The sequence below is a fragment of the Cnephaeus nilssonii genome, assembly GCF_951640355.1.
Source record: "Cnephaeus nilssonii genome assembly, chromosome: 16".
NCBI classification, from domain to species: Eukaryota; Metazoa; Chordata; class Mammalia; order Chiroptera; family Vespertilionidae; genus Cnephaeus; species Cnephaeus nilssonii.
This window is the reverse complement of record NC_137087.1, coordinates 37375415-37519593: the sequence shown is the minus strand read 5'-3', so window position 1 is coordinate 37519593 and position 144179 is coordinate 37375415. Positions and strand designations below refer to the sequence as shown.

General features: G+C 42.1%; 2 protein-coding genes and 1 pseudogene across 4 annotated transcripts; 2 read left to right on the top strand and 1 right to left on the bottom strand.

Moving 5' to 3' along the window:
- Positions 1 to 82190: 82190 nt before the first annotated feature.
- On the top strand, positions 82191 to 101041 carry ANKRD1 (ankyrin repeat domain 1). 2 transcript variants are annotated; one of them, XM_079793587.1, is made up of 12 exons: positions 82191 to 82314; positions 85412 to 85603; positions 85892 to 86076; positions 91621 to 91769; positions 92428 to 92607; positions 93523 to 93660; positions 93786 to 93893; positions 95053 to 95151; positions 96663 to 96761; positions 97089 to 97187; positions 97305 to 97403; positions 99797 to 101041. In XM_079793587.1, the coding sequence occupies exons 4-12, from the start codon at positions 91743 to 91745 to the stop codon at positions 99905 to 99907; spliced, it is 960 nt and encodes a 319-aa protein (XP_079649713.1). In that variant the 5' UTR covers positions 82191 to 82314; positions 85412 to 85603; positions 85892 to 86076; positions 91621 to 91742; the 3' UTR covers positions 99908 to 101041. The 2 variants fall into 2 exon arrangements, with proteins under 2 accessions (XP_079649713.1, XP_079649714.1); XM_079793588.1 differs by lacking the exons at positions 82191 to 82314; positions 85412 to 85603; positions 85892 to 86076 and having other exon boundaries at positions 91504 to 91769.
- A 6848-nt stretch (positions 101042 to 107889) lies between these two features.
- On the bottom strand, positions 107890 to 143845 carry RPP30 (ribonuclease P/MRP subunit p30). The gene is made up of 11 exons (XM_079794130.1): positions 143758 to 143845; positions 141199 to 141254; positions 140521 to 140577; positions 140040 to 140114; positions 138246 to 138317; positions 130007 to 130096; positions 121289 to 121405; positions 114362 to 114391; positions 113918 to 113955; positions 113443 to 113522; positions 107890 to 109663 (listed from the first exon to the last, which is right to left on the bottom strand). Exons 1-11 carry the CDS (start codon positions 143837 to 143839, stop codon positions 109554 to 109556), a joined length of 807 nt encoding a protein of 268 aa, XP_079650256.1. The 5' UTR covers positions 143840 to 143845; the 3' UTR covers positions 107890 to 109553.
- On the top strand, positions 130162 to 131343 carry LOC307112992 (small ribosomal subunit protein eS6-like; annotated as a pseudogene). Its single transcript has one exon. The product of its transcript is annotated as a small ribosomal subunit protein eS6-like (transcript).
- Positions 143846 to 144179: the final 334 nt, after the last annotated feature.

Below are 144179 nucleotides of genomic sequence, written 5' to 3'. Positions count from 1 at the left end.
TGAACAAAGAAGAAGTGGGTGTAGGTTTGTCAATTTCACTTCATTGCAATAGCTGAGTTAAAGAAGATATTGTGATGATTTTGCAATATGCCTGCAAATTCATTGATACCCCTCCCACTGAGAGCAAGGAGTCTGTGCCCCTTCCCATGGAATCTGGGCCAACTACAGTGACTTGTTTATAACCAGTAGATGACTCAATCAACAGCCCCAGCTGAAGTCTCAGCCAAAGCCAGTATCAACTACCGGATGCATAGCAATGACATTTCCCAGTGATTTCAGCCCCCACCAACAAGTCACTCCCACCTGTCAAGTACCCCCACCCAGTCTTCCTACCAGAAGCTGCAGAAAGAAATCTTGGAGTAGCGACAAGGTAGACCCTCTTTGCCCGTCCAAATTCTCATCTTACAGAGTTCACAAGCAAGATAAAATGGCTGTATTTCGCCACTAAGGTTTGGGGCAGTTTGCTACATAGCAATCGTAACCAGAACAGACACACTGGAATAGTTTTCTTCATCTTTCAGATTAGTTGAAAACAATCCAATTCAGAGACAAGAACTAATTAGCCAACTGAGTTTAGGTAATGCCCTTTAAAGGACTTAACTTCAGGGCAAAATGTAAGGGTGAGCAGGACAGTGGCAACATAAGAGATCAAGTGGAGAGACAACTGCATGATTTTTGCTCTGTTGTAGTTTTCTGTTGCAAATTGCAGTTCTCCGAGGAGACCATTAAAAAGCTCATTAGGCAATATGTATAGAGATAGAAGCAGTAAGCATAAATTTCATCTTCAAATCTTTCCCCTACTTTAAAAAAAATTTGCAAAAAAAATTCAAACAGAGAAATACAGAAAATAATGAGACACATTTATATTTACCACTATCACCCAATTCTAAGATTAACATTTTTGGACATATTTGCTACATATCTATTTTTAAATAAGAAATTAGCTGTTAGATACATCCCCACTCCCACTCAATTCCAATTTATCTCACTCCCAGAGGTAACCACTATCCTGAGTTGATGCTTCTCCCTTGCCTTTGCCTTTTAATTATTTTAAGAATAAAGAGTTCTGAAAGTTGTCATTGCATTTTTGAGAGCCAATTTTAATGATATTGTCATTCATAAATAAACTGATTTGGTTAAGACACTACAGATGAATGTTTGCTCTCTCGCTGATGGATTAAAAATCCTAGGACACATGCTCTCCATCTAGTGGTAAAAACAGGATAACCACAGATGCATCTACGTCTGATAGAGAGGAATGAACACATACAAAGTGATGTCTATGGATGGGATACTCTTCTAGCCTCTGTGAGGAATACAAGCATGGACCAAGCACAGACTCTGGCCCGCAGGATGCTCACAGTCTACAGAACATTTACCATGTGCTCAACCAATACATGGGAATAAGGAAACTCAAAGAGGCCAAGTAACTTGCTCAAGGTCATACAACTAGTGAGTGGCGGACAGCGACTCAATCTCACAGTTCTAACGTCAAAGCCCATTCTAAAAACAGCAAAGTTTGGTAGTACTTCAAATGTTATTTTGATATTAAAGCAAATACAGATTTCTTATAAAGCAGAATGCAAATTTTGATGAATTATAAGCCTTAAAGACGAATCTTCAAATAAATCTGTCCTGTTTCTTGGGTGTCCCCACAACCTCAAGTCTAGGAATTTCTGCCTTTAGGGGTTCCTGGGGAGAAAACTTTGAGAAGCTCTGCCTGGGAATGGCATTCTGGCGTAGATTAAGCGATGGTTCAGAGAGGGGAATGGGGCACTTGAAACACCACTAGTAGCCACGATATTAAAAAAAAAAAAAGTTAACAGCTGGATCAGCTGGGCACTGACCACCCAGACCAGTGCACTGATCTATCAGATCAGACACTGAACATAGTAACCAGCTTAGCTATGTCTACACTTACCATCTTCTTGGAAAAAAAAAAAAGCTTATGCATCCTAGATAAAGGGAAGGGATAGAGAAAAAGGCAAGGGTTTAATGAACTATCCACCAGAAGTTCCTTTAACATGTCCCAAACCTCCTCTTCCTCCTCTATTTCCCTGCCTCCATTAGTCTCCCAAATTAGAAACCTTGATGTTATCTTCCACTTAATTTCTTGATTAGACTAGAATCCAATCTTGATTTCTGCTGCTTATTTCATTGGTCCCCTGGTCCTACTCTGAGGAATAGAGAGAGAATAAGGTGTTCATGGGGCAAAAGCCCAACAGCTATGAGTCCGGTGGGAGGAAAACTTTCTAGATGGAAGAACAGGACAGAATGAATATGGGAATGGTTTGTGCAAAGAAGGTGGCAGTCACATAGTGGATGAGGGGAAGAGCCCCAGACAGTAAAGTCAGAGAGGTAATCAGAGGTCAGGCTATGGAGGGCATGGATGATACCCCTAGCCTCATATAAGCTCTTGTAATGCATTAGCTTGCTAAAAGACACCCTGGGCTGCCTCAATTGGAAAGGGAAAGCCCATATAAGGACACAAAATGGCCCATGGAGCTCTTCCAAGATATCTCCACCCCTTTTCCTCCCCACCTCCCATCCCCCGGAAGTTCCTGAATATTCTTCCGCCTTATTTAATACCCTCCCCTCCCATTAAAGGAACCTCAATAAAGGAAGCGAATTCCGATAAAGGGGGCTATTCTGCTTATGGAGTCACCTACTCTCTGTTTCAATGCTTCACTATTAAATTCACTTCTACTTTAAACTCTATGTGGGATCACATTTGATTCTTTTCTGTGCAAAGCCAAGCACCCACAGTAGGTCACAGACCCATGGTCCTGGATTCCCCGAATGCCTGCAGTTTGGACTCGGGTGGTAGAGGACATGGAGGCAAGATAATAGATATGGAATATGGTCTGTAGGTAGAGTCTATAGGGGGTCATCTGATATCATCTAGTACAACTCATTCACATGACAGATGGAGTATAGAGAAGTAATGTCCAGTCACTATCTATAAACAGCAAAGCCACTCTGACAAGGAGTCTGGATTCTCAGTCTGAAACACTTCCCTTTGTACCACACTATAATTGCCCTTCATATCCACAAGTTTCCCATACACACTCTCAATCAACCATGGACTGAAAATATTCAGAAAAAATATTACAGTGCTACTGACATGTACTATATAATTAGCCCTATGATGGTTATATCTGTACTGAACATGTACAGACTTTTTTTTTGTCATTACTCCCTAAACAATACAGTATAACAACCATTTGCATTGTATCAGGTATTATAAGTAATCTAGTGATGATTTAAAGCATATGGGAGAATGTGGGTAGGATACATGCAAATACTAAATCATTTTATATAAGAGACTTGAGCATCCGTGGATTTGAGTATCCATGGGGATCTTAGAACCAATCCCCTGTGGATACCGATGGAAACTGTACTTTATATTTTATGTGTGTGTGCCTTTATCTCTCACCAGATTATAACTTCCTTGAAATCAGAGAAGTAGCCTTATATTTGAATGACTAATTCAACTTTTATTTTGCAAAGGCTATAAGCAAGCCACATGGTAGATAAAATGTTATAAAACATAGTTCTACACTGCCAGGATCACTCAATCCAAGGCACATAGAAGGAGCTCCTTGAAACACACCTTAAATTAAAATGAAGTTGAAAAATATACAAAGGTTCCAATCTACATAAGGCAAAATCCCATTGACATTTTGAGAACTTAGCTTGCTTGCGTTAAGAGAGAGGGAAATACTAGAGGAAACCCACTTTAGCTCTTTACAGAAGATAACAGCCCTCACATGACCTGTTCAAACTGACCCTAAATTGGAAAAGTGTTTGCATAATATCTTCCCCACTCTGAACTCAGGGAGGCATCTTGCATGAGCTTAGTGGAGGGTCCGCACACCCTTCTCAAGACTTGGCAATGGAGACCCTGGTGAAATGGGTGAATGAATGGCAAATAGCCCTGGGGAAAACTCTCTCTTCTCACTTCTGCCTTTAGAATGACAACACAGCATGGGCTGAGCCTTTATCTTAGGAGGTCGTTTTATCCAGAGGGACATGCAGGGCCAGGTGGAAACCAAGGGAAAGCAAACCAAGGGGCCGATTTCTCCTAAACTGTTCTGGCTTTGGCTTCAGACTAAAATAAAGGAAAATAGGGAGAGACTTTGACTTTATATGTTGTTTGATCTAATTCACTAAGATAAGGGAGCAAAGAGGGATTTGGGACATAACCAGGAATAAACTATAACCAGGAATATAGTCATAACTAAGAATAAATAATATTCATTTAACTGAATCATATCCTGTGTTATCTCATTTAGGAATCCAGGCTTGACAGGTAATATCTGGAGAGATGTGCAGATTCAGTCCAGGTAAGGGAACCCTTTTCATCTGGTGTAGTTGACAGAATCGAATGCAGCCATCTGGTAAACCTCAATAAAAAGATGCCACTTGGTTTCAGAGAGAATGCCAAACACCCGCGCCCATTATTAATCATGAAGTCATTGAACATTGAATAACTCTGGTACTAATGATAAGTGAATTTAAGCTCACTCCCTATAGATTATATTCATCCTTTCTCTAGATACTGTATGTGCAGTATTGGGTAAAGTCCTTCTTAGGACAGATGTTTTCTGTGTTTTTAGCTTCTCATTCTGTGTCTTTCCTCCCTCCCTGACCAGGTTTTCCCACCAAACAATGTTCCATGTTCCCAAATAATTCCATTGATTCCATAAATCCTCACACTTCCTCAGAACATGGATCTCATGCATCTGTCTGGAGGAAAACAATGTGATTAAACTTATTCATGCTATAGGGTGAATGACTGAATGTGTTACTCATTCATCCTTCAAATGGATAGCTCTTAAGGGTAGAATGTTGTGGAACAAGGGCCATGCTCTAGCACCTCTGACATTATCATGCACTCTTTTCCCATTTTCCAATTTGTAATTATGTAATTGATAATTAACTGGTTAATTTCTTTCTTTCAATTAGATGAAAAGTTTTCAGAGGGTAAAGCCTATGTCTATTCACATTTCTCAGCCTAAAGCACCAGGACTGACACAAAGGAGAAGACTAATACATACTTGTTGTGAACAAATGACTGAATTGAATTTTCAAGTACAGGTGAGACAAACCTTTTCATATCTGTTCCAAAAGACAAAAGTAAAGGAGGGGAAATGGCACCATAGTCTCAAGAAAATGAAAAGATTCTTGTGGGAAGCTAATGTTTTATCTATAATAATAAAAGCATAATATGCTAATTAGACCAGATGTCCTTCCGTACAAAGCCGGGGCTGGGAGGAAAGCCTGGGTCCCAGGTGTCAGAGGGAAGCCAGTGCCAGCAGCCGGGGGAAAGAAGGCCTACTCTTGCACAAATTTTGTGCATTGGGCCTCTAGTTTTAAAATAAAGCACTGTTCATAAATGTCTTCAAATTAAAAAGAGAGAGAGAGAGAGAGAGAGAGAGAGAGAGAGAGAGAGAGAACTCATTGAGGGATTTGGGACTCATTGAGGCTGATAGGTAGATTTGAAGGAAGCAAGTCCCAATTAGCTAATATCACCCCTTAGATCAGAAAATGAATCATTACTATTCTTTCCTCCCTCTGTCCCCTCTGCTGTGATGAGATGAAAGATTTGGAAACATAACAGCCAGTCTGAGCCCTGTGTTTTCAGCTCTCCCACTTACATCCATGCCCCCTACCCTTCTCATTCCCACGACCAGCCCACCCAGACCCTCTCTTTCTAACCACTTCATGCTCTTTCTTCTCTGGCTTTCTCAGCGATGAGACAATAGGATGTTGAATGTAAAATTTGCCCATTTCACACAAGGCTCAGCCTACACTGCAGAAGTGTCTTTGCTCTGCCTGGGTTTCAATAAAAATGAGATAAAATAAGTAAGAGTCAGGTGCCTAGTGGGCACTGAAAACAGGCAAGTTTTTCCCTCCATTCTTCTTGGCTCATAAAACACTTCTGAACCACAGCTGTCCAGCAAGGATCTCTCCATTTTCTGGCCTAAAAGGGAGGTTAAAATGTTTGTAATTAATTAAACTGGAAGGCAGTGAGCTGTAGCTAGAAATGTACTGGTATATATGTAACAATGAGCTAAGAAACTCTATGTGGCAATAGCCTGTAATTCCCTAGATAAAGGACTTCTTAAAGAGGGTGATTTATCTTTAAAGCATTATTCAGGTGCCTTTTAAATATTCCTACTGTTGCTATGGAAATCACCCCTGTAAAAAGAATGTATGCAAATGCAGAATGTATTGCCAGATGCATGAATGGGGGGCGGTGCACAAAAGTGGCAGGCGTGTTGACTCTTGGTCTCCAGCTATGGACCTGGAGAAAAAGAGCTAGAATGTGGTTGAGGAAGATGGAGGGAGTGCTGTGGGGTGGATACCACCAGAGATAACTCAGTGCCTGATAAACCCCATGACCTTCAAGAATCTCCAAGTCTCCACTCTACTACTTAGTCTGACCATTATGTCTGTTGTCTCAGCATTCCCATGATTTGCATCTCCTTTCATTGTCAATACCATTCTGGATTAGTTGATAAACCAAATAGTCACATAATCACTATAGAATATAACTTCCCCCATACAATAGAAGCAGTGCTAAAGTGATCCTGTTAGAGCTATGATCGATTATATTTTATGCACAGGTTTAAGTCATTTTTAAAGCTATTTTTCTGGGTAGGAACCATCTCTTTCTTTCTCTGCATGTCTATCACTTCTATCACAGCTTCAACTGAGCAGCTGTGTCTCCACCTCCCTCCCCTGCCCAAAAGAAACAAGTTGTCTGCTATCATTTCACAAGAAAAGAATCAAGTTGTGTTGATTTGTGGATACTGGGCATCAGCTAAGCCAGTGATGGCGAACCTATGACACGTGTGTCAGCACTGACACGCGTTGCCATTTCTGATGACACGCGGCCGCTGAGGTTCATTAAATACAATTATATATAACAATTATACATTTATGTTTTTTAAACTATAAATATCGTGAAATAATGATTTTTCCTCAAAGTGACACACTACCCGAGTTATGCTCAGTGTTTTGGCGAAGTTTGTTTGACACACCAAGCTCAAAAGGTTGCCCATCACTGAGCTAGGCTCACTCACCAGTGAAGCAACTAGATCTTACATATTAGCTTTCCAGATTACATATTTCAAATTTGTGCTGCAAGAAAACACTTAATTACTCTCTATAGTGACCACTTTGCAGGTACGTACATCATTCGTGGTGTATAAAACTTGAGTATAAAAGGGCACTGGGAACATTACAGAATCCTTGGGGAAGGCTGGAGAACCAGGTTTAGAAAATGAGCAGGCACGGAGTGTGAAGGCCAATCCTAAGCCAAGATCAATGCCATAGAAGTTGTTCAACATGGACCGTGCTATCCTGCTGCTGGGCATTGGACCCCACTTGAGGCACCAAGTCCACGGCTGCCCCTGCAGACTGGACATTGCTGCTGTCTTTGCTGTCACCACCCAAATGGCTGATCCATGATCCCTTCTTCTTCACCTAATTAGTTTCTGATTCTAAATCCCAGATGTATGCATCTGATGGGCCATGCCTAGTGTGGGTGCTTAGGCTCTAGCTGCAAGTGAGGCTGGAAGAGTGAATACCAGTCCTTTTCAGCTTCTATAGGAAGAGATGAGTATTGTCACCCCCAATTTCACAAACATAGAAAGAAATTCAGATGCTCTGCAGCCAAAACAATGTCTGCCACAAGGGAAGGTAGTATTAAGTCCGAGACTGTCAAAGTCTCCCTATATAATCTTCAGAAATTAGAGACCTAAAAGTCATTTGAAACCAAGGTCAAATGTTCCTAAATAAAGCCTTAAACTAGAGCTCCCTCAATTTTTATTTTATTTTTTAAAGAAGGGGTAATTTTCAATCATCCAAAGATTTGGCTCGTATACTGACAGAGGAAAGGGGAAGAAGGAAGAAAAAATGCTGATTAAAACTATTGGGGACAGGCGAAGTTCAGAGTCCTGGATGGAGAAGGGAGCACAGTTGCCAATTTTTCACCATAATCTGCCATTAGCCACCACAGTATGTGAGTAGTGGGGGAAGGATAGTGTAATGGAAGGATGGGAAGGCACTGAGTCAGGCGGCCCAGAATCCCAGCCAATAGAGAAGGTGAGGATGTGACCTGCAGCGGGGGAGAGAAAGGCCACGGTGAGCTTTGGGCCACAGGGCGTGGTGTCCTCAGCAAATCTTGAACATCTGGGTCCCACATACAGCAGGTTGTGACTCAGAGGCATCCTTGAAGAAAGAGGACAAATCGATGATATAAGGCAAAAAACAAAAACAAAACAAAACCACAGGAAGGGTAATCTAATTGTGAGACAGGCCAGCTGTCAGGATGAGAAAATTTGCCAATGTGTCACTTTCCCTACAGCTGATAGAAACCCAACACTAATTAGCTCAGGCAAAAAAGAACTTATTGGAAGAATAATGGGGTGCCTCATATAACTGCCAACAAAAGGGGGAAGGGCCAGTTGTCCCCCCGAAGATCAAATGTCCCCAGGACACTCTGTCTCTTATCTCTCTTAACAGAGAAGGCATCACAGCCTTGAATTGCAGACGAGAACCTTTGGCTTGGTGGGAAACAGAATTGCTCCCAGGGCCAAGGTCCTGCCCTGTGGGTTCCACCTCTAGAAGAGAGATGGCCCTCTTCTTTAAGTTCTAATTCTACAGCAATACCCAGGTCAGGTATCCCAATTTAAGGTTCTGGCTACTTTAAAGGACAGTTATTAGTTGTGGACAAACTGCTAACATTTCCCCCTATCCCTAGGGTGATTGATTATGGATACCAAGGTGGTCCTGATTGATCAGTCTTGGGTTCATTTCCCCTGGACCTGCCAGCTTGCAAGAAACAGAGTTTTGTAACACAGATAATGCTGCTGGGGTCCCCTCCCAGTGAGTCAGAGCTGTGCTCAGAGAAGGGAGGACCACTGTGAGCTCCAGTTATTGTCTGTCACATCCAACAATCTGGATGGGAATTTGGGCACAGAGTCTTTCCCTGGCAGGAAACAGGTAGGAGCCATCCTATTAAAAACCCTGCTGTGCTGTTCCCCATAAGAAGGTAGTAGACCTTGGAGAAAAGCATGGCTGTGAGCACCTTAGGGCCAGGACAATTCATCACCTCTGGTACCTCACCTTGTGGGTGCTGCATAATGGTAGGGTGGAAGGGAACTTGTCACAAACTCAATCCAATAAAGTTCTGGCAAAGAGCACACCTTTAGTTGAATACAGGCAATTGTCCATTGTGTGTACCTTACAACAGGGGAGGACCTGAGGTTTAAGGGGGGCAGGGGTAACATGCACCAGGACCCTTAGGGAATCATGATTGGGAGGGTGCTTAGGGTGGCCAGGTTCTCATACCATGCCCAATTTATTATCCCAAGTTTCCACATACCATCTCTGGCAGCTGTCTGATTGGTTTTATAAGGGCTAGCTTGGAAATGTCCGAATATAAAGAGAGTTTATCTTTCCTGCCTACTGGTCACTCCTAATGTACCCAAGGCCACATTTGAAATGTCGGAAAGCAGTGACTAGCCAATCTGTATTTATGTTCCAAGCAACTGTCCTGAGAGATCCTTGGTGGAATGGACTTCATCACACAGTTGTCTGGATATCTTACAAACAAAGCCTCAATTTGCAGACTGGGTGTAAGTCAGCGTGACTTACGTGATCAGAGGCCATCTGATGTCAGCTACCTTTCCCAGCCTGGCCTAGCTTTGCTGGATCCAGACCTTCAAGAGGACAGGTTATGATATTACATGTGTAGTTCTTAATGCTGGTAGAATTTTCACAATTACTTTATAAGCAAAAGTGGGTAATTCATAAGCACTTGAAAAACTGTAGTCAAGTTTATCCTTCAAGGCTCATGAGAATGGAAACTGGCATCTGCCTCCTATGTTACATGGGCTACCAAACATTTTATATGAAGTGATGTTTTCAAGACCCAGTGACATGTCCCCTCCAACTCTATACAATGAGTCAAATCTAACAGCCTTCTCCTGTGGGAAAATAAAGCTACTGAGTGGATTCAACTGTCATTTGTTACTTAAAAATGCCTCAGGTTCATCCTTTTTTTTCTACTTTTACTGAAGCTTCTGACTTTTGGACACATTCTTTAAAAAAAAAAAAAGATATTTGTATTGATTACAGAGAGGAAAGAAGAGGGAGAGAGATACAAACATCAATGATGAGAGAGAATCATCGATCGGCTGCCTCCTGCTCGCCCCCTACTGGGGGTGAGCCTGCAACCCTGGCATGTGCCCTGACCAGGAATCCAACTGTGACCTCTTGGTTCATAGATCAAGGCTCAACCACTGAACAACCCTGGCCAGGCTGGACACATTCTTATTATTAAAAAAATGAAAGCTCTGTCCTTTTAGGGATATATGTCAACATGTCAGCTGCCTTGTCACATTCTTTGCTAATGCCAACGTCATCAGAATTTCAAATGCTGAAGCAAAGAATTGCATTTGAAATGAATGCCACCCTGAGCAGGACCAGCTGAGGGCCAGAACCTTCTGGTGGAGAGCATTTAAATCCCTTTACAATTTGATCTTCCTCACCCTTTCCCAGCCTCTAAGGCCAGCGGGAACAAAGGAGGTGTCATATTCCCAGGCACAAAAGCTGCCTGCCTCCACACTTTTAGTACCGACACCATGCTTTCCCTCTTCCTGCCCCCACCCTGACAAAGCATTGTCTGAGAATCACTTTACTGCCAACCCTCCCCCTTCCCCCTCCCCACCCCGTCCTGTGTGGGTGAGAAAAAAGCAGATTACACATAGAGGTGTAAATACCATTCCTTCCCATGGGCTTCCTGGCACCCAGGCTTAGAGATTTCCGGTTAAAAAACCAAATGTGTTGGCCACCTCATAGTCAATAGCTATAATCAATAAATTCAGTGTGTAGGCCCATGAATACAAGCGCATTCCATGCATGTGTCTTCGTTTGGGGTTTCTCTTCCATGTTCGCAGTAATGGTTAAGTTAGGAAGCTTTCATATTGGACATTTTTTTACATCAGGAGAAGCACGGGAATGTCTCTCGGAGCCCCGCATTTCAGAACCGTTAGCAGCAGCATGTAGAAAAATATCCAAGAAGCGATTTCATTTCCATGGCAGCCAGGACCCAGACGCCAAAGCTTTATAGATTAAATATAGATTAAAATCAATGCCTGAATTACATTCCGAAAGCCAGAATTGCCTGTCAGACTTCAGGACCAGCAGCGCCAAGTGATAAATGAGGTGAAGAGCCCCATCCAGGCTGGGGAGTGCTGCCGCATCAGCGAGGACTTCCGTGTCCTTTTCCAAGCAAATACCGAATGGAGTGAATTACCAGGGAACAGCAAATGAATGTCAAGAATTTGAGATGCGGGGGTTATAATTTACTAATTACTGGGAAAAGATGAACACAAAGTCAATGTGTGAAAGAATGTGGTGGGGGGGGGGAAGGGTGGAGTCCAGGAGACAAAGAGAGTGTGCAGGGCATGCGGGAGGCTCCTATTTTCTGTCCTGGTAGAAAGAGATGGATTTTAGAGGCATGGATACCGGGCTCAACTCCTAGCTTGGTTATTTCCAGCCTATGTCATAAACCGCAAAGAGCGTTAAATAAGATAAATATATACAAACACCTAGTCTAGCACCTGGCACATAGTAGGCGGTCATTAAATGTAAATCCTCTCCCCAGCCCCCTCCTATTCCTGTCTTATTTAGAACAGGAATGACATTAAGACAACTGACGTTGCTCAATGGCTCAGTGTTAGAGAATGGGCCCCGCGGCCTCCATAGCAGGTCATCAACATTTAAAGACGGTAAGGCAAGGATGGAACGATGGAGCACTGAGAAATTCACAGAGGTGCCTTCACAAAGACCGGGCTCACTAAAACATTGCACAAATAATATAACTTAAGATGCTGTTTTCTGCTATTGGTGCAAATCTGTCCAATGGCAAAATACCGACCCATAATTTTATTTTCCAGTGTTCTGGCATCTCTCTGGTGACACTAATGCATTCTCGGAGCCCAGGGGGAGCTGGGTGCAACAGTCCATCACCCCGGTGCTCCTAACAGCATCTAGCAGCCAAGATGGGGACTCCTGGGGTCTCCTCTCTGCCACAAGAAAGGGATAGGAAGGATGCCGTCTAGAAAGGAACCATGGGGTAAGTAAGCAAGGCCTGGGATGGGAGCCCAGAGATGGAGATGCTTGTCCTGGCTCACCCATCAATCAGTTGTGAAATGACAGGCTCAGACCAGAGCACAATTTTCCAACCTATTCTTACTAGTTCTTTAGGAGAATGTAATGGAAATAGCTTGGGCTCCCCTTCCCTCACTCCCCCCCCCACCCCCAATAACCACTGCTCCCTTCTTGGTAATATTACCCTTGATTTTAGCTGTGAATACAGCTGCTCAAAATACAGACCACATTTCCCCGCCTTCCTTGCATCCTTGCCATGTGACAAAGTTCTGGCCAATGAGATGAGAGCATAGGCAGTGTGTGCAACTTCTTGGAAGTGTCATTGGAGAGTGTATATATCCTGCCTACCCATCTTCCCACTGGTTTTTATGCATTTGTGAAGGCCGAAACTGGAGCAGCCACCTTGACCTTGTTATGAAAGCCACATGCTGAGGAGGGTAGAAGAACAGGATAGGCGAAACCTGGGCCTCTGACATTGCTAGGAGCCATGTCAACCCTAGACTATCTACATTTCTCTTATGTGAAATGGGGAAAAGTCACTGTTACTTTGAAATTGAACCTAATCTTAATTACTATAGACAATAATAGATGTTCTAATAAAAAGGGTTCTTTGTGCAAATAAATTCTGGAAATTCTGTGTATTACCGACCCTTCTTACAGATTTGCGATGCACCTTAGCACAGGCTCTAAGAGGTCCTCTATGAAGAATGATAACACCTCCTGTGAACCTTTCTCACAAGGTTCCCTCGACCCTTACCGCTCAGAGTGTGGTCCATGGACCAGCAGCATCACCATCACCCGGGAGCTTGTTAGAAATGCAGAATCTCAGGCGACCTGGACCTACTAAGAATCTGCATTTTAAGCAAGATTCCTGGGTAATTTGTCTGCACATTAAAGTTTGAGAAGCACTACTACCGATTACAATGTGGAAAACTGTGTCCTGTGATCCTAGATTCTGAAACAAATTAGCCACATGCTATGGGGGTATCTGGAGCCCCAGGAGTAAAGGAGAAAGCATGAGTGATTCTCACAGCTACAAGCTGGTCCTAAGCCCAGCAGGCCTGCTGACTGCCACTGTCAACTCCAAGCCTGGATCTGCAGGAGAGGTGAGAAGGGACCTCCAGGAGACCCAGTGCTATCTGCCAGAGGCTACAGGGATAGTTCGGAGACAAAGCCTCTGTCAATCACTTTCCTTTCTTTTTTCTTTTCTTTTCTTTTCTTTTCTTTTCTTTTCTTTTCTTTTCTTTTCTTTTCTTTTCTTTTCTTTTCAATATATTTTTATTGATTTCAGAGAGGAAGAGAGAGGGAGAGGTATAGAAATATCAATGGACCAAAGGATTGTGTGTTTGATTCCTGGTCAAGGGCACATACCTTAGTTGAAGGTTCAATTCCTGGCGAGGGGCAACAAATTGATGTGTCTCTTTCATGTTGATATTTCTCTCTGTTTCTCTCTCTCTCTCTTCTCTCTCTCTCTCTCTCTCTCTCTCTCTCTCTCTCTCTCTCTCTCTCTCTCTCTGCCTTTCCTCCCTGCCCCTCCCTTCCACTCTTCTAAAAATCAATGGAAAAAATATCAATGGAAAAAATAGCACCCCTCAGGTGAGGATTTAAAAAAATTTTTTTAGAGATTATTAGTTAGCTGGATTTTCCTTAGTTATCACTTGCAATGGGGAAAAGAGACACATAAAGCATTATCTATAGGTCTGCTTTTGAAGCTTCTGAAATTCAAAAGGATGGAAATACTTTCTGTAATTCTTGTGATTTCACTGCCTGCAGCCTCCCAGCCTGCACGGGCGGGGGGCGGGGAGAGAGAGGAGAGAGGACAGTTAAATAAAAACAGTTCTATTTTTGGCATGCTTTAATGACAACCTCTCTTCAAAATATTTTTCATGCAATGCCTTTTCTGTTCAGTGTCATTGAAAGTGTTTTTAATTTCAAAGAGAGGCTGTGGCACAGGATGCTAATCAATGAAACCCTGGCACGCTCCTCTGTGAACGTGGCTCATTACTTATATTTACCCCTGACAGAGATGAGTTCTTAAACCCAGGCGATATTATCGTTCATGCCTGGTTAATAAAGGCAAAAACAAATGCTGCAGGAAATTCATCCTGATGCTGGAGGGAGGGAGAAGGACCCATCTCTGGGATATTTCATTGTCTCCAAGGCCCTCACTTGAGTCATAAGACAGAAATTTGAGGCAGAGAAGGCAGAATAGCAGAGTCGTCTGGACTGAAAAATAAGTTTCGGCTGAAATGCCGGATAATGGTATTTATGTATTCCTTGCTTGCAGGTTTCTGCAATGCCTTCTGTTCTGTATGCAGCAGGCAATGCCAGCGTCTTTGTTCCTCTGAATTCCTGTCCCTGGACACTGCCAGGATTTAGGGTGGGGTCAGCCTGAGGCCAGTTTAGCCCCTGTGAAGGTCTGCTTTATTAAAGGCCTGCCCGGCCCTTGCCTGTTTACTGCTGCCTAACACAACACTTCCTTTATCTCTTTTTGGCGCTGCCCCAGAGGGAGCAGGGAGCCGTGCTGCTGCGGGGATTCTAGTTCCTATCACCACCAGTCAGTCTTATAGGGTTTAGGGGCTCAATACGGGGAAGAGCCAAATTGGGATTAAGTCCTATATATTGAAATTTAAAGTGACAACAGCCACAACGATGATGATGATGATGGTGGTGGTGGTGGTGCTTTGGATCTGCCCTGGGAAGCTGATTCTTCCCTGTGGGTTTTGTGAGGAACTCTGCTGTATCATTCCCCCACCGCCACCTACCCCCCACTCCCCCTGCACTTGATGATAAGCCCTATGGCAGAGCTGACAGACGTGAGCAGTGAAGACTGTGAGCGTGGAAGGGTGTTTCCCTGGGAAAACTCACTGATAACTGGGGAATGCATGCTCCGATTTTATCTGAATGATTACCATGTTCTCACCAATTTATCTGGTCTAGATAGTCACTAAGCTAATAGGTGGGGTCCACTGTAAACAGGGCTGGTTTCCTGAGCATGCGACCTCTGCAGTTGCACGGGGGTTCTTGCTTAAAAGGGCCCTGCATTCAGTCAACGCTCTGCTGTCATTGTCTTGAAATTTCTTAGTACTTTGTAAACAAGGGGCACGCATTTTCATGTGGCACTGGACCCCACGAATGCTCAAAGATCTGGCCCTGGCTGCAAGACCAGATCTTCAGGCATTCCCGAGTGAGACAGCCGGTGGTGGAGAGTTCCCCTTTTAGGCTCCCCAGTGGTATTCCAGTTTTCAGGGGATTAAAGGAAGCATATGACGCAGTGACAAGTATGAGTGCCCGCAGAATCCTGAGATCTGTTCACAGTGGAGGGGCTGAGCTCACTGCTTCTGTGCCAAAATGTGGGGTAGCCTTGAAATGACCGCCCAGCAGAGCTAGACTGTTCACAGAAGAGGGTGATTGGCAGTGGCAGATGCAGCTGTGAGGTCAAGGAGGGGGAGTATAAAGAGGCTTTTGAATATGCCCTTGAAGATGTAACTGGAGACCTAGAGAAGCTGCAGAAGTGACTGGTGAAAGCTGGCTGGAATTCAGAGGAGAATTCCAAAAGTGGATTTGGAGATAGCAAGCTCTTAAGGAACACTTTTGGGAGAATATAGTGAGGGTGAGAGTTGGTGAGAGCTGAAGATTGGCAGGTAGGTGTCCTATACCAGTCTGAAGGTCACTGGGAGGGAAGCGAGGACAGGGGGAAGGTGTGATGATAGAGAAAGAGAAGGAGAATAGGCCTGGAAGACTGGGGTTGCAAAGGGAGGGTAGAGAGGGAATGGATATGGCAGAGAGGGAATGGATATGGCAATCCTTACCACCTCCACCACCCCAGCTCATAAGATCCTGAGCACAGTAGGAGTGGAGTGGAAGGAAGGTGCTAAGCAATGCTTCTGAAATCTGGTCTGGGTACAAGCGCATCAGAATCACTTTCTGGTGCTTGTTACTAATGTATTTCCTGGATCTCCCTCTGCCCACCTCCACTATCAGAATCCCTCAGGGCCCTGGGGGTCAGAAGGCAGGAATCAGCATTTTATACTGGAGTTCCCAGTTGGTCCTGATGGTACCAAACATTTGAAAACCAGGAGGAAGGAGAGTACAGCTGCAAGGGGGTGGGGGCTGAGGGGTGGAAGTGGGGGCAGCTACGGCTTTACTGTACCACACAATGATGCAGAGGTTGGGTCAGAAAAGGAGGGTTTGGGGCGCAAATAGCCCAGACCCTCAAGTGTGGGTGGCTGCAATGTACATCTGTCACAAAGGTAGGTTCCTGATACAGAGTCCCCAAAGAGGCCTCCTGCCAGTCAACTTCCCACCACCCCTTGCGTCTCTGGCAGTCACCAGGGCAGAAAAGACATTCCCATGAAGACCATGTTCCTGAGGATCGTTCTCTAGTCTATCTTGCTTTTTCTTAGAGGTAGTCAGTCTAAGGGGGGTCCAGATAACTCCAGCCCTGTGAGGGTTGTTCTTAGCGTGAAAGGGAAGACCAAGTGGGCTGCGTTTATAGAGCATGCGTAGCACTCAGCTTGGCTCTCAAGCCAAACACTGTGGTCAGGTCACTTCTTCCTTATTCAAACGCTCCTCCTTAAACACACAGGAAGCTTAGGGGCTTCAGCATCACCCAAATCCCTTCTTGCTCTGGGTCCAGCCTCTCAGCCCTAGAAAACTTGATCTCCCCTTAGGCCACAGATTCTGCGAGCCGAAGTTGACAGGATTTATTCCCAATTCTTACATTCGGCCTCTTATTCAGCTTCCCTGGCTGCTGGCTTCCTCTTCTCCTCAAGATTCCCTTGCAAATCCTTGTCGATGAATCCCCGATTGATGTCTCACTAATCTACTGATGATTCCTTCCAGACTGACCAGTTTTGCCTCTTAGCTGTCTGATCCCCAAAGAAATGTCTCAATGTACCAACCATCTCACAGTTTCTGAATGTTTTTGACAGCAAGTTTTTCGCAAACTTTAATAGGCAGACAAATCACCTAGGAAAACTCATTCTGATTTAGAGGGCCTGGGGTGGGACCTGAGATGTGCTTTTCTAACAAGCTCCCAGGTAGACGCTGATGCTGCTGGTCCATGGACCACACTCTGAGTAGCAAAGTTTTGTAGGATACATAGTTCAGACTTCTCTTCAGTCCTGCTCCACTTGCTCCAGTTTTTTTATAGTCTCATTTTTTTTTTCTACTTTAAACATAGGATTAGAAAAATAATCTTTGGGAGTTACAAAATAGTCACAGGGATGTAAAGTACCGCATAGGGAATATAGTCGGTAATATTATACTAAATATGGTGCCAGGTGGGCACTAGACTTATCAGCGGGTGTACTTGGTAAGTTATATAAATGTCTACTCACTATGCTGTACACGTAAAACTAATATAATATTGAGTGACAACTGTAACTGAAAACTTTTTAAAGAAAAATAACCTATCTGCCATTTATTTAGATTTAATTTTCTTGCTTCTAGTCAAATTGATCTCTCTAAAGCTGCTTCAAATCGGTGAAGCTCTGAGATGGGGCATTGGCATCCCACACACAGGTTTCTACCATTTCCTTTCATTATTTTCTCGGGACTCCATTGAAAATGTCTTGTGCACCAGACATAATGCATTATTTAGAGAGAAGAACAGTGAATTGACAACAAGCCAGCTCCCTCCAACACTGGATAGCACAGCAGCAGAAGTTCCCAAAGACTGGCCTTGGGAGGCTGAGTTCTGCAGGCCCTGGGCCATTGGCTGAATTGATCTCATACACTCTGTCTCCACAGTGCTCTCATCCAATCCCCCTCCTCCCTCACATTAGTAATTGATAAGTAAAAAGGAGCCATTGCTAGAACCCCTGACTTAGGGGAGAAAAATCATACTTTTCCACTGGTAATTAGGATTCAAAATATTTATTGCTCATAACATTTACATTTGAAATGCAGATGTCTTTATTTTTATACTAGGTGAGTGAATTGAGTGAATCATCTCTCTAAAAATAAAGTTTTGGAATAGTGACAAATGTATCACGATGATAATATTTGAGGATGGGGAAGCAGTTATTATTAAACATATACCCTAGGTCTTTCCTACCGTAAAGCCTTCTACTTGTTAGGATGATCTAGACTTAGTTAGAGGCATCTTCATCCCTACTTTCTCCTTAAGTGTCTTAAGTAGGCGTCTGTTTTCACAATTTCACTGAACTTGCACTTGCGGGGACATAGGCCATCTCTCAGTCCCTGGGTCCAATGACTCCTCAGTCTATTTGCTTTCCTTCTCTGAGCACGTGATGCTATCAACCTCATCCTTTCTTCCCTTGGCTCCCTGACTATTGGGGTGTGCTGATTCACCCCCCCCCCCCCCCACCTAAGCCTATCTAAATCTTCTCTTCTGTCTCCTATTCCTCTACACACCTCAACTGCATATGCCAAGGCAGGGTCCTATGCCCAGGACTATTCCTTACCCTCTCTCCCTTGATGAGCTCATCTCTTCACATGGCTTTAACTATTTGCTCTAAGCAACCGTTCACAAACCCTACAACCTCTAGCGTTGCTCTGGACCCTCATGTCTCGTTGCCTGTTTCCACTCTTCCACTGTTGCCTCCAAACTCTTCCTTCTACCCCATTTCTCTATTTCTGTTTGTAGCAAATGTAAATTTGCAATTGTGAACTCAAGAGGTCAAGAAATATTAATTATTTTTTAAAATCACAATGATTCTGACTCTAGAATTCCATTCCCCCAAGTTGTCAGGATATTCAGTATCATTTGTTCTAGGGTCTAATCTCTGCCCCGCAAAGGTTATGCCAAGATCCCTCCTCAGTTCTGAAGCAGTTTGTAAGCATTAAGGAAGCTTCAAGTGATCAGAAAGATGCTCTTTATCCCAACTCACAGGGTCCCTTAATACCTAACAACTCTGTTACTTCCATGTCACACTTGAGGCCCAGGAAATTATTATTTTTTTAGCTCTTCTTTTAACCTTCCCCTTTTTTTCCCTTTCTGTACAATTCTATTCTAAAGGCTTTTCATAGGGCAGAGCAAGGTTGGATTCCATGTGGGTGGGGAGGGGGGAAGCCACTATGCCCCAAAGCAAGATGTCAGAAGCCAAGGAGAGTATCAAGGGCATCTACATAGGAGGGAGCCCAATAGGGTGGCTGGCATAGAAAGTCAGAGTTCAAGAGGCTTAAGGAAGGTTTTCATGGGAGAAGGAAACCTAAGGTGTCAGAGCCTGAGCAGTGTTAGGAAGGAGAAAACTAGAAGGACCCTAGGGTGATGGATTTGAAACAGGCATGGGTGTGAGCTCGTGACTTTATGTATGAACCTAAGATTTCCCAGCTCTGTCCACTCAGAGAGCCTGGGAGCAGCAACATCCCAATAGCAATGAGCAACTACCTTGGCTTCTAAATACCATCTCCACTAAAATAAACCAGGGCTGCCAGCAAACCAGCAATAGAAGTGAACTTCCTCAAACTTATAAAAGGAATCTACAAAAAAAACTATGAACAACAATATACTTAATGGGGAAAGAGTAACATAAGATGAGGAACAAAGCAAGGATGTCCACTTTCAATACTTCTATTCAACATTTATAATATACATATATCCCTGTACTCTATGATGTTTTGACGTCTTGAAAAATTGGTTCTGGCTGGGAGAGACTGTCCCTCCTGGGGCTAGCCAATTCTTAGAGAAAACAAAGGACTCAATTGGAAGCATGCCTTCAATATGTAAACTAACTGATTCCGAGCCAAACCTCCTCTGTTTGGTCTGTTCACCAATTAGGCACTATTCCTCTGCCTTAATCATCCCAGGGCCAGGGACCAGGCAACTAGAGACCACCCCTTTCGCCCAAAGCCTGCCGAAATTATTCACACTAACCAACCTTGAACTCCTCAGCCTGCCCGCCTTGTCTTTCCTGAAGAAAGCCCCATAAAAGCTCTAGCGTCGGAGTTCCTTCGTCCTGCTTTCTGCCTCCTGATCACCTGAGGCTTCCCCCAGGTGGCCCTGTGTGGCATGCTATGCCTCCTGCTTCTAGGACCTGTAAGTATAATAAACTTCTGTTTTTCTGAGCCTCTCCTGTGTTTTCCCTTGGGGCTTCACCAGCCTGCCCATCACATAAAAGAACCAGGACATATTGTACTGGGAGTTCTAGCCAGTACCATCAAGCAAGAATGAATGAATGAATGAATGAATGAATAAATAAATAAATGGCATTTATCCTACCTAATAAAAGAGCAATATGCAAATTGACTCTGACTCCGCTACACCCACAAGCCACACCCACATGCCACACCCACCAGCCAATCAGGAGCAGATATGCCAATAAACCCAACCAAGATGGCTACAGCCACAGAGAGCAAAGTTTCCCAGGCAACAGAGGAAGCCAAGCTTTCCGCCTGCCCTTGCAGGCCTAAGCCTCCACTCAAGCTACAAAGTTTCAATTATAGAAGGTAAAAAAATCCAAACAGAAATGGTGGCAGCCATGGAGCTGGAGAGAGCAGGCCAGGGTTGCCCCTGGCAATGGAGGAAGCAAGCTTTCCGCACACCCTGGCCAGCCCAGGCCTCCGCTTAAGGCTACAAAGTTTCAATTATAGAAGGTGAATTAACCCCAACAGAAATGGCTGCTGCCACGCCACGGAGCGAGCAGAAGGCTTGGCTCCGCTCCAGGCTATAAAGTTTCAATTGTAGAAGGTAAATAAATTTCAGATACCAGGGCCTCCGCTTGGGTCGCCAGGGGGCGTGGCTGGCCTGCAAACCACCACAGGCCCCTTGCTCAGGCCGCCCCATGCCCCAAGGGAACCCCCATCCTGATCCGGGACACCCTTCAGGGCAAACCAGCTGGCCCCCAACCCTGCACCAGGCCTCTATTCTATCTAATAAAAGAGTAATATGCAGATTGACCATCACTCCAACACATAATATGGCTGCCCCCATGTGGTCAAAGATCCTGCCCCCATGTGGACACAAGATGGCCACCACAAGATGGCCAGCAGGGGAGGGCAGTTGGGAGGCACCCGGCCTGCAAGGGAGGGCAGTTGAGAGGGACCACGCCTGCAAGGGAGGGCAGTTGGAGGCGATCAAGCCTGCAGGGGAGGGCAGTTAGGGGTGACCAGGCCGGCAGAGGAGGGAAGTTGGGGGCAAACAGGCTGGCAGGGGAGCAGTTAGGCATCAATCAGGCTGGCAGTGGAGTGGTTAGGGGGTGATCAGGCTGGCAGGCAGAAGCGGTTAGGGGCAATCAGGAAGGCAGGCAGGCGAGCAGTTGGGAGCCAGCAGTCCTGGATTGTGAGAGGGATGTCCGACGGGCAGTCGGACATCCCTCGAGGGGTCCCAGATTGGAGAGGGTACAGGCTGGGCTGAGGGACACCCCCCCCTCTCTGTGCACGAATTTCATGCACCGGGCCTCTAGTTATCTAGATAAATAAATGAATAATTATTCACAGATGACATTATTATCTATGTACAATAGCCTTTCTATGAAAAGACTACTAGAGGTAACATGATTTTGCAAGGTTATATGAACAGCTAGAAATTTAAATTCCAAAAACAAAATCATTTACAATAGCATCAAGAAGATTTAAATCTGACAAAAGATGTGCAAGATATGTACACTGAAAACTAGAAAACACTGCTGAAAAAATTAGAGAGGGACTAAATAATAGGATCATGGGTTAGATCATAGATCCAATATTAATAGATGTCAATTCTCCCCAAATTTATGTACAAATTCAATGTGGTCCAATAGAAATCACAGCTGGCTTTTATTTTTGTAGAAATTAAGCTGATTCTAAAATTAATAGGGAAATGCCAAAAACCTAGGATTGTTAAACCATCTTGAAAAAAAAATGAATAAAATTGGGGGGCTTAATACTACCTGACCTCAAGACTTTTCTTTTTTTTTTTTTTTTTAAATATATTTTATGGATTTTTTACAGAGAGGAAAGAGAGGGATAGAGAGTTAGAAACATCGATGAGAGAGAAACATGGATCAGCTGCCTCTTGCACACCCCATACTGGGGATGTGCCCGCAACCAAGGTACATGCCCTTGACCGGAATCGAACCTGGGACCCTTGAGTCCGCAGGCCGACGCTCTATCCATTGAGCCAAACCGGTTCCGGCTTGACCTCAAGACTTATTTTAAAGTTATAGTAATCGAGGTAGTGTGATATTGGCATAAAGACAGACAAATATATCAATGGAACAAATTAGAAAATACAGAAATACACATGTGGTAAATGTTCCATAAAAGTGTAACAAATGATGTTAGAAAAATTGGATATTTGTCTGCAAAAATTTTTTAATGAAAAAGATTTTTAAAATCCTTTAATCCATAGCTTATACCATATAAAAAAATTAACCAAGAAATGGGTCACAGACCTAAATATTAAACATAAAACTATACAACTTTTAGGGAAAACACAGGAGAAAATATTTGTGACCTCAGCTTAGACTAAGATTTTTTTTAGTTACAACACCAAAAGCACAATTCACAAAAGAACACATTAATAAATTGGACTTTATAAAAATTAAGAACAGTTCTTTGAATGACATTGATAAGCAAATGAAAAGCGAACACATAGACTGGGGGAAATGATTGCAAGTCACCACTAGTATTTAATGAATGACGTCTATCCAGAATTTATAAAAATGTTTCAGATCGTAACCTAAAAGTCCATCAACAGGTGAATTGATAAACAAATCTTGATATATCTATACAATGGCATACTACACAGCAATAAAAAGGAATGAACTATGGATATAATATAGATGTCAAAATAATTATGATGAATGAAAAAAAAGCCAGTCAAAAAAAAAGTTTATACTCTAAAAAGTGCTATCCTAGGCCCTTCCTTGTTCCACTGTGCCCAGCTTTAATAAACATCCTCTCAAAATCACCTGGACTCATGTCGTGACATTTTTCCTGCACCAAGTCAAGAACCTACCACTACAGGCAGGCCCTAGGCAAACCAATTTCAGGCAAGTCCTGTTTCCGGTAAAATTAACATAGTTCCTTTAATTTTTTTCTTAAAGAAATAAACCATTAAAGGTATAGTGGAAACTTCTATGACCCTTTCTAATCCATTCTCCCTTCCCCCACTCCCCCTAAGTGTAATCACTATACTGACTTCAATGATGGTGGAACCCTGCTGGCTTTGCCCTTTTGCTTTGTATGCATGCTCATAAATAATACATAATATGCTCTGGCATGGTTGCATATTGGAAATCCTTATATAAACGGTAATTTCCTCCTGAAATTTGTTCTTTATATTTAACACTGTGTTTTTTTAAATCTACCCATGATGCTCTAGTTCATTCATTTAGTGGTCTAGTTTGTGAATATACATCATGTATTTAAACATTCTCCTCTTGGATTTTGACATTCATGCACCTATCACCTTGGGCCTATAAGTGGAAGTTTTCCTGGGGTAATATAGCCAGGGGATTTCTGGGAATCTTCAGCTTTACTAGACATGGCCAAACTGCTCTCTACAGTGGGTTATACTCACGGAGCAATTAGCATTCCTATTCTTCCTCATCCTTACCCACACTTGGTTCTGTCACACTTTTAACTGTGAAGCATGGCCCTAGCAGGTTTGGATCAGTGGATAGAGCATCGCCTGTGGACTGAAGGGTCCCAGGTTTGACTCCGGTCAAGGGCACATGCCCAGGTTGCAGGCTAGATCCCCAGTCAGGAGTGTGCAGGAGGCAGCCGATCAATGATTCTCTCTCATCATTGATGTTTCTATCTCTCTCCCTCTCCCTTCCTCTCTGAAATCCATAAAAATATATTTTAAGAAAAAATGTGAGGCATGGAAATCTTTGACTCTTCTGGATGGACCTAGCTTCTGATTTCTCCAGGTACATCCTGCAACCATCCTCTCTGAAGCTTGCCATTTTCCTGGAGGGCAGTCTCTGAGCGGAACAGGGTGCCCACTTCTCATGGGACCCTTTTCCTGGTCTCCTGGAATCCATCTCTGCTGTCCTCTCTCTCCCTGACCTTGAAGGAACTCCTTTCTCTGCTATTATTGCTCATCATTCTAGGAAATCCAACATCATCCTTTTGTGATTTTCAGCTTTAAAAAATACAAGGAGAGCTGACAGCTCTTCAGGCAAAAATCCTTCAAGCAAAGAAGTAGGGAAAGCCTGCCTACTTTGTAAAATTAGTGGGCTCAGCGGTGGTGAGGATATGAAAAACTCTGAGAGCGAAGTGCACATTGATTTCTCCAAATATCCTACCCATGTTACCATTCTCCTTATCATCCAGACTCCAAACCCCACCTAATTCACTGAGAGCCATGTAAATAGTTTTTACATCCAGTCATCAGCTGTCAAGTCCTCATTCAAAAGCCTTCCACAATCTGCATTTCCCTTACTCCAGACTTTACCTCACAGTTAGCCCCTGGCTCCCATTTCCTTCCTTCCCACTCCATTCCATCACCACCACCACCCCCACCCAATCCTTTCTGCAAATGAGCAATAGGGTAATTTTCTTAGAAGACCACTTTAAACATCCCAGTGTCCTTACAAGCTATTCAAGGCCCCTTGTTGCCTGTAAGACAAGGTTCAGATTACTTAACCTGGCAGTCAAGGCCCTTTCCAATGCAGTCCTACCTAGTCATAACTCCCTTTCCTTCCTGTAGAATGAACCCTCTGCTCGGGCCACCTGGTTTCCTTCCTCTTACTCTATCACTTTCAGCTGCTTCTCCTCCTTGACTGATATTTCCCTTCCCTGAGGCTTAACACCAGCCCTCTCTATTCCACCCAGCCTTTCAATTGCAGGTCCCCACTATCCTTCCCCTTTTGGAACCCAAGCTGTTTATTATATCTATGCCAAACATTTGGGCAGTCAACTCAGATTGCTTTAGGAAGGTTTTATTTTGCTATTTAACTTTTCACATATGCATCTATGTTTCTCTCTCCATTAAGGCTATTGTTTTCCTACATATGTTGCGTAGACATTAGCCCCTATAGTGGGAAAGGCGGCATGCTATGCCCCTTTCTAAAAGATTCAAATTGCACGTTAGCATATTAAAAAATCTAAAAAAGTCTTGTACCAGTGAGACCGCTTAATTTCTGATTCCTAAGTGTCAAGAAAAGCTTTTTTTTCTTGCAACAATATTAGTATTTCTCAGAATTTAGTGCTCCTCAGAGAAGACTTTGGGAAGCATGGAATTAGATTGTAAAGTCCTGGCTCATCATGGTAGCCCTGCCCTGGCTCCTAGCCCAGTGCCCCAGCACTCAGTAGGTGCTCAGGAAGTATTCGAGAATGTGGTGAATGTTTTCCTCACTGGTCTAAACTCTTCTAAGAGTTTCTTTCTGTGGAGTCTTGAGAATGCTATTAAACCAATAAATAACCCTACTTCCATTTCTTATTAAATTTATTGGCTGCAGACTCTGAAACGAATGAGTTTTCTAAGTCCTCTATGTGTTTCTGAGCCTGCCTGAGAAAGATAGTCTGTGCGCCTCCAGAGTGGGGACACAACAAGTTAACAGAATTTCCCACTTCTTAGTACACCAGACCCAGGCTTTTCTCCTTGTCATGTAAATGTCTGCCTTGTCATTTCATTTCACTTAGAGGAATGAGTCACAGAGAAGCTCGGGAGCCGTCTGGACTCCCGCAAAGGAACTGACCCAGAACTTCTATACAGATGAGTCCTATTTCGAGGTCTAATTTTTTTTGCATGTGTGGGTTTGGATGTACTTTCTCTGCACATGTTGGATAGAAAAGCTAATGATTTGAATCTAACTCCAAGATAGCAAAAGAAAAATAACTACAATTATTTCAATAGCCAAAGTTGTGGTAGAGTTACTAGTAATTTGAAGCCAAAGTTTGATCTTGTTATTCAAAAATAATAGGAGATTTTAGAGAGAATTGACAATAAGTTAGTGATTTTTGTTTTTTGTGTGTGTGTGTTTTTTTTGTTAGCAGGACTTTTTTTCTTAAATTGCTATTAGTACGTGATATAAATATAAATAATATATCCTATACACTATAGTATATATATTATTACATTATATAATATACAATATTTCACATATACACTGAGTGGCCAGATTATTATGATCTCTGAATGCATAATAATCTGGCCACTCAGTGTATATCCTATATAATAAAAGGCTAATATGCAAATTGTCCCCTCGACCAGGAGTTCAACCAGCAGGCAGGCCGGCCAACCGCCCATGTCCCCTCCCCCTGGCCAGGCTGGCCGGACCCCACCCATGCACGAATTCATGCACCGGACCTCTAATATATATATATATATATATATGTATATATATATATATATATATACACACACACACACACACACACACACACACACACACACATACTGAGTGGCCAGATTATTATGCGTTCAGAGATCATAATAATCTGGCCACTCAGTGTATATTATATATTTTAATATGTGTGCATATATTACAAAAATTCAACATATATAATCGAGTACATAGCAAAAATGTAACTCCCTCCCACCTCTGTTTCCCATTCAACCAGCCCTCCCCAGAGGCATCCCTTTTTAAAAGATGCTTTTCAAACCTTCTGGAGATAGTCTATGCATATACAACTATACATTTATGCAATTCCAGGTGTTATTATACAATTTATACTTTTAACCTTGCCTCCTCCACTTAATATTGGAGATGTGTCCATTTCAGTACATGGAGAGCTGCTTCTTTCTAGAGGCTACAGTGTATTTTGCTGTTTGGGAGTATCATCATTTATTTTATTTCCATATTGATAGACACCTAATTTATTTCCAATCCTTTGATAGTATAGATTATTCTATAATGAATAGTCATATATATGTGTGTGTGTGTATATATATATACATATATATATATATATATATATATATATATATGTATATATATATATATATATGCCGTATTTTCCGGTGTATAAGACGACTGGGTGTATAAGATTTTCCTGGGTTAAAAAGTCGTTTTATATGCCAGAAAATACAGTAGTCTAATATATCTAATCCATTATATCTAATCCCATCAATATAGTCCAATATACCGTATTTTCCAGCATATAAAACGACTTTTTAACCCAGGAAAATCTTATATGCCCAGTCGTCTTATACGCCAGAAAGTACGGTATGTGTGTGTATATATATACATATATATATATATATATATATATATATATATATATATAACTGTGTAAATAATTCTTAGATTTAGAAATTTTGGGATCAAGAGGCATACATACTTTACATTTTTTAACATATATTTTTATTTATTTCAGAGAGGAAAGGAGAGGGAGAGAGAGATAGAAACATCAATGATGAGAGAGAATCATTGATCAGCTGCCTTCTGCACACACCCTGCAGGGGATCGAGCCTGCAACCTGGGCGTGTGCCCTGACTGGGAATTGAACCATGACGTCCTGGTTCATGGGTTGACACTCAACCACTGAGCCAAGTTAGTTGGCTATATTCTTAATTTTAACAGAGCCCATCAATTTGCTCTCCTTAGCAGTCATGCCATTTAAAATTCCACACCCAACGTATGATAGTGCCATTCCCCAATACCTTTAATTCAGCATGCTATCTAAATTTCTTTTTAACTCTTTCCACTAGGACATTGTCATAATCTAGATTTCTCACATAAATGAAGTAAAGCAAAGCATTTCTTTAGGTGAAAAACCTGTATTTCCTTCTCTATGAATTGTGCACATTCTTTGTCCAAGTTCCATTGGCTTAGTTTCTTATTCTTGATTCATGAGAATCCTTGATAGACTGTCTGTCTTATATTGAAATAATTGACTTTAATGCCAGTGCTAGTTCCTGAAAGAGACATTAAGACCGTGATCTTTTCCAATGCGTCATTCTCTTCAACCCTGACTTTTTTCGGATACAAGTTAGACCAGTTCAGGGAAGGCTGGTTTCCTTCCTTCCACTTCAGCTTCATAAAAATTTTTTCCCACCGAAACAAGACCACACTTACATATTAGTGCATCCGGTATCACCTTTCCAAACTTAGCCAGTGGATTGAATAGACTTTCTTTTAGAAGCGGTGTGCTCTCATGACTTGTTTATGTTGCAGAAGTCGGCTGCCTATCTGTCCCAGCTGGTGTGATTTATTCACAGAATAGCCCTCCCATTTCCTCTGGATCAGAGGTTACAAGTTGGCCAGTCAAGGGCCAAATGCAGCCACAATGTATTATACTTGGCCAGGGTGATATTTAGAAAATATTTGAATTAGTTGACCACATTAAAGACAGTGGGTAATTTTACAGGAATATCTAGATTTCTGACTTTTTTGAAAAAATTACAAGATCTGGCAACATTGCACTTCCACATGACAATTGACTGGAGCCTGTGGGTATACACATGCCTCTTTCATAGACCACGTGCTTCTGTGTTCTTAAACCAAGCCTGCCTCACTCTTTTTAAATTGATTTCAGAGAGGAAGGGAGAGGGAGAGAGAGATAGAAGCATCAATGATGAGAGAGAATCATTGATCGGCAGCCTCTTGCACACACACCCTCCCCCCACTGGGGATGGAGCCCAAACCCGGGCCAAAACCAGGAATTGTACTGTGTGACCTTGTGGTTCATAGGCTGACAATCAATCACTGAGCCACACTGCTTCACTTTTTATGTCACCTGCCAGGCTCCTGGAGGTGTTTGCCTTTGTGACCTCTGATCATTTGTTCCAGAGTTTTCTTCTCTCCCCTCCAGTAGGAGAAAAGTAAAATCCCCTGAAGTGTCTTGTCTCGCTCAGCCTCAGAGCTTTTCCACTTCTCCACCTGGGTCAGCCTTTCTCCCTTTCTTCTTTGAAAAGCTATTTCCCTACATCCCACAGAGAATTTACTTGCACTTCGCATCGAGCCCTCACATTTCCCCTTTCAGCATTTCCCTTAGAGATGTAGTCTGTTCTCTAGGATGCCTTCCAGAAGAATTTGGGAAGATGGATGACTGCTTTACTAGGGCATGCGTTTTAAAACACAGTTAAACAGACTTAACAAAGTTCAGAGAAAGATGGATAAAAGCATATTTCCTTTGGGTACTAAAGGATGCTTTAACACAAAATATTTTCTAGGATGGGGGAAGATGGACCCAGGACTGCTAGGCTCCTCTCCTTTCCTACTGCTTCTCATAGTTCAAGATCTTGTCAGCCTCCACCTGACATTGCCTCGGCTGATAACTAATTTCCCAGCTGTTAGTCTTTTTTTTTTTAATTTCTTTATTGATTAAAGTATCACATATTTGTCCTCACCCCCCCCCCCCGCTGTTAGTCTTGATTCTTCAGAAATAATTTGTGAAAGTATGAATCTTATTTCATCATTCCGCACCTTTCTTAAAAAAACCTTCAATCAGCCCCCACCAGTGTGGCTCAGAGGTTGAGCATTGACCCATGGACAAGAGGTCACAGTTTGATTCCCCGTCAGGGCACATGCCCAGGTTTTGGGTTCAATCCCTCCCCAGTGGGGGGCATGCAGGAGGCAGCTGATCAATGATTCTCTCTCATCATTGATGTTTCTATACCACTCTCCCTCTCCCTGAAATCAATAAAAAAAATATTTAAAAACAACAACTGCTCAGCTGCCATGGCTCAGTGGTTGAGCATAGACCTATGAACTAGGAGGTCAAGGTTTGATTCCACAGGGCATATGCCTGGATCCATCCCTAGTGTGTGTGTGTGGGGGGGGGGGGGGGTGATTGGACATGCAGGAGGCAGCTGGTCAATGATTCTCTCTCATAATTGTTTGGTTTTTTTAAATCTCTCTCTGCCTCTCCCTTTCTCTCTGAAATCAAGAAAAATATATATTTAAAACAAACAAACAAAAAAATCCCACAACTCTCCCTGTGATTCTTATGCATACCTAAGTTGGAGAGGCTGCTAAGGAAGTCTGCATGGCCTAGATAAGGAAACTACATTTACTCTGAGACGGGAAAAATGAGTATAAGTAGGTAAGATGCAAGAGGGGTGGGAAATGATTATTTCAGGCCAAGATCTAGTCCAAGGAAGCCAGATTTATGGCAGAAACCAACAGTATGTGGGAAACAATGCTTAGAGATGAAAAATCATAGAAGGAACAAAGAGAAATTAGAAGGTGGTATAATTGGCCTCTGAGTTCTGATACACAAAAATGTGAGGTTGAAGATTAGTCAATTTAGTGACTAACCTTATACTAATCTTATAGTAGCCTGGCTGCAAGAGCAAATTCATAACTGATAGAGGTCGGAAACCAGTGAGCTTCTTTAAAGAAAATGAAGACCTAGATTAAGCCCCAGTGAACATTTGCTATCTGCTTAATGAGAACCGCCACTCCCATTCCTTCCCTCCCCCCACAAAGCCCCTCATCCCACGGAAGGAGGCATGCTGAACCTAAATAATTTAGTCTGGTCTAGAGTTCTTCCTGGCCTTTCCAGGGAGCATCTGTTAATAGGTGGCCTTGCTCCTTTTTTTATGCTGTTTGGGGCCTGGGTGGAAAGTGTGTTCTGCCCAGTGATGGGGCTCGGTTGACTGGCCAGTGAAAAAATAGGTCTCGGTGAGGATTCAGACCACATTATCCCTGAGATAGTGGATGTGCCTGATTTAACAGGGCTGGTATGCCTGCAGCTCATACTGGGAAATGGAATTGTGATTAGAAGGAGTCATATCTACCCGTGACAGTGGGATTATTTTATTTTACTTTTTAAGATTGAGTGGCCTTGGCTATCTCTGACCATCCAGTGGTGTTACTGGAGACTAAATAACAGACTTGGGATTTTGCATGGGAAGAAAGGATGAATCCAGGGAGTGAGGCCTCTCACTGTTGATGAGGGTGGGGTGTTTCCAGGGGGAGTGGGTAGCGTCACAGGAGACCCAAGGAAGAAAGTGCTTGGGGAGGGGGCTTAAACCTGAGGGCAAATGAGCTAAGTGAGCAGTGGGAGAGAAGCAGAGGGAGGACCTAACCCTAGAGAAAGACCTAACTCTTCAGGTCCCGTCCTCTGAAACCTGAAATTGGTGAGAACGTTAGCCTTACAGAGTGAAGGGATCAACGTCAGAGGGAATTAGCATGAAGGAGCCCCTTCCCTGCAACCTCCTCTGAAATCGACTCACTGTTCAGTACGGTCATGGGTGCATGTCTGCAAAGCCTGGTGTGCAGGCTGCAAAGGCACGGCCCACCTATATCCTCACTGGATCCGGAGGAGAGGGTGCATGCCTCTGTGTCTCTTACTCCAAGGGCTGAGATTGGAGGTTTTGCATAAGCCGTCCATTTGGAAAAGAGATGCCAGGCAGAGCTGGTGGAAGGAGCACTCCTACCAAGGTGGATAAACTTAAGGAAAGTGTAAAAACCAGACCTTTCTTTACCCCGAAGTTTGGACCAGCTGCCTTCTGAAGGACAACGGGGGAGGCTGGGCATCTGGGAACAACGGATTGCCCAGTCTCCAGGAAGAGGACTCGTGGCATCCCAGACCAACACAGATCCGTGTCCGAAAATGCAGAACACAATCCTGAAGATCTGGGGCTGGAGTGAGTACCTCAGAGCTCCTCCTGGCTAGGAAATTGGTCAGCACCCCTACCTGAGCCGTCCACATGCCCAGAGCAGGAGGGTATTCTGGACTCTTCAGGTGCAAAGGAGAAGGCATTTGTTACTCTGGGCTGCTTGCAGGCCTAGTGGTTTGTGGCTGCTTCACTTTTAATCAGTGACTTTCCCTGGGGAAGTCCCCTTGGTAGATTCTAGAATCCTCTCCTCTTTTACTGCTATTCCCTACCCCTAGCAGGGGCAGATTCTTTACCCCCAAGTAGGGTTGCCAGATAAAATCCAGGACACTCCATTAACTTTAAATTTCAGATAAATAATGAATACTTAAAAAAAAAAGTATGTATGTCCCAAATATTACAAAAATGTCAAATTTAAAGGATATCCTGTATTTTATTTACTGCGCCCTACCTCCAAGAGACTCTCTGAGGGGGCAGATACCCGACTGGGTTCCTGTGAGCAGTTGGTTTTGGTCCTTTTTCCTACTTTGAGATTGCCCAGTGATCAGCGATTTTATGACACATGAACATTTTCTGCATGGTCTTTAAGGAAATGGGAGAGAAATAAGTGATTATTTCTCGATTCTGCATTTTTTGTTGTTGTTGTTCTTACCTAATATGGCAAGCAGTTCAGTATGAAAACTGAGAAGAGAATTACAGGATTATGAGTTATCCATAAACCCTTCCCCACGTCTTAACTCTACAGTATTGGGATGTAAACTAGAGGTAGACAAGGAGAGGGTAGATGATACCAAGGTGATGTGATCTGAAACCGTCAAAGAGGACTGTTTTCTGACCACCTGGCACACCACAAACCCCTCTCTTGGTTAGTTGTGAGGGGGCTTTTTATAGCACCGGCACTGTATTCTCATTTTGAGAAAGCAACTTGCCCTTAGCCAGAGTGAGAGTTAGATAAATGACTCCCCTCACAGCAGATTATTGATGACTGGAAGTCTCTGCCTGGAGATTTTTGAAACTTTGATGAGTGAAAACTGGAAAAACAGTCACTTAAGTGCTGCCCGCAATTTTCTACCTTACAGGAAGCGGAGATTCCAGCAAACCTCTGAGAGTAGAATCTCCCTTTATTATAGAACCATCAGATGGGTACCTATTGCTTCTTGGGGAGAAGTGTCGAGTTACCACCAACACGAATGTTAAACAACAACTGGAAACTCACGGCTCAGTCGGGAACCACACAGGGCTGTGGTTGCTGGAGTCAGAGCTGTCCCTCGGCATCCTTCCTTTGGGGTTGGGATTGCTTACAGAAGCTGAGACTCTGGGTAGAGAAAACAAAAGAAAAACATGAGATCCAAATCTCATGCTAGAGGAATTAGACAGAATTTGGCACAACCCCGTCCATAGCCATCCCACGCACCCTGTTACTTAAGACTGAATTGCACAGAAAGTATCGATGTTGGACTCATGTAATGATAGTAGTGTCATGGTGAGGCACATAGGGCAAGGCCACCCTCTAGTGGTAGGGGTTGGGATTGCTCCTTAAGGAAGGAGAAATTCCCTGTCAATCGCCACAAAAGGATGATTATATCAGAATTGGGTTAAACCCCAAATAAGGGTACCTTAAATACATAAGGGTTTGTTTCTCTTTCTAAAAGAAAGTATAGAAGTAGCCAGAGCTGTCAGGGTGGTTCTTTGGTTCTTAAGGACCCAGGCTTCCTTCTCTTTTTCTGTTTAATTAGCCTTAATGAATAGCTTCTGTTCTTAGGGTCGCAGGGTGGCTGCTAGAGTTCCAGCCATCATCTCTACATTGCAGCCTGGACAGAGGAAAAATGCCAGAGGGAAAAAGTAGGGTGTGTGAGTGTATGTGCTTCAAGGTGAGGCCTCCCAGCTGATTCTCCTTTAAACAGCCTTTCTGAAGTCCCCCAGACACTTGCAACGCTGGCTGAGGAATTGAGAAACAGTCTTTTCCCTGGGCACTTTGCCCCCCTAAATAAGGAGGCAGGAGAATGGATATTGGGGGCAGTAGACACCTGAGAAGTCCTTTCTCTCTCAAAGCCTCTTGGCAGTTGGGCCTGAACCTTCTGTGATGGGCATGAGCCGGACTCTGCCACGCGGAGCCAAGGCCGGGCACCAGGAACCCTGAGAATGGCTGGGAGGTGTGCGTCAGGGAGCTGCCTCCGCCAGCAAATGAGATGACTCTCGAGGCCAAGCTTTCCTTCCATTATCCTTAAACCCTCCACGAAGCTTTGCTGCTCTTCTGTTGGGCTGTGGGAAATGAAGGTGGGGTGGGAAGGTACTCATGCCTGGAACTGAGGGTAGGAGGAGGGCAGTGTCTGCTATCCCAAAGCTAGAAGGGTGGCATCTGTCACCTGACAGAGACTCAGAGCCTTTACCACATAGCAAAACTCCAGGAATGTGACACACACAATAGATGCCTAATTAATGTTGGTTAAAAGAGTTAATCAGTGTGTGTGCATATATTTACTTATGTTTATATTTACTGTTTTTCTATTTAGGGCATCAGAATATTTAATGCAATCCTCAGTTTGATCCACTCTGTTCAGATTTATTTGTTAAAATACCTAAATAATTGCTTTAACTTGGGACTTCACACACACACACACACACACACACACACACACACACACACAAATTTATTAGGGATATTGCCACTGAGAATAACTACAATTTATAGACACAACAAAAGAATTCGTTAGCAATATTGTTATTGAGAAGAACTAAATCTACAACATGGGAGGAACTATGCCATGCTTCCCCACAGTTAAGTATACAACAAACCATGACTATTTTATAGTGTATTTAGGTATAAGTTTGTGGTTGCTTTTGCTTTTGGAATTATAAATGTTATGAGAGCATGGCTAATGCATTAGAGGCAGGGTAAGCTAGGGTTTGTTAAGAAAACAAACACACCAACAAAAACACGTCCCAAATCTCAGAGCCTACCACAGTGGTTCATTCCCACACATGTCAACCTCCTCCATGCTGTTTGTGCCACCTCACATGTTGCCTCCAACATCACTGAAAGATCCCAGTCCTTTCACTCTGCCCACCTCCCATTGGTCAGAACTCTGTCACATGACCCCACTGCCAGCTAGGAAATGTAGAGTGGAATCCCAGGTCTGCAGGGAAGGAGGGTCTGAGGTGGATGTGAACATGCAGAACATCTCCGAGGGAATGCTCTGGAGTCCACATCTACGGAAGGGAGGATTGGGCAGAGTGACGGGTCAAGCCCCAGTACAGTCACCTCAGGAGCCTTAGCTGACTTTGTGGGGAGTTCTAAAGATGGGGTCATTTTAGGGCTGTCCTGAGTTTGGGTAAAAGGGCTCGACATTTGTACCCCCCCATCAGTCAGTCACTAGATCAGGCCGTCCTGGGTGAGGCAGCTCAGCCAAGGCAACCCCAGAGAGGCCTGACATTTAGGGCTGTGTGGGGAAGCTGGAGAAAAAGTCCTGCTTTTATCTTTGGTGGGGTTCTGGGGAGCCCATCACAGCACCCACAGGGAGCACGGTAGTCTCTTCCAAGCAGACCTGTCTGCACAGATCACATGTGAACCCTCTTTCATCATCCTGGCTTTGAACCAATCACTGGCTTGACCTGTGAACCTTACCAGTTGTCTCCCCTAGCAATTCCACTGAGCTTGGGGATCAAGCACATTCTTCACTCTCACTGCTCTCGCTGTCCTGCTGGCTACTGCACAGACTCAGGCACTGCTGAACCCTCCCAAAAGGCGTTCTGAAAGATTCCTGCTGCCACCTTAACCAGAGCACAGCTTCTCCTCATCTGCGCCCTGTCTTTGCCAAGCTGTCTCTTTTTGAGCTTCCTCTGGCTATGGTGAGCCAGGACCCTTCCAAGGAAAATCATTTCTTTCAGGGTGGTCTTCATGATCAGCATTATCGAACACCTACTCCTCCAGTAGAGGTAACCATACTGGATTTTCCCGTGTAACCATTTCATGCCCACTATACACTGGTTACACTGGAAGCAGCATGGCCCTGTTGAGGAACACCTGTGTAAATTCAGAATGTTTATCGGGTCTCCTGGGGGAGAGGATGCTGAGCCAAATCCTCATGTTCCAGGGGATGCTGCCAGGAATCCACTTTTACTTGATCAAACCACATTCTTTCTGTGGAGACACAATAATGCCTGGCATTTATTACAATGCACTTTATACATGACAACTTAATTTTTACAACTATCCTATGCAAAAGTACTGTTCTCTTTCCTGATTTACAAATAATAAAATGAAGGCACAATTGGAGAACTTGCCCAAGGTTACAGGAGGCAAAAATGGTAGAATTGGTATTGAACCCCAGTTAGTTTGACTGCAGAGTTCGGGCTCTTAATCACTGTTCATACTGCTCGTCAATGTCCAGGGTTTCTTAAAACTCAGGTTCCAGGGGGTGGGCCCATCAATCAGCAAGGGATGTTTGCATGGAATGTACTGATCATTGAATGGACGGAAGTCCAAGGCCTGTGTGAAAAGCCCCAAAGTGAATTAAGCCCTAGCCAGGAACTCTCTTCACAAGCCAGAAAAATGAATTAAATATGAGTGAATCGATGGAGGGAGATTCCCCACAAAAAAATTAAATCTGGTATTAAATATAAATGTATGGACTTTGGTTTTTTTATTCATTAACTAGAGGCCCGGTGCATGAAATTCGTGCACTGAGGAGATGTCCCTCAGCCCAGCCTGCACCCTCTCCAATCTGGGACATCCCTCTCACAATCCGGGACGATGTGGGGGTGGCCATCTTGTGACATGGGGGTGGCCATCTTGTGGTGTCCATCTTGTGACAACATGGGGGCAGCCATCTAGTGATGACGCAAGGGCGAGACGCCACCTAGGCTTTTATTAGTATAGATTTTGTTTATTTATTTTCATTCTAGAGGGTGTCTATTAAAGCTGGAGACAGAGAAACAAGAAAGAGCTTAGCACAGAAGAAGCAACAAGAGAGCCTAGGCTGGGCTGCCCTAGCTCTCTGGGAAGTCAGAGAAAAGGGGGCCTTGGTGACAGGTTCAGGGGACTAGCCTGCGACAAATTGCTGCTGCCCATTGCTCCCCAGGTTACAAGTCCCCTGGGGTCCCTTAGAGGAGTTCAGGAGATGCAGGCCTGTGGGGGAAGAAGAGGGCAAAGGGAATGGTGGGGGCTGCTCCCCAGAGGGAGAGCCGACTTGGGTATTTTCAGCAGGGGACAACTTAGGGGTAGCTGGTGTGAACATGCATTGTGGTTCTGAGAAGCAATAAGACAGCAAAATAAATTAAATTTGGAGGAGAGACAGCCACTGCTATTTGTGGTGGGGTGGGGTAACAAGAGTGGAACTGCCCCCACCAATGTGGAGCCCACAGTGTCTCTCCCTGCTGAGAGGCAGACAGGCAGCTACGGCCTCATCGCCCTCACCATCTCTGTTTGCACAGGACGCCTACCTGTCTCCAGAGAGACTCCAGGCTACAAGATGGCCTCTTCTCTCTTAAATAACCTGCTGAGAATTGGAGGAAACCTGATAAAAATGCTGGACAAATGGCTCCTTCACCTTCAGGTGCGACGACAGGATGGACTTTCTCCACACCACGTTACCTGGGAAATGGGCTGGAGGGAAGCTTAGCGTTCTTCAACAGGCATTCTAACCTGCCACATTGGCTCCAGTGTCAGGATACAAATAGCCCAATGAGGCCATGGACCAACTTAGCAAGTCCTGCCCGGTGATGAAATGTGCTTGCTTGCAGTAGGCGGGGTGTGGAGGTGATCGGGCCTGACAGCTCGACCTCCAAACCGCATTTTCCATGTGTCAGGAAAATGAACACCGTGTCCACTGCACATGGTCTCAGCAATTAGACCTTTGTTAATACCGCAGAGCAGCTGGAGCTAGAAATAGTCTTCAAGTGCTCACATTCTTTCAACATACAAATTTCAAGAGTGGTGGCAGCTGCTGGGGTCAGGTTTATTCATCTTGGGCCCAAATTCTCATACTCCTGACCCCACATTTGGGGCTCCAACAAAATATGGCCACAAAGCTCTGTTCTGAAAAATCAGACCCTTCTCATTAAATGAAGCGTCTTCACCTCCTGCCTCATTTGACCCCTCCATGGCCACTGGTTTGGGTCTTAGAAAGGAACTTCGCTGTGTTTGGGGTTGCAGGGGAGTGTTGTAGTTCATAAGTCTTACTCCTGTCCACACTCCACCCAAGGTTTCTCCCTGTGCTGGTCTGGACTTCGTAGGAAGACTAGACTCCTCTTATCAATGTTGGGCAGACTAAACTGCCGGCCCAGTGAGAATCCTTCTGTGGCTTCTGCCTCAGTTTCTCCTAGGTATGCCCTCTCCTGGGGAGTGGCTGATTTGCATTATAGGACAACACTGGATCTTTAGATCTACTCCCTTGATCTGGCCTCATCAATTGCATCCCAATGCATGTTCACTGCATTGAATGAAACATCTCCAGGAAGACAGACCTGAGGAGTACCCTGGCCACTCCAGACCATTCATTTTCCCATGTTGCTCCAGAGAAAGCAAGGAGAAGGCAGTAACATTAACTTGTTCTTCTCCCTGTCAAAGGATGAAAGACAACTCATCCTTCAGGAATGAGTCTAATGCCATCTCCTCCAGAAAGTGTCTCCATGTAATGCATTTGTTCTCTCCACTTCTATGAATTCCTGTCATATTAAATACATACTGTTCTGGGTTAAATTGTGTTGGAGGCCCAGCTCCTAGTACTTCAGAACATGACCTTATTTGGAGGTAGTTTCTACAGAGGGAATCAAGTTAAAGTGAGGTTTAGAGTGGGTCCAATTCCAATATGACTGGTGTGCTCTTAATAAAAGGGGAAATTTGGGCCAGAGACACACACAGAGGGAAGATGATGTGAGGAGATACAAGGAGGACACAGCCATCCACAGGCCAAGGAGAGGGGCCAGGAAGTCCTATCCTCACAGGCCTGAGAAAGAACCAACCCTGCCCACACCTTGATCTCAGCATTCTGGTCACCAGAACTGTGAGACGACAAATTTGCTGTTCAAGCCGCTGGGCTTACAGTTCTAGGAAACCAGTACAGGAACACTGCCTTTTGTTTCCGACATGTTTTTCCTTCAAAGTTTTTTAAACAGAAAAGTATAAAGAAGACAATAAACTGGGGGAAAAATGTTTACAGTCTCCCTGTAATTGTGTGTGTGTGTGTGTGTGTGTGTGTGTACAGAATCTGCTCCTAAGAAGTAGGGTATCAACCTTAATCCCAGGGCAGTGGAAGGTGGTATGGGCAATGGTGGTGGAACCCCCTAGACCTGATTTAGTTCCCAGAGGAAGAAAAACGAAAACGAAGGAGGAGTTATCGTACAGACAGGCCAGGAACCATCTATCAAAAAGATAAAAAATTCTGAAATTGTTGCCTTTTAAAAATGTAGTTTCGCCCAGCCAGAGTGGCTCAGGGGTTGAGCGCTGACCTAGGAACCAAGAAGTCACTGGTTGGATTCCTGGTCAGGGCACATGCCCAGGTTGCGGCTTGATCCCCAGGAGGGGGCATACAGGAGGCAGCTGATTGATGATTCTCCTCTCATCAACGTTTCTATCTCTCTATCCCTCACCCTTCCTCTCTCTCTAAAAATCAATAAAAAAATAAAAAGAAAAAAAGAGAAAAGAAAGAGAATATAGTCACGCCCCAGCTGGTCTGGCTCAGTGGATAGAGTGTCGGTCCAGAGAGTGAAGGGTTCCAGGTTGGATTCTGGTCACATACCTTGGTTGCAGGCTCGATCACAGCCTTGGTCAGGGTGCATGAGGGAGGCAATCAATTGATGTGTCTCTCTCACATCAATGTTTCTCTCTGTCTCTTCCCCTCCCTTTCACTCTCTCTTAAAGAAACAAAATAAAAACAAAAACTATGGAAAAATATCCTCAGGTGAGGATAAATAACAACAAAAAAGAATGTAGTATCTAAATATATGAACCACAAATAACCAGAACCACACACACAAAAAAAAATCTAGAGATCCACTGTCATAGTGACATATTTTAATACAATGTCCAATATTAAGTAGCTCAAGCAAACAAAATTATTAGTAAACATGTAAAAGATTTAAACAACACATTTGATACCTTGAACATAGCATTCTTGTTTGTAATGGATAGAGAATACACAATAAACTTATTTTTGAATGACTACATACATGGCCACAAAGCAAATATCTAAAAGTAGTGAATCAATATCATACAGACCACATTCCCTTTCAAAATGCTATTAAATTGGAAGCAAATTACAAAAACGTAACTAAAAAAGGAACATATGTTTGAAAATTTAAAAACACTTCTAAATTATTAATGAATCAAAATAGAAATCACAATAGAAATTTAAAAATATCTAGAGCTGAATGATGAGGGACAAATGGCCCATCGAAATGGGGGAAAAAAGTACTTCAGAGAAAAAATAATAGGTAAACACATACACCCGAAAAGCAGAACTTTTGAATATTAATGAACACATCTAGTGAAAGAAGTAGATAAAGTAAATGTGAACTCAAGAAGAAACTAAGAAAAAAGATACAAATAAGAGCAAAAATTAATGAAACAGAACATAATTGAGATGGCCAACAAAGGCAAAAGATCAGGCAAAAAGTGGAAATGCTACAAATGAACCATACTGGGAAAGGAAAAGAAGATGTAACTATAGATATAATATAAATTTACAAAGTCATGAGACTACTATGTCTGATGTTATTATAACATCATTAAAATTTTAGATGAAATGGGAACACTGCTAGAAAATATAACTCAAAAAGAAACAGAAAAGCTGAACAGACAGATGGCCTTTTAAATATTTAATCAGTAATTTAAAATCTGTCCACAAAAAGAGTTGACACCTCAAACAGTTTTCAGGTAAGTATTCCCAATTTTCAAGAAAAACTGAATTCCTACCTTAGGCAATCTATTCCAGAAAACAGAAGGAGAAAACTTTTAAAGTCATTATGTGATATTAATATAACTTTAATGACATTACACAAAGAAAAAATACAGGTAAATCTCATTTATAAACCAAAAACATAAAAATTTGAAATCAACATTAGTTAACTGAATTTAATAGTGTTAAAAATAATATATCACAATCAAGAAGTTAAAGCTTAATAATATAAAAACTATTAATATAATTTGTTACATAGATGATAAAGAAGAAAAAACATGTGATCACCTCAAAAGATGAAGGAAATGCATTTGATAAAATTTAAGGACCATTTATAACTGAAATTTTTTAGCATGCTAGGAATAAAAAGAATAACCCAATAAAGTTTGTCTACTATTAATCTACAGTAAAAGTTATACTTGGTGCATCTCCAAAATAATTCCACTCAAGTTCAGGAACAAGGCAAGGATGACGACCATCAAAAGTCCCTAATCAATATTGGTCTGTAAATCCTACCCAATGAAGCAATGATAAGATGAAGTAATAAAATGAAAAAAATTCAAAATTAAAAAACAAAAGTAGCCTTATTTGTGGGTGCTATGATTATTTTTAAAAATCTAAGAGAAGTAATAGGCAACTATTCCAAGAATTGAGGAGATGTACAAGTTACCTCATTTAAAAATGACTTTAAAAATGGTTCCTAAGCCCCTGCATAAAATTGTTAGAAGATATAACTTTTAAAAATATACTATTTACAGTTGTAGCAAGTATTATAAAAGCCTCATAATATAGCTAATAAAAATGTGTAAAATACTTACAGGGAAAAGTACAAATATATATTAAACAATATAAATGCATCATTTTTCAAGAAGACCCTAAGTAGAGAGATATACCATATTTCTGGTTAGGACGTCTCAACATTGTACAAAGGGCAAAATTTTTCAAACTAAATATTTAGATGCACTTTCTTTATCAATCCCAATAGGTACCTTTAAATAAATAAATATGTATGTATGTATATATATATTTGGGATTAGCTATTATATATACATGTATGTATATATAATAGCTAATCCTAAAATATTGGAAGGTTCAGGACTAATGAAAGTCAAAACATTTGAACCTATAGTCAACAATACTGTATTGATACTTGAAATCTGCTAAGAGTAAATCTTAAATGTTTTTAAAACACACACACATAAATGGTAACTATGTGAGGTGATAATGTGTTAATTCATTATTATGGTAATCATTTCAAAATATATACATATATAAAACAAAACAAAATATATACATATGTCAAATCATCACATTGTATACCTTAAACTTAAAATGTTATTTGTTAGTTGTATCTCAACAAAGCCGGAAAACAAACACATATTTGAGGACAAGAATGAGGGGAATCACTGCACCAGTTACTAAATATACCTATTATCTATAAGAATGTTGAAATTATGGTACCGTGGAGGAATACACAAATGGACCAACAGAGTGGCAGAGAGGGTGGAGGAACTGACCCTCTCGTATATGGAAGTTTGTATTTAACAGAAATGGCATTTCTAATGCTGGGAAAGTCTGGACTATCCATATGAGGGGCTGAAACATTTAACTTTCTATTTGGAAAAAGATAAAATTAGATCCCTATTTCACCATAGAAGCCAAAGTAAATTCCAGATGGACACAATTTAAATGTGAACAGCAAAACTTCAGAATTTTTAAAAAACAATATGGGATAATATCTTGGGTAGAGAGTTATGAACAGATTTGTTAAATAAAGAACAAATACCCACAAACCTTAAAAAGATTTATGATTTGACTACATTAAATTTAAAACGTTATTCATAACAGAGGATAACATACACAAAATAAAAAAGCAGATCCAGTTTGGGAGAAGGTACTTGCAATTCAAATAATAACTTCAGAATAAATACAGAACAATTACAAATGTATAAGAAGAAAGGCTAACCCGGGGTTTTTTTAAAGAGCAAAGAATTGGAACTGGTATCTCTCTCCTCTTCTCCCTCTCCCGCCCCCGCTCTCTGTCTCTCACACCTCCCCCACCCAAATTGACTAGTAAAGATACGAAAATGCTTTTGCTTATGAGTACTAAGGGATCTGTAAATTAGAATAATAAAATGTGTTTTACACCTATCCAATTAAGAAATTTTAGACTCTCAAATGATGGTGAGAATGCAGGAAACCAGAAATTTCTAATCCGGCAGGAATACGAATTGGTGCAACCACTTGAAGAGCAGTTTGTCAGTACTGAGAAAAGTGAAGACGAGCATTCCCTACTACTTAGTGATTCCACTTCTCAATGTCAATGCTAAAGAAATTATATCATGCACAAACATTCATGCACAAGCATGTTCACAGCAACAACAGCAAAAAGCAAATAAACTGTGGTGTACTAGGCTGCAGTTAAAATGAGTGATTTTCTTAATCAGATGGACAGAGGACCTGAATAGACGTTTCTCCAAAGAGGACTTACAGATTGCCAACAGACATGAAAAGATGCCCAACGTCACTATGCATCAGGGGAATGTAAATTAAAACCACATTGTGATATCACATCTGTCAGAATGGCTATCATGAATAAATCAACAAATGTTGGCGAGGATGTGGAGAAAAGTGAACCCTTGTACAACTGTTGGTAGGACTGTAAATTGGTACAGCCAATATGGAAAACAGTATGGAGCATCCTCAAAAACCTAAAACCTGAACGACCATATGACACAGCAATTCCACCTCTGGATATTTATCCAAAGAAATCCAATACACTAATTGGAAAAGATATGTGCATCCCTATTGCAGAATTATTTCGAGTAGCCAAGATACAGAAGCAACCCAAGTGTCCATCAATACTAGGTGTACTGGTTAATTATGCGGATTTTTTTCACTAGATGGAGTTACACATATGTTGATATATATTCGATTTGATATGTATGCTATTTTGTTGTATTGTCCCACCACTTGGTCTGATCAATGACACACGCACTTTCTGAGCAGCACTTCAAAACATACAAAGAAGTGGAAAATTGGGTCTCTGAATGGTCTGCCTCAAAACAAGAAAAGTTCTATTGGGATGGTATCCACAAAATGTGTAGCTAGCAATGGACATTACTTTGAATAAAACACTTTTGATGTTTCTCTTGAAATTATCGTGTTTTCTTTGACTACAAAATCCGAACTATTACAGTTAATAGTGCAGATTAACTATTAACCGGTTAATAATTCGGATTAACTATCAACCGGTTAATAGTGCAGATTAACTATTAACCAGTTAATAATATGGATTAACTTTAATGGGTTAATAATGCAAATTATTAACCAGGAAATAATTTAGATGAACTATTAACCAGTTAATAATGTGGATTAACTATCAACCAGTTAATAATACGGATTAACTTTCATCCATAATACTGTTGAGTAAGAAAGGCAAGTTGCCAAAGAATATAAACAATATTATGCCATTTATGTCAATGGATGCACATAAAACAATAGTAAATGGTGTTTTGCATGTACATAGTGAAGGCACAGAATCATGCATGGGAATAGCACATACCAATTTAGGCTGAGGTACCTCTGCAGAGGGAAGGAGAAGAGATGTGAGTGCAGGGGATGTTAGCTGGTTTTATCTTTTTGTCTGTCTTTTGTTGTGAGTGACTTAAAGTAAATATGGGAAAATGTTAACAGCTGTTAACCTGATGGTAGGCATATGGTTGTTTTTTTTTGTTTGTTTTTTTTTTTTTTTTTTTTTTTTTTTCCAATTTTTTTATTAAGGTATTATATGTGTACATATCTTACCATTGCCCTCCCCACACCCCACTCCCATATATGCCCCCACCCCCCAGAGTTTTGCATCCATTGGTTATGCTTATATGCATGCATACAAGTCCTTTGATTGATCTCTTATCTCCCCCACCTCTCCCTAACCTTCCCCTTGTAATTTGACAGTCTGTTTGATGATTTACTGTCTCTGTATCTATCTTTTTGTTCAAGTTTATAATGTTCTTTATTATGCATAAATGAGTGAGATCATGTGGTATTTTTCTTTCATTGACTGACTTATTTCACTTAACATAATGTTCTCCAATTCCTCCCAGGTTGCTGCAAATGATGAGAATTCCTTCTTTTTTATGGCAGCATAGTATTCCATTGTGTAGATGTACCACAGTTTTCTGATCCAGTCATCTGCTGACGGGCACCTAGGCTGTTTCCAAATCTTAGCTATGGTGAATTGCGCTGCTATGAACATAGGGGTGCATATATCCTTTCTAATTGGTGTTTCTAGTTTCTTCGGATATATTCCCAGGAGTGGGATTACTGGGTCAAATGGGAGTTCCATTTTCAGTTTTTTGAGGAAACTCCATACTGTTCTCCACAGTGGCTGCACCAGTCTGCAATCCCACCAGCAGTGCACGAGGGTTCCTTTTTCTCCGCATCCTCGCCAACACTTGTCGTTTGTTGATTTGTTGATGATAGCCATTCTGACAGGTGTGAGATGGTACCGCATTGTTGTTTTGATTTGCATCTCTCGGATAATTAGTGACGTTGAGCATGTTTTCATGTGTCTCTTGGCCTTCCTTCTGTCTTCTTTTGAAAAGATTCTATTTAGGTCTGTTGCCCATTTTTTTATTGGATCATTTATCTTCCTTTTATTAAGTTGTATAAGCTGCCTGTAGATGTTGGAGATTAAACCTTTATCAGTGATGCCATTTGCAAATATGTTCTCCCATGCAGTGGGCCTTCTTGTTGTTTTGTTGATGGTTTCTTTTGCTGTGAAAAAGCTTTTTATTTTGATGTAGTCCCATTTGTTAATTTTCTCTTTAGCTTCCATTGCCCTAGGGGCAGTGTCAGTGAAGAATTTCTTTTGGCATATGTCTGACATTTTGCTGCCTGTGGATTGCTCTAGTATTTTTATGGTTTCCCGTCTTATGTTTAAGTCCTGTATCCATTTTGAGTTTATTTTTGTGTATGGCGTAAGTTGGTGATCAAGCTTCATTTTTTTGCATGTATCTGTCCAATTTTCCCAACACCATTTATTGAAGAGACTGTCTTTATTCCATTGTATGTTCATGCCTCCTTTGTCAAATATTAATTGAGCATAGTGGTTTGGGTCAATATCTGGATTCTCTATTCTGTTCCATTGATCTATATGTCTGTTCTTGTGCCAGTACCAGGCTGTTTTGAGAACAGTGGCTTTGTAATACAGCTTGAAATCTGGTATTGAGATCCCTCCTACTTTATTCTTCTTTCTCAGGATTGCTGTGGCTATTCGGGGTCTTTTTTTATTCCAGATGAATTTTTGGAGAGTTCTTTCAAGGTCTGTGAAATATGCCGTTGGTATTTTAATGGGGAGTGCATTGAATCTATAGATTGCTTTGGGTAGTATGGACATTTTAATGATGTTGATTCTACCAATCCATGAACATGGTATGTTCTTCCATCTGTTTACGTCTTCCTCTATCTCTTTTTTCAGTGTCCTGTAGTTTTCCGTGTATAGGTCTTTTACCTCCTTAGTTAAGTTTATTCCTAGGTATCTTAATTTTTTTGGTGCGATGGTAAATGGGATTGCCTTTTTAGTCTCTCTGTCTGTAAGTTCACTATTGGTGTATAGAAAGGCCATAGATTTCTTGGCGTTAATTTTGTATCCTGCTACATTGCCGAATTCATTTATTAAGTCTATGAGTTTTTTGACGGAGTCTTTCGGATTTTTTATGTACAATATCATGTCGTCTGCAAATAAAGACAGCTTTACTTGTTCTTTTCCAATCTGGATGCCTTTTATTTCTTCTTCTTGTCTAATTGCAATGGCTAATACTTCCAGTACTATGTCAAACAGGAGTGGTGAGAGTGGGCATCCCTGTCTTGTTCCTGTTCTTAGGGGAAATGTCTTTAGTTTTTGTCCATTGAGTATGATGTTTGCTGTGGGTTTATCATATATAGCTTTTATTATGTTGAGGTATGAGCCATCTATTCCCACCTTGTTGAGAGCTTTTATCAAGAAAGGGTGTTGGATTTTGTCAAATGCTTTTTCTGCATCAATTGATATGACTATGTGATTTTTATCTTTCAATTTGTTTATGTGATGTATCACGTTTATTGATTTGCGGATATTGTACCATCCTTGCATTCCTGGGATAAATCCTACTTGGTCATGGTGTATGATCTTTCTGATGTACTGCTGGAGCCGATTTGCTAGAATTTTGTTGAGGATTTTGGCATCTATGTTCATGAGGGATATTGGTCTGTAATTCTCTTTCATTGTGTTGTCTTTATCTGGTTTTGGTATTAGGGTGATGCTGGCTTCATAGAAGGAGCTTGGAAGTGTTCCTTCCACTTGAATTTTTTGGAATAGTCTGAGGAGGATAGGTTTTAGTTCTTCCTTGAATGTTTGGTAAAACTCTCCTGTGAAGCCATCTGGCCCCGGGCTTTTGTTTGCTGGAAGCTTTTTGATGACTGCTTCAATTTCGTCCATAGTTATTGGCCTATTGAGCTGTTTAGATTCTTCTTGATTGATTTTTGGAAGGTTATATTTTTCTAGGAATATGTCCATTTCCTCCAGATTGTCCAGTTTGTTGGAATAGAGTTGTTCGTAGTATTTTGTAACAATCCTTTGTATCTCAGCGGGGTCTGTTGTTATTTCACCTCTTTCATTTCTGATTTTGTTTATTTGGGTCCTCTCTCTTTGCTTCTTGGTGAGCCTGGCTAGAGGTCCATCAATCTTGTTTATCCTTTCAAAGAACCAGCTCTTGGTTTTGTTGATCTTATGTATTGTTTCTTTGGTCTCTATGTCATTTATCTCCGCTCTGATCTTTGTTATTTCCTTCCTTCTGGTTACACTGGGCTTTTCTTGCTGCTCTTTTTCTAGCTCTTTGAGTTGTAGGGTTAAGTAATTTATTACCATTGTTTCTTGTTTTTTGCAATAGGCCTGTAGAGCTATGAACTTCCCTCTCAAGACTGCTTTCGCTGTGTCCCATAGATTTTGGATTGTTGTGTTTTCATTGTCATTTGTTGCCATGATGTTTTTTATTTCTTCCTTGATCTCTCTGGTGACCCAGTCCTTGTTTAATAGCATGCTGTTTAGTCTCCATGTGTTTGATTTCTTTGGATTGTTTTTATTGTAGTTGATTTCCAGTTTTATGCCACTGTGATCTGAGAAGATGCTTGATATAATTTCTATCTTCTTGAATTTGAAGAGACTTTGCCTGTGACCCAGAATATGGTCTATCTTTGAAAATGACCCATGTGCACTTGAGAAGAATGTATATTCTGTGGCTTTGGGGTGAAATGTTCTGAAGATGTCAATTAATTCCATCTGGTCTAGTGAGTCATTTAGGATTGCTGTTTCTTTGCTGATTTTTTGTTTAGAGGATTTGTCCAGTGGTGATAGTGGGGTATTAAAGTCTCCTACTATGATTGTGTTGCTATTAATCTCTCCCTTGATATCCTCCAGGAGTTTTTTTATGTATTTGGGTGCTCCTATATTGGGAGCGTATATGTTTACCAGAATTATTTCTTCTTGTTGGATTTCTCCCTTTAGTATTATGAAGTGGCCTTCCTTATCTCTTGTTATGGCATTTACTTTGAGGTCTATTTTGTCAGATATAATTATTGCTACCCCAGCTTTTTTTTCATTTCCATTTGCCTGAAAGATATTTTTCCATCCCTTCACTTTCAATCTGTGTGAGTCTCTTGTTCTGAGGTGGGTCTCTTGTAGACAGCATATATATGGGTCGTGTTTTTTTATCCATTCAGCTACTCGATGTCTTTTGATTGGAGCATTTAGTCCGTTTACATTTAAAGTTATTACTGAAAGGTATTTGTTTGCAGTCATATCTATTTTTGTGTCTGTATTCCTTCTTACCTGTTTATTTCTTCTTTTTACAGTATTCCCTTTAGCAATTCTTGCATTGCTGGTTTGGTGGTGATAAACTCCCTGAGGCTTTTTTTGTCTGCAAAGCTCCTGATTTCCCCTTCAATTTTGATTGATAGTCTTGCTGGATATAGTATTCTTGGATTCAGTCCTTTGCTTTGCAACACTTTGTATACCTCCTTCCATTCACTTCTAGCTTGTTGTGTTTCTGATGAGTAATCATTTGACAATCTGATGGGTGTTCCTTTGTAGGTAACTCTCTGTCTCTCTCTTGCCGCCTTTAGGATTCTCTCTTTATCATTTATATTTGCCATTGAAATTATGACATGTCTTGGTGTGGGTCTTTTGGGGTTGATCCTGCTTGGGACTCTCTTTACTTGCGTAACTTTTATCTTTCCCATATCCGGGAAGTTTTCTGTCATTATTTCTTCAAATAGATTTTCTAATCCCTGCTGCTCTTCTTGTCCTTCTGGCAGCCCTATTATACGCATGTTACTTCGTTTCATGTTGTCCCGAAGCTCCCTTAGGCTTTCCTCCTGCTTTTTAATTTTTTTCTCCAATTGCTGTTCAGCTTGAGCTTGTTTCTGTACCTGATCTTCTAACTCACTAATTCGGTCCTCTGCTTCTTGTAATCTACTGTTGAAACTTTCCATGGTGTTTTTGATTGTAGCTATATCACTTTTCATTTCTTCCTGATTCTTGCATAAGTTGTTGATTTTCTCATCCATCCGATGTATAAATTCCATGACCATTACTCTGAACTCCTTTTCGGTCATGTTGCAAGCTTCATTTTCACTAATTTCCTTTCTTGGCGACTCCACATTTTCTTTCCTCTGTGAGTTATTTCGTTTCCCCATTCTGGCTATTACCAGAAAGCTCAAGCTTCTGTTTGCGTGGACCTGGGTCGTGTGCTGTGGGGACTTCGCTCCACCCTAGTTTCACTGAAGTGCTCTGACACTAGGACGTGTGACTGTCTTTGGTTGGTGGGAACCAAACTTGCCCAGGATCAGTGTCCCCAGTGTTCCGTGTGGTCTCGTGTGCACATTTAGAATCAGGGGCCCTGTCTGCACCACACTGTTGGTATGTGCCGAGAATGAGATCCTTAGCATGTGCCAGGAGTCAGAGTTTCCCTGTGTCTGCACCAAGACTCGAGTGTCAAAGTCTCTGTTGCCTTGTGCGGTTTCTCGTTGAGAATCAGGGTCCCTGTGTGTGCACGCACCAACAATTGGGGTCGCTGGCTCTTAGTGTGAATGCGCTGTGAGTCAGGGATCCCAGGCAGCTGTGTCCGGCGTGCCAAATTCCCTGAAGTGGGGCTGCGTCCTGTGTGTGCTCTCTCTACTGAGCCAAACCGGCTAGAGCGCACATTCTTAAAAACCTGAAGGTGAGCCGGCTCAGTGCACTCTCCCAAAGTCCCAGAATGGGGGCGGAGTCCGTCCTGCGCGCCAAATTCCCCAAAGGGAAGCCCCTCTGTGCACGCTTTTAAGAATCTCCGAAGGGGGAGCTGTGCCCCGCGAGCCAAATTCCCCCAAATTCCCCGAAGGGGAGCCCTCTGTGCGCACTGACAGATTTCCCCGACGGGGAGCTGCTTCTGTCCCGTGCGCGAGCGCGCGCCAAATTCCCTAAGAGGGAGCGTGTCCCTGCGCAAAGCTCGGCAGCTTGGGCCAGGGGCGGGTCTATCAGTTACTATGACGCTGTCTGTGCGCGCGCCTGTGAGCAGCTTGGGCGAGGGGCGCGTCTATCAGTTACTATGGCGCTTTCCGCACGCCTGTGGGCGCTCAGCAGCTTGGGGGAGGGGCGCGTCTATCAGTTACTATGGCGCTATCAGCGCCTGCGAGGAGGGGGATAGGCTCTTTGACTCACGGAAATCTGCCGGGAAGTCTGGATTCTTGTTTGTTTGTCTGAAGCTGTGATAGCAGTTCTCTGTCCCCAGTGGCTGCAGGGTCCTGGTTTGTGTCAGAAGCCAGGATCCGAGTCTCGGGCAGCTCTGTTTCCCAAGATGGCGTGGTCTCTGCGTCCGCACCAGCCGCCGAGAAGTGTCCGCTTTGTGCGCGGGGCTCCGCCGTCTAGGGCTGCCCTGTTCGGGAGCCCCTTGGAAGACCTGCAGAATCTAACTGACCCTATCTCATACACACACACACACCACACACATCTACACTCTCCTCTATGGGTTCCTCACTCACACTCTCTCTCTCCCTACCTTCCTGCCGGTCGCCATCTTTTTTTTCGGTTGTTTTTTTTTTTATTTTCTTCATCTTTCTAATATGTTTGAAATATTTCTTAATTTTAAAAATTAAAATATAGAAACATTTTTTTAAAGAGCTGAAAAACAATTCAAGTATTTTCCCTCTGATCTTCTTCAATGCAGTAAACACTGTGCAACTCCCATGGGCCAGGTATGGGAGAGCTCGTTGTCAGAGATGTTGTCCCAGATTCAAGGCCTACGTTTCCTAATGGGGAGGAAGATAACAATTATTCCTTATCCTTTTTGGTAGCTGCCAATGACAAAAACAAGCTGCAGTTTTTCATTTGAGCTAAATATAAAGGCAACAAGGAAAGACCCATGTGAAGGGCTTTCCTCAGGGCCACATGCTTGGCTGTCATGCCCACAAATGGCAGTCACAAGTTCCCTTTGACTGCCAAGAGGTCATTGGATGGTGGTGCCTATCTTTGTGCCTGTGGCATCACCAGGGCTGCTGGACTCTAGACCATTTCACAGACTGTGTCTGCAGAGGCCATGCTCTCCCCAGTCCACCTGGATAATTGGCTTATTGGGATAGAAAGATTAAAAAAAGGAGCTCACACCCAGCCGGCATGGCTCAGTGGTTGAGTGTTGACCTATGAACCAGTGTGGGGCCGTGCAGGAGGCAGCCAATCAATGCTTCTTTCTCATCATTGATATTTCTATCTTTCTCTCCCTCTCTGAAATCCATAAAAATGTTTTGCTTTGTTTTGTTTTTTCAAAAAAGGAGCTCACTATAGAGAAAGTGGTTGCCAAGGGTTGGGGCTGGGGAGGGTACATAGGCAAAGCACAGAGGGATTTTAGGGCACTGAACCAACTCTGTATGGTACCACGATGCTGGATACGTGGCATCATACATTTATCCAAAGCCATAAAATGTACCAGAGTGAACCCTAATATAAACTATGGACTTTGGTTAATTATGATGTAACAATGTAGGTTCATCAATTGTAACAAATGTACCACTCTGGTGGGGGGTGTTAATGAGGGAGTCTATGCATGTGTGGGGATGGGAGTATATGGGAAATTGCTGTACCTTTCTCTCAATTTTGCTGTGAACCTAATACGTACTGCTTTACAAAAGTAAGTCTTTTTAAAAAAGAGTACAGAGTCTAGTGGGGAAGACAAATATGAAGATCAAGACATATGGCCCATAAAAGGGGTAGAAACAATATGCTAAAAGATTTAGGGATGTAAGAAGAAATGAGATTTTAGAGAATTTCTTGGAATCAATAGAATTTCAGATCAGCCTTATTTCTAGTCAATGAGTATGTGCCATTCAAATCCCTATCTGAAGGGTAATATAGTATCATCCCAAATTGCTATTGGCAGAGGATGCTTTATGGAGTTGACATAGGAATCTATCCATTAGGCTTAAACCCTATTCCACTGCCCTCCTTACCCATCCATCCCCAGGTCATTGCATGCCTGAGAATGCTACTCAGCATAGACCATATGCCACCATGGTGACTGCAGACAGAATATGGTGAGTTACTGGTGTAGAAAGGAAGAAAAAGAAAGAGACAGGAGAGGCAAAGAATAAGTTCTGGTAGTAGCAGGTAACATGCAAAAATAACTGGTGTTTCATCATAAAGGCCTGAATCAAGAAGTAGGTTTCCGCCCTAACTCGTTTGGCTCAGTGGATAGAGCATCGGCCTGCAGACTGAAGGGTCCGAGGTTCGATTCCAGTCAAGGGCAAGTACCTTGGTTGCAGGCACATCCCCAGTACGGAATGTGCAGGAGGCAGCTGATTGATGTTTCTCTCTCATCAATGTTTCTAACTCTCTATTTCTCTCCCTTCCTCTCTGTAAAAAAAAATCAATAAAATGCATATTTAAAAAAAAAAAAAAAAAGAAGTAGGTTTCCCAGCTGAGACCAGGCTACATACAGCAAACAGATGGCAAAAAAAGACCTGGAGGCCTCCTCACTTTTAGGTAAACATAAACTACAAATTGAAAGCAGAATGTACCTGTGTGTCCCCCAGAGTTTGCTTATGATTCTGTGGTAGGCTAAATAATGGCCTCCAGATATATCCCTGCCTAATCCCAGAATCTGTGAATGTGGCTTTTTATGGCCAAAGAGAATGCCGGTGTGTGATTAAGTTAAGGCTCTTGAGATGGGGAAATCATCTTGGATTATCCAGCTGCACCCTCGGTGCAATCGTGTGGGGAGGCAGGGAGAGATTGGACACAGAAGAAGGTACTGGGAGCACTGAAGCAAGAGGCTATATTGCTGGCTTTTAAAATTGAGTCAAGGCCGCTGGCCAACAAATGCAAAGAATTCAGCTCCAAAAGCTGGAAAATGTAAGAAGCTGGATTCTCCCCTGGAGCCTCCAAAGGAAGGAGTCAGGCCTGCCAAAACCTTGACCCAGTGAAACCGACTTTGGGCTTCTGATCCATCAAGTTTGTTGTCATTTGTGACAGCAGCATAGGAAATACAGATTTGTTTATTGTTTCCTATGACTGCTGTCACAAATGACAACAAAACCATCATGGTCAAAGAAGACTTCTATCTTTGGTCTATCCTGACCAAAGAAGACTTCTAGGCATTTTGATATGGAGAAGATGATATCCATTGGGTAACAAGAGTCAACATTCTGCCCCGGAAGAAGCCAGGCACAAGGGGAGTGATATTCTGGGGCAAAGATTTGCCTGTAGGTAGTTACCTGGGAGTGCTCTGGGGAAGACTGCTGTGCAGAGTGAGAGAAGGAGGCTTGGGCAGAGGGTGAAATTGTACTTTGATGCAGTAGCACAGAAGCCCCAGCAACCCCACAGGGAGCTCTGGATTTGGGGTGGCCCTGCAAAGATGTCCTGAATTGAGCAAGGGGGGCAATCCTTTGTACCCCCACCTTGACCAGTCATCAGATACAGGCTGTTCCCAAGAAAGGAGTTGTAATCTTGAGTGAATCAACAGCCTTTATCAAAAGGCAGTCCCTGGGGAAGGTCTCAGCTATGGGCCATCAGCGGGCAACACTCCCGGCAGCGGGGAGGGTGTGTGCCTTGGTCCTGAGGCAGGGGTCTGAGCAGCACCCAGTCTCTGCTATGCCCTGGGAGCAGCCCCAACCCAATTGTATCTGATTAAGTTCCTGGTAAAGAGATGGAAGGAAAGTTTCTTGCTGACCTGCTCTCTGGCCTTTCTTTTGGAGGCACAGTCCAAATCCTGCATCTGTGGGATTCTTTTAGCAGCTCGGGGACACCTTGGGCAGAGGCTGAAATAACTGAGTGGTTTGGTCTTGGACTGAGGTTTGAAAATAAACCTCCCAATGGAGTATTTGGAAAGCCTTCTGAGAAAGCCCCTGAATAAATACCCATAGCTCCTTTGTGCCATCAGTCAGAATTGTTTGGTCTGGATTTCTGGAACTTGCACTGTGCCCTGGCTGATAAATAAAGCTATGTGGAAAGCACAGGGAGCCCAGAGCCAAACCCTGTCCCCACCATCACACCACACCAAGCACCAGCCAACTCTGGCTTCACACTCCAATGCCAAGGTTCTAGGGCGAAGCAGAGCTGAAGTTGATTTTCAAAGAGGTGCACCCCGGAGAGACTCACTGTCGGAAGAACAATCTTAAACAAGCCAGAGGCCTTTGATTTTAGCGTTTTGCCGTTCCACATTCTACTAACAGGCCCTACTGCACTCTCTGCCTACGTACTGCACTGAGTGTAACTTCGTGGTACTTTAGGGACTTGGATTACCACCCCCCCCCCCCCCCCCCGGGGGCTCAGAGGTGTCCCTGTGAACTGACTGTGGGCCTGAAGGGCTGGAGTCTTGTTTTACTTCTGACAGCTATCAACAGTGTGACCTTGGGCAAGGCACTGCCTCTGAGCCTGCCTTCCTCCCCTGGAGGACGGGGCTGCATAAAATGACCTCTAAGATCTCGTCTCCTCTTCATGCTTAAGGAAATCTGCGGTCCTTCTATGGGCATGGAGATTGCAGAGAAGGACATGCATTTGTACAGATGCTGGCACATCCTAAAATCTGCTTTGTTGGGAACAAATTCCTGCCATCAGATTTCTTTCAAATGGATGAATATATGAATATATCATGCTTATTTGCATTGGCTGTGTTCCTTCAAAATCAGCAGATATTCATTTGTTCACTAGAATAGACCCCTTTCATCAGCCTGTGAATTTTCCAGGGGCTTGCACAGAGTGGTCATTACATATTTTTTAAACCCAGAGCATTATTTTAGAAGTTTAGTGGAATGATAGAATGGAAAGCCTTCTAACTTACGGGACAGAATGCTTGCATGGCAATCTGTGCCAACTACTCACCTTGTGACACTGGCAAGCCATTTAATCCCATTGAGCTGCTGATAGGCACACTGGTCAAGGTCAACCTTGCCTACCAAGTAGAAATTGCGAATATCAAATGAAATGGAACTCATCAGAGAACTCTGGAATGTGAAAAGCTTATCAAAATGAAAGCAGTTGTTATTACTTTAACGCCTTCAAAGCCACACAAGGGGAGTCTATCCCATCACATCTGCTTGGGAAAAGCCTTGCCTTTTCAAAGCTGAGGCCTTTAGTCCGTGTTGTCAGAATACAAAGAGAGTGAGGACAGAGATTTATTTTGTCAGCCTCTGAGGTTCCCAAGAGAATGACTTTCAGCAGTAAAAGGTACCTGAACAGTTTGTGAGGTCGCCTGCTCTTAGCAATCACGACTGGTCGAGAAGGAACTAACCCAGGATCTACCCAAGGACTGATGCTCACACCAGGCCCCACAACACCAAGGGGCAATTGCTAAGGCAACCCACGCACTCAGCTCCCGCTTCGGCATTAGAACAGACAGTTCTGTTAACTCCCTCAGAGCACACGTTAGTCACGTGTCTCTTCTGGTTCCAAGGACAACTGCAAATGTGAACAAGTCACAGTACAAAATCACAATTCTGAGGACTTTAAAAATTATTTTTAAAATATATATATATTTTATTGATTTTTTACAGAGAGGAAGGGAGAGGGATAGAGAGCTAGAAACATCAATGAGAGAGAAACATTGATCAGCAGCCTCTTGCACACCTCCTACTAGGGATGTGCCCCCGACCAAGGTACATGCCCTTGACCGGAATCGAACCTGGGACCTCTCAGTCCGCAGACCGACGCTCTATCCACTGAGCCAAACCAGTTAGGGCAAGAATTTATTTTTTTAATGGATTTCAGAGAGGAAGGGAGAGGGAGAGAGAAGTAAAAACATCAATGATGAGAATCATTGACTGGCTGCCTCCTGCACGCCCACTACTGAGGATCAAGCCCACAACCTGGGCATGTGCCCTGACTGGGAATCAAACAGTGACCTCCTAGTTCTTAGGTTGATGATCAACCACTGAGCAACACCAGCCGTGCTCTGAGGACTTTTTGATTTCTACTGTTCAAACCTTATTCCTTCTAGACTCTACCAAGCACGCAGAACAACACCTCACCTGTTCTCTTCCCCACAATGGGTCTCTGAGAAAAGCCCTACAAATGAAAGGCAAAACCCCACAGAAAGGTATCACTGCCATAAATGCAGAATGCTCCTGTTTTTAGATTTTTAAAGCATCTCGAATCCCACTGCTTTTCAAGATTATTGAGAAAACATCATAGCGAACTAATTGACAGCCTATTTCCTCTTCTTGCTGCCAGCTTAAAAGAACCCAGACAAAGCAACAGTGAAGGAAATTGAAACTGTGCCAAGATTAGGATGGCTTGCAAAAGCTCCGCTTTTATTTGCCTATTTACTGAGTCTCCATTCTCCTCTTTCTACTTTTGGGAAAAAGGGATGCTCTGAGCTGGTGTCTGAGTAGGAACAGGTGTGGCAGATCTGGAGGGGCCAGGCTGAGGTGGGCCAAAGCAGCATGGTTTGGCAGGCGGCCTTGCTCACTGAGAGGCAACTCCAGGGGGGTGGGGCCTGTTGTTATAGAAACCTGAATCTTCCTGGGCCCACACAGGTAGAGGCAATAGGTTGTCAGGAAGAGAGCAGGTCGTCAGACCTGCAACAGTGCCGTGGGATTCAGCGCGGGCAACACAGGTCCACACACAGTGCAGCTGAGCGTGACAGCCGAGCACAGAAGAGAGGCCAGCGTCCTTCTGCTCAGGGTCGAAGCCCTGTCTGTCCTTCCTCCAGGCAGATGTAGGCTAGCAGGTGCTCCTGCTCTCTCCTCAGCAAAGCAGAACTTTGCAGGTGCTGGCGATTACAGAGCCAGAAAGGGTTAGGTCTTCTGGCAGGTCCCTAATGTCAGTGACTTGTGGGATCCCATTTCACTTCAGCCAATTAACTAGATTTTCATATAACGTACAGTAAAACATGGATCCACTGGAGTTGCCTTCCTCTCTGAATTTCACAGACACAGACACGCACACACACTCACACGGAGTAACACAAACACATATAACAACCTAGACACACACACTTTAACACAAACACATCCTCACAAGCCCACTCTCATGGGCCCTCCTGTGAAGACATTGCTGAGGTTGAGAAGACTTACACTTCGGAGAAGAGAGTTTAGCTGTGTTTTCAACATTACAGCTGTCAAAGGGATGTTCGCTTGGGAGTAGGATGGTTTCCGAGCTCATAGGAATTTGGGTTTGAAGTAATAAAGCTCCAGTTCTTTTTAAAATAGCTGGGCTGCCTTCGCTATGACTGTTTTCTAACTTCCCTGAGGTTTGTCATGATGTATGGCTTCAAAATAACCCTGCCAGGGACCCCGAGGTCGACACTTGCTCATCCACTAGTTTTTCCAGAATATAAGCAAAATATGTTGCAAAATAGTCAGGAAGGGGCCTGTCCAGAGTACCCATTCTTAAGGTGAACCCATTTCTGCCCTGTACCCCTGACCAAGCATCTTGACCTCAATTGTCAGTAAGACTCTTCCCACCCTGACCCCTAAAGTTGAAATACCCAATAGGATTCTTCAACTCAGGACTTTATAAAGACAACAAAAAGAGGCCAACTGAGAATGATTGCTTCCAACTATGAAACGCGAATTATCTACAGTTTGTTACACAGCTAACCTTAACACATTTTTATGTCCTGCAAGCCATAAATAATACCATAGTTCTGGAATCAATTTCCACATCCTTTTTACCACAGATTTGTCTCCAGGCGAAGGTCTCTCCAATCCTGTCCAGGTTTTTTCTGCGTTCACTGCCCCAGTTCTCCTCTATTTGCTGCCCTTTTCTGTGTGCCTTACCATTCATTTGTATTTATTTTTTAAAAACATTTTTATTGATTTCAGAGAGGAAAGAAAAGGGTGAGAGAGATAAAAAACAAAACATCAGTGATGAGAGAGAATCATCGATCGGCTGCCTCCTGCACATCCCACACAGGGGATCGAACCCACAACTGGATGGGGAATCGAACTGTGACCTCCTGGGGCATAGGTCGATGCTCAATCACTGAGCCACGCTGACCAGACGAACCTCACCATTTAAATTCTGAGCATGTGTATGTCACACAGTCTACGTTAAGGTGGGTATTATCAGAAGAAGGCTAACCCTTTGGCTGGTAAATAGTGGGTGATTTTAGAGGATTGCAGAGGAAACGAAGGGCAGGCTGAAATGGAAACTCATTTTTCCTTCCCTCCACCTGCACTTGTTCTCATTCTGCTGCATCCCTCTACCCCCTTCATCCATGGGACCAGAACTCACACTCCTCCAACCTCCACCTTCCACCCGGGAAGGTCAGAGCGAACTGGCCAGAGACAGAACTGGGAAGAGGAGAGTATCCCCAGGAGAGGATGTGGGTGCCAGCAGGAGGAAAGGACTTGCTCCTCCATGTGTCCTTCAGGTCCAGGCATCTGAAAAACTACCCCTTTACCTCTATCCCACCCGCTGCTTGTTCTGTTCCAGGTCTTTGAAACAACTAACTGAACTTTTTAGAAAAGAACCACATGGCTTCTTCGTCAGTGCCCAACACGTATTTGTTTTGGGAAAGCAGGACATCTATTGAGCATCAGCAGCTCCCTCCCTGTCTTCGTGGGCCACCGGAAAGCCAGAATTGGCTTTTTCTCTCTAGACAGACTCTGCCCCCAACAATCTCTACCCCCACAAGGTTTCCTAGAATCACCCATTGTAAAAGAGAAGAGGAAAGACCTGCCCAGTAAATTAGCGGCTTATCTACCTATCTGGTCCCCATAGTGATTGAATCTTCCTGAAGGAAAAGCTTCTTCCTTATTTGTCCTTTTCCTCCCCCCCTCCCCCCGCCCCACCAAAGTAACCAGACTCAGTGTCCTGCCCAGGGTGAAACTTTAATAAGCGATTATTAATATTTTCGCCTAAATCAAGAAAATGATACACAGGTGCTGAGCACAGGCTTCCAGCTCAGCCGTATGCTAACAGTGGTAGAGGAGACAGGACAAGAACGGTAGGTGAGAAACAGTGCCTTCAAAGAGTTAAGGAAGTATGACAAATCAGAGAGACAGGAAAAGACAGCTAACAATTCAAGTCTTTACAATGAGAAGAACTTGGAGAGGCTAAATGCATTCCCAAGGGCACATAGCTGGCAAGTGATGGAATCGGCATTCTAGCCCTAACACATCAAAGCATTTAGCCAGCGGAGGCAGAGGAAAGGAATTCCGTGCCATTCATCAAATTCCAGGCTCCAGGAAAAAGGTTTCTGAAAAATTAGTGTCAAAGCCTGGACTAGGAGCTGAGCCTCTAACTTTTGGCTCAAATTATTGTGAGGTCTGGAAGTTATTTCCACCCCCACCCCCGGCCAAAAAAAGGTTCACTTTTTCTTATTGTAAGCTAAGGCTCTCTCAGATCTTAACGTGGTTAACAGGTTCTGACACTGTCATTATTTCCAGCCAACCCTTTTGAATGGTATCTTGAAGTCAACAGGTCAATTGTCTCCAGAATCATGAACTAGGGGTGAGGGAGGCTTCACACCTTGTTTAGATCCCCAAATTTAGGCTTCTTAGGCACCCCATGGCAGTAAAGGCCATTAAAACTAGAAACACAAATATCTAAAACCCAAGACTCAGTTTTATTTGAAAAAAGTCTCCCTGAGATATGTGCACTTTGTAGCAGACTTTTTCAGCTGTTTGTCAACCCTGCCCACACCTCCTCCTCAGGAAGAGGGAAGGCAACGTGCAGAAAGAAGCTGAGATAAGACCCTTGTGCCCAGAGAGCTGGCAAGGGCTGCCCTGGTTCCTGGTGGCCTCCAGCCCCTGGAGCCAGTCCCCCTGGGGCCTACTGCACTGCCTGCCCTGGGGTTCCGGGAGAGCTTCCTGTGTCCTTGCCAAAACACCACCTTTTAGTCTTATGATCATTTTAATGGTCCTGGACAAAGACACTCTTGCTCACTCCTTATCCATTTGTCACTGGACTCCTTTAGTACCTTCCGTGAGTTTTGACATTTTTTTGCCGTGCCTCTCTCGTTTTATGGGTTTACTCACCTGTTTGAAAGTTACTTGAGTTTGCTTTTTATTTAATCAGGACCAACTAACTCACATGGAACATAACAGCAAGCCAAAGAGTAAGTCAGGGATATTTGAGATAGGAAAAGATTATCGTGGGTTATAAATCTGAATTCTATCTTTAGTCACAAATTGTGAAGGGGATTTCCACAAAGCTAAAATAAAATTACTCGTTTCCTTTATTTATACAACATCAGCAAATTCCATCATCTTAACTCTTAAAAATCTGAACTGGGAAAACCATGGAGACGAATTCAACTCTAATTTTACAAACCAGGAAACCTAGTCTCAAAGAGGTTAAACGTCCCATTAGGCTGCTTAGCCCAGAAAAAGTTATCTTAGGCCAGAATCTCCATCCCTGGCCTTGACTCCAGCGGCAAACAGATATTTCCACATCTCTTCTGCTGGTAGGGATTTCCTAATTTTCCCGGGCAAGCGGCTTCCATCTCTGATGTAAGTCTTTCTGGGCAGAGGAGGGTCTCTGCATTACAACAACTTAACCTGTACTCAGGTAAAGGGATGTTGTGAAGTACTGCCTGAGGTTCTTTTCCTGCTCCTGACTTTGCTTTATAAGGCAAAGATAAAGCACTAGTGAGATGTTAATAAGTTCTCCCAGCTGCTCAGTATTCAATGAAAGCCGCACTCTGGCTATCGAACTTCCCTCTCACTTGCTATCACTTACCACCCCCCACCAGGTGCAAGCAAGGCCTCCCTGGGGCGGAGAGACACAGAACTGAAAGCTGGAAAAAGCTTGTCTTTGGAGAAATCTATCATTTTCTCTCTTTTTTAAAAAAATAATACATTTTTATTGATTTCAGAGAGGAAAGGAGAGGGAGAGAGAAAAACATCAATGATGAGAGAATCATTGACTGGCTGCCTCCTGCACATCCCACACCGGGGATCGAGCCCTCAACCTGGGTATATGCCGCCACCAGGGTTGCCCCAACCATTCTGAGTTGTCTTATGGGGTCTTTCATCTCCCTGCTCCCAATTCCAATACCAGAGAAGTGAAAATGCAGACAATTCTCTGCTGGCCGCCCTGCCCCCTTCCAGGCAACCAGAGCCCCTAGAGTAGCCTGGGCTGAAGAGAACACAAGATGGGCATTTTTAAATGAACACGTCTAACTTTCAAGGACCTATGAGGTTGTTTGAATAACTGAAACCGGGAGGTTCTTACCTGGCTGGAAAGGAGGACTGGAAGAGTCAACAAAAGCTTGCTGCCACTGATATAATATCGACAGGAACCCCCCATCTGGAGTGCAGCAGAGAAAGGAGAGGCTTTATTCTGATGAACAGTTTGGAAAATGGAACAGCAGCCACCAGGGAAACTGAAAGCGAACTCCGGGGACAACGACAACCGAGAAGCGGGATTTTTAAAGAGAATGGCTCTGTCCTAGTCCCTGATTGGTCCACTTTTATGCAAATGAAGAGTCCAAATTTCTACAGTCTGATTGATCCAAATAACACTGTCTCGATGGGTTGGAATCCTGTGTCCTGATTGGTTATTATGGAGCTGCTCTGATTGGTCAGTAAAGATGCAAATGAGGCTATAGCTACGCAGCTCCAATTGGACTGGGCAGGTCTCAGCTCATTGGTTGAAATATAATACCAGGAACATCTTTATAAGGGTTGATTCCGCGGCAGGAACACAGTGCAGGAGGCCGGCAGCTCAGTCCATCCATGGCTTTTCCCTGAAATGCAGAGTGCCTGAGAGGCCTCTGTTGGCAATGGCTGCTAGACTCTAGTTATAAATTTGTGCCCAGTTATCCACGAGGAGTTCTTCTTGGCAGATATATTCCTTCTTGAGGTCCACAGAAGGAGCTGCCATTTTCCCAGTGCGCGTCATGGGCTTTGCTCTGCGCTAAGTATTTCATATGCTGCAGCAGTTATAGTGGGCTGTGGATTGGTGGGCGAAGAAAAACTAGGCTCAAACCCGCTATATACTGCTATTACGTGCCTGGTTTACTTAGCCAAGGACCCAGAAACGTTCAGAAGCAAGGAGCTGAGCGCCACAGGCTAAGAGCAGATGCAGATTATAGAGATAGATTTGCTCCTGACCTCCAGCGTCCTTAACAAGGGGTTGGAGCTTCTGGCAACGGTATCCATACAAAGCAAAGTCTTAATAGATTTGCAAATCTCACTGCTTGCTCTGCTATTGCCTTTCTATACCTGGGGTCATGTTCCTAATCTGGAAAAACTGGCACTTACACCTGTATGCTTATATTTAAGAAAATGTTTACAAGTATTAAGATTATCCTGGTTCTTGGACTAAACTTGCTCGCAGCCAGGCCACATTATCATCCATGGGAGAAAAACATTGTGATATTGTGATTTATAATAAGAAATATATATTTGGTCTTCGTTCTCATTCCTGGCACAGAGCTCCTAAAATTTTTGAAATGTCTTAAGTGATAAAGATGTCTTTTTAAAATATATATATTTTTTTTATTTCAGAGAGAGGAAGGGAGGATGGGAAAGATATAGAAACATCAATGGTAAGTGAGAATCATTGATTGGCTGCCGCCTGCACGCCCCCTACTGGGGTTGGATCCCCAACCTGGGCATGTGCTCTGCCTGGAACTTGAACTGTGACCTCCTGTCCTGGTTCATGGGTCCATGTTCAACCACGGAGCCACACCAATGGGCAAAGATGTCTTGATAATCATGACAAACCCCTTTCAACTATACCTGAGTTTATGTTAATGAGGTGACTTTTGGAAAGCACCTAAGGATGGGGGCTGGTTGCCAGGAAAACCAATTTGTAATTAGAAGGTTGGAACTTTCATTCCCACCTTCGCTGACCTCCAGAGAGGAGAGAGGAACTGGAGGTCTCATCAATCACCAATGGCCAATCACTTAGTCAGCTGTGCCTATGTAATGAAGCCTCCATAGCAAACCCCAAAGGACAGGGTTGGAAGAATTGAGTTAATTACTTCCTATAGACAGGGAGAAACTCATGTTGGGCTGCCTTGGGGTCCTCCATAGAGCCTCAGTGATGGTGAACATGTGGAGAGGCAGGAAGAGGGGTGCACTCGGAGAGAGCATGGAAACTCTACACCTCTTCCCACATACCTTACTCTATGCATCTCTCCCACCTGCCTGTTATATCTATATATATAAAAGCCTAATATGCTAAGTGTCCGACGTTCAGTCAACCATCTGGTCAACCACTTGACCAGTTGCTATGACATGCACTGACCACCAGGGGGAAGACACTCTGACCAGTAGGTTAGCTTGCTGCTGGGGTCCAGCCGATTAACACTCGGCAAGACAAGCTGGACATGCCCTGGAGCCCTCCCGCAGTAACTCCTCGGCCTCTAAAATATTTCTTCTAATTAATTTCCTTTCATTGTGCACAAATTCGTGCACCGGGCCTCTAGTCCTTTGATAATGAACCAGTAATCTTGTAAGTAAAAGGTTTCTCTGAGTTCTGTGAACCACTCTAGCAAATTAATCAAACCTAAAAAGGGGGTCTTGGAACCTCCAATCTACAACCAGTCAGTCAGAAGCACAGGTAACAACTTGGTGGGAAAGTGAGGGTATTCTGTAGGACTGAGCCCTTAACCTGTGGGATCTAATGCTATCTCCAGGTAGATAGTGTCAGAATTGAGTTAATTGCTCCCTGTAGACAGGGAGAAACTAGTGTTGGGCTGCCTTGGGGTCCTCCATAGAGCATCTTGCGCTATAAGTAGCAAAAGGCTAATGGTCCAGACACCTCTCTTTATAACCAGAGCCACCAATTTTTAAAGTCCCTCGTGTTCCCAGCACTATACTAGGCACCTGACAAAGATCTTCTTATTTGCCCTTAATAATACTTTTGAGATAGAATCTATTGTTAAGTCTATTTTGTAGTCAGGGAGATGTTATTTAAGCTAGTCAGGTTTGGGGTGGTTTATTACACAGCAAGAGCTAACCTGGTACAATGTCTCCAAACCTACATATTTATGCTCTTCTCTCCCTGCTCTATTGAACTCTTAACCTTAAATTGAAGACAGCTGAAGAGGGACTTCATGTGTCAGGTAAAGTTTGGATTAGGTAACTTTCAAACCACTCTTTCTGAAGTATCTTAACCTACAGAGTGTGTTTCTTCATCTATAAAATCAAATAGCTTCTCCTAGATCCTGCTATTAATCTGGCAAAAACATTTCCCTCAACCAACATAAATAACAAATAGTTTGCATTCATTTAGGCCAGAGAGCTGTGCACATCCATTGTCTTATTTCAGGATCATGTCCCAGGAATCTCTCCTGTCACAACACAGACCAAAGGGCCATGATCACCTTGACATTTCACAGACCATCACCTGGACCCACTCCATTGACTGAACTTGATGAGCTCGAAGCAACAAGTAGTTTAGAATTTGTTGTAAAAATATATATGCCAGAGAGAGGGATCTACACCCTGTGAATACTCAGATACTCTTCACATCAGTCAAGTTTTTGGGTCTAATGGTCGGATCATGTTGGGACCTACCCTTAAGATAAAGAACAAGTTGTGTGCTTTGCCTTCCTCCTCACTAAGGACAGGCACAGCACTAAGTGGGTTCCTTAGGGTGCTGAAGGTAACATGTACTCCACTTGGGAACTCTTCTCCAGCACATGTACTGAGTGATTCAGAAGGCTGCCAGATTTGAGTAGGACTCAGAGTAAGAGAAGCTCAGCAGATTCAGGCTGCAATACAAGTGTCCTGCCATTTGGTCACCATGATGCATCAGACTCAGCAATGCAAGATATAGCTACAGTAGATATCAATGCTGAGTAGAGTCTCCACCAGGCCCAATAAGCATGTCACAGCACAGAACCCAGGGTTTTGGAGTAAGGCCACATCATCTATGATAGAAAACAATTACCATTTGCAAAGTAGCATCTGGTATAGTACTAAACCCTCCTAGAGGTTGAGTGCCTGAGCATAAAATTACTAATCATGAGGTGAGTTTTATTAGATCCACCAAGTCACAAGGCCAGGCACTACATCATATGATGGAAATAGTACATTCAGAATTGAATCCAAGCACAAGTTTATGTAAACAGATAAAGAGATAACAGACTTTCATATCACCTCCCTCTGTTGTACCAATGCCTTGTGTGCTCAGGTCTCACCTATGGCTTCCTGAGGAGCCTCCTGCAACCATCTGACAGAGGATGGGAGAATCCCAGCCTCGTCCACAGATGGGTGCTATCACATTTCAGAACCACTACACAGAGGTAGCCCTAAAGGATAGTGCTGAAGGAAAGTCCTCCCAGCTGGCAGGGCTTCCCACAGTGCACTTACTCATTCATTTCTATAAAGCAAGAAATAACTTGAGGTACAGAGATACACAAGAAGTGGAAAATGGCAGTGCCGGATGTTCAGGATCCTGGGAGAAGAAAGATTAGAAAGCCAGAAAAAAGGAAGTTTGGGAAAGAGGCATGCAACATGATTGTCTCTTTGAAGTGGAGGCACTGAGCAGGCAGGCAGGTAAGTTGTCTTATGGATGTTAGCCACCTTTTCCTCCCAGTCACCCCAGTACTTGGACAATGGGTCCATGAGTGAACAATGTAGCAGGGATGGAAACTATAAATGGGCCGAAGATCATAAATGGCCTAAGCTATAAATGGGCCTGAGATCAAGTCTGTCATCAAGGCTCTTCCAGTTACTGCCACTCACAAATGCCCATCCTGACAGCTGCTGAGACTACCACTGAACACTTGATGTGGGACTATATCTTGAGGAAACCAACTAACCACATAGTGGTGTGGAATCTTATATGATTACCAGATTACTAGGAGTTACATTGAATCCCCTTCCACTCTGGATTGAGCAATGACTCATCCTTACCAGAATGGTACCTACTCCTCTGGGTATGGGTTTGCCTTCCCTGCCTGCGATGCCTCTTTCTGCACCACATCTGAAGTCTTATAGATGCCCATTTTATTGACACAATATTCACAAATAACCTTGTCTCAGATCAATGGAGCTATTTTACAGGGATGAGGAGGTGACATTTTGCATATAACTACTAGTATGGAACTCATTTGTCCTATTAGGTACCAAATCTCCAGCCACCATGTTAGAATGATGGAATGGCCAATTAAAGACTCAGCTATGGCATCATCTCAGGAACATACCCTGCAGAATTAGGGCGATGTCCTCTGGACGCAGTATATACACTGAACCAGTAGCTGATATATGGTATGTCCCCAGTAGCCAGGAATCAATGAGGTGAAAGTAGGATTGACCCTTCTCACCATAATTCTTGAGGACCCAATTGTCGTTTGTGCTTTCTATTCTTGCAATCTTAGTGTTAGATTACAAGTCCCTTTTCATGAGTGGTAGGGAAAGGATGTTTCTACACGGGGACTCAGTAAGAGTTCCACTGAACCTGAAGCTACTATCATCATCAAGTCACTTTTGGCTTCTTAAGTCAATGTGCCAAAAGACAGAGACAGAAATTACCATATTAACTCATTTTCTTGATTACCACGAGGATCTGGGGTACTGGTGTATAGTCAGGGCAGAAGAAGTACAGCTTGATCGGAGGTGTTTCTCGGTGCTTCCATGCTCGGTGACCAGCATAAATGGGCAATTGCAGGAATCATGACCTAACAAGGATGAAATAACCAGGAGTTCCAGTCCCTCAGAGGGCGATCCTATAGCAACCTGAAAATATAACCTGAAACACTATTTTCTCCCACTTTATTAGTTTCCTAGGACTGCTGTTACCAATTAGCACAAACCTGGTGGCTCGAAACAACATAAGAATTTTCCATATATAATTCTAGAGGCTGGAAATCTGAACTAAGTCTTACAGGGCTAAATCAAGATATTGGCAAGGCCACACCCACTCTGGAAACTCAAGGGGAGAATCTGTTTCCAATGCTAGAGCTACATTCTTTGCAGTCTTTGGCTCATGAATCCTTCCTCCATCTTTATAATCAGTGGCATATCACCTTTTCTCTCTGAACCTGCTTTCATCATATGGCCTTCTTCTTCAGTTTATAGTCAACTCTCCCTCTTATAAGGATGCTTGTGCCCACCCAGACAATCCAGAATAAACTCACATCTCAAGATCCTCAGTCTAGTTACATCTCCAAAGTTCCATTTTACCAACTAAGGTGACATTTGCAAATTCCAGAGATTAGGAATCCGATCTCTCTGGGGCCCATTATTTAATCTACTGTAGCCACCGCCATATGCTATGCCTAAAAGAATCTGCTCAGACATCCTGGTGCGCACAAACATCTGGAAGTTTGAGGGAATTAGTACTCGAAGGAGTAACCCTTGACCAATGGAAATGGAAAGCTGGTGGCTATTCCTCTGTACTAGAGTTGTCTCAGACAATTCTGAGGCACATCCTCAGAGTATCTCCAGAAGGATGGAGGCCTAGTTGCCTACAGTGGGAACCAGCTCAATAATGCTGCCAATGTTATGGCTTTAAATACCATCTCCAAACTAATAACTCTCAAGTATATCTCCAGCCTGGACTATGTCCTGGAACTCCAAACTCCAATATCTATACTACTTCCTCAACATATCTTCCTGATGACTAACAGACATCTCAAGCTCAACATATTTTTTTAAAAAGCAAACCCTGATTCTTTCTCCCCCAACACATGTTTCTCTTAGATCTTCCTATCTTAGTCCAGGTAGCTCCATCTCCCCAAATACTCAGTTAAACCTTGGTGTCATCCTTGACTCTTCTCTTTTTCTGACACTTCACTACATTTTTATCAGAAAATCTTGATTGATTCTACTTTCAAGACATATCCATTCTCTGATTACCTTTTACCACTTCTGCTTCTACCAAGCTACAACCAGTTCTCACCTATCTTACTACAATAGCCTTCTGACTGGTCTTCCTGCTTCCGCCCTTGTCCTCTTGCAATCGATTTTCACCATAGTGGCCAAATCCTTTCAAAACTTCTGTCAAAAACGCCACTCCTCTGCTCAAGCTCACCTGTGGTTTCTCATCTTATTCAGAATAATCCAAAGTACTGCTTATGATCTACAAAGTTCTACATGATAGGGCCCTCACTACCTCACTCTGCTGCGGCCGCACTGCCTCTTTGCTATTCCTTAAACACACTAAGCATACTTCTGCCTCAGGGACTTTTAACACGCTGTTCCTTCTGCCTGAAAAGCACTTCTTGTAGATATCCCCACAGCTCCCTCTTCCTTCAGACCTCTGGTGCAGCTGTGAGTTTATCCGTAAAGCCTTTCTCGATCACCCTCTATAACATGGCAACTTCTAACCTTGTTTTATGTTTCTTCATGGCATTTATCACTGTGCAGTTTACATATTTACTTGTTTATATGTTATTGTTTAGCTTCTCCCACTGTAGAATTTTACCTCCTTCATGAGGAACTCCATGAAGTTTAGTTTTCTTTACTGGCCTATCCCTAGAACAATAATTGACACACTGTTAATATTCACTGTATGAATATTAGGTATTATTATTATTTATTTTTAGGTAATACGTTAGGTATTATTATACTCCTTGTTTATAGAAAAGATGATGTCTAAGGTGGCACAGGATGAGAACATGAGTCTTTTAACTCAGATCCCCTTGATGTCTTGTGGGAACTTGGCTGCTATGGTCGAGGCAAGAGCTCCAAGTTAAGTGGGAAGATTCAGACCCAGGTTTCCCAGCTCTCACAGGTCCCAGCTTTCATTGTTGAGGCCGGAAACTGCAAGTTACTGTGGTTAGGCCATGAATGCGTCTACCACACAGGAAGTCAGTTAACCATGGCAGTACCCAGAAAGCAAACTGACACAACATATTTCTTCCCGGGTTTGTGTCGGAGCAGTTTAATTCTATTACCATTGTTGAGTACACAAAGGAAAGGGTGAACGCTAGTCAGCTCTTTTCAGGTGCTCTTGTCAGAATTATAGCCCCTCGGTCAGAGAGCAGAAATTCTGACAATCAGCGTTGAGGATGAAATCCAATGTAAACCAAGGGGATTTAACACAGTTTAGTGGGGAGTTTAGGTTCTTCTAATTATGTGCTCTCTAAATGGTTAGTTAAAAATAATTACCTGAAAAATTACAACTGTGCACATAAAAAAAAGTTTGAGAAATTTGGTTCAGATTCTCAATGTTTAAAGAAGTTTTATTTTTTGTGTGATAATAGGTATGTTTGGTTTTGACTTTATATTAAAAAATTATTTTTCACTTAACTAGAAGCCAGGTAAATAAGTATCTGAGTTCTCCACTGTTGCATAAAAGCCACCCTCAAATGCTGTGTTTTAAAATGAGGATCTGTCCTCCTGTCCTGTAAGTAGGCTGGACAGGGCCTTGCTTGCTTCCTCTGGGCTCACTCATGCCACTGTATTCAGCTGGAGACTCAGCTGCACTCCTGACAGGGGCAGAAGACTTTGTCTCCAAAGGGCCAGATAGTAAGTATTTTAGGCTTCAATGGTCAAATGCTTTCTGTTGCAAATACTGAAGTCTGCCATTAAGCACAAAAGCAACCATGGACAAAAAGCAAACAAGTGTGTGAGTCTACATTCCAATAAAGCTTTGTTTGCGGACTCTAAAATTTGAATTTCATATAGTTTTCACAAGTCACTAAATATTATCTCTTTAAAAATATTTTCCAACCATTAAAATATTTAAAAACTTTCCTAGCCTAGAGGCTATATGAAATAAGCTGAGCTGAATTTGACCCACAGGCTGTAGCTTGCCAACCCTTACTTTACATCAAGCATGTCAAACTCGAGGCCTGAGGGCTGCATACGGCCCACAACGAATATTTTTGCAGCCCAGACAATATAACGGTATGTAAGAAACATTTTAATAAAAATTTCGTAACTTAATTTTTACAATATCCTGTTACACATAATTATTAATAACAAACTACAACGTTCGTTAATGACTGATTACTATAATCGTGTTGCATTCATGAATTTTCCCTTATGCGTCTTACATGCAGGCGCACCATTTCTCTCCATTAATAATAGCAGCGAATATTTTAGCAGCCGATTGCCACGTCATTAGTCTTGTACTGTCCCATTTGGTGTGCGCAACAGAAAATATTTCGCTTTCGGAGAACAAGAAAAATAGGTTTATTTGTGTTACGCTTATTAATTTGCACAGTTATTCAGTGTCTGGTAAGTTAATGTTCAAGAAAAAAGATTAATTTTTATTAAAATGTTCCATTATTTTATGTTAACAATTACTCATTTATTTCACCCCTTTGTATTCAGCATGTCTCTATCGAAATAAACCTATGTTTCTATGAAAATTTTGGGTTTATTTTGCGGCCAACATTAACTTAAACCTTGTTTATTTGGCCCGTGTTAGCCTTTGAGTTTGACATGCTTCCTTTACATAGTCCAGGATGGTCTCATCCATGTCTGGCAGTCGTTGCTGGCTGCTATCTTATGCATCTTGGTTCCTCTCTCCAATTCTCTAGGACAGTGGTCGGCAAACTCATTAGTCAACAGAGCGGCAAACCGCGACTCACGAGCCGCAGTTTGCCGACCACTGCTCTAGGAGGCTGGACCACCTTCCATTCATGACTGTGAGGCCTCAAATTCTTTAGGAGGCTGGACCATCTTCCATTCATGGCAGTTTCAGGGTAGCATTCCAAGTGAGGGGAAAGCAGAAACTGCAAGGACTCTTGAGGCCTAGACTCTGGACCACACTGCATCAACAGTGTTATGTTTCCTTGGTCAGAGTAAGCCACAAGTCCCGCCAAGACTCAAGGGATGAGAGAATAGACTTCATCTCTTGATGGGAGGAGCTGTAAAGTATTGGGGCTGTGATTTTCAATCTACCATGATGAGTAACTCTTAAGGGTTGAATTGTGTCTCTCCATAAGTTGGATCCTATCTCCAAATGAGGTCACATTCTGAGATACTGGGGTTAAGATTTCAACATATGAATTTTGGGGGAACATAATTCAACCCACGACAGCCAGTAAACCACCAGAAGCTAGGAGAGAGGCATGGGACAGACTCCCTCACAGCCCTCAGAAGGAACCAACCCCATCGGCATCCTGGTCTTGGGATTCTAGCCTCCAGAACTGTGAGAAAATAAATGTCTGCTGTTTAAGACACCCTGCCTGTGGTACTTTGTCATGGAAGCCCTAGGAAACTAATATAGTAATCATAAGTAAAAGGCACTTTTTCAAGATCTGAAAATGCAACTGGAAACCAAGAAGAAATTACAACTCATTGAAGATGTGAAGTTCACCACTCAGATGCCTCTATTTAAATCTGTTGACAGATAAAAGTATTCCAAAAGTCACGTTGAATGATTTTACATGTGTTAGTTACAAATACCAAGGGTTGGGAATCTTCACATTTCACACTTTTTCAAAATAGAAATCCCAGCAATAATGTTCTCGATCCTAATTTATATTCCTATACAAATATGAAAACAAATTGAAGCAAACCAACAGTCAAAAATGAAATATTTATGGATAAAAGGGGCATTTGATAACATCTAGTCTAACTTCACTTAATAGCTGAGAAAAATCAAGTTTAAGAAATGTCTGATTTATCGAACTCCAAGAAGTCAGAGTGCTAGGTCACTTACTGGGGCTCAGATTGTGTAAGTACTATATCTCTTTGTTCTTTTTTGTTGTTCTTTTCTCACTTTTTTAGTTTATAACCCCTTTGTACTATTTGAATATTTTACTACTTTATAATTAAGCAAAAACACTTAAAATGACTTTTTAAAAGTAAAGAAGTAATCGCAGTGAAACATGAAATGGAATGTCAACTTATATCTCTTTATTCTTAACCAAGTGCTCTTTCAGCCAGCCAGCTGGCTCCTCTCCTTCTTTTATCTCAGAAATGTCATACTGCATAATTCAATTTAGTGTTTATACACATATATCCTCATCTTTGTCCTGAAGGGTACGATTTATTATCTCAGTTTTAGAGATAAGAAAATGGGAACTCAAGATCTCTCAAGATAAACAATTTAAGTGGACAGAACTTGAACCCAAGTCTTCAGATTCCAAACTCGAACCACTTTCTACAATACTTCAGCTACCCCACCCCCTCACCTCCAATACAGAACAAGGGCATCTCAAAATTCAAAGCCAACTGGACCACAGAATTAGGGCAATCAGATCTTGCCTTAAGTTGTAAAACCAATATTCTACGTTCTTTTCTATGTAATTTCTCAAAATTCTGCCCTAAATATGGTGAGAGGGTATGGATTCTCATTTATGGCATAAAAGACCCAAAAGCATGAAGCATACCCCTTATGGGATGGAGTTTTCAAACACTGTTAACCTTTATCGTATTCTTGCCTTTTCTAAACTATGAGATGTTAACAGTGTGTTCACTCCTCAGTTAACCAGGGCACTCCCATCCTTGAGCACTGGGGCTATGATGACACTTTGTTAGCATTTTCTCATTTCTCAAACACAGCATGACAGACTTGGTTTAGTGAAGAGTGTGGGCTCAGGAACAGCAGACCTGACTTCAGACTCTGGCTCTGCCACTTGCTGAGTCAATGTCTAGTTACCTCATCTCTATGAGCCTCAGGGTCCCCATCTATAATGAGACAACTAGAAATACTGTCACTTACAGAGCATAGTGATTCTCAATTTTAGTCATCAGTATCGTTAATCTATAGCAAATCATTAATTGGAAGGCATGCTTAAACCACTTAAGCAATAGAGGACAGGGCATTGGACAGTGATAGCTGTTGGTGTTCATTCCTTCATCACAGTGTGCATCTCCTGGAGAATTTTTATTTTGGAAATTGTTAGCGTATTTTATCTCTGTTATCATTTAATGAATCATGTTCCCCTTTCTGTTTTGACTGCTAGGAAGGTCAGAGCCAAATTTGTGACTTAACCCTAGTGAGAATGTAGGACTAGAAGTCCTGTGGATCTTTGACCTAACTCTCCCTTTTTCTTGATTATCACTCTATTCACTTTGTATTTTTTCTCATCCTAGTTTTTATTTTCTATTGTATCAAATGACTTTTTATAAATCACTTTAAGTTTTTCATGGGACAAAGTCAGGTTATTGAGGTGTTTCAACTTGGAGTATAAACATGAAATGCTTTGATTTTTTTCAAATGCTACTCCCAAGTCCCAATTATACTCAATCAGTTCTTTCTTTATGCTTTAAAACAGCATCTTAGGTATATCCCATAACATTCTTTTCACTTTCAGTTGTTAAAATTTAGTCTAGTACAGTATAAAACTTCAATCCTATGAGGTTCAAAGCTCTATATCTTTTCTCTCTACTTGTCTGGGCTCTGGCTCCTTCACTGTGTTGGGTGGTGTATTAGTCAGAGTTCTCCAGGAAACAGAACCAAAAGTATATTATATCTATCTATAGATTAATTATAAGGAATTAATTCATGATTATGGAGACTGAGAAGTCCCAAGATCTGCATTCAGAAAGCAGGAAACCAAGGAGAGCCAAAGGGATAGTTCCAGTCCATGTCTGAAGGCCTGAGAACCAAGAGAGCCAGTTCCAATCTGAATCTGAGTCCAAAGACAGGAGAAGATCCATGTCCCAGCTCACAGACAATCAGACAGAGAGATCAAATTCTCTCTTACTGAGTCTTTTATTCTATTCAGGCCTTCAACAGATAGGATGAGGCCCACCCACATTGGGGAGGGCAATCTGCTTTATTCAGTCTAATGATTCAAGTCTTAATCTCATCCAGAAACATCCTCAAAGACACATCCAGAATCGTGTTTAACCAAATATCTGGGCACCCTGAGGCCAATTAAATTGACACATAAAATCAACCATCACAAGCCAGGAAAAGGGAAGGAGAAAGGACAAACTTGATTTTACTTAACTGGCTGAGGTCCTCCCTTGTTGCATTGCTAATTATCCAGCTCTTGCTTATCAATGTCCATGCCTCTGTGTGACAGATGTTCATGCAGCAGTTCTTTGGAGGCTCCTGAAGACCCCCTTCTGCTTCCCCTGTTTTATTACTTTCTGACTGGAAGACTTGGCTCCACCTCCACCTCTTCTATTCCTGGGCTCTCCTGCCACTCAGCTCTCACCAAGGGTGGGTGGCATATGCAGAATCCTCTTGTTGTTGGATATTTGCACAGGATAGGCAACCCTCTCAGGTGGGGTAACAGCAAGATGGCTCAAGCCCAGCTCCCTGCACTGTACTGTGTCCAGCTGTCCAATGGGAAACTCAAGCTCATTGCTTGGGTAAATGGTAGGCATGCAGTTGCTCCAAGTGGTAAATCATCTCTGCACCCTCCACATCTCTCCACTTCTCTTTGATGCAGAAGCAGAAGAGCTGTCTACTGTGATTATCCAACTGGGGGGAGGGGATGCCAGTCTCTTTGTAATGCTGGAAGGCCTGCTCTTTATGCTCAATTCTCTTGGCACCCCTCCTTACTTGGCTTCAGTGAGAAGTACCCCCTTAATCTCATCCAGGAAACTGCGGAAGGAGCCATGGCTGATGTTACTCCCTTAGACTTCAATTCCATTCCCAGTCTTTTCCATAGAGGACAATGTCCTCAACAGGGTGACACCATCTCCTAGGGTGACTTTGGAAATATGTGGAGCTGTTACTGGCTACCACAGTGAATGGGAGATGGCACTGACATTTAAAGGGTGAGGCCAGGGATTCCAGACTTCCAGCAATGCATGGGACAATGCCATACCAAGAACTGACTCACATATCACACATCTCTCTGGGGCCCTCCAAAACATTTTGTAATTATCTAAGCCTAGAAATACATTGTATTTTTGTATGGCTTTCCTAGACATTAATTTTCCAGAAATATAACTACCATGTAAATCAAGGGAAGATTATACAGTACTGGTATCTTTAGCAAATTTACCAAGAACTGTTGACCATTTTGGACAATCACATCACTGATGACAAACTGGTTGTGCTGTTTAAGTTGCCAATATATGGATCTGCATTTTATTTGTTCCACAGAGATTAAGGCTATATATACAAATTTACGTATTTATTCCTTATGTCAATATATTAAGTATAAAGACAAAGTGTCAATGATATTTAACTCTATATGAAGTTACTTTTAAAAGAAAATCCAAGCTTATTCATTTTAAGTAGGCCCAAATAATCATAGACTTCATTATATCTTCTAATGTTGTTGTGCCTTAGAAAACACCTACTAAAACACATGTTATTTTAATTATAAATTACATCCCTTTTATATTATTTCTATCAAGTTAGGGCATTATATTGGTTTGGGTGATTATATGCCTATATAAGTTATATTATCTATCAAATATGTTTTATGATGGCAAATTAGCATTGAACAATATTTGTTGTTAAAAGGAGGCATGCAGTGGGATGGAGTTGATAGTCATCCACACAGACTGAGGAGGTAGGATGAGGGTGATGGTAAGGGGGCTTCCGCAGGGCTAGTTCTACCATCTCTTCCCTGTGTCAAGGTTTTGGCCCTATTCTTATTATGTGTGGCTGTCCTCCTTGTTTTTTAGCCATAGTCCCTAGACAACCAATCTATGGCAAGAAGAAAAGTGCCACTCAACATCTTGTGAGATAAATTAATTAAATTAGATAAATTAATTAAAGGGATAAATTAATAATATTTACTATTAGTTACTTAGGGGCAATTTCTGGATATTGAGAATATGGGATAGGGAACTGCTCTGTATCTTCCTTCTCACACATTCTAGCTCTATTCCTATTTTGTTTCAATATTTCACTGTGTAATATACTGGTCACTATGCCTAACATTACTTAGTTTGGCCCAGGTACATTTAGTTCAATTCAGTTCAAATCAATTCACCTCATTTTGCTTCACTTCAATTCATTCAATTCAGTTTCAGTTCATTTGGAATCAGCATAATTCAAATTCTGAGAAGTCTCAGAACTTCTGAGGTAGGCCTCAATTTCCTCTTCTGTGAAAATATGAGGTTTCACTAAATAGATGTCAGAGATGACATAATTGTGTGAGCATGCTGCCACTCTTTATTCTGGTGCCATGCAGACATGGCTAATCAATTATGGTATTTTTTTCTTGCTAAGTCTTGATCTACCCTGAGACTATTTTTCAAAACAACACTTCAGATTAGTCATGATCAATTAACTGGAGTTGTCCCAGGAGAAGTAGCTCAAAGGGCACTGGACAAAGAGTCTTGGCCCAACTCTTGATGGTCAGATAATGGGTATGTAACTTTGAGCAAATCACTTAACCTCATTGGATCTTCGTCTCTTTTTCTGTCAAAAAGGGAATAAGAAAAGATCATTCAAGATAACAGACGTCAGACTTTACAAATGGTATTGGGCTTGACAAACCTAAATAGTTCTCACTATGATGGTCTCCACAGCATTCTGAGATTGACTGCATGAGCCCACAGAGGGTAAGCAGGCTCCCAATCTGGGACATTTGTTGCCACTGAGGCTAGAGCCCATTTTCTCTCTGTAACTGGACTCTTGGGTGGCAAGTCTGCCCATAAGACAGGTATTTATTTGAAAGCACAAACTGTAAGGTCAATAGACCTGGGTTTGAACCCCAGATCTCTTCCTTCCTACCTGTGTGAACAAACTGCTTTAACCCACCCAGTTTAGTTTTTTCATTTGCAAAATTGTGAAAACAACTGTATCTGTATTAGAGGGTTTCTGTGAAATTTCAGTGAGCTAATTAAACATTTATCCCAGGGGGCGTGGCCTATGGTGAATGCTCAATGAATCGTCATAAGTAGGTTGGGTTGAGGGAAAAGTCTCATCCCAGTTCAGAATTTGTCCTAGGTGGAAAGTTTCACACCTTAGATAGCTCTTCTGAAAGGCTTAAAAAACCTTTTAAAATCAATTTCATGAGCCATGAACTTAAAAATATAAGCTTCCCTGCCTTTCTGACTTCAACTCCCCTTACACACACACACACACACACACACACACACACACACACACACACACGTAGTAAAATGGAGTGTACCTTTGACCTGCATTATAGCCTGTCTCCCTGCCCCTCACTGTGCCCGAAATGGATGCTGTTCATTTTGAAGATTTTCTGTAGATTCCAGAAGGACTCAGTAAAAATGAATTTTTTAAAATGCCATGAAGGAATGCTTGATTAAGCAAAGCTGTTTAATTAGGAAAGTTATTCCCCCACTGGTTGGTTGGAAGTTTTTTAGCCAGCCTTTTGCTCAAGGAACACCTTGGAAAACTACTCAGGTGGGTTAAATCTCAGGCAAACAAAATTATCCTTTATCCTTCACTCTAAGTGACAAGCAATTGCAGTATTCTCGAAAGTTCCTGGCTTTAGCCACAGAAAGAAATGAGAGTAATTCTTAACATTTCAGAACTCTGATGTGGCAATTTCTTTGAATATTCTTTTAAAAGGAGGTTGGGTTAAAAAAAAAAAAAACACCTCACACACAATAGTTTCATTGTTGTACCGGAGCTTCCCTTATCCAGTGATTTACTCTAATTATCTAAATAGTTCTAAGGAAGATGGTTTCCCTCCAGTAAGAGCACAGCAAAGTGAGCCTAACAGACATGAATGCATATTGCTGTGAGATGGAAAATGGACTGAATTGTAATAAGTGGCAGCTGCCAACAGAGAGCCTGGGCTGCCTTTTATAAACTGGTCTGGCTACATCACTCTGTCTCCTCCCCATCATAAGTGCCTGAGCATAAGGTGGGCAGTGTTTGTGACAGTCCTGAGCATGGTGCAGAGTGCAAGCATTGCCTGGCTACCATGATCTCACCCCTGACTGAAACCCAATTCCTTATTTGGGCATCCTCAATGCTCGCTCCATCAATAGAAAATGCATCATAGCAGCAGCACCAGCAGCAGCCACAGCCAGAGCAAAAGGCAGGAGTAAGAAAGGGAGGGAGACAAAGAGAAAAGGGCAGAGAGCCAGTGACTGAGAGAAATATGCTGAGCTCCATGGAAAGACAACAGAGACAAGACCTACCCACTGGCAGACACAGGGAATGAAACAGAGGCAGAGTCAGACCGACCAGAGAGAGGAGAAAGGGAAAAGAGAACACAAAGGATAGAAAGGGAGAGATAGGAGACCCAAAATTAATATCTATCTATCTATCTATCTATCTATCTATCTATCTATCTATCTATCTATCATCTATCATCTATCTATCTATCATCATGTATACAAATATATATGTATATATGCGTGTGCATGTTTAACCCATGCACACACACAAAAACCTTGCTGGTCAATGACCTAGCGGGGTCTACTTTCCATGTTCCCACCGAGTTTGGAGGCATTTATTTGGTTTGGATGTAGAACATAAGGTACTAGTGAGCTCAACTCAATTACATCACTCCCCTTTAAGTATAGGAATCTCACTTCAGTGTAACCCAACAAAGGATCAGGGAAAAAAAAGCGCTCTTCTCCTGAAAATCTATTCATTCAGCTGTTCTAACCAATTCATGGTCTAACTTATACTCATCAGAATAAACTCTAAATAAGCATTTACCAGTTTTAAGTTTTTCTTTTTTTTAACGTTTTTATTGATTTCAGAGAGGAAGAGAGAGATAGAAACATCAATGATGAGAGGAAATCATTGATTGGCTGCCTCCTGTAGGTTGGACCAAGGCCCCAACCTAGGCATGTGCCCCCGACCGGAATCGAACCTGGGACCCTTTGGTCCACAGGCTGACGCTCTATCCACTGAGCCAAACCGGCCAGGGCTTAAGTTTTTCTTTAACATACACTCAGATTGTGTCCCCTCGAAGGATATCATTTAGAAACCGAGGTGCCCAGTCTAGAGACAACCTTCCCCCCTTGTTAGCTTCTTGGCCCTTTTCCTCCACAGGCCCAAGCCCTGCTGGAGAAGGTGAGATGTGTTCCTTAATTTTGTGAGAAACATCATCTCATCTGCGAGGAGCTCTGAGCTGTATCGTCACTCTTTTGCCTAAAACATGGTAGATATGAGTTGAAAAAAAACCTGTTTTTTCTTTCTGTCCTTATTTCCATTTCTGGCAAGAAGGGGCTTAATTTTCTGGCATACATCCCTTTCCTGGCTTCATGCCAACAGTCCTGGAAGAGTTTAGCTATCAATCCTCTGAAGTTTGATGGATGTGTCATTTTCTGGTGCTGGAATGAGTTTGTTGGGGGGAAATTTATGAACACATTAGGCTAACTGGCAGGAGCCTTGAATGCTTGAGGATTTCCTGAAGAGACACTCCAAGAACCTCCTGTGGCTTTTTGTTTTTCCTTAGGATGTGGTGTGATTTTCATGGTCTATTTGTTATAATGCTTCCCTGACGCAAAACCCTCATACAGCATAAACAACCTCTCCCTGAAATACTTTGGAACTTCCAATTCTGGAAGTCTGAGCTTAAGCTTCCTGCTTTAAATACACTGCAGACAAAGTATCCACCGGAAGAGACCGCAAGTTCCTATTGGGCCCAAATAGTACTTTTTGCCATGCGTGCCATTCTCGGCATGCCTGAGAACTCAGACGTGGTCTCTCGTTATTTTGATGCTATGTTGTTGACTGCCTAAAAATTAATTACTGGTATTTTTGTTGGATTGGGTTTTTAATCCCTCTTTGTCCCATTTAATGCTTTTCTTTCTTTGATTTATCTTATCTGGCAATAACATTACTCCTGAATATTTTGATAACATTCACATGGTGTCTCTTTGGCCATCCCTTTATTTTCAGCCTCTCAATGTCATTCTGGTGTAAGTGTGTCTCTTAAACAGCATTTGGCGGGGTTTGCATTGTTTTAGCCCATATAAGGGTATCCATTGGTCTTTTAAAGGAGCCGTTTAACTTATTCATATTTATTGATATGGATATTCCTGCCAAGTTGTTTCATATTTCTACCAATTCATTTACTAATATGCTCAGCAAAGATTTTCTCTACTTTCTTGTTGCTTCTCAGGTATAAAGTTCCTGTACATTGCATTTGAGCTGTGGTTGTAACTGTGGTGATGAATAACGGAAGTGTACCTTTTCTTACCATGCCTTGTAGTAAATGATGTTTGAACTTGGTAAATCTTCTTGGCAATGATTGCCATCAGGTTCATGCTTAGCTGTGATGGGATTTATCGACAGTAATGGTGCTCTGGACTTGGAGTCAGCTTAGGGTTTGAATTCGTACCTTCCCTCCACCTCACCCGCCACATACACACACACACTTGCTATGTGACTGCGGATATTTAATTAACCTTTGCACCTGCTAATTTTCTCATCTGTTGAAATCCCGGGGTGATTGAGAGAATTAACTGAAGCAATATGGGAAAGCACTCTCCACAATTCTAGGCTTATTTCAGTCTTAACGATGTCTATTTAAAAATAAAACCCGCCTCTCACGTTTGTGGTGCGTTTCCTTTTCAGAGCTGGGGTCTGGCTGGTATGCAGGAAAAGGAGAAGGCATGTGCGCTATGTTATCTGCTTGTCATGACAAGAGGAGCCAAGTGGCAGCCACGGGTTGAAGCACATCCGGAGCACGGCTGGGCCTTGGAATTCCACAGTGAAGACTCCGAGATAAGGAAGCGTCAAGGGTGGGGGCTGCTGAATGGCTTGGGCTTCTGCTAACTGGGGTCAGGCTCTTATGAGAAGAGAGATGAGGAGGGAATGTGGCTTCCAGAGCCACCAAATAAGGAAGGACATCATCTGTCTCCCCTTCATCCAAGTGTAGATGTCAGCAACCAGAGGCACTCACGCCACACCATTGCAGTATCCCCTAACCATGTTTTGTTTTGTTTAATTATTGATTTCAGAGAGGGAAAGGGAGAGAGAGGTAGAAACATCAATGATGAGAGAGAATCATTGATTGGCTGCATGTTGCATGCCCCATACTGGGGATCAAGCCTACAACCCAGGCATGAGCCCTGACCGGGAATCGAACTGTGATTTCCTGGTTCATAGGTTGATGCTCAACCATTGAGTCATGCCAGCTGGGCCTAACCATGGTTTTGAAAGGACCTGGGACAAGCTCTGAGCCAAGTGGTACAGTAGGAAATGCTTACATGAACAGATTAAGCATTCCTTTTATTTTTTATACTAGAGGCCCAGTGCACGAAATTCGTGCACTGGTGGGGGGTGTCACTCAGCCCAGCCTGCACCCTCTCCAATATGGGACCCCTTGGGGGATATCCGACTGGCAGTCGGACATCCCTCTCACAATCCAGGACTGCTGGCTCCCAACCTCTCACCTGCCTGCCTGCCTGATTGCCCCTAACCACTTCTGCCAGCCAGCCTGATCACCCCCTAACCACTCCCCTGCCAGCCTGATTGATGCCTAACTGCTCCCCTGAAGGCCCAATTACCCCCAACTGCCCTCCCCTGCTGGCCCCATCGTCCCCACTGCCCGCTCCTGCCGGCCCAGTTGCCCCTAACTGCCCTCCCCTGCTGGCCTGGTCCCCCCAACTGCCCTCCCCTGCTGGCCTGGTCGCCCCCAACTGCCCTCCCCTGCAGGCCTGGTCACCCCCAACTTCCCTCCCCTGCAGGCCTGTTCCCCCCCAACTGCCCTCCCCTGCTGGCCTGATCACCCACAACTGCCCTCCCCTGCAGGCCTGGTCCCTCCCAACTGCCCTCCCTTCCATGCAGGCCCGGTCACCCCCAACTGCCCTCTCCTGCTGACCCGGTCACCCCTAACTGCCCTCCCCTGCAGGTCTGGTTGCCCCTAACTGCCCTCCCCTGCTGACCTGGTAGCCCCTAACTACCCTCCCCTGCTGGCCTGGTCGCCCCAACTGCCCTCCCCTGCTGGCCTGATCACCCACAACTGCCCTCCCCTGCCAACCATCTTGTGACCACATGGGGACAGCCATCTTGTGTGAAGGTGTGATGGTCAATTTGCATATTACTTCTTTATTATATAGGATGATTTCTAAGCTCAGTTTTCCTTCTCCTTCTTTTGCTGTGCCTAATTTACCTGGAAAAGAGGACAGCTGTCCTCTGAAGGCAGGGGTTGCTTTAAACAGCACAAAGCTCCCGAGATCCTAGCCCCCTCCCAGGCCCTGCCCAGTACGCTCTGTCCAGGTCGGTGGTTCTGATCTGTTACCAACCCTGTCTGAGTCCCTGAGGGAGCAACTGGGTTGTGCCTCCAGAGGTCATTTCCTTGCCAAACATTCCTTTTCAGTGAGAGGACATTTTCATCCCCTGGTAAACAATCCCCAGCCCGCTCAAAGCCGAGAAGGATGCCTGTCCCTCTTCAAGCTCTCCACTTAGTCCTGAGCTGATTCCAACCCCAGAGGCGTCAGTCTGCTCTGTAAATTCCTTTGTGAAACCCGAGAGCCTGGGCTCCCAAGGAGAGCAAAGATCCTGGAGGGGTTACAGTTTCCCTCCACCCTACAAGATCTGCTTGTGTTGGCAGCCGAAGAGTGTGTCTTTCCACACAGGCTCTTCCCTTTCTTGTGAACTCAGTTCAGAAAGCACTGCCAGGCTCCTTCCAAGCGGGAGAGGTAAGATCACTTACCTCCCTTGCAGGTCTACACAGGAAAGAGATGACATGCCTGGGGGGCTTTTCTAGTGAAAAGGGTCTGAACCTCCTTCTCAGCCACTATGAAGATGGCATGGCTCCACACACCAGGTGGCCGGGGGTGGAGGCTGAGGCCAATCTGAGCTTCATTGTAGTTTCATTTACTGGTTGGTGTGTGTGTGTGTGTGGGGGTGGTTGGAGGGGGATGGAGGGGGGTGGAGGGGAGGGGGAGAGAGAGAGAGAGACAGAGACAGACAGAGACAGAGAGAGAGGAAGGATTAAGGGATTAAGGGAGGAAAGAAATTAAAGAGATGGCAAACGAGTCCGGCTGATGAGGCTCAGTGGTTGAGTGCCGACCTATGAACCAGGAGGTTACGGTTTGATTCCAGATCAGGGCACATGCCCAGGTTGTGGGCTCGATCCCTAATAGGAGATGTGTAGGAGGCAGCCGATCAATGATTCTTTCTCAACATTGATGTTTCTGTCTCTCTATCCCTCTCCCTTCCTCTCTGAAATCAATAAAAATATATTTAAAAGAAAGAGAAAGAGGGGGAAAGAACACCTTTATCTGGTTGGCCTTCAGCCGAGCCCCCAGGGTCTGTCACTCACCCCAGAATCCCCCACCAATGCGCTGGTGCTCTCCTCCTCCTTTAAGCTCCTGGGGCTTTTTATTATTATTATTCATATGCCAGCCCTTTCTTAATATATGTTTCTTCAACCCCAGAATTTGGAAATGGAGTACTAAGTCATCAACTGGTAGGATCTTAGAAAACTTTTAGTAACAATGTGTTGCTTTGGTGGCATTAAAGGAGGTACAATGAAGAAAGGTCTGCTGTTGCCTTGCTGTGAGGCTCCCAGGGTCACCATGGAGTTGGGGTCTCCTGACTGCGAAGGCTTAACAAACGTTCGAGTCTGCCCTGGATCCATCGGCTGCCTGATCCAGTGTGTGCTGATGGACGCCTGCGTTTTTGTACCCTCAAAGAAACATCTTGCCATTTCCAGTTAGATTGTGGTGGGTGGCGAGAAAGCAGGTCACAGGCAAGCCGTTGTTCTTTCCCCAACCTTCTGCCCAGCTGGCAGCACGGGAAGCGGATGCAGCTGAGAGCACTGCCCACAGGAGCCTCATCCCTGGCATTCCTGGGGCTCTGGACACTGCCTGGCAGGGCCGTGTGCCCGCAGACACCTGGCTCCCTGGCTTCCATCCTCTTCCATGCCAAGCTGAGCCACCTTCTACTGGCTCCCTGGCTTCCATCCTCTTCCATGCCAAGCTGAGCCACCTTCTACACACACACACACACACACACACACACACACACACACACACACACTTAACTTTTCTTGCTAACCATTTGAAATCAGTTATCATGACACCTCATCCCTAAATACTTTAGACTATATCTCCTTAGAATAAGGACGCTCTCCCATATTACCCTCAACCCATTATTATACATAAGAAAACTGTCTATTAATAAGTGTCTAAAAATAAGTCTATATTCAAATTTAATTGTCCCAAAAATGTATTTGATGGCATTTAAAATTTTTTTTACAAAATCTAAGCAACGTTCATGCATCTTGTTTGATTGTTATATCTCATTAGTTTCTAGAACAATCACCTACTTCTTTTTTGTTCAAGTCATTGACCTCTTTGAAGAGTCCAACTAGTTGTCTTGTTGAATATCCAACATTCTGGATTTGTCTGAATGCTGTCCATGACGATTCAGGCTCAGCATTGTTGGTTAGCATGTTACATAAGTAATGGTGTGGGCTTCTTACTGCAACACTTCAGGAGACGCGTAATGTCAAGTTGTCCCACAGGACAGGCTAAATAAACGTTTGTTGAATGAATAAATTATATTTATGATGTATGTATTTTTTTTCCATAGTCTTAGTAAGGCAGAGCCTTTAACCATCTCAATTCTGAGACCGTGCTTAAGGGTGGCTTGTTTACTACAACTTTAAGAAAATATGTATGTAAGCTTACAAATATATTCGTGTGAATCTAAGCACTAGGATGGCATTCTCAATTCTGGCTGGAAGTTAGAATCAGCTGGAAAGGTTTAAAAAATACTGATACCTGGGCCCTAGCACTTCTCTTGATCATAAGTTTGCTCAGTGGTGAAGGGGGTGCTGGCCGGGTCTCTCCATTGTAAAGGTGCCTTTGCCGCTTCGTATTTAACAAGTAATCTGTGTGATCCTTTAATACCATGAGAATATCCTGACACCCAGTGACATTTCACAAAGTGGTTTTAGTGTTCCTTGATGATCCTGGCCCGAGTTAGCTATTTCACTGGGGGTGGTAAAATAGTGAACTTTCTAATGTTGTCCTTTTCTCTCCATTGATTACCTGGCATTCTTCTGTAAAGAAGAGCTTTTCCTTTCCCCTTTCCCTGTCTATTTACTTTCTTATACATTTACATCATGTATGTATTGAGTATCGCTATGGACTCAATAGGTTACTTGTTGCATTCATAAATTACCATCATTATTCTTTCCGCACTCAGCATATCCCAGCTTTAGATAGCACGAGCCCCTTACAGCTGCTCCTTTGGGCAAGCCCCCACTGGTCCATGAGTATCTGCCTGCCTTCCAGCAGGGACAGTTCTAAGTTCATCTTGTACCTTCCCTGCTCCAGACCTGGAATCAGCTATTTCTCCAAGGAATGGGAGCCTATACATATTTTTTAAAGTGACAGAGCTATAAATCTCTGTATAGGAAGGAGGGAGACAGAAAACATGAAATAAAAATACATATACTGTATGGGTATTTACTTAGAAGGGAGGTGAGCAGTAGATATCAGCTAGCATATCTTTGTGAAGAAAAATGCTGAGATACTTTTCATCTGGCCTGGATGTAGAGAGACCTCGATTTGTATCCTGACTCTGCATGTGATTTGGGGCAAACCACTTACCTTGTTCCAATGTGTTTATTTAGGGGATGGGCAAGACATATTGAAGCTCTTTCTATGTTCCAAAATGTGATGTTCTGAAGAGCTTAACAATACCTAGTTATAAGAATGGCTTTGAGCTGATGGCACGGGGCAGTTCCTGTAGGATTTCAATGGCAGGAACTTCATCTTCCAGCTTTTCTCTGCTGACCTAGCAAGACTCATTGTACAAAAGTACTCAGCAAATGTCTCGGACGGTGATGGTCTGTCCTGAAGCTAGAATGAGACAGACAGACGAAGGTGCCAAGCTTTCAGGAAAACGTAAGAAACTGTGGCAGTGAGCCTTCCAGCATCAGGATGTGTACACAGGGAGGTTTTAGTCCTTAAGGTAAGAGGTCCTGCCTGCCTGAGCTGGTCCTTCCTGATGACCAAGGACTGGACTCCATGACCACTCAGTGCTGTTACCAGCCCTAAACCTCTCTGCTTCCCAGAGAACCCCTACTTGCGATTTCTTGCAGTGTTTTCTCTTTTATTAGGAAACTCTAAACTACACCAAGAAATCTTTTTCTAAGACTCCTCCTTATTTGAAGTCAGAAATTGCATTTTAAAAATAATTCTCCCCTGCTTTAATAAGTTGGCTAAAAAGGGTAAATGGATTTTCTTCCTGTGTTTGCAGGCACAGAAGCACTTATCTCTCACCCCAAGTGGATGTCCTGTGTAATTGGATGTGAAGTAATTCCAAGGTTGCATCAAAGCCTTTTCAGAGCGTTACTATGACAATCAGACTTCCTTTTTAAAAAATGCCTCAGTGCAAACTCTCTATCATCCTACTGTCCATTCAGTGAAATTTCATCTCATGAAGTAAGTTCAGCTTTTCAGAAAGTTTGGGGGCAGAAGAGGGAATCATTATGCATTCACATGAGCTCATTCTCCAACACACCCATTCTTCTCCAAGTTGTAACAGACAGTCCACTCATCCTTATCACGGTCTCAGAAAGTTGATTGGTAGAGGCTTTGCCTTACTAAGACTGTAAGAATTAGTGTAAGGGCCTCAAAAAGAATCCATTGTTTGGAGAAATAAGAATTTTAATATAAAGTCACTGACAGCCCTTCCTGATCTTTTATTACTACCTTTTAGACACAGACTCCAGCAAAGGGAAGAATTTGGGCAGATATTCTCAGAGGGGAAGGAGGAGGGAAGCCTTATCAAAATCTCTAAGGTCCAGGGACGTTTAGAAAAACATATTCAAAATTGCCACTGCTTTGATTTGGTTTGGACCTCAAGTTGATCTTGACATTTCTATGCATGTTAACAGAAGGTGTGGGATTTATTTTTTTATTTTGAGAAAGAGAGAGAGAAAGGGAGAGGGAGAGAAACACCAGTGTGAGAGCGAAACATCGACTGGCTGCCTCCTGCATGCCCCCTACCAGGATGGAGCCTGCAACCTCAGCATGTACCCTGACTGGTAATTGAACCGGCAACCTTGCAGTGCACAGGACCGCACCTAACCCACCGAGCCACACTGGCTAGAACTGAGATTTTTCACAGTTATCGAATGGGGGCATGCCTTAAAAATGGTTGAAATACACTGGGCTGGTGAAGGCTTTCTGGACCACTTCCTATTTTAGAGGCTTTGGAGAATCCACTCTGCTGCCTGCTGCAGCCATTACTGTCTATTTCTACCTTTTGATTCAGTAGTTTTGAGACCGCAATAAAACTGTAGGGCCCCGGAAATCATTTTGTTCAGAGCTGTCCTTGGTAACATGAGGATCTGAGCCTCTAAGAGGTAAAGAGACTTGCTCAACTAGACACAGGGCAGAGCCAGGATTCAAATCCCACGCCCTTGATTCTTCACAACTTCATACGTATACAACTGCCGCCTTCTCTAGCAGGGCAGTTTGTCTGCTGGTGTTAGAAAACGCCTGACACATAATAGACTAGCAAAGGGCTGAAATCTGCTGCTAGAACGTGGTTTCCTTTATCTTGAAGTGAACCTTTTATCCTGAACACTGCCCGAGGGCCTACATGAACAGAGGCTGTCTGGCTGAGTTTACGGAACAGCCATGCGGTCGCGTCGCTGACAGGGGTTTGCATGTGTGACAGAGTCGGAGTTAAAACACATTAGTTCCTGGAACAAGGCACCTGCTGAAAGGTCTGGGGGGCAAGTCTTGCACAGCCTTTGCTGATCTCCAATGTTGGAGGCCGCTGATAACCGCGGAAAGAACGTGTCCTATGTTGCTCACACCTGCGTGCATGCGTCTTCTTCTCAGAGCCCCGAGAAGAGGACGTCAATCTTGACTCTGTAATTTAAGAAGGGATGACAGCAGACACCACAGTCCTGCTCAGAATGGCTCAGTACTTTTGGCCTTTCAACTAGTACAGGTGATTCCATTCCGGTTGGCGGGGGAGGGGAAACAACCTTGAACCTTGTTTGCTTCACTTTGTGACCTCCCTTTGGCACTTTCGAGTGTGTAACTGAACCAGGGCTTGGCCGTAGGATACTTGCATTCCTAGTCAGGCAGAGTCAGCTACTTCTCCGAGCCAAGGAAGGTGAGTAGCAGCTGGGCCTGGGAAGGCTATCAAGAGGGATGGCAAAATGAGCAATTTTAAGTACAACAGCGGAACAAGGTGTCTTCTAAGTGAGAATCTGGCTCCAGGTCTTGGAGGCCTTCCTGTCAGTGTCTAGGAAGGTGTTCTAAGGACAAGGAGTATTAATAACAATAACATTCTATGTGCTATCAGGTGCCTTTGATTGTAGCACATGAAAGTGACCTTTTCGAAAAAAAACAGCCTATATGCTCTAAATACGAGAGTGGCTAAATAGGCAATGGTATATCCATACATGGAAATAAATCCATGAAGTTGTTTAAAATAATGAGATAGAAAGACAATCTCTAAAACATATTATTGAGGGGGTGGGTGGTCAAGTACCAAATCGACACTCAGTAAGGTTGTAATTAGGCAATCTTCTGATACTTAAAAGTTTTGTTTGTAATTCTCACCCAAGGATATGTTCATTGACCTTGGAGAAAGGGGGAGAGAGAGAGAGAGAGAGAGAGAGAGAGAGAGAGAGAGAGAGAAACATCGATGTGAAAGAGAAATATCGATTGACTGCCTCCCATACACACCCTGACTAGATATTGAACCCGAAACCTAGGTATGTGTCCTGACAGGGAATCGAACCTGCAACCTTTTGGTATACAGGATGATGCTCCAACTGAGCCATGTTTTAATTTTTAACAAAAACAAATATCTAGATCTAGATCTAGATCTATCTATACCTACATAGTTAAGGAAATATAGTAAGAAAAAGAAAATGTCTGAGTAGATGTATCTTAAAATTTGGAAAGATGAAATCATCCTTGGAGCCAAGCCATTGCACATGAGCACGGGAGGAATCTGGGCATGTCTTTCAAACCCTGGGTGGCAGCAAGAAGTGCTTTAGGCCCTGCCTCTCAGTTTCTCCTTTATAAGCTGTAAACAGGTTATATTCTGGTCCCACTGAAATGCACAAATCCTGCAGGCAGTGGGGAAAGGCTCAAGAGGGAACTGGCAAAGCTCAGGGACCAGTGCCCTGCTCATTCTGGTCATAGATTGTTGGCACCGATTGCAGAACCAACTTGGAGCTTTGTTGTCTCAATTCATCTTGATAAGAAAAGGTTATGCCTACTCTGAGGCTAGGATAAAGCCAAGTCTACACATTTTGGGATTTACCCCGCTAGGGGAACTTTTATGGATGGAAGCTCCTTAAAAACAAGTGACAATGAACTCTCTTCTAGTTGAGAAGCTTTGTTTGCAATTTCGATGAATAATGATTTGAAAATACAATTTTGGGAGCTAAATGTCTAAATGTACCTAAATCCTCTCGGATTTTGTGACAAACGGTACCAACATGGGGAAAGGAGAGGCCTGGTGGTGATTTTGCCAGCCCTGAAGGTATCTGAGAATCTGCCCAGCTTGCTCCCTTTTTTAAGTTCAGTCCGTTCCATCAACCCTTCCTCAAGTGCCATCCTTTGAAAGTTTTCTTCAAGGCTTCCTGGAGCCGTCTGTACAGAACCAGCCAGGATGGAGGGGATGATTAAGTGGCTAGCGGAGGGAATGGGCCTGGTGAGCCATCCTACCCACTTTTACTTGCATTCTCTCAGGTGATCTGAACACTGAAGAGCCTTTTCATCAGTTTTGGTTGGGCCCTGAGTGGGTCTAGGTATGAACTGCCCTAGAAAATCTGCTCTGAGATCAGTGCTTCTCTGCTTCTGTTGGATGGAATGAAAACTCTTAAACCTGCATCCACCAATGAGTTGTGTATCTACAGGAAGTTACTTAATGTGTCTGTTGCTAGACTTCCTTTCTGTAAAATGAAAGCACTTGAACTTTGAGGGCACCAATAGCTCTGGGATTCCATCTTCAAGACTCATAAACAGGTCCTGGCCAGGTAGCTCAGTTGGTTAGAGTGTTGTCCTAATACACCAAGGTTGTGGGTTCCATCCCCAGTCCCAGAACATATAAGAATCAACCAGTGAATGCAGAAATAAGTGGAACAACAAATCTCTTTCTTTCTCTTTGCCTCTCTGTAAAATCAATAATAATAATAATAATAATAACTCTTAAATAATCCATGACTCTTCCCCCAAGATAACTCCTAACACTCCCCTCAGGTTGAGTCTGACCTAGGACAAAAAGGCATAAGAAATGGTAGGAAAAATTTAAATGGCCTCTTCTTACGTAAAGAGACCAATGAACATGGTAACAGCTATCGCCATCTCAAAGAAAACACCAGGAAATTTCCTTTAGATAAAACTCCTTTAGGAGATAAAATCAGGAGATCAAAACAGACATAGGGATTATGGGGAGGGTCCCTCTCGGCCAGTGTTTAGTTTTAGGAGTCAATGTCTCATTCAGAAAGTTCCAGAGAAACCATCCATGGGCTAATTAGTAGAAGGGGCAGGAGAGAATGGCAGCCAGGTTTGTTGACTGGGTAAGTTTGAAGGCGTGTAGACACAGAAAGGTCACTATAACATCCTAATTAGCACTCCCCTCATTAATACTCTTTCCCTCTTCCTTTGTTTCTTTTGCTAAAAAAAGGTTTTAAATGGCTTTGAAGATAGTAACCCATTTCTCCTTTAACTATTAAGAAACCTATATATATTTTAATCCTCTCCCAAGAATATTTTTTCTATAGATTTTCAGAGAGAGAGTGGTAGGGAGGAGGGTGGAGAGAGAGAGAGAGAGGAGAAAGAGAAACATCAATGTGAGAGAGACACATCTCTCAAAAAACGACTGGTTACCTCCCGCACATGCGCCAACTGGGGCTAGGGATGGAGCCTGCAACCCAGATACGTGCCCTTGACCCGGAATCAAACCCGAGATCCTTCGGTGTGCGGACTGACTCTCCAATCACTGAGTCACGCCGGTCAAGATGAGACCTAAATATTTTTACATAACGTGGCACCTCAGAGATGAGAAACCTGAAACATCCCTGCCCAAAGCACAGCTCTTTGCTTCTCTGGCAATGCATCTCAAACTTTGATGCATCCCAATGATCTGAGTGCTTTGAAAATACAGATTCCTAGGGCTCACCATAAATGGACTCGGATGCTCTGAAGAGGGGCCCAGGGGTCTGCATTTTCGACAAGCTCCCATCGGTGTCTTTTACCCACAGCATCTGAGAACTTTGGCTCTATGACCTAATCAAGGTCATACCGTGGCAAATAACTGGTCTCATATAATCTCTCCCTGGACCATTTGGATCCTTTTTGAATAAAAACTGCTCCAGTAAGTATGCTGTTTTAGAAGACAGTAAGTGTGTCTGTCATATGCTAATTATGGCCAATGACGCCATAAAACAAAAGTGCATTACTGAATGCTTTCAATTTCTTATAACGATGGCAAGAAGGCATGTCATGGGGCCTTTTTAGCCCGAGACATCACTCCAGAGAATTCCAACCGATATAGACAAGGGCCATGCAGACTCGGATCCTTTCCTCTCAGGCTGTTTACCCATGGGACTAGGATGTCCTGAAGTAACACTTCCCCCAAGTGAAGTGCTGATAAGTCCGCTTATCAGAAAGATATTACCGGGAGTGTGATGTGCAGGGTATTTACATTTTCCTGATAGAGTCAGTCATATGAAAGCTGACAAAGAAGGCAAAAGAGCAGTGTTGTGGTGCAATATCCACAGGCAGCTGTCCCCTGGCTTCCCGATAAATAGGATGACTGGCATTGCTGAGCGGTGTGGTCACTGCCAAAGGAATGGCCCTCTCACATTTCCTCTTGATTCACATATTCAGTGGGGCTGCCTGTCATCTCCTCCCTCTTCTGCTTCCCAGACATTGAGTCTGGAACGAAAATTCACCTGCCTCTGAGCTGGCCACTGGTGGGGGCGGGGGTGTTACTTGGGTTCCCAGGTTGGAAGATTATCTCACCCAGCCCTGGCTATATAAGCTGCCCCGCGTGGAGGAGCCCAGCAGGGCCGCCTGAAGGGATTCATTCCGCAGGAGAAAAACATACAGACAAACTTCAGACCATCATGATGATGCTGAAAGTGGAAGAGCTGGTACGTAAGACATGTTATTTTTATGCAATGAAAACTGGTTTGGTCTTGGTTTTAATTTGAAAATGAAAATGTCCTTTTTTCTTTTAGGCATAATGCACAGGTATATAATGCACAGTGAAAATGTCGTATATGGAAAATGGTTGGTTTATGTGATAAAATGAGTGAAACCGGAAAAATGGAGCTGGGAGCAATGAATTTTCTACACGTTTCCTATTTAATACCTTTTCCTTTTTGGTTTTATTACTAAAGTGTACACTCACATGTCATTATCAAAACGCCTCAGGGAAGAAGCTCTATGGCAAGAACATGTGTCAGAAAACTTTTCAACTCAAGGCCAAGAGTTATCAAAAGTAACAAGATGAAAGAATTGGAAGTATTCAGAGGGGGTGGTTTTGATTTTCCTAGGAGAAACGTGACTCAGTGGATTAAGTGTACTTCAGCATATCAATCTAACCTAAACCTTGATTTAACTATGACAGCAGGACAAGTACCTGAAGGCAGTCCTGGAACATCGCAGCAATGGGTCACACCTGAGACCTGACAGTTGCACGGGGGCGGCTGTTGCCAGGGAGGACCAGGGGCCTCCTGCAGCATCCTCACAGAGGACGACCCCAGGACAAGCCCTGCTACTCTGACCCGCCATCTTCTCCCCTCGCAGGTCACAGGGAAGAAGAATGGCAGTGGGGACACTGGGGAGTTCCTCCCGGAGGATTTCACAGATGGAGAGTATGAAGCTGCTGTTACTTTGGAGAAGCACGAGGACCTGAAAACACTTCCGGCCCACTCAGTGAGCCTTGCAGAGCAGCAGTGGAAAATTGAGAAACAGCGAGAGGCAGAGGTAAGAACTTCCCATGGGATCCACCAGTGGGAGGTTAGGGATAGCGTAGGGAAAAGGCGGTGCCAAGCAGGAAGAAGCAAAGAGAGAAACAAAATAAATGCCACCACCCCAAAGGTGTTTCATACCAAATATGAACCCCCATAAAGAGACAACTTCCATGGGATACATTGTGGGAAAGAACTCTTTGACGAGACTACGTCCTCCAGATTCTGAATCAATGATGGAAGGTTCTCTGACCATGTTCTGAATGAAAGACTTGGAAAGAGAAACGTGTCCAGTGAATTCCTGATGTCACATGCATCTAGTTAATCCCAAGAAAGAGAGACCCCTTTCTCTCAGTAACGTGGTTTGTGGTCTAAGGATCATTGTTTGGCTGTGTCTACTATCTGTGTTGCTAAGATCTGTGTTCCTGGGTGAATTTTCATTACTTACTAACCACAGATAAAACATGCATTAGTTAGCTGTAGTCCTTGGACAGTCTGTTTCATAGTCCCTGCTTACTGGGCCACCTGAAAGAGATTGGCATTGATATTTCAAAGCTTAGCACTCATTATTAGAGTATTTTGGGTAAAAAAAAAAAATTCTTGAGTATGATGAAGAAATTCGACAGAAATCTGGGGTTTGTTTATGGGAGTAATTACAAAATCATCACTTAGAGGCTAGATCCTGTCTCCAATTAGTCAAAAGCTGATGCTACATGCAAGATAAGTGAAGCTGAAGGCAATTAATTAAAAAATCTGACCCCCAAATCCTCAAATAAGAAATGACTAAACTGAAATCAAAGATTTATTTTTTCTATTCTTTTGCTCAAGCTGTACACATACTTATCTCAGAACTTGCAGGTTTTGTTTAGACACAACCAGAATGCTTGTCAGTAGAACTCAACATATTTTGAAGCACAGATTTCTTTTTTAGCTCAAGAAGAAAAAACTAGAACAAAGATCAAAGCTTGAAAATTTAGAAGACCTTGAAGTTATCATTCAACTGAAGAAAAAGAAAAAATACAGGAAAACTAAAGTTCCGGTTGTGAAGGAACCTGAACCTGAAATCATCGTAAGGGCTTTTAGGCTTTGTAGTCTTACATGTCTGGCGTGTGTGCTACAGGGGAATAAACCTGTGGAGGGTTTGATTGAATGTTGGGCCGCTCCTGGGTAACTCTCACCCTATTTTGGCTTTAGACAGAACCTGTGGATGTGCCCCGGTTTCTGAAGGCTGCCCTGGAGAATAAATTGCCAGTAGTAGAAAAATTCTTGTCAGACAAGAACAATCCAGATGCTTGTGATGAGGTAAGGCTTGCACAAAGCACTGCAAAACCCAGCTCATTAATTTTGTGTTTCTTCGGCTTTACTGCAGCCTTGCTAACATGGTGCCAAAAATCAATCCACCTGAAACAGCTTCCCCAGCTGTTGCCACATATGTCAGCAGCTTAACAGAAGAGTACAGTGGTCCAAACCCTCCCCCCCCCACACACACACACACAAACCTGGATTAGTGCTATTGACTGAATAAATTTTTGCACTCATATATTTTTGGCTGATTTTTCACTCGCCTTTAACTTCTTAGATCCTTTGGATAGGCTTTTAATAAGGCCAGGCCAACAAACTACCTTTGCAGAAATAGAGTGTCCCTCCAAAAATGTATATACACTTTTTTCTGATAGCTCAATTGATGTTTCTTTCTTTTCAGATTTAACCCACTGGAGTTAATAATTATTCAAAATGTCTATGCATTTTGGGGGACACCCTGTATATAATTAGCATCATCTCTGATTGGACCAAAACACATCTGCTCTAGGTGGGAAGTTCAGAGACTAGTGTTCACGTGCCAGTTCTATCTCTACTTCGCTACTTGATTTTTAGCAGCTAATTTGCATTTCCTCAATCTCAGTGTCCTTATCTGTAATGCTTAAAGTTGTTGCAGCTTTAATAAGTCTAATTCACCTATTTGTATGAAGCCAATTTACCAGAAATCACTAATCCTTTTTGTATTCAGAAATGTAAATGGGGAATCATTTCTGAAGTTGAACTAAAAATGAGTGCTCCCATTTTCTTAAAATGAATTGAATACTTTTTGATATTTAACTTACCAACAGTCCCAGGTGAAAGAAAACGGTCTCATCTGCATGATAAATATCACACAAACAATGAAGGTGCAAAATACAACAGAGGGAAAAATTAGCATTTAGGTCATCTTGAACCTTCAAGTTCACATCTCAATATGTAGACTTCTAGGCACTTAGAAATGTACTTTGCAGGAAGCACAAATCTCAGTTGCAGGATAATTGTTCTAGTTCTGCAATTTTAGTGAATTTAACATTTCTAATTCATAAAGAAGCACTCCAGTTTCTATCAATTAGGTCATCAGAGTCCTGAGATTCATACCCACTAGAAAGGATTTATGCACATTTTTATATGCATTTCTCTCTTTTAATCTCTATCCTGACAGTATAAACGGACAGCTCTGCATAGAGCATGCTTGGAAGGACACCTGGCAATTGTGGAGAAGTTACTGGAAGCTGGAGCACAGATCGAATTCCGTGATATGGTGAATATATTTCTTCGCTTGGAAATAAGCCAAAATGTATAGACTATATGAAGCTTGAGAAAAGCTAAAATGAAACACTGGGCTGATTGGATTGGAAATTGATCTGAGAGAACTAGGCAAAAGCTTATTTCTCCACACAAGAGATGGGACTAGGTCATGTGGAAAGTATTTTCTATACATACTGAAAAGGAGAGAAGTGTTCCAGGGAAAAGAAGGAAGTGAAAGCTGTTGAGCAGAATTCAATATCCTCATCAGAGAGCTGGGTCATTATCAAGTCAGTAGCATTACTGAGAAGTAATACAGTCGACACTCGCCTTTCAACATCCCCGCCCTTCCATTATACACGGCAGTCTGCGCGCGGCCCCTGGGCTGCCAGCAATGAATCAGAATTCTCTCACTGCATGCCTTATATGATAGATGCCGACTGCCGTAGATGTGATTTGGGGCTAGACTGCATACTAAATGAATTGCATCTATGGAAAGCAGCTGCTTTTCAGACCTCAATAATTCAACACTGTGATTTCTACAAAGACCAGTATACAGCGTATTTTATGAACTGAAATTGAGCTGGAAAATGCTTTATTTATTTAAATGCAGCTCAATTTGACTTTAGAGCAAAGTGGAAAAGGTACATGAAGAATACAAAGGATTTGGTCAAAATTGAACCCTAAAGACACACAGGAAAACAATTAAGAAACAAAAAATGAAGTTAGCAAGGAAAGACACTAAAATTCATGAGTGTGGGATATGACAGGCCAGAGACAAACCACACAGAGCAGCGGAGGGGGCCCTCTCTGAGTAGGCGCAGCATGCAGGGACCACAGGGATGACGGGCGAGGTGCAGAGACCATGCTAGCACAGAGGAGGGACGAGAACGGGCAGGAGATAAGAAACAACAGGGGCACAGGGAGAGGTGTCAGATGCAAGTTAACATCTTTTGGAAGGGACCACTTTTATTCTGCCAGAATTTTGAAGTACACTTTTTCTAGAACTTTTGAGTATTCGTATTTGGCAAAAGTGATTAAAAGTGGGTTTGCATATCTATCCTGCCATTGACTAGCTGTGTGTCCTTGGGGAACAGACATGACGACTGTGGAGCCTTGATTTTCTCATCACAGTACCACCTACCTCATTCATAATGTTGCCAGGAAGACGACCAAGTAGAGGGTGGCTGGCACTACGTTGGCACGAGGAAATTCTCAACAAATTGTAGCTCTTATTCTTCTTAATACATATTTATTAGATTAAGAGCCTCCTAACGATGCACACGACAGATGCACACATATGCATGCATATACTCCCGTTCGCACCCAGGGAGTTTAGGTAAAACGTTTGGCAAAGAGCCTTCAACTCCAATAGTTGGAATTGGGGATCTAGACGGGAGCCAACCACTGCTACGAGATGCCCTAGCAAAGCAAGTGTTCCTGGGCCTCAGACACCACATCGGCACTGATTCCTCTGACCAGATTCTTCTTTACCGTAAGCCATGTCCTTTTCCCTTCCGGGTATAGCTGGAATCTACAGCCATCCACTGGGCAAGCCGCGGAGGAAATGTGGATGTCTTAAAACTGTTGCTGAATAAAGGAGCAAAAATCAGTGCCCGGGATAAGGTATTTCTCCTCTTGCAGCCCTGCGCCCGCCCCTCCCCCCCCCTGCCTTCTCCCTCTCCCCCTCCTCATCCTCTGTCCTTCTCCCTCTCCCCCTCCTCATCCTCTGTCCTTCTCCCTCTCCCCTTCCTCATCCTCTGTCCTTCTCCCTCTCCCCCTCCCCTCTGCATTCCTCATTCCCCCCCTCCTCCCACCTTTGCCATCTGCTGAGAGCCCATGCTGGGTGTGGGGTACCATAGCGGCCACTCCCCCGCCTCCCCACATGCCTCGGGGTCTGGGGCAGCCCGGTCCTCGCGCCCAGCAAAGCAACCTCGTCCTTCCATCTCCCAGTTGCTCAGCACAGCGCTGCACGTGGCGGTGAGGACGGGCCACTACGAGTGCGCGGAGCACCTCATCGCCTGTGAGGCGGACCTCAACGCCAAAGACCGAGTGAGTGGTCCGAGTTTACTCCTTGGTGATTTGGAATTACTCCCCACGCCGGCACCCGCGGCACCCACCTCGGCCCTCAGGCCGCCCCCCTTCAGCGTGTTCACTCTGCTTCTCTAGGAAGGAGACACCCCGCTGCACGACGCCGTGAGACTGAACCGTTACAAGATGATCCGGCTCCTGATCATGTACGGCGCGGACCTCAGCGTCAAGAACTGTGTAAGTGCTCCAAACAAGGGGCCCTGCCTGCAGGATTTCCAGCTTATCAAACCATCCTGGAAACCCTCCCACAACGCTAGTATTTCAGGGGTCGTCTCTCATGGTTTCAGTGCCCCGGTTGGTCCATTCCATCACTGCTAACCTTGGCAGACTCGGGTCACCTGGTCAGAGTTGGGGGAGAGCCCTGGTGACTGCTATGACTTCAGTGTATAATAGGGTATCTAGTGATTCTTTTCGAATGTGGTCTTGAAAATAAAACGATGGCCCAATTGCTCGCCTCCACGGACACAAGTGCAATCTGCTGTGGCCATCCTGGCTGAGCACGGCCTGGGGGGGACAGGCATAGCCACCACCTTCCCGAAGTGGTCTCAGATTCCACAGTGGTCAGCGCAGCCAGAGCCGATGAACTCAACTCAATCAAGATCTAACCCCAGGAGTTCGCAGTCCTCCCCTCCTGACAACAGCATCGCATGCTACCACTTTCTTCCAGGGGCCGCTGTACTGTTGCCTGTATTTTTGAGATAATCTCCATCTATTTTCCGCTTTGGTTTATCTGCACATCCCTCAAAAATAACTTCCTATACTTAGGCATCGAAAATGCTTGTATAAGCCCCCTTTACAAGTATGTATTAATTTAGCTTCATCTGTAAGCAGGGAATGAAACCAACTCCTCATGGTCCCAATTCCCAGGCAAACATCATCTAATATAAGCTTTAAAAATATCACCCAGAGGAAAGGGTGTAAATTACTGAAAAAATAACTTGAAAGCTTTTGGAGAATTGCTTTAAAAAAAAAAGAAGGAAAAGAAAATCCCAGTGATCATATAATGTGAATTATTTCTTCTCCTTATTGTATTACTATGAGACCAAGAGGAATATATTATCATGAAAACAATTGGCTTGATGACAGGAACAAAGAATAAGTGCAAGAAATAGAGACTGCTGCTTGGGGTGGGAAAGCATGAAAGGAAGAATTCCCTCACCCCTGATTTTGGGATTGGCTTTATCTAATAATTTAAAGTATCAGAAAAAGCGTTGATCCAAACAAATCTCTAAAGCTGCAGAAAATACGATTTTTTTTCCCAGGGAGACACTACCCGCAGAGATAAATAGCCTACAGATTGGGGAGACTGTGTAACTAGGCAGAAAATCAGGAGATAGATTTCAATGGAGAGGAGTGCCAGGAATTTATGGAATAGCCAAAAATATACAAATGGGGCTCAGAGTTCTGTGTATCAGTGAGACCCAGGCCTGCGGGTTCTGAAACTATTCATGTCATTGGCCCAATGGGTCAATGTTCCACAAAAGACCAATAAGCTATTGGAAACCGTCTTGGAAGGGATTGGAAACAACACACAACATGTTATTGTATTGTTGTCCAAACTGTCTTCATGTCTGCTGTTAAGTGTTTCTCAAGAGAGATGCGTGAGAAGTTCCAGAGTGAAGGTTACAGGGCCACTAACTAATATGCACAGGGGCAGGCGGATCATATAAATAACCTAAGTGGTGGCTGCAGGAATCTGTGCACATCGCTTTGCAAGGTGGAGGCTCTTCCCAAATCCAGCCCGTTGCTGCTCTGCAGAACCAATCTCATGCTGCCAGCTCTTCTGAGTTTTTTTTTCAGAGATCACAAATTCAGTTGGGAAATCTCTTATTTTCCAACTGTTGATAATTAATTCCAATGTACAAAACACACACACACACAAAACTTAAGCTGTTTGGGCCAACACAAAACAGGTCTCTAGACTGATTAGCATCTCAAAGCTGCCAATTCGCAATCTCCGTGTTAAAGAGAGACTTCTGAATGAATAGAGATGGAAAGTTTTAGAACTCTCATATTTAAAGACAAGAATTGAGAGGTGACAAAATTTTAATTTTCTGTGATATCTTGAGACATTCAAAAGAAAAAGAATTTTGGCGTCAAAAATTATTTATTCACACATGTCATTGATGTCACCTCCAGAAAAGAAAACTTTCCTGGGAGAGAGCTCAATGTAACTAGTTGTGAAAAATCTACCCCCTGGAGCAGTAATAGTTCTGAGCATTTCCTGAGTATTTAAGCCAAGGCGTTGAAGCAGCTGGGTTACCACCAGTTTTTATCAATCAAGGAATCATTTTACAAATTGATAGGAACTGGGGATTTTTATTAATACCTGAAATAGTCCCGTGGGGAGGGGAGGGGGGAAATGCTAATCTGAAATGCCAAAAGCATTCCCATGAGAAACAGTGAAAGACTGGTTTGAATAAAAATGGCAAATCACTCACAGAAGAAAGCATAAAACACTTCAGCAACACACACCCATCCATTCCCTCATTAAACGTATCTTGAGAGAGGATGTGAATTTATAGATGCCTCCCATCTGGAAGTCAAATTGCCTCATCTGTTTTGATTAGGCTGGGAAGACCCCGATGGACCTGGTGTTACACTGGCAGAATGGAACCAAAGCGATATTTGACAGCCTCAAAGAGAACTCCTACAAGACCTCTCGCATAGCTGCATTCTAAGAGACACGACTGCAGGCTTTCTTCAGCTGCTCCTCACCGGTGGCGTTTGGAAGGCACGGCCCCAGAGAAGAGCAACTTAGTTATAAAACCCTGCTTCTCCTCACCAACCTATGGTCAGGCTGCACCTTATGAAGTTTTGAGAAAGCACGAGGACACAGGCATTGAAATTTCCCTTTGAGCAACCCACTCTATTTATTTGTATCTATTCCTGTGTATTTATTTATTTATTCTTAAGTGAACTCCACTATCACTGATACTCTTTATGCTCATCCGTTTGGTGGGCAGAGCTTGATTCGTACACAACGCTCCAGAGCCTTCCCGTAGATAGTCCGTAACCCAGGCCAATGAGCAGTGCTCAGTGGCTGCCTATGTGTCACCTCACTCATATAGGATATTTCAAGGTGTTTTTAAGAGACAAAGGTGATTATTGCCGCCCTCTTTTCTCCTGAATTTTTATTGCTGAAGTCTGAGGCACTGGAAAAGCATATAGTGAAGGAAACAGTAGCATGGAAGAGAAGGACAGGAAAGCCAGCCATTTCCCGGCTGGGCCTGGTATTCCTTACCAAGTCGCGCACTGTGCTAAGGTGAAGCGGATGTTGTGAGTGTGAGCGGAGTGCAGTGGAAGGAGTGGGCAATGGGGCCATGCAGAATGGGATTTGCTCAAAAAGATGAAAGTAAAGGCAAATTGTAAATGTGTAAATGTATCGTATGTCGTATGTATATTTTATATTCATAATAAAAGCAAACACATTCTAAACCTCTTTCTAAGTACTTCTGTAAGTGAAAAATGCCATTTAGATGGGGTGTTGTTATTCCTCCAAGTTTTTCAGATTAGGACTGCCCTGTAGAACAGTAATTAGAACAGTATTTCTCAGTAGTTAATATGTATGCGGATCACATGAGGATCTTAGGAGGCACATTCTGATTCTGCCAGGCTCAGACTGGACCTGAGGTTCTAGAGGTGGTGGTATGCCACAACTACACCTTGGGCTGCAAGGCTTCAAAACCACTGATACAAAGGCGTAAGTTCTTGCCTGGCCGTGGTGGCTCAGTGGTTGAACATTGATAAACCTGTATTCCTGATCAGGGCTTATGCCTGGGTGCAGGCTTGATCCCTGGTGTGGGGCACGCAGGAGGCACCGATCAATGATTCTCTCTCATCATGGATGTTTCTATCTCTCTCTCCCCCTCTCCCTCTCTGAAATGAATAAAAATATATTATATATTTAAAAAAAGTTCTTTTGGCCCCAATGATGGGGGAAAGAGACCCCTGGTGGGAAGAATGTTTACTGCATGCTAAACAATGCTCCTTAAGACATTCCATCAGGAATGGACTGAGGTTTAACCATTATTATGGACATCTCTGGCAGTGTCAAAGGCCTCCAACAAAAAAACACGCCTGTTGAATAACTTCTGACATCCAAGGGTTTTGTTGCCAGGTGTTGGACCAGGTGCTAAGACCTGTGATGAGAAAATTCGATGAATACTAATAAATAATCACAGAAATCAATATATATATAGTAAATGCCTGTAGTAAGTACAATGAAGTAAAAAACAGAGTGCTATGAATTTAAGATGTGGAGGCACATCATTTGATGGGGTGAAGGGATATCTACAAAGACTGCTAAGAGGTGGTGGCTTTTAGAGGAATCTGAGGGATAATCTGGAGTAGTTCAAGCACAGAGCACCCCAGGCAGAGGAGAAGAGAGGAAAGGGCAATGTTATGGGAATAGTGTGGCATGTTAGGAAATGTCTGAAGGCCATCATGAAACACCAGCACTGGTACCCTCCCCAGAACTCACTCCAGACAGTATCACACACATAACATCTTAGCTATGGCTTCAACACTTTGAGAGGACACTCAGGCATGGTCCATACCAGCTATTGCAGGTAGCTGGCCATGCACACGTATGGAGTTCTGAGGATGGTGTGAAATATTTTTGAACCTTTTCTAATTTCCTAACAATCCAGAGCCAACCTCCCAGGGGCAGGGGCAGCTTCCTTCTATCTCCCTCCTTCCCAATCCCCTCCCTCTAGGGTCCTGGCTCTAACTTCTCAGATCCTTAAGGCTCAGGGTCCTTCCCTTTCACAGGCAACATTTCTCTTGCTAATACTGACGTCTCCCATGGCATTCACTTCAATGTGTTATTATGTGACCAAGTCCTCTCTTTATGATGATTTCCTCGAATCTCCCTCCCCACAAGAGCGGGAGGGTAAAGAAGAGAAGAGACGAGGGAGTTAAAACACTTTTGTGTTGCTACATATAGAGGTAGAGACCACATGGAATACATTCCCTAGCATAAGGGAAACTCAGTTAAAAGGCAACTCTGCTAAAGAAAAGATAAACAGTTCAGGCAAAATTTTCAAGTTTCTGTTGAATAGGAAGTCAACTTTTACAAGCTCCTTCCTTGTCTTCCCCCCAAGCCAGCTCTTTGTCCACAGTCTGCCTGTTGTCTTGTGTTTTCTCAGTGAAAGGAATATTCCTTTGGCCAAGAGACCCCTGGAAGTTGTTCTTGACATTCTCTTCCCCTCACCCTCTTTCAATCAACCACAGAGTCTTCTTATCAAGGACACTGCTCTGTAATCTGCCCACCTGCTCCCATCCTAGGGCCACCCGGGTAGTTCAGATGACCAGGCCCTTGCTGAAACCCCAGCCTCTGGTTTACTTCCCTCCAGTCTTCTCCAAATTGCAGCCAGAGTGATTTTTCTAAAATGCAAATCTGGTCAAGTCATTCTCCTTTTAAAAGTTCTTCAATGGCTTCCCTTTTCTCCTTAATGTTTTCTAAAATCCTTAAAATTGGACAGCTGTTAACTCTATTCTCACCTACTTCTCATTGTTTTCCTAGCTAAACTCTAAATTTCAACGCTACTGAATTTTCAGTTCCTTAAAAAAATCCAGGCACTTGCTTTTGTTTTCGCATGTGGTGGCAGTTCCCTGGAAGGGTCTTCTTCCCACCCCACCCCACCCCTCCCCACCCCAAGGCATCATTTCTCCTCATTCTTCCTTTGGGTTAGAGCAAGTATGTCAAACTCTAGGCCCACAACAAATATTTTTGTGGCCCAGCCAATATAACAGTATGTAAGAAACGTTTTAATAAAAATTTCATAACTTAATTTTTACAATATTCTGTTATTCATAATTATTAATAAAGAACTACAACGTTCGTTAATGACTGATTACTATAATCGTGTTGCATTCATTTTCCTTACACGCCTTACATGCAGGCACACCATTTCTCTCCACTAACACTAGCAGCGAATATTTTAGCAACCAATTGCCACATCATTAGTCTTGGACTGACCTGTTCGGTGTGCACAATAGGAAATACTTCGCTTTCGGAGAAAAAGAAAAATAGGTTTATTTGCGTTACGCTTATTAATTTGTGCAGTTATTCAGTGTCTGGTAAGTTAATGTTCAAGAAAAAAATATTAATTTTTATTAAAATGTTCTACTATTTTATGTTAACGATTAGTCATTTATTTCAGCCCTTTGTATTCAGCATGTCTCTATCAAAATAAACCTATGTTTCTATGAAAATTGTTGCTTTTGTTTTTTTGCGGCCCACATAAACTCAAACCTTATTTATCTGGCCTGTGTTAGCCTTTGAGTTTGACATGCTTGGGTTAGAGGCATTTTTGTCCAGGAAGCCATCTGGACCCCTTCCCTTGGACTTTGTTATTCCTTCCAAGTGTATTCTTGTACTTTTTCTCCAGGTCATAACATCTATCACACTGCTTTCATCCCCCAAATGAAAAACTTCCTCTCTCCTCTTGAATAAGCAATACATACTCATTAAATATTAAGCCAATTATAGAAACAGATACTGAAAAAAGCTATACCACACCAATAATCCTAATTTCATGGCACTCTGATTTTTCTGTGCACGTTACATATGGGCACTGTACATTTAGTTTTATAACTTTGTTTTCAATTGAACCTATTCTACACATCTTTATTCTTATGTTTCACTGTACAATGGATCATTTAACTAATCCTATTATTATTGGGCATTAAAGTTGTTTTCATTTTCCCATTATTTAAGGTATTAGTGCAATGAATATCCTCATCCATGCACCCTTTATATCTAACCAGTTATTTCTGAAGAAACATATTTACAGGAATATCTGTAAGATTGGTATCAAATTATATCTCTTCCATATTATTGCCTTCCCCCACGATCATGAAAATACTCATTTAATAAAATTTTCAACCTGATCAGCAAAATAAAATTTCATAGTTGGTCATTTTTGCCTGATTACTAAGTTCAGCTTCTTTATGTTTACTGAGCATTTTTCTAGGTCAACCTTTTTTGCCCAATTTTCTAGTAAGTCAGGTTCCCTTAAAACAGCACTTGATAAGAGGATTCTTGTGGTTTACTGAGAATAAATGAAGGCAGTAGGACAAGGTGGGAGAAGAAAAGAGGCAAAGATGTGGCTTCAAGAGAAGTCTCTCTTCAGCCTAATCCCAGGGCGCCCAGGAGCACAAATGCACAGGTGGGCCAACCTCAAGGGGTGAGAGCAAAACATTCCAGGCCTCTCTGGGTAAGGTGACATCCATCGTCCCGGACAATCCTCTGTATAAAGATGGAGATGACCATTCATTCCCACCATCTGAAGTAGCGGAGGGCTGGGTACACCAGCCTGGAAAAACGGATCAGGGTGGACACTAATGGCATTGGACATGTTGGATGTTTTTAAAAAAAGTTACTTAAAAGGATGCCAGACCTCTCTGGAATATGTATAAATGTATTTTCCTAGTAGGGCTTTTCTACTATATATATATATATCTGCTGCTTTTGTTAATACTCACCTGAGGATATTATTCCCATTGATTGTTGTTTTTTTTTTAGCGAGTAGAAGGGAGGGATTGAGGGGTGGGGAGAAAGAAACATCAATGTGAGAAACATCGATTGCCTCTCGCACGCATCCTGACCAGGACAGGGTATTGAACCTGCAACCCAAGTGCATGCCCTTGACTAGGAATCGAACCTACAACCCTTTGGTGTGTGGGGTGGCGCTCTAACCACTGAACATACTGGCCAAGGCCTAACAGATTACTTTCATAGAGACAAGTCAATCAAGCTTTTTGTTTTCTGGCTTTTATGGCCATGTTTAGGTCTTTGCTCATTAGAACATTTAATTTTTATTTATTTTTTTAAACTTACTATTTTTTAAATTTACTTACATTTTTCTCTAGTATTTTACATGTTTTAAAATTTTTTTTATCTTGCCCTGACCAGTTTGGCTCAGTAGATACAGCATCGGCCTGCAGACTGAAGGGTCCCAGGTTCGATTCCAGTAAAGGGCATGTACCTTGGTTGCGGGCATATACCCAGTAGGGAGTGTGCAGGAGGCAGCTGATCGATGTTTCTAACTCTCTATCCCTTTCCCTTCCTTTCTGTAAAAAATCAGTAAAATATATTTTAAAAAATTTATCTTTAATCCACTTGCATTTACTATAGGTGTGTGCACGGGTATGTGATAGGAATTAACTTGTTTTTTTCCTAAATGATAAAATGATAGCTGGTAAATTGTACATGTACCTACTCTGAGCTTTCTACACATATTAATTTACTTAACCTTTGCAATAATGCCACAGGTAGGGAGAAGAGATGGAGTGAGGCAGGAGTGAGGTGGGAGTTGTTACGTAATTTGCCCCAAATCACAGGAGGTACTAGTGAGTTGGCATTTTAACACAGGTAGTCTTCAGTCTGCACTAGACTGGCATGCTGTACCACCTCTCCCACATGGGAAACCAGTTGTTCCAGCACCACTTACCAAACAAACCATCATTGCTTCTTATAACTGGAGAGGTTCTGGACTCCCAACTCTTTCATGAATCTAGAATTTCTGCACCAATCATACACTGTTTTAATTACTAGAGTTCTCTTGTCTTCTGTACATTGAGCAGTAAAAGTCCCTCCCAATGTTCTACAAATTTCCTAGCTATTCTCATATTTATTCTTTCAAAACACCAAGTCTAAAAACCAAGCACATACACAAGCAAACAAAAACAAATAAGACACTTTGTTTGGATTTTGTTAAATTCATTAAGTTTAGGAGAGAATTTGATGCATACTATCTCCTCATCCAAGAAAAAAAAGAATGTCTCCCTCCATGTATTCCAGTCTTTTTTAATTTCCCTTATTTTCATTTAACAGTTTTCTTCATAGACATCCTACACATTTCTTTTTTTTTTAAATATATATATTTTATTGATTTGATTACAGAGAGGAAGAGAGAGGGATAGAGAGTTAGAAACATCGATGATAGAGAAACATCGACCAGCTGCCTCTTGCACACCCCCTCCTGGGGATGTGCCCGCAACCAAGGTACATGCCCTTGACCGGAATCGAACCTGGGACTCTTCAGTCCGCAGGGCGACGCTCTATCCACTGAGCCAAACCGGTTTCGGCCATCCTACACATTTCTTAGTAATTTATGTCTTTATGAATAGGGTATTTTTTTTAAAATAGTATTTTATAAAACACTAGAGGCCCAGTGCATGAATTCATGCACCAGTGGGGTATCTTGGCCTGGCCTGCAGGATAGGGCCAAAATCGGTTCTCTGACATCCCCTGAGGGGTCCCGGATTGTGAGAGGGTGCAGGTCAGGCTGAGGGACCCCACTGGTGCACCATCGGGGCCAGGGAGGGGCACGGGAGGTTGGTCAGCCAGGGAGGGACCGCAGGAGGGCTCCAGGGCGTGTCTGGCCCGTCTCACTCAGTCCCAATTGGCTGGACCCCAGCAGCAAGCTAACCTACCAGTTGGAGCATCTGCCCCCTGGTGGTCAGTGCACATCATAGCGAGCAGTTGAGCGGTCTTAGCATATTATTAGCATATTATGCTTTGATTGGTTGAACAGCCAACCAGTCAACCAGACACTTAGCATATTAGGCTTTTATTATATAAGATTATTGTTAATTAAAACTATTAGCTTTTGTGTATTTATTTTATAACTGACCTCTTTGCCGAACTTTTATGAAAGGTAGTATGGTCATTCTGTTTCAACTGAATCAGTAGTGGTTCATGTTCTAACAAAAGCACACATTAGAAGGAAACCCACTGGCTGCTATTCACTGGTGACCAACCATCATGCCCTAGTAATCTGAACAATGAGGTAAGCACATATTCCTAAATAGAAAGCAGCACAACTGCAAATATATAACACATTTGTAAACTAAAAGGGACGTGTATTTCTAATCTTTTCCCAGTTGCTTCTCTCGTTTTTCAAAGACAGTCACATCCGCAATAACTTTACCTCGTTTCTAATATAACATTAAAGTCCTCAATATTGTATCTAGTGCAATTGACACACACACACACACACACACACACACACACACACACACACACGGGCTGAAAAGTAGATTAAGCGTGGCATTAAAAAAAAGTTGAATATACACCCCGTTAAACATTTCACTTCAGTGTAAATTATAGAAATCTACACTCACGTGCGCCAATCTTTTAAAGAAAGGTCAAAGCCTGTTCTTGGGAGTATGGATGCACTGATGAGAAATCCACAGCTGCCCTTTGAGTTCCAGTCTCTTTAAAGAAAAAGGAGAACTTAAGACTCTAGTAAAGCAGGCCAAGTGGAGATTTTTTTACTGGATCTCCCCCAAATCTTAGCTATCCCGCTCACACCTTTTTTGACAGCACTTCTTTTTTTAATGACTCCTCTTCTTCAAACCTTTCAAAAGCATCAACTTCCATGTTCCTGGAATTTTTTTTTTTTTTTTTTTTTTGCCCCTCATAGTTCATCATAATTTTTAACCAACTTATAATATAATTTTACAACGCTAACTACAATGACACAAGGACTCGTGAATAAACACACACCTATCTTGTGGTGAATCCAGGTAGGGTGTGGGCAGAAGCAAGCTGTCACTCGGGTGGCAGACTCCTGGTGAGGGGGTTCAGTAGCAGTGGCCACCAGCTTTGTGGAGAAGGCTAATCCACCAAACTGCACAAGCGGAAGTCAGTCAAAATGCTTTATTTTAGAACCATCACGGTTAATATATACAATATATAAATACATACAAACATATATATATGTGTGTGTGCGTAAAATAGTCGTTTACTTCTATTTTGCCAAAAGTTTTTTATTGTTACTTAATTTTAAAATCTGGAGTTAAAATTTTATCAAATGTCTTGCTAGCATCTATTAAGATGATCCTGACTTTTCTCATTTGACCTATTGATATTATGTAGTACAGTACATTTAAAAGAACTGAAATATTCTTAGATTCCTAGAATCTCATCTTGTCATGGTATACTCTATTTTGATGATTTCCCTTTACCAATATTTTATAAGTATCTATATTCATAAATGAGGATGGTATAAAGCTTTCTCTTTCTGAAATGATCTTTTCTCCGACTCTGTCCTTTTTCTCAGTTATAGAATTATTTATATCAATACAGCAAAAGTGCAGATATTTGCAAAAAGGCTACCTCTACGAAATGCAGTTAAACCTTGGTTCTCAAACATCTCTCATCTTGAACAATTCGCTTCTTAACCCCGGACAATCCTTTCATACTATCAGATGTTATCTGATGGCTTGTATAAGCATTCATGTGTCTCTCAGGTGATAAACACATGCTAGTATGAGTCAGTTTACTGCTAAACTTCACATTGTCAATATCTCAGGAATTTGTTCTGTGAATATTATTACTTTTTGCTTTTGTTGCTGCTCATTATTAAATTTTCGTTTTCTTACCCTTCATTTCATTTTTTTGTTAAATTTACATCCTCTTTGTTTTTAAAGTGTTTATTTATAGATTAAATAGTACACTAGACATGTACTGTATATAAGAAAGGTTAAAACAGGGAATCATTTGGGGGTCTAGAGTGGATTAATTCAATTTACATTATTTTTAATGGGAAAAAAAAAAAGATTTGTTTTCAAATAGCCTTCTAGAACAAATTAAGTTCTAGAATTGAGGTTCCACTGTATAATAATCCTGCTCTTAATTGCTTTGATATTCTTAATATAACTATTAGGAAACACCAATATCAGGTTTTCAGGGGCTTCCAAGTCAAAGGAGTGAACCCTATTTTCAAGGATATCCCGGAGGTGAGAAGCAGCAAAGGAGGAGGCCAAGTGCGATTTCAGGTGCATTTCCCCTCTCCTTCCACCAATTCAGTAACAAGTCCTTTTAGAAAGAACTTTGATCTGATGAATATAATAAAAGAGAGGCTTAAAACAAAAATAGATCAACTAAAAGCCAATCCCTTAATATAAATTTTAATAGTCCACAAAACTAACCACTTTTTGAGTAGTAAGGATAAAAAATAATGTATAGCAAGTAAAGCAGAAAAGCATGAGTTTTTAAATGAACAAGAGTCTCTTGAAATATCGAAACATCTAATTTAATTATACCTGCCATTTTATCAATTACACAAAGAATATAAGCTAGACTCTGTTTTCTCTTACACTATCTCAAAATTCATTTAGCTCAGTCTTTTCTTAAGTGCTTCACCAGGTTTCTTTTGTTAGCTTAAAGGCCTGAATATAAAATTGTTTTTAGAGACTACCGATTTCTAGCTCCACGTGAAAACAGCAAATCGTGCAGAGGTTTGATTTCTGTTGTGGCTGGTGGACTATGAAAGGGAAGACCGGAATGTCGACAGAGCCTAGGAGTTCTTTTCAGTCCTCACACTTGGCTTTTTTGGAAGCTGGAAGAGAATCATCATTTCCTTCTGATGGCCGCGGTTTCTTCACTGTGGAAATAATTCCAAAAGCAGTTTTCCTAGTTTCTACAAAACAAAGAAGGAAAACAGTGCTTAAAGTTCAGACATGATTTAAAGAGGTATGGTTGAACAAGTATCACCATGTTGCTTTGACGGACAGCACTAGTAAATGATTAAACCATCACAAAGTACTGAGTGCTGATGGCATTTAGTGTTATTACCCCTCCCCTGTCCCATATACAAACATCAATATATCACCAACATCTAATTCATTCCTGCACGGCAGGTTATCTCTAATGGTTTGTCCATGGCATCTTGTACAGCCAGAACCCAAGTCACAGACCCTAGTGCAGCAGATGCTTTACATGTGGGAGAAAGATGGATGAATCACCAGAGCAAGTACAACCGTCACAACTGTACTTCCTCCAATGTGTGCTCACTTCATTTTACAGCAGGTAGCACAGCTGTCATCCCTGCTAGATCATCAATGTACCTCTGAAGATTCCATCGTATTTACTGCCTGGTTATGTAATAGGTGTTCAATAAATACTTGAGTTAATGAAGAAAATTAAACTCACATGTTTATCCATCTCACAGATTGGTGATGATGGACAAAGAAAAATATGATTATTAGATGTTTAGGTCAGATTGGCAGCAGAGTTCAACTTAAATTTAGCCACCTTGTGCTAAAAATCCACTAGTGGGCCAGGCACTGTGTCATCTATAGAGGATATAAAAACGCCTAACAGTGCTTCTTCCTACAACACACTGAGATAAGTGCACAAGGGGCAAATATAATAGGAATGGAGGTACCCACAAGAATTAACTCTGTCTGGATAAATCAAGGAAGGTATCATAAAAGAGGTGACTCGCTCTAGCTGGTTTGGCTCAGTGGATAGAGCATCGGCCTGCGGACTGAAGAGTTCCAGGTTCGATTACGGTCAAGGGCACATGCTCAGGTTGCAAGCTTGATCCCCAGAAGGGGGCATGCCGGAGACAGCTGATCAATGATTCTCATCATTACTGTTTCTATCTCTCTCTCTCCCTCTCCCTTTCGCTCTGAAATCAATAAAAATATACATATAAAAAAATAAAAGAGGTGACTCTAGGAAGGAAAGAGGTGGCAAATGGAGAAGGAAGTATTCCTTTGCAAAGCCAAGGAGAGAGCGAGGAGTAAGAAGAACCTAGTATGGTTAGGGGACAACATGGCTGGTGAGAAGGAAGAATGTGAAAAAATTAGGGAGAAATGAGGCTGGCAGAGTAGCTTGGGAAGAGCTATAATACCATGTAAAGAGATTCAAACTTAGTCCTTAGGAAGTGAGAGGACCTAGGGAGAGATCCATTTGCTATGAAGGAGGTAAAACCTAAAGAACTCAATAAACATAAATTTAGTTAAGAATTATTTCAAGTAATAAAAGTAAAGTCAATTTTAAAGAGATAAGCGTTACCTTTTCATTTGTAAGGATTAACTTGACAAGTCTACTATATTTTTGTCAGTTATTTAAAAGCATTTTAATATATAAAAAGGACAAAACTGCTCTTGAGGTCATTAAAATGACAACATAACCAGAGAGCCTCAAATTAAATAAAAAGTGCCAATGATTTCCATTTCACCAAATGAAAAACGGTGTATTTAGAGATGTTTATTTGTATCACTATGGTCTAAGTAAAAATCTAAGTATCAGGTAAATAAATAAAAAATATAAAAATTAAATTGTGAAAACCAACACTTTATAACAAAACAAAATGCATTTATTTTAAAAATTCTTTGTTCCATCTCAGAAATGTTCTATTTTTTTTAAAATCACATGGGTATTTACTTCTTAATTCAAGCTTATAAATAAGACCTTTATAGTCATCAGCTAAAGAAACTAACAGGTAAAGTAATTCTTTCAGTGTAAGTCTTTTGAAAATACATTTATTTTTGTCATAGCAAGAAGTTACATTAATATAGGGCTTTAGTTTTCACATACAGGGATTGTCAAGGGAAATCTACAACGAACTCTAAAGCACTTATTTATGAGTGCACTATTTTGTCCATGAGGAATTAAGTCAAGTGTGCCCAATAGGTCCATCTTGGTCCAACGGCTACTTGACTTCATCAACCACTGGCCAGAGCCTCTGGCCCTGAACCACTTTCTTCTGTCCCTTCCCCACAACCTCAAAATTGCTATTCACTGGTTCCTGGAAACCTATAGGATCCATCTAATTCTGAATCCCTGCAGCAAGACTTCCAATGCTGAAAGCCAGTTACTGTGTGTCGCAAGTTTTCTGTTTTCAAGGTATTCATTCTTGTACGGCTTTCAATATTGCCCTCATGAGAAAGTTTCCGGGTGTTCTAAGAACCCATTAACTATCCTCTGGTAGGGCTCCAGGGCTCGGCTGTCCTTAACTTCGGCACTAAGGGTGATGCAGATGGCAGCTGGGACTTCATCAGTGCAGGGGACAATACTGAGACCTTAAATCTCCTTGCCTCAGAATCCTTTCTTTCTTGCAATATAACCTAAGGCTAAATTAGCAATTTTAAGAATACACTACACAACTGTCTCATACTATCCCAATGTCAAGTAAAACCAGGGTAACTATAATTTATCCTCTAGAGGTATGGTTAATTCTGCAGGACAACAAGCACAAACTAGGCCTATTCCGGGCACACTAGGATGAATGGCAATGCTACCTGAAGTCCACAAGTAATTTAGTTCAGCTACTATAAAAGCCTAGCTTTACATAGTTAAGTTTTTTTAAGGTAAATGTGTAACTTCAGATTTTTCCCTATTAAATTTTTTTTAAGTTCCCCTTTCTTGCTTTAGTCTACTTTGGAACATGAATTGTTATCCAAACTCTTGATGATTTCTTACATTCATTTAAAATAGACAAAAATAACCAAGTGTGAACCAACTGTTCCCTAATTTCAAGAAAATTTCGATAAAATCCTGATTAACTTGGTCATTCCCAGAGCTTAATGTGATGGGATCTAGGCTACATAATACAACAATTTCATACTAAACATTTTGAAACCAAAAGCAAAATCATGTAATTCATGGTAAAGCAATATAGTAATCAATTCTCTCAATGGAAATCAGATCACTAAAATCCAGACACAACACACAAGACTTCAGTAACTAGTATGTGTATGCCAAATAACTTAGTCGATATGTAGCAACTTATTCTGAAGTTTAAATTCCTCTGGGTGATATCAAGTAAATTGCTTCTTGACCATTACCATTAGTGTTAAAAATTTCAAAGAGAATGAAAATAAAACAGAAAAGTGTAAACTAAAAAAAATAAAACCTCATTTTCATTCTTCAAAATCTAGGCATACCATATACTTCTAATTTAATTTTTATCATCTGATGAATGAGAAATTCAATGGCTTCTAGTAGTGGAATTAATGTAAAGAGAAAGATATATGTAAAGGAAATCTGAATAAAAAAAGGTATGCTGTTTTTGTGTTCTTAAGTGGCAAAACATATTGTTAACATTTCAGTTCTTTAAAACAGTGATTTTCAGGAGGGAAAGTGTGATGGGATGAAGAGGAGGGAGGAGAAAGGAAGAGTAGAAGCCTATCAAAATATAGCCAGGGACACCCACACAGAGCTTGAAAGGATGCACTCAATACTCACTTCTGTAATACAAACTGTTCATTCCACAAACTTCAGAAAGTAAAGCCTGAAGCGAAAGACGAGAAAGCACTGCTGGGTATGGTTAAAGCAGGTTGGGAAAAGATGACCCTAAAGGAACTCTGCAGGGAAGGATAATGAAAGTGGATATGGCGCAATTCTCTGATAAAAATGATTGGCTCCTCACATGACCACTGGATGTTTTTGTTGGAAGAACTTGCTCACCTCCATGGAGAAGCGCTGCTCGGCAGTTGGTAGAAACTGCAGCCTTGGCATCACTTTCAGAGAGCCCAAACAGCAACCCTCTGTGGAGTCATTAAGGATTTTAACCCAGTCAGCCAAGGACAGGCGACTAACACAAACATAACTGACAATGCCAGCTCACCTGGTCATACTGCAAGAGAGACGTTAATTCTATCGCAGTTCTTAGCCCAAATGGAACAAGCATTTGAAAAGAGGCTTATTTAACTAAGCTTTTTAAATATAGTTCCTCATTCTTGTTCTCCTTTTTCTATCTCACCCTTAGTCCAGAAAACAAAAGGATAAAGCTATCTAGAACCTGATGTAATTTGTTTTTGAAATTATTAATTGGTGAACTTACAGTAAAAAGTTCAGAAAAATGTCTTGTTAAAATATATCATTTCAAATTCCAAATTTCCTAAGAGAAAATTTCAATAACTTCTGACTCAGAAAAGGATACAAGTTTGCCACATCATATGGACCTCTTATTTCTAAAGGCTAAAACAAAATGAACAAAAAACAGACATGAGTGCTGCTATTCATAACGTTTCAATGACTTCATCTACAGTAAATTAATAGGATGATTAAGTGTCCAAAAATAAGGAAGTCAATTGCATAAATTTAAGTTGTTATAATTTTGATTGTTTTAAGTTTCTAAACATATAAAAGAACCTTAAAAAGCATTCTATAATAGTATAAAGAAAAAACTATTTATATAAACAAAACTTGAAGCCCAAAAGAAATGGGGATAAATTTTACTCTTCAGCAATTACAATGAGCAAGTACAGTTAAAATGAAAACATGCAATAAACGTTCGTTATATTACTATTTTAATTTCTCCCCTAGAAACTTTCAAGTTTTACAGCTTGAAAAGCAAAAATAAAATACGTAGTGGCAGACTTACCCTTTCTGCAGCACTAGATATAATTACATTCTACAAAACAGAAAGTGATCAATATTAATCTTAGAGGTTCAAAAAAACTGAAGAGTCTTATAATACAAATAATCAGTATTCACATTTTAACATTTAAGGCTCTATAAACACCAACTTCTTTTCAAGACAAGGTAAATAATTAAAGTGAAAGAATAAAAAACCCTCATGTCAAACTAAAGGCAGCATATAATAAGTCTTCCCAACAGATCTTAGAAAAGATGAATTCGTTTTAAAAACTTGAGAAGGTCATACAACCTAAATTCAACTCACTGATGACAAAAAATTATTATCTAGACTATTCTTTTCAGTAGCTAAATTGCAAATTCCTTATGGAAAGATAAAGACTTTCAACAGAGAGAGAAAAGATGGCGACCGGCAAGAAGGTAGGGAGAGAGAGAGTGTGAGTGAGGAACCCATAGAGGAGAGTGTAGATGTGTGTGGTGTGTGTGTGTGTGTATGAGATAGGGTCAGTTAGATTCTGCAGGTCTTCCAAGGGGCTCCCGAACAGGGCAGCCCTAGACGGCGGAGCCCCGCGCACAAAGCGGACACTTCTCGGCGGCTGGTGCGGACGCAGAGACCACGCCATCTTGGGAAACAGAGCTGCCTGAGACTCGGATCCTGGCTTCTGACACAAACCAGGACCCTGCAGCCACTGGGGACAGAGAACTGCTATCACAGCTTCAGACAAACAACAAGAATCCAGACTTCCCGGCAGATTTCCGTGAGTCAAAGAGCCTATCCCCCTCCTCGCAGGCGCTGATAGCGCCATAGTAACTGATAGAGCCGCCCCTCCCCCAAGCTGCTGAGCGCCCACAGGCGTGCGGAAAGCGCCATAGTAACTGATAGACGCGCCCCTCGCCCAAGCTGCTCACGGGCGCGCGCACAGACAGCGCCATAGTAACTGATAGACCCGCCCCTGGCCCAAGCTGCCGAGCTTTGCGCAGGGACACGCTCCCTCTTAGGGAATTTGGCGCGCGCTCGCGCACGGGACAGAAGCAGCTCCCCGTCGGGGAAATCTGTCAGTGCGCACAGAGGGCTCCCCTTCGGGGAATTTGGCTCGCGGGTCACAGCTCCCCCTTCGGAGATTCTTAAGAGGGGCTTCCCTTTGGGGAATTTGGCGCGCAGGACGGACTCCGCCCCCCTTCTGGGACTTTGGGAGAGTGCACTGAGCCGGCTCACCTTCAGGTTTTTAAGAATGTGCGCTCTAGCCGGTTTGGCTCAGTAGAGAGAGCACACACAGGACGCAGCCCCACTTCAGGGAATTTGGCACGCCGGACACAGCTGCCCGGGATCCCTGACTCACAGCGCATTCACACTAAGAGCCAGCGACCCCAATTGTTGGTGCGTGCACACACAGGGACCCTGATTCTCAACGAGAAACCGCACAAGGCAAAAGAGACTTTGACACTCGAGTCTTGGTGCAGACACAGGGAAACTCTGACTCCTGGCACATGCTAAGGATCTCATTCTCGGCACATACCAACAGTGTGGTGCAGACAGGGCCCCTGATTCTAAATGTGCACACGAGACCACACAGAACACTGGGGACACTGATCCTGGGCAAGTCTGGTTCCCACCAACCAAAGACAGCCACACGTCCTAGTGTCAGTGCACTTCAGTGAAACTAGGGTGGAGCGAAGTCCCCACAGCACACGGCCCAGGTCCACGCAAACAGAAGCTTGAGCTTTCTGGTAATAGCCAGAATGGGGAAACGAAATAACTCACAGAGGAAAGAAAATGTGGAGTCGCCAAGAAAGGAAATTAGTGAAAATGAAGCTTGCAACATGACCGAAAAGGAGTTCAGAGTAATGGTCATGGAATTTATACATCGGATGGATGAGAAAATCAACAACTTATGCAAGAATCAGGAAGAAATGAAAAGTGATATAGCTACAATCAAAAACACCATGGAAAGTTTCAACAGTAGATTACAAGAAGCAGAGGACCGAATTAGTGAGTTAGAAGATCAGGTACAGAAACAAGCTCAAGCTGAACAGCAATTGGAGAAAAAAATTAAAAAGCAGGAGGAAAGCCTAAGGGAACTTCGGGACAACATGAAACGAAGTAACATGCGTATAATAGGGCTGCCAGAAGGACAAGAAGAGCAGCAGGGATTAGAAAATCTATTTGAAGAAATAATGACAGAAAACTTCCCGGATATGGGAAAGATAAAAGTTACGCAAGTAAAGAGAGTCCCAAGCAGGATCAACCCCAAAAGACCCACACCAAGACATGTCATAATTTCAATGGCAAATATAAATGATAAAGAGAGAATCCTAAAGGCGGCAAGAGAGAGACAGAGAGTTACCTACAAAGGAACACCCATCAGATTGTCAAATGATTACTCATCAGAAACACAACAAGCTAGAAGTGAATGGAAGGAGGTATACAAAGTGTTGCAAAGCAAAGGACTGAATCCAAGAATACTATATCCAGCAAGACTATCAATCAAAATTGAAGGGGAAATCAGGAGCTTTGCAGACAAAAAAAGCCTCAGGGAGTTTATCACCACCAAACCAGCAATGCAAGAATTGCTAAAGGGAATACTGTAAAAAGAAGAAATAAACAGGTAAGAAGGAATACAGACACAAAAATAGATATGACTGCAAACAAATACCTTTCAGTAATAACTTTAAATGTAAACGGACTAAATGCTCCAATCAAAAGACATCGAGTAGCTGAATGGATAAAAAAACACGACCCATATATATGCTGTCTACAAGAGACCCACCTCAGAACAAGAGACTCACACAGATTGAAAGTGAAGGGATGGAAAAATATCTTTCAGGCAAATGGAAATGAAAAAAAAGCTGGGGTAGCAATACTTATATCAGACAAAATAGACCTCAAAGTAAATGCCATAACAAGAGATAAGGAAGGCCACTTCATAATACTAAAGGGAGAAATCCAACAAGAAGAAATAATTCTGGTAAACATATACGCTCCCAATATAGGAGCACCCAAATACATAAAAAAACTCCTGGAGGATATCAAGGGAGAGATTAATAGCAACACAATCATAGTAGGAGACTTTAATACCCCACTATCACCACTGGACAAATCCTCTAAACAAAAAATCAGCAAAGAAACAGCAATCCTAAATGACTCACTAGACCAGATGGAATTAATTGACATCTTCAGAACATTTCACCCCAAAGCCACAGAATATACATTCTTCTCAAGTGCACATGGGTCATTTTCAAAGATAGACCATATGCTGGGTCACAGGCAAAGTCTCTTCAAATTCAAGAAGATAGAAATTATATCAAGCATCTTCTCAGATCACAGTGGCATAAAATTGGAAATCAACTACAATAAATACAATCCAAAGAAATCAAACACATGGAGACTAAACAGCATGCTATTAAACAAGGACTGGATCACCAGAGAGATCAAGGAAGAAATAAAAAACATCATGGCAACAAATGACAATGAAAACACAACAATCCAAAATCTATGGGACACAGCGAAAGCAGTCCTGAGAGGGAAGTTCATAGCTCTACAGGCCTATTGCAAAAAACAAGAAACAATGGTAATAAATTACTTAACCCTACAACTCAAAGAGCTAGAAAAAGAGCAGCAAGAAAAGCCCAGTGTAACCAGAAGGAAGGAAATAACAAAGATCAGAGCGGAGATAAATGACATAGAGACCAAAGAAACAATACATAAGATCAACAAAACCAAGAGCTGGTTCTTTGAAAGGATAAACAAGATTGATGGACCTCTAGCCAGGCTCACCAAGAAGCAAAGAGAGAGGACCCAAATAAACAAAATCAGAAATGAAAGAGGTGAAATAACAACAGACCCTGCTGAGATACAAAGGATTGTTACAAAATACTACGAACAACTCTATTCCAACAAACTGGACAATCTGGAGGAAATGGACATATTCCTAGAAAAATATAACCTTCCAAAAATCAATCAAGAAGAATCTAAACAGCTCAATAGGCCAATAACTATGGACGAAATTGAAGCAGTCATCAAAAAGCTTCCGGCAAACAAAAGCCCGGGGCCTGATGGCTTCACAGGAGAGTTTTACCAAACATTCAAGGAAGAACTAAAACCTATCCTCCTCAGACTATTCCAAAAAATTCAAGTGGAAGGAACACTTCCAAGCTCCTTCTATGAAGCCAGCATCACCCTAATACCAAAACCAGATAAAGACAACACAATGAAAGAGAATTACAGACCAATATCCCTCATGAACATAGATGCCAAAATCCTCAACAAAATTCTAGCAAATCGGCTCCAGCAGTACATCAGAAAGATCATACACCATGACCAAGTAGGATTTATCCCAGGAATGCAAGGATGGTACAATATCCGCAAATCAATAAACGTGATACATCACATAAACAAATTGAAAGACAAAAATCACATAGTCATATCAATTGATGCAGAAAAAGCATTTGACAAAATCCAACACCCTTTCTTGATAAAAGCTCTCAACAAGGTGGGAATAGATGGCTCATACCTCAACATAATAAAAGCTATATATGATAAACCCACAGCAAACATCATACTCAATGGACAAAAACTAAAGACATTTCCCCTAAGAACAGGAACAAGACAGGGATGCCCACTCTCACCACTCCTGTTTGACATAGTACTGGAAGTATTAGCCATTGCAATTAGACAAGAAGAAGAAATAAAAGGCATCCAGATTGGAAAAGAACAAGTAAAGCTGTCTTTATTTGCAGACGACATGATATTGTACATAAAAAATCCGAAAGACTCCGTCAAAAAACTCATAGACTTAATAAATGAATTCGGCAATGTAGCAGGATACAAAATTAACGCCAAGAAATCTATGGCCTTTCTATACACCAATAGTGAACTTACAGACAGAGAGACTAAAAAGGCAATCCCATTTACCATCGCACCAAAAAAATTAAGATACCTAGGAATAAACTTAACTAAGGAGGTAAAAGACCTATACACGGAAAACTACAGGACACTGAAAAAAGAGATAGAGGAAGACGTAAACAGATGGAAGAACATACCATGTTCATGGATTGGTAGAATCAACATCATTAAAATGTCCATACTACCCAAAGCAATCTATAGATTCAATGCACTCCCCATTAAAATACCAACGGCATAATTCACAGACCTTGAAAGAACTCTCCAAAAATTCATCTGGAATAAAAAAAGACCCCGAATAGCCACAGCAATCCTGAGAAAGAAGAATAAAGTAGGAGGGATCTCAATACCAGATTTCAAGCTGTATTACAAAGCCACTGTTCTCAAAACAGCCTGGTACTGGCACAAGAACAGACATATAGATCAATGGAACAGAATAGAGAATCCAGATATTGACCCAAACCACTATGCTCAATTAATATTTGACAAAGGAGGCATGAACATACAATGGAATAAAGACAGTTTCTTCAATAAATGGTGTTGGGAAAATTGGACAGATACATGCAAAAAAATGAAGCTTGATCACCAACTTACGCCATACACAAAAATAAACTCAAAATGGATACAGGACTTAAACATAAGACGGGAAACCATAAAAATACTAGAGCAATCCACAGGCAGCAAAATGTCAGACATATGCCAAAAGAAATTCTTCACTGACACTGCCCCTAGGGCAATGGAAGCTAAAGAGAAAATTAACAAATGGGACTACATCAAAATAAAAAGCTTTTTCACAGCAAAAGAAACCATCAACAAAACAACAAGAAGGCCCACTGCATGGGAGAACATATTTGCAAATGGCATCACTGATAAAGGTTTAATCTCCAACATCTACAGGCAGCTTATACAACTTAATAAAAGGAAGATAAATGATCCAATAAAAAAATGGGCAACAGACCTAAATAGAATCTTTTCAAAAGAAGACAGAAGGAAGGCCAAGAGACACATGAAAACATGCTCAACGTCACTAATTATCCGAGAGATGCAAATCAAAACAACAATGCGATACCATCTCACACCTGTCAGAATGGCTATCATCAACAAATCAACAAACGACAAGTGTTGGCGAGGATGCGGAGAAAAAGGAACCCTCGTGCACTGCTGGTGGGATTGCAGACTGGTGCAGCCACTGTGGAGAACAGTATGGAGTTTCCTCAAAAAACTGAAAATGGAACTCCCATTTGACCCAGTAATCCCACTCCTGGGAATATATCCGAAGAAACTAGAAACACCAATTAGAAAGGATATATGCACCCCTATGTTCATAGCAGCGCAATTCACCATAGCTAAGATTTGGAAACAGCCTAGGTGCCCGTCAGCAGATGACTGGATCAGAAAACTGTGGTACATCTACACAATGGAATACTATGCTGCCATAAAAAAGAAGGAATTCTCATCATTTGCAGCAACCTGGGAGGAATTGGAGAACATTATGTTAAGTGAAATAAGTCAGTCAATGAAAGAAAAATACCACATGATCTCACTCATTTATGCATAATAAAGAACATTATAAACTTGAACAAAAAGATAGATACAGAGACAGTAAAGCATCAAACAGACTGTCAAATTACAAGGGGAAGGTTAGGGAGAGGTGGGGGAGATAAGAGATCAATCAAAGGACTTGTATGCATGCATATAAGCATAACCAATGGATGCAAAACTCTGGGGGGTGGGGGCATACATGGGAGTGGGGTGTGGGGAGGGCAATGGTAAGATATGTACACATATAATACCTTAATAAAAAAATTGAAAAAAAAAAAAAAAAAGACTTTCAACATATCTTTCCCTTCCTCACATGAATCTTCTCGCATTATTTTCTTCCCCTTAAAACTTACAGAGCTCATTGAAACAGGAGAATTTATTTCTGTGCCCTGACAACTTTCTGCTTTAAGGAAAAGGAATTGGTTTGATAATCTAGTGGATTAATAATAAACTGCTGGATTTGAAAAACATCCTAAAATTAGGAAACCATACCTTTCCTTTGCAGACTTGCATCAAATTGAGGGCATTGGAAATGGTGTACCTTCTCATTGTGGAGTCTTTGATAGCTGGGCTGTAGACAAGTTCAAAGCCCACACCTCGGTCAATTGCCTTCACAGGAAATAAAGAAAAATAAACTGTCAAGGATAAATACACACTATTCTACTCTATTTTCACTAAAGTTCCCTCTCACCTCCCTCTATGCTCTCCACTGCCCACCTCCTGCTTGTTGAAGTATAGCCTTAAACAAAGGCAGATTTACGCTCATATAGCACCATCCACAGAAGAAAACAGATTTGTCTCTATCTGATCAACAGAGGTTATCTTAGGTGTGGGGAGGCTGACTTTATATAAACAGGAATCACGAAGAGGCTATGGTGAGCAAAGTCCCAGTGGGGTGGCAAAAAGGCTGTTATTCCATGAACTACCAAAAAAAAGATGTGCTCCCTATACTGAGGGTAAACTATTTGCAAACACAGTAAACCAAGTAATTTGACCCAAAATGAAGAAGCAAAGAAATGAAGAGCTGAAAATTTTCCAAAGAACAGGGGTGGAAGGCCTCTCGGGTAGTCATTTATTAGAATCTGTTGAATGAAGGAGGACAAATAGCCATGGCTGAGTGTTATGTGTCAGGCACTATGCTAAGAGTCTTATGTATGTATTTAACCCTTATAATAACCTCTATAAGGCATTATGGCAGGGATTGCCAATTGCCCCTGATATCTGTTCTTCCCTTTTTCTTTACTAATTGAGTCCCTAATTTTAAGCTGTGTTCATAGATGTCCAGCAAAAAAGATAGAAGGCTGGGCCCTTGATGATCTTGCCTAGCTCTCCAGGCGCTTGGCCTTTCACATGAGAAGAAAAGAAACTTCTTTCTTATTTAAGGCATTGTGAAGAGGTAGGCATCTACAGGTAAGAAAATAGCCTGGAAGTGGTGGAGATGAGATTGAAATTCACCACTACACTATTTAGCTTTTTTCTTTACCCATTCACAATAGACATGTTTTAAATCAACTATGCATGGGACTGTTGAGAAAAAGATGACATGGTTCCTCTCTCTAGGAGCTTACACTTTAGTGTGATCAAATAATCACACACAAATGCAAAACTTTAACTGTGGTAAGTGCTACCAAGAAGTCTGGGGTGGGGTGAGGAAGGAATTAAGTAGTTAAATAGTAGAGGGAGGAGCATTCGCTCTGGGTTGGAGAGAGCATGGTAGCACACAAAGGTCACAGGCCGGGGAAGGGAGAATTAAGGGGGAGCCTTACGGGGAAAGTGAAGGCTAAAGAGATGGAAAGGCCAACGGTGCAGGTCTTTAGAACTGGTGACAAGATAATCTTCTAAGAGTAATGAGAAGTATCTAAGGTGTTCAGCATGAAAGCAATGATCAGACTTGCAATGGCAGTCACTAAGTTACAGTGGTCTTCTGGAGGAACCAAGGAAGGACAACAGGCCCAAACCAAGTAGCATGGCCCCAGTCTCTGTCTGGCAAATGAAGTTCTATTACCCAGAGGACGAGTTGGGACTGGTCCACCTATAACTGCTATAGGTCTACTCCCGAGTGTGTACAGGAAATGGAAAAAGCTGTCTTCTTCCAGAACTGGCAGCCACCTGGATTTAATTCAGCTGTACCTGGCAGGCTCCTTCTTATCCTCCCTGAACACAGATTTCCTTTTTTACACCCCACGATCTGCCCTGTCCTTAATCTTCTTGCTGTCTTGAGGCTCCCAGATTTTATTTTGAATTTTCCTACATATTTGATATTAGATTTTACATGCTATTTTCCACACTGTAACCTTCCCTTCTCTCCTTTTTTGGCAACCTCTCCCCACCTCTAATTCTTTGGCTTGTGTTGTTTCTGGGAATGATATGTGTTAGGATACTCTTTGTGCCACAGTTAAATGTCCACCCCATTTTTCCTGCCCAGCTTGTACATCTTGAGCTGATATGCTTCTTTGTAACTCACAACTGCCCTTTATACAAGTGTTTAATATATTTACATTCTAAGAAAATAAATCATAGCTTATGAAAAAGAGGCCATGTGATAATGCTGATAATCCATCATAAAAGAAACCAGGATGAACTTGGCAAATTGAAATTCAGATAAATCAAAGACACCTCCTTTAGCCATAGTCTCAATTATTCCCCTAGCTATTTCTCTTAACAAAGGTACTAATTAGCCAGAGGATGCCATATTTTTTTTCTCATCCTTCTAGTTGCTGAACTAAAACACAAGGCAGTGGGGTGGAGAAGAGGGAAAACAAAGGATGTGGATGACACATAGAACTAGATGACCAGGTGCCTAAGTATTCTTAATTGTACCTGAAATTCCCCCTGCCCCCCGCACCTCACACCATGGGGACCAGATCAAAATTAAACTTTTTTTTTTTTGAGGGGGAAGACGAGAGAAAAAAGAATATAATTATCAGTTTAATTATTTTTCAAGAACAAAGTTCTGATTTTGATCTTAGTACATCAATCAAGTTTACTTTAAAGTTGCTAACAAAACTGAGATAGAGAAATTAAAGATAATGTGATACTGAAGGTTGTGAACATTCCTTTCATAACACTTTAAATTTTTAGGTAAAGTATAGACTCATTACCAGGGCTCTTGCTTCTAAGACCATTTTAATGAAAATTGCCTTAAGCTCATCAAATGATTGTTCATAACAGCCTTTCATAAAGAATGACAGTGCCTGCCTGATTGGCTTTTGTTCACTTCTCTGACCAAAGGTTCTAAAAGAGGGAGATTTCTTTACTAATGAGAAATAATGTGGTAATGACGCTGCAAACCAAGGGCAGATGTGTGATACTTGAATCAAGAGATATTGATGGTAAAAAAAAAAAAGACAAAAAATATATATATTGATGGTAAAATTCCAAGAACTAAGCTTAACAGAATGAAGAAAGAAAAAAAATAGGGAGTTGATTACTGGGATAATAGCTGAATTCCCTGTTAATTCCATAAAAATTAGTTATTTATTGAATTCAAAGGATGACACCCTTGGTGTATCACTCTTTAAGACAGGTAATTTGTGCCCTAGCCAATTTGGCTCAGTGGCTACAGCGGCTATTTTGGCTCAGTGGCTGCAAACTAAAGGGTCTCGGGTTAAGTTGCAGGCTCGATCCCTGGCCCTGGTAGGGGTGCATGCAGGAGGCAATGTGCTAACTAACCACTGAGCCAAACGTCTTTTAACTTTATTTCTGTGGGGGTTTTTTTGCTATGCAAAATTTTGATGCTGGCAAGTTTGCTGGCACTGGCCCTAGCATTAGATCAATGAAGTACTTAACACATTTCAGTTCCCAATATATGTGTGATAAAAAAAAAAAAGTTTATAGAGCACTCACACCCAATCAAGTATATATGGCATGAGGCCTGGAACAACCTCACTGCTTCAGACACTATTTACAGGACATCTCTCAGTGGGGACTAATTGGACCATGAAGATAGAAATCGATTAGGGTTAAAGGAAGTGCTGAGGGGAAAACATCAGAAAGAGAGCATAAAACATACAAACACCGAAAATACACTGAGTGGCCAGATTATTATGACCACCCCATCAGTACTTCGTTGGGCCACCTTTTGCCTTCAATACTGCGGCAATTCTTCTTGGCATTGACTCCACGAGATGTTGAAAGGTGATGCGAGGAATCTGACACCATGCCTGATATATAGCACTGTCCAGTTCTGTGAGATTTGATGGTTGTGGAACCAGCTGCCTGATGGCTCTTTTAACAAATGCTCAATTGGATTGAGATCTGGTGATTGTGGGGGCCACCTAAGCAAGGTAAGGTCTCCCTCATATTCTTGAAACCACTCCTGCACAATACGAGCACCATGGCATGGCGCATTGTCTTGTTGGAAGAAGCCATCTCCATTGGGATACGCCATCAACATGATAGGATGAACTGAATCAGCAATGGTACTTAAGTATATTGTGCTATCCAGACGTTGTTCCACACGAATTAAAGGGCCCAAATCATGCCAGGAAAACATGCCCCAAACCATAACACTGCCCCCACCAGCTTGAAGGGTTGTACTCATGCATGTGGTGTGCATGCTTTCATGCTGTTTCCGTGAAATTCCCACTCTGCCATCTGCATGATGCAACTGGAAACGTGATTCATCAGACCACATGACTTTTTTCAATGCTCGACTGTCCAATCCTTGTGTTCCTGTGCGAACTGGAGATGTTTTATCTTGGTAACTGCAGACAGCAAAGGTGTTCGAACAGGCCTTCCGCTTCCATATCCCATACGATACATATCCCGGCTAATTTGCCTACAAACGTCAGGTGGTCATAATAATCTGGCCACTCAGTGTAATATACTTGAAGTCATTGTTGAATGGCAATAACATTGAAAAAACATCAAAGGGAAAGTAAAGGTATGTGCTGCTTAAGAAACATTCTCAAAACCTGAATTCATAAAGATTATGCTTTAAAATATGCAATTATTGTGTGCTTAAAGAGCTCTGTTATAAAGTAATTTCAATAGCATTTCCCAGTGGTGGGAAATGACAGCAGGTAGAATAAAAGCTTGAGTACAATTGCCAAGGCAAGACTTTGAGAGAGAAGTCTATCTGTGAGTCACACACTACCTGAGTTTCAATTCCATTAGTAGAGTAATTCAAATCTACCTGACCCTAAAGCTGCTGGGCTAGAGTAGGTGTATAAGTGCTTAAACTATAAATGATAATAATTAGAAGTCATTTGATTACCTGAGGAGCTAAATTCAATTTTTTAGGAACCCAATTATCACATAATAAATGTATGTGACTCCCATACTCTAGACCGGTGGTCGCCAACTGGTGGTCCGCGAGGTCCGAAAGGTTGGCGATCACTGCTCTAGACTCCAGAAGAGGTTTGTAGGATCTCTAGAGGGAATTACAGCATTGAAATTATGGTGCCCCAAGCATGTGAAGATTACAAAATGGACAAGAGCTATGAATTACCACACAAGTGAAGTGCTTTTTTATACCTGAGCCCCCCTTCATAATCCCAAACTTCTAAGCTGACAATTCTCACATGGCTTCTAGCCTCTAGGTAAAAGACTAATGAATTCCCTGTTTTAATCTCCCACTTTTCACCACCGTAGAAGAAAAGAGCACAAACCCAATCCAAATTAAGATTTATGTGCCTAATAAAGGGATCCTTGTAAAGCCAGCCTATCACCTTTTCATGGCCAAAGACAAGTTCATCCTTAAGGCCAAAGGAGCAGGCAAGGACCAGGACTTAAGGCTGAATTGTTAACCACATTCACTCCATGTTCTGTGCTTTCATGGTGAACATACTCTCCTACACACACAGCTCCATATCCAGATTAGATATTATCAGATACAAATAATACATACACAGCTATACAACTATTAGTTACCATCAACAAGCAGCTGGACATCTCTTACCGTATGTTTCCTCTCTCTTAAATGGGAACTAGGTGAATAAATTAACAGGGACTCTTCTTCCTGACCAGTTCACACTGCAGCCTACTTCTATATTAGGTAGACTAAAAATAATCTGGTACAGTCCTTCTCTCCACTCCATCATCTAGTTTTTATTAGACAACATATGTAAAATGTTCACACCAGATTTTTTAAAAAGCAGACACTGTGTTAAATACTGCATATCCCTCTCACTTGTCAAATTTTCACTTTTCAGAATTCTTAAATTGAAAAATGTGGGAATTAAGCCAAAAATATCATCAAACAACAGCAGCCTTCCTGAACTTACAAATGAACTGGGGGATGGGATGTCCTATTGCTGCTGCCTCCTCATGCCATCCCAGTGCCCCACTTTCCTCACCTGCCAACACTGACTACCGGCTAATGACTCGGACAAGCAGGATTTGGCCAGGTTCCCCAAGCTGCACTTTGATATGCTAGGCTAGACACATATTCATCCAACTGAGAAGTTTCAGGGAGGACCTACTATAGGCACGATATTGGGATAATTTAAAATGATGCCCATGACACAGCTGGTGCTCTCTGGAAGCTCACAGTCTGGGTTGAACAAAGGGTACTTTCATTTGAAAGCCCTCACCAAGCAGCCACTGGGAAGCTCACCCTGTGGTGGGACATAAGGAATCATGCTGCACTGCTGTCCATTCTACGGATCTGGCCTCAGCATCACGGGCTACTATCTTCTCCCAAAAGGACACAGTACTGTATGTGGGCTGACTCAGGCAAAGCCATCTAGAAAATAGCCTTCCTAGTTCATTAAGGTGAAGAGAAAGGTAAAAGGGCTTTAAATTTAATAGCAATTTACGGAGCCGCTGCACTGGCTAACTCCAGGGGATGCCATTTATACAGCAACGGGATTGGCAGTGTGAGGCTCTGGCAGACTTCTAGAGCCAGAGATTGCACCACTTCTGGAGAGGAGCTGCATGCGAGGCCAAACGGCTGTTGTGGCCCTGGGTACTGGAGTAGGCTATGCCTTTTATCACAGGTAGCTGGGGCATGGCAGGGGGCTCACATGACAGGGAATCAACAGAACTGTCTGGACACTGCAACTGAAGAGCTCAATGGCTTCTCCTTGCCAGTCTGCATTTCACCACGTCTGCTAAGTGGGCTGTTAACACAGATATCCAACTCTTAACTGTGATGAGTCAGGTGTTTTGTTTTGTTTTAGTATTTACTTATTTACTTGTAAGCACTGGCAAGAATGTGGGGAAATGATGGTTTGTGCTTAAGCAATATTGTTATATGTTCAGTTCTCCTCTCAATATTTATCAGTAAAGAGCTGATATGACTTTAAAATTTTGGGTACTTTTCAAGTACAGTTTTAGAAGCATATTTTTAGGGGCAGAACATAAGCCAACTAAAATTTTTACACACTGAATTCAATTTTTCCGCACCACATAGACCAATTTTATCCTCATTGTCTCCCCCTATTCTTGGATCGAGCCAATTCCTTAGCAGCAGAGACAGAAAAACAACTTGAGGAGGCTGTGATTCTACAGAGACAAAAGAATAGGACAGTTATCTACCTTGAAAAAATAGATTAAGTTTTTAATTTTCCAATTCTGACAGGATTAGGCATATAATCTGGATTGTTTATTAAACTCTCTTTCTCCTTCCATAATACTCTCTGAGAATGGGAGACTAAGCTTTGGAAGCCACTCTTCTATAATAGCATCCTCCCCCTTCCTAAGATCTGGCTGCTAATGCAAACAGTTGTTAGTGATGTGAAATATCACCTTTATGATGGAATAAGACTCACAAGACGGCATGATAAATGGAAGAGGAAGGGTAGGGAAAACAAGAGAATTATGTAGAAAGGTACCCTGTAGAAAGGTACTGAGAAAAATTCTATAGCAGAGGGAGGAACAAAAAGTCCCCAGAATGCATGGCTCCCCTCTTAGATAATTATAGAGGTAACCGGGCTTTTGTGTAAACCAGCATGCTTCAGTGCAGCTTTTCATTGCTCATGGACCATGCCTGCTATGCTTTCTATGCCCTCCCCCAGCTCACTGGTGCCTCAGGGATCCCCAACATTATTTCCCTTCCCCTTCTTTCTTGACTGCTCTGTCTCCTTAGTGTTCAATATTCAGGCAGTAAGTGTCCAACACTGTTAGCTTTCCTTCCAAGAAATATCTTTCATAGATTTTGATTTGTAAGGCCTTTCAAAAACATCTCCATAATTTACTGAATTTCTTTATTTTAAGCTTTTTTTCCTCCTTTAGTCAATTTACAACAATAAAAATCCTCTTTTTAAAAATGCTTATTTAGCCCTAGCCGGTTTGGCTCAGTGGATAGAGCATCAGCCTGTGGACTAAAGGGTCCCAGGTTTAATTCTGGTCAAGGGCATATGCCCGGCTTACAGGCTCGATCTCCAGTAGGGGGCATGCAAGAAGCAGCCAATCAATGAACCTCTCTCATCAATGATGTTTCTATCTCTCTCTCCCTGTCCCTTCCTCTCTGAAATCAGTAAAAAAAAAAAAATATATATATATATATAAACACACACACACACACACACACACATACATACATACACACTAGAGGCCCAATGCACAAAGATTCATGCAGGAATGGGCCTTCCTTCCCCTGGCTGCCAGCACCGCCTTCGCTCTGGCCAGAGCAGCCTTTCTGCCTTCCCACGCTGCCCAGAGGCCCGGAGCGGCTGGGTGGTGCGGAATGCCTGTGTCATCGCCACGGTGACGATGCAAGTGTCCTGCCCTGCTCCTACCTGCATATGCAAATTAACCTGCCATCTTTGTTGGGTTAATTTGCACACTCACTCCTGATTGGATGATGGGCGCCACGAAGGTACGGTTAATTAGCATGTTACTCTTTCATTAGGTATTTTTTAAAAAAATGCTTATTTAGCCCTAGCCGATTTGGCTCAGTGGATAGAGGCATTGGCCTGTGGACTGAAGGGTCCCAGGTTCAATTCCAGTCAATAGCAGGAACCTTGGTTGTAGGCTCAATACCCAGCCCTGGTCAGGTGCGCATGTGGGAAGCAACCAATCGATGTGTCTCTCTCACATCAATGTTTCTCTCTCTCTGTCTCTCCCCCACCCTCTTCCACTCTCTCTAAAAATAAATGGCAACGTATCTTTGGGTGAGGATTAACAACAACAACAAAAATGCTTATTTATCACCTAGCCTTTGTTTTTCTTCATTTAAGAGCACTGGTTTCTTCTGTCCCTCATCCAGTTTGTTAATCTAAGTTTCTACAGATTCAAGTATAGAAAGGAAAGTATAACACTTACCACATTAATAGGGGGTCTTCTGAAGTAAAATGGTAGTTTCTCTGTTACAGTTATGCAGACTAAATCCACATCTAGATGTGTACAAGCAACCTGTCAAGAAGCAAAAGTAGGTAAGCTCTTTTTGTGGCTCCTTGGAGGTGGGCGGCTGCTTCAGGATGAAGCTAAACACCTCTTTCCCAGCCACTGGCTGCCAGGGACTCACTGAAGTGGACGATAAATGCAAACTTCTACCTTTTGTGAGAAGTGTATGGCACAGAAGTTTTTGCTGATGCTCTGGGTGAAAAATGGAAGAAGGGGTATGTGGTTTGAATCAGTGGTGAGAACAAACAAGGTTTCCTCATGAAGCAGGGTGTCTTGACCCATTGCTGTATCCACCTGCTACTGAGTAAGGCATTCCTGTTATGCACCAAGGAGGACTGGAGAGAGAAAGCACAAATCTGTTCGGGGTTGCATTGTGGATGCCAATCTCAGTGTTCTCAACTAGGTCATTGTAAAAAAAAAAAAAAAAAAAAGATATTCCTGGTCTCACTGATACTGTGCCTCGTCATCTGGGGACCAAAAGAATAGCAGAATCCACAAACTACAAAATTTCTCAAAAGATGGTGATGTCTACATAAATGTGTGAGAAAGCCCCTACATAAAGGTAAGAAACCTTGGACCAAAGCACCCAACATTCAGTGTCTTGCTACTCTAAGCGTCCTGCAACACAAACGTCAGTGTATTGATCTGAAGAAACAATGTACTAAAAAAGTAAATAAATAAGGAAGAGGCTGCAAAATATACTAAACGTTTAGCTAAGAGAACGAAGGAGAAAGAGAAAGGCAAAAGAAAAACTGGCACGTTAAGAATGGGAATGAGGTCAATTCGGATATAAAGAAACATAAATAGACATTGCTTACACTAAAGGTGTTATGATGGCTCTGTGTTGAAATACAAAGCCAGTGGTCAGCCATTCCTGCAAGTTTGGCTTGAACGGTTTAACTGTAATCTGGCTGAAGCAGTGTGATATGTCCACAGACCTTTAACAGACAGGGCCTAGAGACCATCTGACTCATGGTCTGCTACATAGGATGGACTGCTAAGAGAGGCTCAGTTTGTGGAAGTGTAGATTGTTCTAGAAAGGGAAAACTAACTGAAATCCAAGAAAAAAAAAAAAGGCCAAATGCTCCATTTTTCCCATAAATCATTTATTTTTGTGCTAGGAATTGTTTCAGGCCTGTGGTTCCTACCAGCATATTGAGTGGCTGAAGAAACATGAACATGACACTACCAATGGCATTTTGTTCAAATACTAATGAAAACAATCTACATAAATGGTCAACACAGAGCTGTTACAAATCAAATGATACTGAATGCATTTTTCAAATTTAATTTCTCTTTCCTTTCTTCTAATTTTAGCTATCATTTATTGATCAATACTCTGCATTTACATCCAAAAGAGATTTGAAACTGCTTACAAAAGCTGCTTGCAAGATGAAATAAACAGGTAAGAAAATCAGGACAGAAGGAAAATAAATTTGAGGAAAGGTTCCTAGTTTAAGAGTACAGGACAAAAGACACAGCTAGAAGATGAATATCTGGCTCTGATTTTCCATTATTTGATTTACAGTGATAAAAAGAACTGGCTGTTTTGAACTGTGTTAAACATAAGACACACTCACAGTGCTGGTATGTACAGAATCCATGAACAAATTCACACTGCCAGGTCCCTATGCTGACAAACCAACATCTGGGGCAAAGACCAAGGGAAAGGACGGAGTAAGGAAGAGGAGTAAAGGGGGGTAATAATGGGGATTTCTTCAGAATCCCCACTTCGGTCACTCCTACCCCCACCCAGACTCCCTGGCTTTAAGACAGCCCTGGTAACTCAGTAAGCCTGGGAAGTAGTGCTGTTTTGGCAAAAACACTTGGCTCATAAGAATCTGCCCCATCCCAACTGCTACAGCTGCCCAACTCATAAGAGTCATTGAAAATTTAATAAGAATGGATGAAGAAAAGCTCTGAATAGTAGATAATACAAGTTCAGCTTCTGTCCACCATTTTTTAACTATCACAATGGCAAAGATAAAAATGTTCAGGAATACTCTGCTAATACAAGAATGAATAAACAGGTACTCACAGGAGCCTTACATCAGTACAGAGTCTTAAAAAGTACTTTAGCAATAGGTATCAAAATTTTAAGTGCATACACCATCAACCTCACTTACAGGAATGTATCCTATAGATTCTAGAAATATATTCTATAGCAATGTACTCTACAAATGCTCAGGGATATTAGTACAATGATAGTCACTGCAAACACTAATCACAAAAGACTAGATGCAATTAAACATGTATCAATTTCACTTCAATAAATTATATATAGTCACTTACTACAATGGAATATGCTGACTCCTAAAAAGGAATGAGGTATATCTCTAATTGACATCAGGGACCATCTCCAAGATATACTGTTAGGTGAAAAAAGCATGGTGTTATATAAGAAGAAAGGAAGGAGGGAAGAGAGAGGAATGAAGGAAGGATTAGGTAAATAATATTTCTGAGAAGACACAGAACTGTTAGCAGTGGTTGCCTCAGGAGAAAAGGGAGAAGAAATTTTAGGTACGAGAAAAGTATACTTTCCAACGCTTATCTATTTGTACTGTTTGAAGTTATTATCATGAACAGAAATTATTTTTCATTAAAAAAAAAGTTGATTCATTTTTTTTTAAGCCTGCTGAATATTCTTCCCCAGACCAAAGCTAAATTAGGCTACTTATTACTTATGTATTGGTCATTTTCTCCTTCTCCTATATAACTGGCTAATTAAAAAATACCCCTTGTTGGTTTAAGTACATGCATTTTAATAAACTTTCAGTAACAAAGGCCAGCTCTACTTGGTTCCCTCTGACTCCTCAAACTTAAAATGTCTCAAACTGAATTCTTTTCCTATTTAGCATTTTATTAATCCAAGATGTACTAACCTGACATCCATAAAATGGACTTGGGGAGGACTATTAACCCCTATCCTTCTGTCTTCCTTGTTTTATAAAATAAAAAAAATGTTTGAGTATGTATGTGCATTTTTAAGAATATACTTTCCTTAAGTCCTCATAGGAGACCTTGGCCAAAGAAAAAGAACTGATATGAATTTATGTACAGACTGTCAAAACCACTAAGACTTTAAACCATAAATATTATTTGTACATAATTTAATCGTCTTTAATGATTTAGAAAGTACTTTAATGTGAGCAATGCTTTTATTTTATAGTTCTCTGAATGTATCAATTGAACATTTGGATTAATGGAAAGCTAAATAGCAAAAAAAATCAGTTTGAGATATTTTAAGTTTGAGGTGCTTCCTTGCATGCCCCACACTGGTGCAGTTTTCTAAAGAATGGATTTGAGCCTCCCATGTGTCTCAGTGGTTGAGCATCAACCTATGAACCAAGAGGTCAAAGTTGGATTCCCAGTCAGGGCACATGTCTGAGTTGTGGGCTTGATCCCCAGTAGGGGTTGTGCAGGAGGCAGCAGATCAATGATTCTCATCATTGATGCTTCTATTCATCTCCCTTACTCCTCTAAATCAATAAAAAATATATATATTTTTAAAAAGATTACCAAGCCCCACTCCCAGTGATAAATTCAGAAGTAGGGCCAAAGCATCATCATTTTAACAAATATCCCCAGCAATTTTGAAGCCGGGGGAGCCATAAGCACTGTCCTGAAAAATAACCCCTTTCTAGAGCCTGAGGTACTGGTAGCATACTCTACAACAGCAGTTTTTAAAGGGAAACAGGCATGGGTTTTGGAAGCAGGAAGCAAACAGAACTTTTATTTCCATTTATTTTTTAATTCACTCTCTTAAAACTTGTTCTGTTTTGTGTGTATATTACCTTTGAAAGCACACTGTTATAATGAAGTAAGCAAATAATTTATAAGAAAATAAAAATACATATATTGGGGATGCAGCCTCAATGCTTATTTGAATTGATAGGGTGCACAATCTAAGTCGTTTGTAAACAACCAGACTATATAACCTGAATTCACCTCAACCTAAATCTTTAAATCTAGTCACTTTAAATTTTAAATGGGAATAAGGAACTCAGAAGCTCCCAAAGCTTCTCTGAAACTGCTACATTCCCTCCCCCATCCCAAGAAGCCCTGGGAATTCCCTATGCCCGTGTTTGGCAAGCTGCGGCTCGCGAGCCACATGCGGATCTTTGGCCCCTTGAGTGTGGCTCTTCCACAAAATACCACGGCCTGGGCGAGTCTATTTTGAAGAAGTGGTGTTAGAAGAAGTTTAAGTTTAAAAAATTTGGCTCTCAAAAGAAATTTCAATCATTGTACTGTTGATATTTGGCTCTGTTGACTAATGAGTTTGCCGACCACTGCCCTATGCTATTAAGGTGGTTAGATTTTATATTACTAACTAGAGCCCGGTGCACAAAATTCATGCACGGAGTGGGTGGTTGGGGGGGGGGGGGCCCTCAGCCCAGCCTGCACCCTCTCCAATCTGGGACCCCTTGAGGGATGTCTGACTGCCCGTTTAGGCCCGATTCTGGTAGGATCGGGCCTAAACGGGCAGTCAGACATCCCTTCTCACAATCCAGGACTGCTGGCTCCCAACTGCTTGCCTGCCTGCCTTCCTGATTGCCCCTAACCGCTTCTGCCTGCCAGCCAGATCACCCCCCAACCACTCCCCTGCCAGCCTGATTGATGCCTAACTGCTCCCCTGCCAGCCTGTTTGCCCCTAACTGCCCTCCCCTGCAGGCCTGGTCACCCCCAACTGCCCTCCCTTGCAGGCCTGGTCCCTCCCAATTGCCCTCCCCTGCTGGCCTGATCACCTACAACTGCCCTCCCTTGCAGGCCTGGTCCCTCCCAACTGCCCTCCCCTGCTGGCCATCTTATGTCCACATGGGGGCAGGATCTTTGACCACAAGGGGGCAGCCATCTTGTGTGTTAGATTAATGGTCAATTTGCATATTACTCTTTTATTAGATAGGATAGAGGCCTGGTGCACGGCACGGATTGGGGCAGGCTGGTTTGCCCTGAAGGGTGTCCCAGATCAGGGTGGGGGTTCCCTTGGGGGATGGGGCAGCCTGGGACAGCCTGTGGTGGTTTGTAGGCTGGCCACACCCCCCGGCGACCCAAGCGGAGGCCCTGGTTTCTGGGATTTATCTTCTACAATTGAAACTTTGTAGCTTGGAGCGAAGACAAGCCTCCTGCTTGCTCCGTGGCAGCCATTTCTGTTGGGGTTTGTGTATCTTCTAAAATTGAAACTTTGTAACCTTAAGCAGAGGCCTGGGCCGGCCAGGGTTTGTGGAAAGCTTGGCTTCCTCCAACCTGGGGCAACCCTAGCCTCCTGCTCTCTCTAGCTCCATGGCTGCAGCCATTTCTGTTGGGATTTATCTTCTATAATTGAAACTTTCTAGCTTTGAGTGGAGGCCTCGGCCAGCCAGGGTGTGCGGAAAGCTTGACTTCCTCCATCGCCGGGGAAACCCAAGCCTCCCTCCTGCTTGCTCAGTGGCTGCAGCCATCTTGGTCAGGGTTAATTTGCATACCTGCTCTTGATTGGCTTGTGGGCGTGGCTTGTGAGTGTAGTGGAGTGATGGTTAACCCTTTGCACTCGCTTGCTTTTTTCTCGATTCCTTTATTCTACTTGGGATTTAATTTTTTAAATACCCCAGATTTTACAAAGCGCGGCAGTAGAATAAAAACTGGAGTTTCTTTTCATCCAACCTTATTTATTTGGATTTTTTTATATTTCAAATTATTGATACATTCAGAGTAATTTTAATCTCGACATCCGAGTGCAAAAGGTTAATTTGCATATTACTCATTTATTAGATATGTGTGTTATGATTACCTTAGAGACCTTAGTTTTAGATTATATCTACACCTTTTAAATTAATCAACTTTCAAACCAAACAAATGAAATCAATTATAGGATACAACCTCTTAAACAACAACTGCTTGCATTTGTCCTGATTCCAGACCATGATAGACTTTAAAAAGCTTTTTAAAATTGATTATCTATAGAAAACAAAGACAGCCCCAACTTGAACTGAGTCGTAGAGAATGGGTAAGATTTGGACAGATCAGAGGAAGTTGTTCCAATTTTAAAAACTGTTTTTATGTAACTTTTTTAGTATATCTGTATAATCAAATACTCTGTGAATTATTTGTAGCTTTCCTCTTCTAGAATACGTTTCACTCACCATCATCAAGCATATATTCATGCTTTTAAATTCACTTTTTGAATAGTCTGAGAAAAATATGATAAACAACTAAGATAGAATTGCTGTATGGAATTATAATGTATTCTAAAACCTAAAAGCCCTAGCTCTACTACATACTACCTGAGATTTAGAGCAAATCACTTAGTCCGAACCTCAGTTTTCTCTCCTATACAATGGGGAGAGTAACAAATATGTGTCCCAATTATCCCTCAAGAGTGTTGTATTAAAGGTAAAAAAAAAGTAAAGGTCTTTCAAAGGTAATATAAATGTATGCCTTCCAACCATAGTGTCATGTTTTAAGGGTTCTGTTCCTCTAATCACCAGTAAATGGCTATGGAAATGTAAGTTATATGTTTACATTTTTTTAAAAATATATTTTATTAATTTTTTACAGACAGGAAGGGAGAGGGATAGAGAGTTAGAAACATCGATGAAAGAGAAACATCGATAAGCTGCCTCCTGCACACCCCCTACTGGGGATATGCACACAACCAAGGTACATGCCCTTGACCGGAATCGAACCTGGGACCCTTCAGTCTGCAGGCCGATGCTCTATCCACTGAGCCAAACCAGTTAGGGCTATATGCTTACATTTCTAAATCAATTTTGAAAAAAAATGTAGTATAAATTGGGTATATTACCAGCTTTTAGTGTATAACATAACTGAACTGTTATTTAATAACAAAACTAAGTTACTATTTAACAAATCTGGTAACTACCCACAGTCCTTACACCTACCATGGTTCCATCAATGAATCAGAATCTCCTGTGGAACTTGAAATAAACAGTTACCAGACTCAATCCCTAACCTACTGGATCAGAATCTTCAGTGGCTGAACACCCCTGATTTTAAAAAGTTCCACAGGGGTCTCTGATGAATATGTACCACTCCCCTTTACTGAACTCTTTTTCTGAAACAAAATTGAAAACTACTATAATTGAACATATTATGAAAGGAGTCATCAAAAACAAAGTTATTCATAGATAAGTTGTGCCGTTCCTCTACAATAATATACACATTTAAGAATTGATAAAAAAAAATTGATAGTAAGCCTGGAAAACTAAATTTACCACACATAAGTCTTCTTTGTCAACAGCTCCATCTACTGGATAAACTTAGGCAAAATCGTCCTATAATTTTAGAACAGACTGCTTAGAAATGAACTATGCTGTAAAATTAAAACATCAAAACCAGTACTTTTTTTCCCCCTGCAATATACCTTTGGTGGATATACTTTTTGCAGATGGATATTTTTTGGAACCTAAAGACAACATTCAGAACTTTCTAAAGGTATCTATCGTTCATTTTACAATGTAAAACATATTACTGAAAAACTATATTACAGGTGATTTTTTCCCCTTTTCTGTAATCATTTAAAATGTCCATTATGTTCACAGATACAGCAAGTTTAAAAGTACAAAAGGAATTACATTCACAAAGGCTCTCAGATCAGGAGGGGGACAGTATCAGCAGATGGTTGACTGAATTTCTAGAAGACTGATGCCTGACGTGATCCTGCTGGCATATGGGCCACACCTCTCAGCAAGCAAAGGAGAAAGATCAGACAAATGGGAGCTTTCATGCCACAGCAGAACCTTATGCCTTTTTTCCCCAACAGGCAGCAGCAACTAGTAAGAAGGGCAGAAATTGAAGTGATTTTTAGAACTACTAAGAATGAGACCAACGTTTATTAATAGAAGTTTCCAATGAATGAATGAATGAATGAAGCAGAGATAAAGAAACAGGAGAAAACTTGATGGGCTGTTCAAATCTGAGCCCATCAAATGTCTAGCAGGATGAACAAAACAAAACAAAACAAAACAAAACAAAACAAAACACATGCCACCTAAATACACTCTTGTGAAATTCCAGAACCATAAATGAAAAATTCAGTTTCTAGACAGGGCAAAACAGATAATCTACAAAGGCAAAACATATCATCTACAAAGGCATAATAATCAAGACTTCTTTTGAAAAACAACAAACACTATTTTCTTTTACTTAATCTGTTACTTACATGAAAAAGTTTCTCTGTCTTTGGAAAAACTGCAACAATATCATACAGCCGGACCCTCGAAGAAGTTGCTCTCTAGTAATAAAAAGAATGTTGTCATACAGTAGCAAAAACAGTATCCGTGGAATTCTGCCTCTGGTTTGGCTGCACACCTAGCATGCCACTGACAGTTTTGCTTTGCTTTGTATGTTGGCAGAGGAGACTTTCTAAGCACGTGAGAATTTAGATACCAACATCCATTCCACCAACCTTCTACCTTCCTTCCTACATTGTTATACTTGTATCAAACAATGTGTTTGCGATACAAAAATCAAATTAGATAGCCCTTGCTTTTACAAACTAGTGGAGGAGTTTGTCAGACACCGACCGAGAGCCTGCTGTGTGAAGGACACTAGGGGTACAGATCATTTACGGCATATGTCTGCCCTTCAGGGAATTCACAATTTTGTTGGGAGACAAAAAATACACTTGACTAAGTGTGAGGCAATTAGGTTCACAATGAGAATAATGTTAAATAAAAATTAAACTGCTAGATGTGCAGGAAAATACCTGAGAAACCAAGGACAGAATGAGAGAAATATAAGACAGCTTATCCTGGCTTATCTTCCTCCCATTAAATGCTGAAATTCCTCAGGACTGTCCTAGACCTTCTCTTCCCACCTCACACTTGGACCAGGGAGTCTCATCCACTCCCATGAATTAAATTATTCTCTATAGGGTGACCACTTCCAAGTCATTATCTGTTATTAGGATCACTCTTTTAAGGGCCATGCCTTTCCAACTGCCATTTGATAGGCTCCATTGGAACTTTTACAATAACCCACCAAGTTCCAAACGTCATGCTCTCAAGGCTGCTTTTCTTTGTATGTCCCGTCTCAGCAAATGGTACCACCAGCTACCTAACTGGCTGCTCAGGCCACACTAAGGCATCATCATCCTAAATCCAATTAACCATCAAATCCCGCCAATCTGCCCACCTGGATGCTTCTCAAATCCCCTTGATCCCCTCTGATCCATTCACTATAATGCAAACCTCCCCTCACCCAGACCAGGCTTCCTCAAACTACGGCCCGAGGGCCACATGCGGGTGTTTTTGCCGTTTTGTTTTTTTACTTCAAAATAAGATATGTGCAGTATGCATAGGAATTTGTTCATAGTTTTTTTTAAACTATAGTCCGGCCCTCCTACGGTCTGAGGGACAGTGAACTGGCCCCCTGTTTAAAAAGTTTGAGGACCCCTGACCCAGACCAACCTCCCTAACCTCATCTCAGGTTAGCCAGCTCAGATGGCTAAGATCACACCCAGAACACACCGTGTTTTCTTTGGCTTCAGGACCTTTGCATAATCCCTCCTGTCTCTGAGAACACTCCCCCATTCAACATCTAAATAACACTTACTGATTTTTCTGGCCCCTGTTTGAACATCAACTTCCTCAAACTGACTTCCAGAGCATTCTTTATTTACTACCTCCACCTTTTTAGCTATTTCTCACAGATTTAAAAGGATAGTGTCTGTATTATTCACAGCAATATCCCGAGCAATATCCCGTATGTCTGGTTCATGTGAGCTCAATGACTAACAGTTGCCCAAGGACTCACATATTGTGGTATTCCTGTACCTGTGCCATGAGTAGAAGAGATTCTGTTATATTATGTGAATTCTGAGGATGGGGACAGCAGGCAGGTGTCATGCACAGGGGTGGGGGTGTAAGAATGGGTTAAGTTGAAAAGCAACACTTTCAACATTAATCAATCAACTTACAAGTCCAAAACAAGAGAAGAAAGGTAATTAACTTACCAAAACATTGCAGTGAGATGGATCCGAAACAATAATGGTCAGTCTAGTTAAAATTTTTATTGGTCTTGATTTTCCCTATAATCAAAAACATATCATCAAAAAAAGCACAGAATACAAATGACTGATTTTCCTCTTTTCCAGCGGAAGCATTCATTAAAAAGATGCCAGCAATAGGGCAGTAAAGATCAGTAAAATCCAGCCTTCATTCTCCAGAAATTTATATTACAGCTAGAGAAAAAAGGTGTATATTAAACTACATAATGAGATAAGTTAAAGGCTGTAGGACTTCAGGAAAGAAGACCACCAAAGAAGTATGGAATTGAGAGTAAGAGAATGTTTCACAGAAGACCTGGGTCCTGATGGAAAAGTAAGACTGGTAAGCAGAGGAAGGGGCATCGCAGGGTAGAGAACCATACATATCACTGGGCGTGTCTGCATTGAAAGAATAGGTATTATGCTTCTTAAACAACAAAACACCTACCTGTACAATTGGCAAAGTTGTAAAGAGTTCTGAAACAGCTACTGGTTTTTCAATTTCCTACAACAAATAATAACAGTTACCCTAGATTATACATGTTAATGGGACAAAGCATAATGGAAAACTTACTAGGGGTTTGCAGAAAAGATAATTTAAGAAATGAAATAAGAAAATTAATTTGTGGTATTCAGAGACACTAAATTAGCTTTGTTCTTAAAAAAATAAATTACAGAAAGCTGAAGAGCAGAGAAGCAACTGTAAACATCAATGGATAGGAAGGATGAAAAGTAGTTTTTAGACTGAAATAATCTGTAAGATACAGTTATTGGCCTAAAGAGAAATATACACATTTACCAGTATGTTTATGTTAAAGAGTTAAAAAATCAAATACTGTGATTATAGTCAATCAATAACAATGCACTTTTTTAAAAAAATGACTACTGAGTGACTTAATTAACATCAAATCAACTTTAAGAATCCTCAAAGCATGTCTATTATGTCACAAAAAAGCTATCATTTGCACAAATATGCATCAACTCAACTATTATAAAATAAGAATAGTGCACAGAGAATGCATTTTTTAAATTGCAAGAAAATATGCTTATCTGTAGGTTCCATATTACCAATATAAATATAATTATAAAAACTGGTTGTTATTATTAACTTCAGAAATTATTTTACCTGTTTCTTTTCCTTAAATTCAACAACGTGATTGATGGCAACAACTGAATAGCCAACTGAAAAGAAAAATGGAACATTCTTCTTAAATATAACAACCTCTCTTTCCTTTACCCATAGTCCCATCCCACTTCTAGATGTCAAGACTAGGAGGAAGTTTGCAGAATGGTATGGGTTTGGGCTCTGGTATCAGACTGCCTGCTTTCAGATCTAAGCATTACCACTTACAAGTTTCAGATTCTTCATCTGTCAAAATGGTGATAATAAAAGAACTTAACATACATGTCATGAGGATTAAATGAGATAATACACGCAGAGTGTTTTAGAACCGTGCCTGGCACTTAGTTGAGGCTTTATTTGACCTCTGTGACATATTAGCATGATTCTAAACACCCTTAACTTTGCGTGTCTCCTTTCCATCTCCTTTCATATTCCTTTTTTCATTTTCATCCCACCAACTTTATACTTGTCAGCCCCCCTTTATTCTCACTCATTTCTTTTGCTTTTTAGCCTTATTACTTCCTTTTGAGGCCCTTTTCCGAAGGAGAAATGGAGTAATGATGCCCTCAGACCAACGTCCACTTCTCTTTTGGAGCTCTCCACCGTCAAGATGGGGAACTCTTTGAGGCCAGGGCCTTGTTCTATCAGCCTCAACAACAGAGCACTGTTCTGGGCATTTGACTACCGAAATTATGCCTAAATCATATTTTCAAGTTATTTTAACACCAATGGGGGGGGGGGAATAACAGGATATGAAAATATAATGCATATTAATGCCAAAATAGTGGGCCCCCTTTCATCAATTTGTCCAACTTCCTTCTTCCTTCCTCACTCAAATATTGAGTATCCGTTCCATGACAGGCCGTTTGCTAAGTGTTGAGAATACAGAAAAACCAGAAGATAAAAGAAATTTCCAGTACTTTGTGCTTCACCTTTCACTTGGTCAAATCAACCAAGCCCCACCAACACACCCCACCACCATTCTTCTTTACCATACTCCAAAATCTACTCTAAGTTTTCTTGTTATACCCACTCGGGAAACCTTTTGGCCACTAAACAACGTCTCTACTGTCCTTCAGAAATGTCAACTAGATTCAATTTCTCCACAAACTTTTCCTGGACTACTCACCTGGCATCTTAGGATTACTTTCCCAATGTCTCTGGTGTAACTTCTATTTATATAACTTATTTCTGAAGCTTATTGGTTTCTTACATCACATCATAAACCAAGAACCAGGGATCTGTCTTCTTTATTCTTTGAAAATTGCCACGCACCAGATAGCACTCGTTTATCTTTAACTAAAATTGGGGTGACTTTCTGTCCTGTTATGACTTTTCATTTAATTTTAATTATACACATTGGGTAACTATGTATAGACACTTTACCACATCTCCTTCAAGAATATTTGAAATTGAGGCAATTTTCTAAACAAGTCATCATTTTCTGTATTTTTAAAAAGGTGTACAGCTTATTAATTTATTCCTTAAGCAGTGAGTGAGCCATCACTATCTGCCAGGGCTGCTGAGTGATGTGCTGAGCACAAGAAATAAAAGAATGAAGAGAAAGACATGGCCGCTCTCTACATATCATGATTCAGCCATTAAGGAAAAAGCATCCGGAAAAGCTTAACTGAAGAAGTAATACAAACTACACCCAGAAAACTTGATTTTAAAGGAACCACCAAATAGTAGCGTTAAAACAGCCCAGATCATCATGTCCATCGCCTTCTTTTTACTGGTGAGGAAAGTATTCTCAGAGAGACGATGCTAATTAGTGGCTGCAATGGAAAGACAAAAGGACAAGAAGAAATGGTGTAACCCACTTCGCCAGAGGCTGGCTGTAGCCAGCACCACCCTCTGAAAAGTATCATTACCAGCTCTCACAGAGCTGAGAACTGGGGAATCCTGCAGAAACCTCTACATTCGTAAACCCTTCTAGCCCCACATCTAAGAAGAAAACAGCAGTCATGATTAGTTTCAATAATTAAAACGGGTTCTTATCTCTCAGGGCTTTCGCTTCCTTGGATTCAAATATGAATCCAGCGTTCTGGCCATGCTGCTTGCCCCCATCCCCAATATATCCTCTCCTACCTACCCTTCCTCTAAATATTATCCCGACACTCGCAGCCCCCTGTTCCTCCCCGCTTTTCCAAGCCCCACAGTACTCTCGGTCTATGCACTGCTCACGCATTTGCTCCGACCCAGTCGGTGAAAGGCAGATAAGGGGTGTGATAGTAAAAGCACTGGTGTAGATTCCACGTGGAAGCCCTGGCTTCTACATTCCATCAGCTGTGGGGCCCTAAACAAACCCTCCACCTCCTCATGGCCTCAGTTTCCTCAAGTTGCATGAAAGGAAGAGCTAGACTGGGTAAAAGCTCCCCAGTGCCTTCGAATTTCCCGCGTTCAGGATCCAGACAACACCGCGGTGGGCATCGGCTTCTAGGGACATCCCAGAGACACGGAGGCCCGGCCTTGCCGAGTCCTTCCAGAACGTAGCCCGACAAGTCTGGGGGGCGGCGAGGCTGGGCAGGCATTGCGGCCCGCGAGGCCAGGGCGACTCACGGTGAGCGGCGTTCTCCACGAGCCCGCGCAGCGCCTTCAGGTCCGAGCCCGCTCGCAGGTCCAAATCTGCAAACACCGCCATGCTGGAGTCACATGACCGCCCCGCGCGATCTGCGCAGGCGCTGGGCCCCGCCCCCGAGGCATGCTGGGATTTGTAGTTTACTCAAGCATTTGGACCCTCCCTTTAGTTGATTGTAAGTGAAGTTTCCCAGGCATTTGCTTCGCTTTCAAGTACCAAAAGTAAAAATTAGTGTGTCGAAACCAAAAGCTTCACTTCACTCCTTTGTGTTATTCTGAATGAGAACGTTTGCTTTCCCCCAGAGGTGTTCACAATTCTTACCATTCCTCCTATTAAATGGTAGAAAGTAATTCTTACGAAATACAACTATATAGCATTTATTGAACGCCTGCAATAAACCAGA

Bases quoted from the DNA above. Each gene is read 5' to 3' on its own strand.
- ANKRD1 (XM_079793587.1), top strand. From the start codon at position 91,743: ATGATGATGCTGAAAGTGGAAGAGCTG. The intron at 92,608-93,522 runs GTAAGAACTTCC...TTTCTTTTTTAG, and splicing joins AGAAACAGCGAGAGGCAGAG to CTCAAGAAGAAAAAACTAGA. The intron at 97,188-97,304 runs GTGAGTGGTCCG...CTGCTTCTCTAG, and splicing joins ACCTCAACGCCAAAGACCGA to GAAGGAGACACCCCGCTGCA.
- RPP30 (XM_079794130.1), bottom strand. From the start codon at position 143,839: ATGGCGGTGTTTGCAGATTTGGACCTGCGAGCGGGCTCGGACCTGAAG. The intron at 141,255-143,757 runs GTGAGTCGCCCT...TTTTCTTTTCAG, and splicing joins CGTGGAGAACGCCGCTCACC to TTGGCTATTCAGTTGTTGCC. The intron at 140,578-141,198 runs GTAAAATAATTT...TATTTGTTGTAG, and splicing joins AATTTAAGGAAAAGAAACAG to GAAATTGAAAAACCAGTAGC.